Raw genomic sequence first — 144,179 nt, 5'->3', positions numbered from 1 at the left:
TGGCGCCCGAACATCTTCTCTTGGACCTCAGTGTGCAGTATCTTCGAGCAGTTGATGATTGGTACATAAAAAGGTACGACGCGGCAAAGTGGATGTCTGCCGTGTTTCGCGGGAACGGACCAGGCTGGCCTGGACGCGGACGTCGGGAGGATCCAAGGGTCGCGGCAGTGCATTTCCGTGGCAACGACTGGAGCCGCTCCAGCGCTGTTTGTGGACTGTGGTGCCGTTCTCTGTTTGGCCTCTTCGTCGTGGCTCCATTGGATGTGCGTCGACCTGCGTTTCCTGGGCGTGGGTTCGATGTAGCTTTGCCATAGTTCCTGAATTTGTATTTTTTCTTATGTATTTCGTATTGGTTACTGTTGTGACATGACTGCTGTTTAAGTTTTCTACAGTACTTTCTGGTACTGTTTTCACATATTATGCTTACTGTTGCTGTTTTTGAGGAATAAGAAGGAACACAATGAAAGAAAAAGGGAATTTCATTCTGCAATTGTCCTGGCTATCCTGAGTTTATTTTCTTTCTTTAACATTTATTCAACTGGACATTCACCATGTGGGACACTGTCATGTATGCCAGTTTGTCAATATTGCACTGTACATTTCCCTGTTTTGGTTTTAACTTCTTATCCTGCTGACCATGTATGGAGGCTGGTTAAGTCTGGACTGTACCACTGCTGTACAGGTGTGTAACAATTCCTCCACGACCTGCATACTACCTAAAGTAGCTATGTGTAGTGAAAGGGGGTAGCGGGAGGAGGGTCACCTGGGTCCGGCTGAGGACAGCCTTTGTTTAACCCGGGGGGAATATGTAACAGTCACAATGGTGTGGTGTCCCTTTAAGACACCCAAGTCGAGGGTTGATGGGGTCATCAGTTTGTGCCACTGGTCTTTCTCTCTCTCTGTGATTGTGTGGACATGTGCTTGCACGCTAGTACATGAGGAGGGACGGATTTTATGTTTTACCTCTCCAGACACCTTTGTTTGCAACGTTATGGGTTGTACGAACACTGTGCGCTATGTTTGTTAAGCTGCAGCCGTTCAACCGGGCTTATATGGTTGATGAAGAGAAGGTATATTAAAGAACACACTGTGGAATTCCCAACGCCAGCGTGAGTGTGTATTCTTTTGGCTACCCTGCTAAGTGTTTTGCCGCCTCCTCTCAACCACTAAACGCAACCCGGCGTTACAACCTGCAGCGGAGTTTAGGTCCAGACACGACTAGTGACGTCAGACTGAACAACCGGATGGCGGAGGAGCGCGGCTTAAAAACTTTTAAATATTACTTTTTCTGGGTCACAAAATAAACTTTTAAGATATTTTGATGCGAGAATGTAGCTGTGTAAAGTTCAACTATCTGCTCGATTTAGCAAGACATCACATATTTGCAAAAATGCTCAGATGTTTTCGGAGAAGTCTATTTTTTAATTCTTTTTTGCAGCTTTTGAACACCTGTGGCATCTATTAATGTCAAATCTAGCCTTTCTTTGCAACATAAGCAAACTGCTTTTATATTTAACCGACTTCTCTGTTTAATTACATTTTAAATACTAATAATAACAATAGTACTTGTTTTGTTAAAAAATGTGTTTAAAAACAAGTTTTGTTGTGAAAGCTATAATCCAGATTAGTGGCCTGTTAAATGGTTAAAGTCTAGGTTGGCTTTATAATTGATAATAAAGTAATATAGCTTGTCCTTCTAAAGAATGGCATCATAAGAAACATTATGTTACATATAAGCCCTGCCATATGTTAGATCTGGTCATTTTGCTTATTAGAAACTTTATATATTGGAAGTTAACTTTTAAATGATAAATGGCCTGTATTTGTATAGTGCTTTACAAGTATGTAATGATTATGTAATGATTATATTTAAATTAGGTGGTCTTTTTTTAAGCACATATCTCTTTAGGCCTAAACTGACAGTGCCAATACCACACATTCAGACACAGTAGTAGATGGTGTTTTTAATGTGTTAGTCTAATTTGGTTGTATTTGACCTTCTGTGTTGTAAGTTATAATGATTGCACAGCCATTAAGGATCAAATCAGCTTCTAAAAAAATTCTGTTTGTTCTTCCTCTGCTTGCTTCTTACTGTCTTTGAGGCTCAGGACCAGCACTCCTGCTGTTGGACAGAAAAACATCAACTCAGTGGTAAGTATTTTGGTTTCGAAACATATTAGCAACTGTCAGTAACATTTATATTAATCAGGCTGAACTTTAATCATACTTTAGATCAGCCTGTTTTACTTATTGTTTATTTGTGCTTTGGTTTGGGGAAGTTGTTTCTTTACTGATCTTTTCCTGTCTTCTGTTATTAGACTTGAGATATGACTGCACTATGCTGTTGCTGTTGACTCCAGTTAATTCTACAAGACATGCTGTGTAAGTAAACAAACAACAACAGTTTGGTCAGCATTTCTTGAAAGATCACATCCCCCAAACTTAGTTTTGAGGGGCTACACTGTATATAGTGAAGTCTGCAAGTTTTCTAACAGCAACATGTGTTTTGTGGAGTCTGTTCTATACCAAATGCAGAAAAAAATGTTTTAAGAAAGCAATTAAGTTTGTTTTCCAAAAAATATGATTGTTTGCTTGCAGGACACCAGGAGAGATGAGTCCTCCGTCACTGATGGTATGGTCAGTGAAGATGGTTGCCTGCAGGTTCAAGTTCATTGTATCTCCAACCCACATCCACTGCCACTGTACTTAAGGGAAGTTAAAGACTTTCTTCTGCACTTACATTTGGATCATCTAAGTCCATGGTAGTCATTCAGGCAGTAATGCCTGGACTGAAAAGAAGCCATCCTTAAAATATTACAACATTCAAGCTCCTGTGTTGGAATGAAAAACAAATGTGTTGTTTAAATTAGAGACTGCACTTGTGACAGAACAATAAATATTTTATTTTGATTATATAAGTAATGTAAGTACAAAACAAAGTTGTGGTAGGTCTAAACTTAGTTTCACAATAATGAAATCTGTGACTTTGTTTCATTGTAAGATTATAACAGTGATATAATTGTTTGTCGTTAAAGAGGACAGTGTCAAGCATGTTGGCTGTTATACTTTTTTGCATTTGAAAATAAAAGTTGGGCTGATTTTAACATCATTACAAAAGGTATTGTTAATTATTTTAAATCATATTCAGGTTACCACAAATTGTTTTTTTCATTTAGTTGAACTTGAAATGTTTGTCAATAGGTAAACAATTAGTATTGTACAGTCAGAAATACCAAGTTATTCTTAATACTGCAGACTTGCAACGAATAAGTTGTCCTAACAGTCATCTTAAGTAAGCTTTACTTAGTTTTTTTTGAGGCAACGAGTTTGCATTTTTTTTTTTTTTTTTTTTGAGTTTTGGAAACTAAATAGGTTTTTACTCTGTACTCAACGTGAATAAGTTGCCTTAACTTAGTCATCTCAAGTAAACTTTACTCAATTTTTTTGAGGCAACGAGTTTGCATAGTTTTTTTGAGTTCTGTGAACTAATTAGATTTTACAGTGATACTGGCTTCCCTTCATTCTCTCCCTGTTATATCCAGATTTTAAAATCCTGCTCCTCACATGCAAGCCCATACGGTAAAAAAATATATTTTGAAATATATTTTGAAATATACAAAAATGGCCAAAAAATATATGCGCTAAAATACATACATACATATATTTCAAAATATATTATAGCACATATATTTTTTGGCCATTTTTTGTATATTTTGAAATATATTTCAAAATATATTTCAAAATACAATTGAAAATTAATTAAAAATCTTTCAAAAATATATTTTACCCTTCATATATTTCAGTCGAAGAAAACACATTCACATGTAACAACTGAAAATCTTTATTTGATATCTAAAACAAACATAGCATATAAATAAAGCTAGGAACATACATTATACAACTTTATTCTCATAACATTCTTAAAAATTGTAAAATAAAAAAAATAAATAAAAATAAATAATATAATCTATCTATCTATCTATCTATCTATCTATCTATCTATCTATCTATCTATCTATCTATCTATCTATCTATCTCAAGGTTCAAGGTTCAAGGTTCTTTATTTGTCACATGCATAGTTATACAAGTATAACACACAGTGAAATGTAGCCTGACACGCTCCTCGACATGAGCAAAAATTGGGGGGTGGTGTAGAGGAAGAACATTATATATATATATATATATATATATATATATATATATATTAGGGGTGCAACGATACACAAAATTCACGGTTCGGTTCGGTTCGATACTTTGGTGTCACGGTTCGATATTTTTTCGATACAAAAAAATGTTCATGCATTTTTAATTTGTCATTTATTAAAATTATAAATATATATTTTAACTCAAAAGTACAGTTTTTAAATTTAACCCTAACCCTTGTGCGTGTTTTTTATTTTGACAGCGAATGCGCACCTGCGGACCTCTTATGTGCAGCCCTGGTTATTTAGCTCATCATATTGCAGCCACAGAAATAATTTTGTCCATGAAACCATAAAGCTGCACTTTCTTTTTGCCTTATAGTCTGATTTGTCATAACTTCTCCGTTTTGTGGTAACCTTTTCTTTGGCTGTCACTTCTTCACCCTGACCTGTCTTGTTTGGCTCAGCAGAACTGAAATGCTTTTACACACTCACTCACATAAGCTCAGCGATTCTCTGCGCGATCAACCTCTCACATGTTTAAGCTTGCTGCGGGAGATTTCACTTGTCATGTTTGCATAGTAAGGTAACGATTAATAAGACGATGTCAGAGGAATTGGTGCGCAAATTATCATCACTCACAGATCAGTGCTGTCGCTCTCTATACACAGTTCGCACGATTGCAAAGTGAAAGCAAAAAATCAAACGCGATTTCAATATGTCACATATTGACAGTGGCTCACCGATGCCAATGACATAATTACCCAGCTACATTTCTGAAAGAATGCAAAAGCATTGACATATATTTTTCCTTCCTACAATAGCCCGACGGGCAGGGAAGAGATAGATTTTGGTAGCCCGACTGAAAAAATCGCTAGCCCCAGGACGTCAGGCTAGCGATATTGCAAGCCCTGTATCTGATTGAGGAATCACTCATCTTTGGAAAAGAGAGTTTATTACAGAGAAATGTCTCTTTCCAAAATAAAAGCTATACTATCCGCTTCTTCTGGGCTATATTCTCAGCAGCATAAGGAGAATCATGTGCTAACAGCTGTCTAAATGACTCGGCTAAAGTTAGTAGCATGCTTGTTGTTTTTGTCTTTGCACTAGGATGATGTCGGCGTAAATGTGCAGTCATATTCGTTGTGTTCCCACTAGTGCTTTCAGGTTAATCTCGTTGAAATGACCTTAACACCACAACACGGCAAATCTCCGTTAACGAGCTACCGCCGATCGCCCCGTGCATGGGGCTAGACGGCTAACACGTTAACGAGCTAACTGCGCTAACACACTAGTTCCCACCCATGTAATTGAGCATTGCATGGCACATCCAACATACTGTTTTACTTTAGTCCATGACTCGCTTACCTTCAGGGTCATACGTCACATGAAAACCAAAATAATTCCAAACGCCAGATCTGAATGAGGGTGGGGGAGGTGCCCTGCGCTCTTCCTTCTGACTATGCTGTCTGTGTGGAGCACTCAGTGGATCTGCGCTCGACAGTGCAGCCTAGGCGGAGTAGTCGAACGCAGATTCACTGAGCGCTCCACACAGACAGCATCGTCAGAAGGAAAGTTGATAAAATAAATTACAAATGTTGTATTGTTCGATACATATGCGTACCGAACCGAAAGCACTGTATCGAACGGTTCAATATCGATACGAATATCGTTGCACCCCTAATATATATATATATATGTGTATATATATATATATATATATATATATATATATATACGCATATGTATCGAACAATACAACATTTTTAATTATTTTATCAACTTTCCTTCTGACGATGCTGTCTGTGTTGAGCGCTCAGTGAATCTGCGTTCGACTACTCCGCCTAGGGTCGACAGTGCAGCCTAGGCGGAGTAGTCGAGCGCAGATTCACTGAGCGCTCAACACAGACAGCATCGTCAGAAGGAAGAGCGCAGGGCAAGCTAGCGAGACAGAAGTTAAGCTCTCCTTACAACATGGACCTCCCCCACTCTCATTCAGATCTGGCGTTTGGAATTATTTTGGTTTTCATGTGACGTATGACCCTGAAGGTAAGCGAGTCATGGACTAAAGTAAAACAGTATGTTGGATGTGCCATGCAATGCTCAATTACATGGGTGGGAACTAGTGTGTTAGCGCAGTTAGCTCGTTAACGTGTTGGCCGTCTAGCCCCATGCACGGGGCGATCGGCGGTAGCTCGTTAACGGAGATTTGCCGTGTTGTGGCGTTAAGGTCATTTCAACGAGATTAACCTGAAAGCACTAGTGGGAACACAACGAATATGACTGCACATTTACGCCGGCATCATCCTAGTGCAAAGACAAGTGGAAGCAGAAAAAAAACAAGCAAGCATGCTACTAACTTTAGCCGAGTCATTTAGACAGCTGCTTAATATGCTGCTGAGAATATAGCCCAGAAGAAGCGGATAGTATAGCTTTTATTTTGAAAAGAGACATTTCTCTGTAATAAACTCTCTTTTCCAAAGATGAGTGATTCCTCAATCAGATACAGGGCTCGCAATATCGCTACCCCGACGTCCCGGGGCTAGCGATTTTTCCAGTCGGGGTACCAAAATCTATCTCTGCCCTGCCCATCGGGCTATTGTAGGAAGGAAAAATATATGTCAATGCTTTTGCATTCTTTCGGAAATGTAGCTGGGTAATTATGTCATTGGCATCGGTGAGCCACTGTCAATATGTGACATATTGAAATCGCGTTTGAATTTGCGCTTGTTTTTTTGCTTTCACTTTGCAATCGCGCGAACTGTGTATAGAGAGCGACAGCACTGATCTGTGAGTGATGATAATTTGCGCACCAATTCCTCTGACATCGTCTTATTAATCGTTACCTTACTATGCAAACATGACAAGTGAAATCTCCCGCAGCAAGCTTAAACATGTGAGAGGTTGATCGCGCAGAGAATCGCTGAGCTTATGTGAGTGCGTGGGTAAAAGCAGCAGGATTTATATTTGACTACGATGACCTGGATGACTGAGAACCTTCACAGACAGATATATATTTTAGTTCTGCTGAGCCAAATAAGACAGGTCAGGGTGAAGAAGTGACAGCCAAAGAAAAGCTTACCACAAAACGGAAAAGTTATGACAAATCAGACTATAAGGCAAAAAGAAAGTGCAGCTTTATGGTTTCATGGACAAAATTATTTCTGTGGCTGCAATATGATGAGCTAAATAACCAGGGCTGCACATAAGAGGTCCGCAGGTGCGCATTCGCTGTCAAAATAAAAAACACGCACAAGGGTTAGGGTTAAATTTAAAAACTGTACTTTTGAGTTAAAATATATATTTATAATTTTAATAAATGACAAATTAAAAAGGCATGAACATTTTTTTTGTATCGAAAAAATATCGAACCGTGACACCAAAGTATCGAACCGAACCGAACCGTGAATTTTGTGTATCGTTGCACCCCTAATATATATATATATATATATATATATATATAGTATATACACTGGGTGAATGTGCAGTAGTAGCAGCAAGCAGGTGAATTCTGTACATTAATATGAATAGACATCTGACTATTTTACAGGATAGACAATATAAACATATTTAAAATTAAAGGAATTTGAAATGTACATTGTGCCTTGGTTTAGAGTGTCTGGAAGAGAGTCCTGACTCAGTCAATTATAGATGATGTGAGAGGGCGGGTGTGTGTGTTTAGGGCACGGATGGCTTGGGGATAGAAGCTCCTCTTGAGTCTCTCTGTCCTTGCCCGGAAGATGCGGAACCTTCTACCAGATTGCAGAAGTTGGAACAGTTTGTTGCCAGGATGGGACGGGTCCTTCAGTATCTGCGCTGCTCTAGTCCGGCATCTCCTGGTGTAGGTGTCCTGAAGAGGGGGGAGAGCAATCCTGCAGCAGCGTTCTGCTGTACGGATCACTCTCTGGAGAGCTTTTTGGTCCTTCACACAGCTGTTCCCAAACCACGATGTCATGTTCTGTGTGAGGATGCTCTCCACAGCGCCTGTATAGAAAATCCTGAGGATCTTTGGAGAGACCCTGAACTTCCTCAGTTGTCATAGGTGATACAGGCGCTGCCTAGCCTTTTTGGTCTGGACCTGAATGTGGGCAGCCCATGTCAGGTCTGAGGAGATGTGGACACCAAGATACTTGAAGGACTGCACCCTCTCCACTGGAGCTCCATTGATGATAATGGGCTTGTAGTCTCTGTGCTGACCCCTTCTGAAGTCCACCATCTATATATATATATATATATATATATATATATATATATATTATATATATAAAAAACACCCAGCACGCCCCTGCGGGCGGTTTATCCTTCAAGCTCGGGTCCTCTACCAGAGGCCTGGGAGCTTGAGGGTCCTGCGCAGTATCTTAGCTGTTCCCAGGACTGCGCTCTTCTGGACAGAGATCTCCGATGTTATTCCCGGGATCTGCTGGAGCCACTCGCCTAGCTTGGGAGTCACCGCACCTAGTGCTCCGATTACCACGGGGACCACCGTTACCTTCACCCTCCACATCCTCTCGAGCTCTTCTCTGAGCCCTTGGTATTTCTCCAGCTTCTCGTGTTCCTTCTTCCTGATATTGCTGTCATTCGGAACCGCTACATCGATCACTACGGGCGTCTTCTTCTGTTTGTCTACCACCACTATGTCCAGTTGGTTAGCCACCACCATTTTGTCCGTCTGTATCTGGAAGTCCCACAGGATCTTAGCTCGGTCATTCTCCACCACCCTTGGGGGCATCTCCCATTTTGACCTCGGGACTTCCAGGTTATACTCGGCACAGATGTTCCTGTACACTATGCCGGCCACTTGGTTATGGCGTTCCATGTATGCCTTGCTTGCTAGCATCTTGCACCCTGCTGTTCTGTGCTGGATTGTCTCTGGGGCATCTTTACACAGCCTGCACCTGGGGTCTTGCCTGGTGTGATAGACCCCAGCCTCTATGGATCTTGTACTCAGAGCTTGTTCTTTTGCTGCCATGATTAGTGCCTCTGTGCTGTCTTTCAGTCCAGCTTTGTCCAGCCACTGGTAGGATTTCTGGATATCAGCCACCTCCTCTATCTGCCGGTGGTACATACCGTGCAGGGGCCTGTCCTTCCATGATGGCTCCTCGCCTGTCTCCCTCCTCTTTCTTGGGTTTCTGCTGCCTGAGGTATTCACTGAGCACTCGGTCAGTTGGGGCCATCTTCCCAATGTATTCTTGGATGTTCGTTGTCTCATCCTGGACTGTGGTGCTAACACTCAGTCCCCGGCCCCCTTCCTTCCGCTTAGCGTACAGCCTCAGGGTGCTGGACTTGGGGTGAAACCCTCCATGCATGGTAAGGAGCTTTCTTGTCTTTATGTCAGTGGCTTCTATCTCCTCCTTTGGCCAGCCTATTACCCCAGCAGGGTACCTGATCACGGGCAGGGCGTACGTGTTGATAGCCCGGATCTTGTTCTTACCATTCAGCTGACTCCTCAGGACTTGCCTGACCCTCTGCAGGTACTTGGTGGTTGCAGCTTTTCTAGCGGCCTCTTCATGGTTCCCATTCGCCTGCGGGATCCCCAGGTACTTGTAACTGTCCTCTATGTCTGCAATGTTGCCTTCTGGTAGTTCAATCCCCTCAGTTCTGACTACCTTCCCTCTCTTTGTTACCATCCGACTACACTTCTCCAGTCCGAACAACATTCCAATGTCATTGCTGTATAGCCTGGTAGTGTGGATCAGTGAATCGATGTCTCGTTCACTCTTGGCATACAGCTTGATGTCATCCATGTACAGGAGGTGGCTGACAACTGCTCCATTCCGTAGCCGGTATCCGTAGCCAGTCTTGTTAATGATCTCACTGAGGGGGTTCAGGCCTATGCAGAACAGCAGTGGGGACAGAGCATCTCCTTGGTAGATCCCGCACTTGATGGTGACTTGTGCTATGGGCTTGGAGTTGGCCTCTAGTGTTGTACACCACATCCCCATTGAGTTCCTGATGAAGGCTCTTAGGGTCCCATTGATCTTGTACAATTCTAGGCATTCCAGTATCCAGCTGTGGGGCATTGAGTCATAGGCCTTCTTGTAATCAATCCAGGCTGTTCACAGGTTGGTCAGTCTGGTCTTGCAGTCTCGGCTGACTGTTCTGTCTACCAGTAGCTGGTGTTTTGCGCCCCTGGTATTCTTGCCAATTCCTTTCTGTGTCCCGCTCATGTATTGACCCATGGAAGCTCCTGTCAGGCATCATGTCGGCTAAGATGAACAGTCATCTTAGCCGACATGATGCCTGACAGGAGCTTCCATGTAGTACTGAGGCAGGTTATTGGTCGGTAGTTGGAGGGGACCGGTCCCTTCTTGGGGTCCTTGGGGATCAGGACCATCCGACCTTCGGTTAGCCATTCCGGGTGTCTCTCGTTAGCTAGCAGCTGGTTCATTTGTGCTGCCAGACGCTCGTGGAGTGCAGTCAGCTTCTTTAGCCAGTAGGCGTGAACCATGTCGGGCCCTGGTGCTGTCCAACTCTTCATACTGGGGACCCTTTCTTGGATATCTGCCACTGTGATGGTTACTGGACTCTGTTCAGGGAGGTCGCTGTGGTCTGCCCTCAAGGCTGTGAGTCTTTGCTTGGCAGTTTCCAAGGCCTCAGGTATGGACAGCTTGCTGTATTTCTTACGCACCTTCTTTGTCGCACCTTTCTGCAACTCCGTTAGTTGGCTAACCTCCCTCCGTGCTACTTTGATCTTGCCCTCTAGCCTACTTCTCCACGGAGGGTACTGCCCCTTGTGGCTGTTCAACTTGTAGCCAAGCATCTCACTGATCACTGCTGCCGTATTGTAGATCAGCTTGTTAGTGTCGGTAATCGTGGTTGTAGGTATTGTCCGTAGTGCTGCATTAACATCATCTAGCAGACGTTCTGAGGGTACTTCACGTAATCTTGGTAACCGGCTATGGGGGATCCAGGTTTCAAGCTTGGCCATGATCCTATTTTTCAGGTCAGTTCCTCTCGCACTCAATGATCCTTCTCCTATCGCACTTGGGGCTATGTACCCAATCTCGGGTGGGGGTGATGATATCTCCCCCCTGACCTGGCGTCCTGACTCCTCCTTGCCGTAGCATTTGTGTTGTACCTCGTCAATCTCTAGCTGTGAGAGCAGTTCCTTCTTTTGAATGTTGGAACACTGAGCTACTAGTTGTTTCACCGTCATTGTGGATGTTGGGTATCGAAGAATCCATAGGTCCCTCATCCTATTCATGTAGCCCCTTCTGCCGGGGTTACTTGTGTAGTAGCATTCCAACAACGCCCTGTTTTCGTCTCTTGCCCACCGATGCCTTCTTGTTCCAGTAGCCCACTTTTCGTCAGGGTGCCCTGGTTCCTCAACACCTGACGCGGACCTTGTTGATCTGGGCGACGTCCGAGCCGGCATATATATATGGTAAATGGTAAATGGCCTGTATTTATATAGCGCTTTACTAGTCCCTAAGGACCCCAAAGCGCTTTACACATCCAGTCATCCACCCATTCACACACTGGTGATGGCAAGCTACATTGTAGCCACAGCCACCCTGGGGCGCACTGACAGAGGCGAGGCTGCCGGACACTGGCGCCACCGGGCCCTCTGACCACCACCACCAGTATATATACATATATATATATACACACACACACACACACACACACACACACACACACACACACACACACATATATATACATTTTGCTATACATAATGCAACTGCAACAAACACTTATAAGTAACGATACTGTGAATTTGTGAATTTGATGTGGACTGCTACTAACACAATAAAGATGTGATCACTCAAAGATGTTTACTGATCAATAACAAGCAGAGGAATACACACACACTTATACATAGATATAGATATATATATGTGGGTGTGTATGAACATAAAACATAATTAAAATGTAACTTTTTTTTTCTTCTCCAACAGTCTGAGTTCCCCCAGCTTTGAATTGACTGCAATCCCCAAAGCCCCTCTGGATACATTGGGGAACCTCTTCCTTACCGCCACTGTAACAAACAAAAGTCACAGTTCTAGTACTTTTATCAGAGTTAAAATAAAAACATGATTTAAATTAGCTAGCTTCATTTAGCAAATAGATATTTCCGTTTATAGAGATACAGATATATTTTACACATAATTTTACCTTTTTTTTTCCCCTCGATGGAAAGTCTATCCAGTTCACATTACAGTAATACTAACACCCCTTTTGGTCATCTATCCTTACTCTCCAGCATTCAATCTGTTGACCTTCTTTGTCTGAGTCCAACCACTTCAATGCATCATCACCTATCTGTGCAATTTTTATTGTTGCAAAGTGAGTTACTTGTGCAGTATACAATTTTAGATACACAGTCTTCACTTACTATATATGGCTGTCATGGTTTCTTTATCAAGGGCAGTTCTTCGCTCTGCGCCTATGTCTGTTTTGCTGTGTCCTCCTATAAAAAGCATTAACATTTGAGTGTCTGTGTTAGATTTGTATTGTTGATTGTCATTTATGCTTAGAAATATTTAACCATATATGCTTAGAAGTGTATAATCATTTGTAGATTGAAAGAATGTCTCATCCTAGGAGGTCTGTAACAGCTCTGTGTAGCATGAAGGGGGAGGGCGTTCACTCCCTCTACAGAGTGTTCTGGCATAGATCACACACCTCCTAGGAGAGGTCGTATCTTCTCTTGCTGATATATGGTATAGCAAACACACGTATATCTGTTTAAGTATAAGAGCCCTTTGTTCAGATAGATCTGCTAGACGCCTGGCACCAGCTAGCACCAGAGTCTTCACAGGGTCACACCTTGAACTCACACACACACACACACACACACACACACACACACACACACACACACACACACACACAGTATTCTTTGTTCACATGTATACCTATGTAAGATGTTATATGTTAATGACCCTATGCATATTCATGTAACCACAATAAAAGGAGTGCTATGGGGAGCCTGGCTGAGAGTCTGACGGAGGCTAGGTGGTGGGACGACACTTGGCCCCAGCCAGATTTCCCTCATGCATGAGTAAACCAGCCTGCTTGTGTCTTGCTTTGCAGTGTTATTATATTGTCTTCAACGTTCCAGCGGATAGGTACAAGCTACAAACCTATCATTAATTGGTCCTTCGAGAGCCGGATCCCTGGAATCGCATTCACCGAGGGGAGGAGGGACACGCTGAAAGACTGACGTCAGCCAGGAAGTTCCTGTGGATTCGCTGTCTGTCCTTTCTCCTCGATGAATGGCGATCGGCGGGATTCGAGGGTGATATTACACGCTAAGCAACGCCAAGTAAGTTTAAAGAGGCCGACTCTATAACCGTGTGGTTGTGCAGTCTCCGCCACTTTGGGGGGCGTTGAGAGGTTCCTCGCTACTTTGTGCAGCGAGAGGGGAGTTCTCCGCCACTTTGGGGGGCGTTGAGAGGTTCCTCGCTACTTTGTGCAGCGAGAGGTGAGTTCTCCGCCACTTTGGGGGGCGTTGACAGGTTCCTCGCTACTTTGTGCAGCGAGAGGTGAGTTCTCCGCCACTTTGGGGGGCGTTGAGAGGTTCCTTGCTACTTTGTACAGCGAGAGGTGAGTTCTCCGCCACTTTGGGGGGCGTTGAGAGGTTCCTTGCTACTTTGTGCAGCGAGAGGTGAGTTCTCCGCCACTTTGTGAGGCGTTGAGAAGTTCCGCGGGGTCCAGACTGTGCTGGACAATAGGCCTATTTTGTGTTGTTGTCGTTGTTGTTGTCGTTGTTGTTGTTATTGTTGTGTGAGTGTGTGCGGAGCAGAACACGTGGTCTGTGACACCGACTGTTGTTGTTATCATGGGTTTCTAAGCAACCAAGAGTGAGTCGGAGGGAGACAGACGTTTGTGCTGGACTTTGCTCCTGGCAGCACAAAGTATTTAAATAAAGATGAGAGGGAAGTTTTCAGAAAACACACCAGCCTTGAAGAGCACACCTGTGAAAACAACTAATATGCTGAACCCTGTATGAAACATCTAAAAGTACATGATGGAGAAGCTGTATTGAATATGAAAGTGTAAGACTTTGCCGCTGTGGGCAGAGCATGCAACTACTGTGTGATGTTGCGTTGCGGTTTTTTTTTCTGAGCTGATGAGCAAGCTACACATTATCAGCTGTCTGAGGACTGCTCAAAGAGAGGGAAACAGGGCGTTTCCGGGAGCAGTTTTCCTGCATCTTGACTTGTGTGTAGAGTGTTCATAACATCAGCATTATGTTTTTGTTTATTTGTTTTGTTGGGTTGAAAAATAGTTAAATAAACTGGTGATCATGCCTATGGATCACCATGGCACATATCTCCAGCCATATGATTTATTTATGCAGCTGACAAAGTGAGTGTGAATGTGTCTGACATCCCAGTTTTTTGTGCGCTGTGTAAAAGTAATTGCCTCTGATTGTGGAGAGCAGGTGATTCTGCAGGTCGCCGGCTATTTTACAAAAAAAAATAAAAAATACAAACAAAAGAGAGTGAAAAAGAGAAAGAATTTATATTGTAGATGAAAAATAATAATAGGAAAAAGGTTTTGTGTTGATCAACCAAGAACAACTACAATCTTATTTTCTGCTTTTAAGAAAAGACTGTTTACAAAAACACACAGAGAGAGAGATGTGTGTTGATTAAGCAGCGATGATAATAATGAAAATGTCTTAGTTAGTCACTTTCAGGTGAAAAGCAGACCTGAATCAATTTTCCACATGTAGCAGTCGGAAGAAAGTTATAGTTTAACATCATTGGAAACATGCAGGCCAAGTTTCTGGCTGACTTATTTACAGCGCAATGTGTATGTGTCTCTCAACCTCACAAGCAAGTGCTCACTCCTCCCTGAAGAATGCAGCTCCAAAGAGCAATAAAATGGCAGATAAAGAGACAGCAGCAAGTCCTGAGCAAAGAGTCCCAGCAAAGCAGCAGCAATGTGGACAAACAGCATCAGAGAAGAGCAAACCCATCATCCTGACTGATCGGATGAATGGCACTGTGTCTACAACAAGCTGAAACTTCACTGTGCATGTGAAGAAAACGTTTGAGGAGAACTGAACAGTTGGAGTTTGACATTTGCCACCTGTGGAGTAAAATGGCAAGAAGAGACAGTGGGACACAGGACAAAGCTGAAGGAGAACTGCCGGCTGTTGGACTGTTGAAGTGGGAGAGGACAACAGAGTGAGAGGACAACAGAGTGAGAAGACTAGGTGAGAACACATAGGAATTATTTAATGTGGGAAATCAAAATTTGGGTTAGCAAACCTGGGGAAAAGAAAACTGACTGCTTAAGTTGGAAAATTGTGAAGGGGTCTGAAACACTGCAAAAATAGAAACATATACAAAATCACACACACAAGCACAACATGCATTAACCCTACTAACAATTCCAAACACAAGAGAGCTTATGAAGATTAGACAACATCTTAAGCGTGTGAGTCTGTTTATCATCTTGTCCAAGTCACCTCGTGTGATGCAAAAACCAGTGGACTCATAGCACAGTAGTTAAGAAATGATCAAATAGCAGAGAAATGTGTAGGAAAGGCAGAGAACATGCTCTGCTGGAGATGCAGCTCCACAGACATGCATTAAACCTGCCTAATAACACAAACACACATGCAATGAAAATTAGCTTGTTATCTTTCATCAGTGTTAAAATAGTGTCAATTTAGCAGACACTTGTTATCAAATACTGAATTTATCCAATGCAAAAAATTGACTCTCTAGGTTGCAGGACAACAATTTAAACCTTTGTGGGAAAAAAGATTCTGGTTTGACCAACCAGTGATCAGATAATAAATTTAGTTGTTAATATAGTAAATTGGGAGAAGCTTCCTGCTTGATTGATGCAGCACAAGTTTACTACTAAATTTACTGTATGAGGGAAATTCTCTTTTAGTGATAACATTTTGAACATGCATTTCTGTTGTCCTGTCATCCTAGTGGGTTAATAGCTGATTCAAATTAGTTGATCGTTCTTAGATTAATGAAAGGTGACTGAATTCTAGCACGAGTGAATGAGATGTGTTGGAGTTTGTTGTGTGTTGAGTAGAGGCTCTAAAACACTGAGTTTCCTGCTTTGATGTGCGAGTGAATCCTGTATTTAGATACACAACTCTGAATACGTCAGAACAAACTTCTTTTGTGAAGTGCATGACAGCATGTCACATGTTTTATGATGAAGGGAAAAGGAAAACTGAAAAAAATGGGTGTGTGGCCTAAATGAGTGAAGAGCACAGACCTGGTGATTAAACTCATAGCTAATAAGACATATTAGGCTTATGTTGTGTGTTGTGCAGCTGATGGTTGGTTTGGAGTGAATCTAGCTGATGATTCTTCTCCTGTTGTGAAGTTGATGAGGAGTTTGTGTCATGACTTAACAAGGCCTTCTTATTTTGATACTTTCACAGTGCACTGAGAGTTTGGTTTGATAATCTTTGTTATTTTTTTGTTTTTATCTTTTGAACAGACACTGATTTTGTTTGTCTATTTCTTTTCTTTAAGCGGATCTGCACGTCAGAAATTAAAAGTGCTATACGACCTGTCGAGAAAGCCGTTACAAGTGAATTTTCTCCACATTAAAATGGGCTCTGGAGAAAGCCACTTATTTGGGACAATATTAAATGAGTGTCCCAGCCTAAAAAAAAAAAGGATTCAGCAGCGATGTAATCCAAACTAAAGTTCTTCTTTTTCTTTTTGAGATGACGTCATTTTGCTGAGAGTGGAAACTAAATGCGACGATAGGTTCCACTATCAGCAAAGAAAGAATGAATGAATGCATGAATGAATGGAAATAAAAACAAACTGACTGACTGGTAAAAGCTGACAAGACTTGACCACGACTCAAAGTTAATCTCCACCTAGACAGGACAAAAGGGTGGATGAATTTATGTGTTTCCTTTTACAGGAGCAGAAAGATGACAGCAACATCTGAGGTTGCATGACGATAATCTGTTAAGTGCCACTTTCTGTGTCTGTGCATTTACCAAGGGTGCTATTCCCTACCTTGTGTTGCTTACAGAGGTAACGGTGATACAGTGTATACACCTGCGCAGCGCTAACATTTACATTTCTTTTTACGGCAGATGATTAATCATGTGATTGATCATGTGATTTATAAGAGGATTAGTTAATGTTTTTTTTTTTTTTTATGGCACCTCTGGAACCTGTCGACCTGCATTTGACCACAGTCAATATGTATTGCTAATGTTTGTTTTTCTATGACTAGATGTAGAGGATTTGGCAGAAGCGGACAAGTGACATGAGACAAACAAATAAGAGATGCAGTGTTTATGGTATAGTTGAAGATGGGCTATTGAGCTCATAGTGATTGATGAGTTGAGTGACTTTGCTTAAGAGAAGTCACTGATTACATTAATGTTAACTGAGTACATGGGATGATCCATGTTTGAGGCAAATTATGGTAATAATTGTAGTTTACTGATTTGAGAAAACCTGCACATGACACTTCTCTTGCTGATGCTGAATGTTTGTTACTCTTATGATATACTTGTTTACAGGTATGAAGTTTGATTTCACTTCCAGATTTTGCTTTCCAGGCCATGATGGTGTGTATGCAGGCTCCTGGGAGAGCCAGGTGTTAAGCAAACTTAATATGCAAAACACGCTAACATTTTTATTGCAGGATTATAGGTCCAGGGTGGTGCTGCTCCAGGGGAGGCGATGCCCTGATGTTGCCTGAGATAGGATCTAGCTAATCTTTTTCTTTAAGACAGGGATCCAGGTTTGATGAGTTGACTCATGGGAGCGTCCATGAGTCAAGAGGAGGGGTCCAGGAATTAACATAAAACAATGTTTTCTATTATTGTTGCAGTGATTTGTGTGATTAACCATTTATTTACAAGTATTAAACCTATGCAAGTGGTGCACCCATGTTCAGATGAGGCTTGAGGGCCTATAAGTGAAGTTCACTGAACTAAAGAATGTGGTTTGATGATTGTCGACATGCTCTCCAAATAGTTTGTCTTCCTAGCAAGGAAATACAGGTGCAGCAGTAATCTGCTGAGAAATCTTCAGAGGCCCAGTGAGAAGCGCATAGCTGACAGGACCAGGCAGTGGTTGAGGTCAAAGGTCGAGCTGGTTGGGGCCCATCATGAGATCAGACTTTGGAGCCACAGCAAGGACCATGAAACTGCGTTGGAATGAGAGCTGTGCCAAGGGGGTTTCCAGAGGCCAACAGAGGAGATTGTGGACAACAGACGGGCACCTGAAGGATGAGGGGAGCGTGCCAAGCTCCATCGACAGCGCAGAGGGAGTCTAAGGATGACATCATGATTCTGTGAAAAGCACAGGAACCAGCAGCTATGGAGGTGATGACAGTAGTTTCCTATGAACATCACCTAATGCTGTGCCACTATACTGTGCATACGATGGCACATTGAAGACTGCTGGGATCATAACAGCAGTAAGATGACGGAACCCAGCACCCTTTCCACAGAGAGGTTTTTCTGCAGAGCGTGGACAATTAAGGAGTCATAAATATCCCCCTCACAAGACGAAGGTCTGAAGTCAGGTGATGGGGCCTGGTAAGAGGCCATAAAACTGGAGTGCTGAGAGGTCTGCAACATTGGAAATAGCTGAGACCCATGTTGACAAACAACAAAACAAACTGGTATGTTTGAATGTCTATCCCACATACATTTGGACTCTGGTCCTATGGACAATGATGGAAACAACTGGAAGAGACATTCATGACGCCCTGCAGAGCTTAAACCATTCTGCAGAGAGACATATGATTTGCACGCCCGGAGGAAGCATCACCAAGCTGAGATGTTTTTGAAAACGTTACTTTTTTTATTCTTACTATTAAATTAACAATTTCTTTGTTTGCTTGTAGGGTGCAGTTTGCCATGAGATGAGATCAATGAATGGGATAACTGCTGATGCATTTGTTAAACTGTGTATTTTTTCAGTAATTTGGGGTGATTTGACATATGCTGAGTATAAAAATGTTTGCATTGAAACTGTCAGACATGAGGTATTCTATGACTGGGAACTTTTCAAGCATAAAGGTCAAAAAAGGGGGAAATGTTAGATTTGTATTGTTGATTGTCATTTATGCTTAGAAATATTTAACCATATATGCTTAGAAGTGTATAATCATTTGTAGATTGAAAGAATGTCTCATCCTAGGAGGTCTGTAACAGCTCTGTGTAGCATGAAGGGGGAGGGCGTTCACTCCCTCTACAGAGTGTTCTGGCATAGATCACACACCTCCTAGGAGAGGTCGTATCTTCTCTTGCTGATATATGGTATAGCAAACACACGTATATCTGTTTAAGTATAAGAGCCCTTTGTTCAGATAGATCTGCTAGACGCCTGGCACCAGCTAGCACCAGAGTCTTCACAGGGTCACACCTTGAACTCACACACACACACACACACACACACACACACACACACACACACACACACACACACACACACACACACACACACACACACACAGTATTCTTTGTTCACATGTATACCTATGTAAGATGTTATATGTTAATGACCCTATGCATATTCATGTAACCACAATAAAAGGAGTGCTATGGGGAGCCTGGCTGAGAGTCTGACGGAGGCTAGGTGGTGGGACGACACTTGGCCCCAGCCAGATTTCCCTCATGCATGAGTAAACCAGCCTGCTTGTGTCTTGCTTTGCAGTGTTATTATATTGTCTTCAACGTTCCAGCGGATAGGTACAAGCTACAAACCTATCAGTCTGACTAGTTAAATTTCCAAAAATCTGATCTTTGTTCATCTAAACATTTGAACTACAATATTATGCTTTTTGGTAAAGAAACTGGTGACAGAGAAGTAGGCTTTTTAAAATACTATTAGCTAACCATTGGAACTAAGTTTCAAAGCTGTTTACCTTTTAAATTGCTTTGGATCAAAACCTCCAGTGGGAAGATGGCCATCAGAAGAACACGCACCATTGAAGTGGGTGTTTGGGCCTGAAGAGCAGTAGCCCACTGATGTTTCAGAATTTTTACCCTGTAGCATGTGCTATCTCCACCTGTGGTTGCAATCACATAAAAAGAGTGTTTCAATATAAATTGTTTTTAAAAAACACATTTGAGTATGCACCTACCTAAATTCTCAGCAAAATTACTTACATATTCGGCATCACTGGAACCCTTTAAATAAATAAACACATACATACGAAGTCAACAATGTTGTTACAGACAGAGTATTACTGGTAAACTAAATGAAAGAAGGAAGAACTCAGAATAACTTAGATGATTGAGTCTTTACTCTTTAAAAAGAAAGATTGACATTTCTCGGTGGCACAAAGCAGTAGCAAAATTACTTACTTTAGCATCACCAGACGTAGAAGCTTTGCATGAAGAGTTGGGCACCTATAAAGGAGAATATTTAAAGATAAAAAAAATACACATAGCATTGACTGCCATAAAACCACTGAATAAATATCAGAATGTGACAATGTTGCACAACAATCTAAACCTTGTAAGTCATGTGACATATTTTGATGACGTAAATATATCTATACAATTCAAGTAAATAGGTACAGCATATATGTTCTGGAGAAAAAAACAACAAACAAGCAAGCAAAAAACACAACAATATATAAGAATCCAGTGGGGTAAAAAAATCTCTTCTGAAGCAATATAGTTCATTTTGGGTGAAAAACAAAACATTCCTCTAAATATATATATACTGACATCAGCAATCAACATCATGATTGTAATTATTTCCCTCCTAGTCCATCTACTGCTCTGTGCATGTGTCAAGCACTACGACTGTATCTATGCATATAAATTCACCATATATATCCTGCAAAAATATCTTGTTATGGTCAAAAAAAGGCAAACAAACAAAGGCATTAAATCAGAGATGAGAAATTAATTGTGAATATCAATTATATGGTAAATGGCCTGTATTTGTACAGCGCTTTACTAGTCCCTAAGGACCCCAAAGCGCTTTACACATTCAGTCATCAACCCATTCACACACTGGTGATGGCAGCTACATTGTAGCCACAGCTGCCCTGGGGCGCACTGACAGAGGCGAGGCTGCCGGATACTGGCACCACCGGCCCCTCTGACCATCACCAGTAGGCAACGGGTGAAGTGTCTTGCACAAGGACACAACAACCGAGACTGTCAGGGCCGGGGCTCAAACCGGCAACCTTACGATTACAAGACAAACTGCCAACTCTTGAGTCACGATCGCCCCACAACTAGGTGAACTACAGGTGACCTATTCTTTATCTACTAGCAATCAAGCTTATTTAACTAAGAAGTTTGAGATATTTGAATGTAAAATAAAATAAATAACAATAAAAATAACATGATATAACAACTTACATTAGGGACATCTGCATTTAAATCCACAGGCTAAAAGTAATATAGTAAATGTGTTAGTAATAGTACAGGTATTTGTGCAAAATAATTTACAGTATAGTACTTTGCATGTGCAGGTAGCTGTGGTGTGAATTGTAACTGAATATCAGATGAATGTCAGAGAAATGAAATGTATTTATTTTTTGTATTTATCAATCATAAAGTCATGTTTTTTAGGCCTGTTACGATAACAACTTTTTGTTGGTCGGTATATTGCCCCATAAACAATTGCGTCAAGTAATGTCATTGTCATTTTAAGACCATTTAATACCTTTAAGTGTATAATCATAAAATAACACCAAAATAATGCAAGATCTACACACTTTCAATTGACAAACAAACGACTATTTCTTAAAATATTTAGATCATGGATATTAGGAATGAAAATATTAGATACCTTAGAAAACTTGAATAAAAAGTAAATATTCTAACAAATAGAAAACAAAATGCACAAAGAACATTTGGAGATTTTTCCATCTACAAATTTTTCCCCTTTTTCCTGTGAAAAATAAGATATCGTGCTGAAAAACACAATCCTTATTAAGCAATGTCTAACCAGTAGTACTGGTCTGAATGACAACAAACATAGCTAGTGTTTGGGAAAATCTGTTATAAAACAGTTTTTATTTCAATAGTTATGCTTAGCATGTGACATAATATCACGTGACACAGACACTGCGTAAAAAACCACAACAACTAATACTTACTTTAGGAGGATGAGGGAGGGCAGCATCAGGTTGAGACTTTGACATCTGTAAGAGAAAAATTGATGTATTAGAAACAAGTCATTTAAAAATACATTAATGTGGCAGACTGTTCCCTGTTCCGATGCAGTGTACAAGTACAATCAGGGCTGTCACAACAATGGGGCGGTGCCAAGTGGCCGCAACCCTAGGTACAATGTACAAGTACATATAACTACATATTATGTGAATAAAGCAAGAATCTGGTTAGGTTAGGCACACTGCTGACTGATGCTTGTTAGGTTTATATGATTGCAAACTGCACAAAAACAACAAAGCAACAAAATTAATGATAATGACAAAAAAATTTATTTGATTTTACTTACATCAGGAAGATCTGCATTCATTTTCATGGGCTGAAATAAATAGGCACAAACATTACTGCTAAACAACCCAAAAAAACTCCAAAAGGCCTTAAAATGATTAAAAAGGCAAGGAAATGTAGAACATTGTAATTAGTGATTATTAATGAAGGATAACTGTGCTTTGTTTCTAACCTTGGTAAGTAAATGCTCTGTAGCCTGAAGGAGAGGTGGGATTTCTGTGAAAGTGAAATTAAATGTGAATAGGTTTTGATAGTTATTGTATATGACAGGTGTAAACACACACATAAAACATGCAATAGTACAGTACTTTCAAGTATTTCATTTTTCAGCCTATCGTTCTCTCTTTTTAGATTCGAGTTCTCTTCTCTCAACTGATTAATGACACGCTGTAGAGGTTCAAGTTTCTTTTCCACTCCACCAAATAAACTTCCTTTTCCTCCAAACTGTCTAAGTATTCCTCCTCATCAAAATCCCGAATGTGTTCAGTTGGCAGAATTGAGAACTTTCCATCTTCCGACCACTTAATTAACGCGAACATTATCCGCTTGTGTCTTCCCGTCTGTATATCGGCCATTCGGAAATTGCGCCTCAGACGTCGGTTATATTTCAAAAAAAGGGGGGGGGAAAAAGAAACAACAACTAATAAACATATTTTTTGCGCGTTCATTGCACATGTTTGGGAATATTTCAATATTTACTTTTTACGTATTACTTTTTATTTTATCTTTATTTATAAAAAGCACAATGGCAACGCGCACGCGCATTTTTTGAATAATCTCTGGTGAGCATAGATTTCATAGAAAAAACATATTGTTTTAAGTACCTTTTTTTTATTAATTCTGTGACGTACAAAGACGGACGTTTTTGGGACTTTGTTAAGGTGTGCTCACGGAAGAAGACGCTGCAATTTTGCAAACTCCCTGGAAAACTGCTCAGTAAGCATATATTTCACAGTAACATGCTACATTTATTTTATATGTTGCAGTTTCTGTTTTACAATCCTCGATGTTTTCTTCAATGTAATTTTAATTTCATCAACAGGTCACATGTGAGTCAAAATGAGCGAGCCTCCTGAAAGGATTTTGTATAAATGTTATCTAACTGATCCTGAAGAGGAAATTCCTTCAAGAACCAAACGGAGATGGGCACAAAAAGAAAGGTGTGTTGGTAATGTAATATCCCTCACTCTTTAACATTAACGAATGCCATAGGGCCGCACAATCAATTAATCTAGTGGCAATCACTAACGATGCCACAATTATGTAATCGTTCAAAGTGGTAAATAATCGTCCACTGCATGCTTAAGATGTTTGTTTTTTATCAAGAATAAACAAAGCCAATGTGTAATAGACATTTGGGGCTTAATACTCCAGAATAGCATTGAAGGATTTTCAATTAGTGTTTTCAGCTTATGTTCTTTTAAAAATAGGACATGCAGTTGCTTAAAACAATGGTATAAACATCATTCTAAGTGAATTTTATAAAATGTAATTAATAACCACAATGAAAATTGTAAGGAAAAAATGATCTTTATAAATTACCATACCATAAGGTACGATAAATGTACTCTGGCTCCCAAATGAATGATCTGCAGTTGGCTCTTTTAAACAGGGAATGTAGCGAGGCTATGTCTAATCTGCTTATTACTGATCAATAAACTTTATAAGTGATCACATCTTTATCGTGTTAATAGCAGTTCACTTAGAGTTCAAATATAGCAATAAGCAATTTCTATTTTCTTTATTGTATATTTTCTTTTTCAGAATTAAGGTTGCAGAAGAAGAACTTCAGAATGTTATCAAGGAATGTCAAAAGGTATGCCTTATGATATAATTGGTGGTTCAATTTGCATTTTTGTAAATTCATAAATGAACAGTTCAACCAAAAATGTAAATTCTCTAATCAATTGCTCACTCTTAAGTTTTTATAAACCTGTATGAATTTCTTTTGAACAAAATAATGTTGATAACCAAACAGTTGCTGGTCCCCATTGACATAGTATGGACATAGTATGAAATAACAACACTATGGAAGTCAGTAGGGACAAGAAACTGGTTATCAACATTCTTGAAAATATCTTCTTTTGTGTTCAACAGAACAAAGAAATAGGTTTAGAACAACTTGAGGGTGATGATTACCAAAATAACGTTTTATTCCTTTTATCTTATCATCCATTTTATCTTATCCCTTAGCATTTAATTACCTCAGTTATACCAAATAATAAATGCTTGATTCATATTAATATTAATAAATGATCTTATTGGTCTCTTTTTAAGGTTGGTGTTGGAATACAAACATTTTGTGTTAACTGTAATGAAAACAATTTTAATGCATAAATCTAAATTGAATTTATTCTGAATATTGGACTATAGATTTGTCGAAATAAGTACACAATAGTTAGTTGAATTTTCAAGTCAAGAAATGAAATCAAAAAGATCATTACATTTCTAGACATTATTTTTTTAAGAATATTCATGAATTAGTGCATTGAACAAGAAAAAATAAAACAAGTAATCATTGTTCTAATTATGATTTTTACGGTAATTTCTACTTTCTACTGCAATCATATATTCTTACAGAATTTATCATGAAAGAAAGCACTAAGCATTCATTTTGACAGCCAAAGCAAACTTAAATTTTGGCAAGACTGAATGGACATGTCAAATAGTGCACAATTAGTGAATGAGACCAATTTCAAATGTCTGCTGTAATGTTAAAAAAAGAGACGCATAAATACAGTAGAGAGAAGACGGTTACAGGGCAGATCTCACCGATATAGACATAAATGCGTCTATGAGTCCACTAGGTTAATGCTCTTACACTGAAGATTTGTTTACAGGACCCATAATTCTCTCTCTCGCTTCTCTTTTCAAGGAAATCCCAGACACCCTTCCAGAAGACAGAACTCTGCTGATGACTAATGATGAAGAGTGCACTGCAGGTCCTGTTCAGATAGAGGTCCCAGTGGATTCAGATCAAACTAAAGAGCAAAATCAACTACTACTTCTGGCACTTAAGCTCAAACACAGTTTGACCAATGACTGTCTTGAAGATATCATGAAAATCCTTAATGTTGTTGGTGGCAGTGATTCAGCATGCAGGACAAAATATTCATTTTACAAAGCTTTTGATGATACAAAAGACATCATGAAAATCTGTTATGTGTGTGAACAGTGCAGTAATATAATGTCAGCTGAACTGGACCAAGTTCATTGTGTTCAATGCAACAGCACCTATGACAAAGCAAGTAGGTTTACCAATAACTTTTTCATATACCTCTCCTTGGAAGATCAACTCAAAAATCTCTTGAGAATGCCAGGAATTACAAATGAATTAATAGGGAGGCAAACAGAAACATCTACTTCTCTCAGTGACATTTGTGATGGTTTTTTGTATCAGAAAGCTTTAAGTGGTTCAGAAACGGCCCTTCAAACCCTCAGCTTAACATTTAGCTGTGATGGTGTGCCAGTTTTTAAAAAGTCCCCTTGTAGTATTTGGCCCTTTTTTTTTGCACCATTAATGAATTGCCATTGAAAACAAGACAGGATAATGTACTCCTTTGTGGACTATGGTTCGGGGATGAGAAGCCTCACATGAGAAGTTTCTTAAAACCTTTCATTGATGAGTGTGTGGACCTACAGGACAGTGGTTTCACATGGGAAGATGACAAAGGCGTTTCTGTCAATACAAAAGTAATCCCTTTAATTCTAATGAGTGACTCAGTTGCCAGACCTCTGATCCAAAATTTTAAACAGTTTAATGGTGAATATGAATGCTCCTACTGCCTTCATGAAGGAAAGGTAGTTGAAAAAGGCAGAGGATTCACTCGTGTATATCCTTTTCAGAAGGACGTTCAGCTCCGCAATCAGGAACAAACTAATGAATTTGTAGAAGCTGCGCTACAGTCTGGTAAAGCTGCTTTGGGTGTTAAAGGGCCAAGTATGTTGTGTAGACTTCCCAGTTTTGATATTATCGAAGGGTCTGTCCCAGACTATATGCATTTAGTACTTCTGGGTGTTGAAAGAACTGTAACAGGGCTGTGGTTAAACAGTGAAAACCATGAAAAGCACTGGTATATAGGTAGGTCTATAAAACTGTTAGATGAAATGCTTTTAAAGATTAAACCGCCATGTTATGTACCTCGTGTGCCAAGGTCTGTCACATATATGTGGAATATGTGGCTCTTTTATAATAGCTTACCTGTACTAAAAGGTGTATTGCCAGAACCACTACTGAATCACTGGTCTAAACTAGTCAAGGGAGTATCCCTTCTGTTGGGCGAAAATATAACTAGAGAGCAGATTACTGAGTCTGAGGCACTTCTAACAGATTTTGTGAAAGACATGGAGGTATTCTATGGGGAAGCTAATCTGTCTTATAATGTCCATCTTTGCCTCCATTTACCAAGAAGTGTAGTTAACTGGGGGCCTTTGTGGGCTCATTCCGCCTTTATGTTTGAGTCTTACAATGCTAAACTACTAGACATGATCAAAAGCACTCAAGGGGTTGCGCTACAGATTGTAAAAATGTTCTGGCTACAGAAGGCCTTACCATTTTATGGCCAGACTTTACTGAAAGATGCCTCAAATGAATGCAAGGAGATATTTGAATCTCTAACAAGACCTAAACAGTTAAAAGATGTAACTCGCACACATGGTATCACTGCACTTAATCATCCTAAAGTGCGATTAATTAGGAGGGATGACTATATGGCACTGAGTCGTTATGGGGTACAAAGGAGCAGAGTAAAGTACTTTCAACGAATCATTACAAATGGCGAGGTGTTTCACTCAGAAGATTACAGTTGTGTACTCAAACGTAATTCATTCGCTGTTATGTTGAATGATGATGATCAAAATTTCTTTAACATTAAACGATTTGTAATATGTCAAAATGAAAGTGGAGAGACGTGTTATGCCATTGGAAGATTCTATGAACGAGCAAAGCATAGTCTCTGTGCCTCAAATCCAAGTTATTGTGAACCAGTATCAAAACGTCTTGGGCATCTGACAGGTATTCTTGCTGCAAAGATCAAATGCAAATGTCTGATCATTCACACTGAAAAACTAAAAGTCAATTACATTTTAGAAGCATTAATCAGTGTGAATTCCTTAAATAAGGTTAAACACGAGAAAACATGATTTTCTTCAGTGCCATGTGGTATTTTTCTGAAGTGATTTTAAACCAGTTCATAAAAAAACCCATACATAATTAAACATTAAATGGCAAAACGTCAGATATATATTACATTAAGTCATTAAGTGCTATATTATATTGCATCATTACAGGAACACTCCCTCAGAGTTAATACGTTGAGTCTGACCATTTTGGAATCCATACAGTTGATTTGTATGGTGATAACACTTTTAACATAGCTTAGCATACATCATTGAATCCAAGGGGACCGTGAGCATCGCGTTGAAAAATGACCAAAGACTTAATGGTCAAACTCAACTTTTTAACTCTGAGGGAGATGGAGAATGAGCCTATTTCCAAAAAAAGTGGACTGTTTCTTTAAGTACTATATTGTATATATTTTCAAAAACTAAAGTGTACATAGCAGTTGTTGTATTTTGTGTACTGTATCAATGACAAATAATTTCAAAGTCAAGTGAATGCTAATATTGTGTAATGTGAAATACTGAATAAATAACCTAATTCTTGCTAGACCTTTGACTCTGTTTTGTTTGAATCCAACTGTTTTTGCAGATGTGATTAGATGCAGATGTTGTTACTTTTATTATTATTATTGCACTAAATACATTTTAACCTCCTAAGACCCGAACTCTTCCACGACATGCATTTTTAATTTCTCTTTGATATTTAGGCATATTGGGACCCGATGAATGTAAAAACAAAGAATTACCAGATTTATTTTTTTTACCTTATTTTTGTTTTTAAGAAAAATAAGAGCCACATATGAGGATATTTGTTTAAAATTTTGATAGAACAATAGCAGTATAATGTCTTCGTAAGTGGATATTAGGCCCTTGTAGAGCAAAATTTAGTATTTTGGTCTAAATAACCCAAAATGTGATGTCCACATATGTGGACGCCAGGTCCTAGGAGGTTAAATAAGGGATACTTTGAAATATATTCTACTGAAAGGTTGGAAATCTATTTTCTTGAACGCAAATATCTTTTGAAATGTATTTTGGTTTGAAAGAAATATATTTTCAATTTCAAAAATATATTTTTTGGAGCATCACAAATACAAAATATATTTACCATATATTTGAAATATATTTTGGTCAGGAAAAAAGTATTTTTTTTACCGTATGGGAGGTCTTGAATAATCAGGCCCCATCTTATCTTAATGACCTTATAGTACCATATCACCCCATTAGAGCACTTCGCTCTCACACTGTAGTTTTACTTTTTGTTACTAGTATTAGTAACAAAAAGAATTTAAAAGTAGAATGTGAGGCAGAGCCTTCAGTTTTCAGGCCCCTCTTCTGTGGAAGCAGCTTCCTGTTTGGATTCAGGAGACAGACACTATCTCTACTTTCAAGATTAGGCTTCAAACTTTCCTTTTTTCTAAAGCATATAGTTAGGGGTGGATTAGGTGACCTGAATCCTTCCTTAGTTATGCTGCAGTAGGTGTAGGCTGCTGGGGGATTCCAATGATGCACTGGGTGTTACTTCTTCACTCACTATGTGTCAACAGAACTCTCTGCACTGAATCATATTTGTTATTAATCTCAGGTTCGCTTCCATAGCATGTCTTGCTCCTGTCTTCCTCCCCCTGGCCCTCCCCTGAGACTGGCTCTGCTGTAGGCTTCTTCCTGTTAAAAAGGAGTTTTCCTTCTCGCTGTTGCCAAAGTGCTTCCTCATAGTGGGTCATATGATTGTTGGGTTATCTCTGTATGTATTATTGTACGGTCTACCTCACCACCTTGAGGCGACTGTTGTGATTTGGTGCTGTATGAACAAAATTAAACTGAATAATAATTTTCTAATTTTTGGGAAACAAACCAAAACAGTTGGAGAGTGTCTGACCTCACTGAATGTAAGCTGATCTGGGATCTGTGCACTGGAGCAATAGCTGTGAGTGAACCTGGACCAGCACACTCAGAATCAGGCTGGAAGAGAAGAGACCTCTAAAGACCTGCTGAGGACAGACCAGGGTGAGAGGAACCTGCATCCCAGTGCTTTAACCTGTGACCATAGCTAAGGGGAACATACACAGTCTTCATGGTTCTGACATGCTATCATGTGATCATACATGTGACCCCAGGTTTAAATGCTGCACAGAAACACATGTGATGATGGTGACAGTCGTCATACCATCAGTTGTGAGGACAGCTGATGACGTGACAGTTTATCAGACTTTGCTCGCTATGTGCTCAGAGGTTTTCTGCTGCAGCTCACTTCCTATTCTCTGCTTGCACACAGGAAGCTAAAGTCGCCTTAAAAAGCTGTTGTTGTTGTTGTGAGCTGATGATCGTCAGGCAGCTGATGATGACAAGCATGAGACTGTGAAGTTGGGCTGGGATCAGATTATCAGTTCTTCGGTTTGGACTGAGGAGCTGTCACATTCTTACCTGTGCAGGTGATCGGTGTGTCAGCGCATTCGGGTGATACTAAACATTATTAAAACAGGAGCGCTGTGTGTGCATGTGTCCCTGTGAGTGTGTGTGTGTTTCTTTTGAACTTTATCTGATAGAAACAAGCTCAGATCTGAAGACGCGCGCTTCGTGAGTGCGGAAGTGAGCGCAGTCAGTACCAGCTGTGCGTCGCGCTGTGTGCGGCGGTTCTGGTGTACTGTCGGTGATTTTCTAGATGGGTTGCTCCCTCTCAGCGGAGGCTCCGGACCGGCGGCCGGAGCAGGAGGAGGAAGAGGATGCGTTGCCGGTGAGTCTGAGCGCGGAGAGCCGGGAGGCGATCAGGAGCAGTTGGAGGGAGATCCAGGAGGACATCAGCAGGGTGGGCGTCATCATGTTCGTCAGGTGAGTTCACGCGCGCTCCGCCGTCCTCTGTACCGTCACGCAGGTAGACGTTATGAAGAAGTGTTACGTCAGAGCAGGTATCCTTAACTACCGGTCATAAAGCCGTGTTGAGTTTGTTTAAGGGCGAGGGTCTCTCAGCTCGCAGATCTGATGTCCCACCAGCCCACAGGCACGGCTGTGACGTCAATTCTGCGTAAATCGACGTTCAGTCAGAAAACAGTGGCGATTATCGTTTAGATGATCAGATTATTGTAAAAACTGCGGGCAAGGTTTGATTGACAGCTCATCACCAAACAGCGGGCATGCGCAGGTCTGAAAGACTTTCTGGTTCTGATGCAGGTGAGTGCCTCAGAGTCAGAGGTCATGTGTCAAAAGTCACGGGAGATCATGTTCTGCTTTCTGGAGTCTGAGAAAACTGTGCAGACGAACCCTGACAGGAAGTGGGCTGGAGCTGGTTTGGTTGCTGTGCCTGAGTTCGCAGAGGGTGGAGGTCCTCCTCTCCTCTGCAAGATGGAGCAGGGCCAGGCAGAGCCACAGTGTTTGGGCTCAGGAGTGCTGTTTAACTGCAGACTGATGTTACTGATGTTCATGCAAAGCAGGTGCAGCGAGCCGCTCTGCAGTCTCAGCCGCTCTCTGTGGTTTGTGCACAGCTGTCTGTTTTCGCCTTGTGTTTGTGTGTGCAAGTTCACCCCAGCCCTCAGCACAGCACAGAGGACCGTGGGTAATGAGGACGTGACCTTTCTGCAGCTGCAGGTTCACTGACTGCCCTTTGTTAGCTTATCAGACATCAGAGCAGCGCTCACACCAACCGTTTAACTCCACCCCCACCCTCTTCCAGGCTGTTTGAGACTCACCCGGAGTGCAAAGACGCCTTCTTCACCTTCAGAGACCTGAATGATGTGAACACCCTGAGGGCGAGCAAAGAGCTGAAAGCCCACGGCCTCAGGTTACACACACATACACACACACACGCACACACTTTAAGTGAGAGCTGAGCAGTGTAACTGTGAGTGGGGGGACCAAGCAGAAACAGGGACAAATGTGCTAACAGCTGATCAGCTGATTTCACAAATGACATAAAACATTAGTCAAATGAGGCGTTAAACATAAATACCACCTCTGTTGGACTTATAAATAAAGTTCTTTTGAAGCCAGGAAGGATGTGAGGGTGGTGCTAATCTAATGTCATACACAATAACAAGAAGCAGATGTTGTTATCAGTCATAATGACTTGCGTCCATTTTTATCTCTGAAACTGAAACACTTTGTTAAACTGTGTGGGAGAGGAAATATAAAACTGTACTCTCACCCCTTGCTGTAACATTTTGTATGAGGGCTGCAATGAGGGCTCAAGATATATTTATTATTGCCTCTGATCAGAATTATTGCAATCATACAGAAGCATGAAATTAACCTTTCATTTCATTAAAACACAGCCCAGAGGGCCGGTTAGCTGACAGCTAGCAGCAAAAGCTGCCTGTGACTCCTGCAGGGTCTCTGGTTTTAGCAGAGCCTCCTGCTGACTGGTTTTCTCCTCTGCTCTCTCTGCAGGATCATGTACATCATCGAGAAGATGGTCGCCAGGATCGACCAGGACGACCGTCTGGACCAGCTGATCCTGGATCTGGGCAGGAAGCATTACCAGTACAAAGCCCTGCCAAAATACTATGATGTCAGTGTGAAGCTGAACACAGTGGTGGGGATTTGTTTCCACTCAGCTGTGACATTAGTTCAGTCCACACTGGTCATCCTCAGCCGAGCCTGCTCACACACGTCTGGCAATTCTTCTCAATTTTCTGAGCTTTAGGCAGATTGAAAGCTATAGGAGGGTTGTAGAAGAGCTGGAGGAGGATTGTAGGAGGGTTGTAGAAGAGCTGGAGGAGGATTGTAGGAGGGTTTTAGAAGAGCTGGAGGAGGGTTGTAGGACAGCTGTAGGTGGACTGTAGGACGGCTGTACTAGGATTAGGGATGGGTATCGTTTAGGTTTTATCCGATACCGGTGCCAAACCGGTACTTTTGAAATGGTACCGGTGCTTAAACGGTGCTTGAACCGGTGCTTAAAGAATGGAGAACACAAACTTTGTCCAAAAACCTCTTATGTTTTTATTTTTAGCAGTCTCTTTTTTTCTGCAAAATGATAACCAAGTTAGCCTTTTCTGTTGATACAACATACCTCCTTTGGTTGGAACCGGTGCTTAAACAATGGAAAACACAAACTTTGTCCTAAAACCTCTCAAGTTTAGCTGTTCTTTTTTGTAAAAAGATAACAATGTTAGCCTTTTCTGCAGCTATAGGGCATACAGTGGCTTGCAAAAGTATTCGGCCCCTTTGAACCTTTCCACATTTTGTCACATTACAGCCACAAACATGAATAAATTTTATTGGAATTCCACGTGAAAGACCGATACAAAGTGGTGTACACGTGAGAAGTGGAATGAAAAATCATACATGATTCCAAACATTTTTTACAAATAAATAACTGAAAAGTGGGGTGTGCGTAATTATTCAGCCCCCTGAATCAATACTTTGTAGAACCACCTTTTGCTGCAATTACAGCTGCCAGTCTTTTAGGGTATGTCTCTACCAGCTTTGCACATCTAGAGACTGAAATCCTTGCCCATTCTTCTTTGCAAAACAGCTCCAGCTCAGTCAGATTAGATGGACAGTGTTTGTGAACGGCAGTTTTCAGATCTTGCCACAGATTCTCAATTGGATTTAGATCTGGACTTTGACTGGGCCATTCTAACACATGGATATGTTTTGTTTTAAACCATTCCATTGTTGCCCTGGCTTTATGTTTAGGGTTGTTGTCCTGCTGGAAGGTGAACCTCCGCCCCAGTCTCAAGTCTTTTGCAGACTCCTAGGTTTTCTTCCAAAATTGCCCTGTATTTCGCTCCATCCATCTTCCCATCAACTCTGACCAGCTTCCCTGTCCCTGCTGAAGAGAAGCACCCCCAGAGCATGATGCTGCCACCACCATATTTGACAGTGTGGATGGTGTGTTCAGAGTGATGTGCAGTGTTAGTTTTCTTCCACACATAGCGTTTTGCATTTTGGCCAAAAAGTTCCATTTTGGTCTCATCTGACCAGAGCACCTTCTTCCACATGTTTGCTGTGTCCCCCACATGGCTTGTGGCAAACTGCAAACGGGACTTCTTATGGTTTTTTGTTAACAATGGCTTTCTTCTTGCCACTCTTCCATAAAGGCCAACTTTGTGCAGTGCAATAATAGTTTTCCTATGGACAGATTCCCCCACCTGAGCTGTAGATCTCTGCAGCTCGTCCAGAGTCACCATGGGCCTTGGCTTCTCAATAACTTTATCCTTGACCTGTCTGGTGTGTTCTTTGGACTTCATGGTGTTGTTGCTCCCTCTTAGACAACCTCTGAGGCCGTCACAGAGCAGCTGTATTTGTACTGACATTAGATTACACACAGGTGCACTCTATTTAGTCATTAGCACTCATCAGGCAATGTCTATGGGCAACTGACTGCACTCAGACCAAAGGGGGCTGAATAATTACGCACACCCCACTTTTCAGTTATTTATTTGTAAAAAATGTTTGGAATCATGTATGATTTTCGTTCCACTTCTCACGTGTACACCACTTTGTATCGGTCTTTCACATGGAATTCCAATAAAATTGATTTATGTTTGTGGCTGTAATGTGACAAAATGTGGAAAAGTTCAAGGTTGCCGAATACTTTTGCAAGCCATATGGTATCACTCTATCAAACAAGAAGACAGCCGCATGCAACTACGACGGTGTTTGCTAGTTCACATTACATGCATTAATTTAATAACGTGGTTAGTCTACTCAACGTAAATTACACGCAAACAACATTAAGCCACTCACCCAGAGAAGAACGGCTGCTGTGCCATCATCATCTGTCATCATTTCTGCTACACTGGCAGGGCTAGGGGCCAGGATTCTCCTCTTCGGGTTCTTGGGGGATGTTGCTAACTCCGGGTCCGATAACAGGCACCAAACCCGCAGTAGATGTGCTCGGTGTGAGGTCTTGCAGCAAGCTATCAAATACGGTGCATTTCTCGGCTTTTAAAAAAATGCTATGCGTTGCCAGGTGTTTCATCAGATTCGAGGCATTACATCCTTTGCACAGTATCACCTTAAAGCACTTGTTGCAGGCTGCTGAGTTTGCATCTTTTGCTGTGAAGTACAGCAAGACTTTTGACTGCTTCGCCTTGGACATTATTAATCTGTAGCTCTGCTCTAAAAGAACGTACGTACCTGGGCCCGCCTACTATCCTTGGAAAGCTAAAATGATTGGCTAGAATCCAAAGTGTATGACATCTCAAGAAAAAAAAAAAGCACTGAAATGCGCTGCTTTTCAGTCTGGTTACTACTGTTTATGTCAGAACCGGTGCCATAATGGCACCAGATACCGGTAGCCATCCCTAACTAGGACTGTAGGAGGGTTGTAGAAGAGCTGTAGTAGGGTTGTAGGACTGTTGTATTGGAGATTATGTATCGGAATTTAAGGAGCAGGACCACGCCTCCAAACACGCTCCTTCCGTATAGGTTTCCCCAGTTCTGCAAGCTGATCATTCTCGTTTACGTGCAAACAGGGTCCATTCTTGGCGGTTTCCTTTAAACACAGCTTTCTCACAGGAGTAACATAATTTTACTCACCCTTCCATTCGCTACAATTGTCCTCTTGTCTGTCAGCGCATTAGATGAACAACTACTCAAGCTCTTCGTCCATCGCTTTTCCTCCGGCAATCCAAGAAACACACCGAACGCCACGGCTCAAGACCGAATGCTGATGATCCTCTAGCAGTTTTCTCGCCACCCGACATATGGACTGCCACGTCGATCCATCCAGTCTTCATATCTCGGCTAAATTCAGTTATGAGGTAACGCCAGTTCTATATTCCTCCGTAGCAAATTCAGTACAGAGTTGCCAGGTTCCCAGCCTCTTCCCTCCTTCACAAAATTCTGCACGTAACCTCAGCACCGAGTTGCCAGGTTCCTTTATCCTCATTCGCAAAAGCAGCAGCAAGCAGCAGAGTTGCCAGTACTCCACCCCTCCGTAGTGAATGCAGCATGCTTTGGCACCGAGTTGCCAGGTTCCCAGCCCCTCATCCCTGCTTCGCAAAATTCTGCAGCAAACCTTGGCACCGGGTTGCTAGGCTCTTAGTCACTCATCCCTCCTTCGCAAATTCTGCTGTTAACCTCAGCACCGAGTTGCCAGGTTTCCAGCCTCTCATCCCTCCTTGGCTAAACTCTGCAGCATACGTTCACTCATCCTTCCTCTGCTAAACTCTGCAGCAAGCGTCGGCACCGAGTTGTCAGGTTTCCAGCCACTCATCTCTCCTTCGCAAAATTCTGTAGCAAACCTTGGCACTGGGTTGCCAGGCTCCTTTATCCCTCATTCGCAAAAGAAACAGCAAGCTTTTCTGCCATCGGGTTGCCAGTTCTCAGTGTAGACAAAATTAATTAATTAATGAATTTAATTAAACGGCCCCGGGTTGCCAGGTTTTCCTTCATCACCATTAGCAATGCAGCATCTAGCTTTCCAACTAATGAACTGCCAGTTTCTCTGCATCCATCATGGCAAAAAGCAGCATTAATCCTAGCCCCGATACCAAGTTCTCAATTCTCATTTGCAAAATAGCCAGTTTCTTTGCATGGGGAAAAAAAAGGCACTGAGTTGCCAGGTTTGTCCTTTAACCCTTATTTACAAAAGCAGCCGCAAGCCTTCTACCAACGCCTTGCTGGTTTCCTTTGCCGGTCCTTCCCTCATATCCAATCGCACCAGCAAACTTTTCTATGAATGAGTCACCAGTTTCCCTTTCCCGTATCCCATATTGGCAAAATGCAGCAGCATGCTTTTGGCACCGGGATGCCAGGTTCTCTTCCTCTATCACTCCTATGCAAATACAGTAGCAAGCTTTGGCACCGAGATGCCAGCCTCTCTCCCTCTCTCCCTCCTATCCTAATACAGTAGCAAGCTTTGGCACCGGGATGTCAGCTTCTCTTCCTCTATCCCTCCTATGCAAACACATTAGCAAGCTTTGGCACCGGGATGCCAGCTTCTTATCCTCTATCCCTCCTATGAAAATACAGTAGCAAGATAAAGAAGAACCAGGCGCCGAGTTGCCTGGTTCTTCTTTATCCCTCACTCGCATACTCAGGAGCAAACTTTCTAATACAGAGTTGCCAGTTTCACTGCATTAATCCTTCTACCACTGGGACGCCAGCTTCTCCACATCTAGCCCTTATATGCTAAGCAGCAGATGTTCCTTTCAGCACCAAAACGCCAGGTTCGCTGTCTCTATTCCTCATTTGCAAATGCAGAAAACGTTCTTTGCACCGAGATGCCAGGTTCTGTTCCCTAAGTAGCTTACCTTTCCGTTACTGGATTGGCAGCTTCCGCCATCAATCACTCGCAAAAAACCCAAAACATTCCTTTCACCAGGATGCCAGTTTCTCTCTTTACATCCAGTCTTCCACAAGATGTAGCAGCAAACTGTTCCGGCACAGAGAACCATCTGTCATCTTTCCTGCCTTTGCAAAGCACTGATGAACCTTCGTGGCACTGGGATGCCAGATTCTTTCCTCTATCGCCCCTTTTAAGACATCCAAACTGTGCCATGCGCATAATTCTTCATGACATCCCTTTACTTCTCACGTGCTTTCGCAAGCATTATCTAGCATCCACCCTCGACACAATCATTCAAGACTATGTCTAAACAGCTCATCATCTCCCACGAAGTTCAGTGGACTCGCCCTCTGCTCTCTGACAATTTTGGGAGTTATTATTATAGAAGATGACTTTCCTCTAATCAGTCATTCAATTCATCAACCCTTCCCAAGCTGCCGCTTTCACTTCTGTTCATTTCAGAAATAAGCACAGTAGTTATCACTACCTTATCTGACGTAATTAACCAGCTAAGCACCCCCTCTCCATCTTCTGCTTGTCCGAGCTGATCCACTCCACTCCATGGAATCTTTGACTACCTTATCGAGAGCTGTTCAGCTTTGCTAGCCTGCTACCAGTTATTTTCCTCTTCTTTGGGTGGTGAGGCCACTCGGCGTTCGCTCTCCCTACACTTGCCTCTGTCCTGTTCTCCTTCTCTCACCCAAACCGGTCACGGCAGTTGGCTGCCCCTCCCTGAGCCTAGATCTGCCAGAGGTTTCTTCCTGTTAAAAGGAAGTTTTTCCTTCCCACCATCGCCAAAGCGCTTGCTCAGAGGGGGTCATACAATTGTTGGGTTTTTCCTCCAGACATCATTGTAGGGTCTCGAGGCATCTGTCACCATGGTTCGGTGGCATATAAATAAGTTGAATTGAAAATCTAATTATTCTCGCTGAGGTCGTCGACCCTCGTAATGCACAGTTGTTACCATTTTCAGGGGATGCCTTCTTTGGGGATCTGCCAGGCCCAGGAGCCATCGCCAGTCCCCTTTGAGACCTTCCACAAACTGCAGCTCAATTCATGTCAAAGCATTCACTTTTACCTACTAAAACGCTGTCAAACCTAAAATGAGGACGTAGGCCCAGCTAGTGAATTGGAGATTATGTATCGGAATTTCCGGAGTAGGACCACGCCTCCAAACATGCTCCTTCCAGCTGTCATCTATATAGGTTCCCCCAGTTCTGCAAGCTGATCATTCTCGTTTACGTGCCCCACCCTCCCTCCCTCCTTGTTCTCCATTCTTTAACTTCTTCACTTCTATTTAGTACATGGGGATCTGCCAGGCCCGGGAACCATCGCCCGTCCCCTTTGAGGCCTTCCCCAACTGCAGCTCAATTCATGTCAAAGCATGACATGAATTGAGCTAGTGAATGATGGTAGTAGAATAGCTGTATAATAGCTCATCACTCATCCAACTGACTTCTTCAGTCTCAGCTGACTCCAGGTTTCCCCAATCTTATAAACAGTACATTGCATGATGACTGAAACCAGCCCACTGAAGGAACAATGGGCCTGGAGGTCAGTTCCTTAATCTTAATTATGCAAATTCTCATGAGAATTGATCAACAACCACTGACCAAAACCCACTGATCAAAGCCCACTGATCAATGGCCATGAGTACCATTCACAGAGAGTTGGGGAATGGCTGCAATCACTGCATTGTAAGATGGCGAAAGATGTACCCTTAGGCACCCTCCTCGATTCAGAGATGGTTTTTCCCTTTTCACGTAAATGGCCTCCTTGACACCGCACTCAACCAGCGTTCCTCCTTGTCCAAGATGTGTACCTCCTCATCATTGAAAAAGTGTCCACTGGCCTGTAGGTGTAAATAGACTGCAGAGTCCTGGCCTGACGAGGTAGCTCTTCTGTGTTGTGCCATCCGCTTCACCAGAGGTTGTTTGGTTTTCCCGATGTATAAATCCTGGCAATCCTCCTGGCACTTAATAGTGTACACCATGTTACTCTGTCTGTGTTGGGGGACCCAATCCTTGGGGTGGACCAATTTATGGCACAGCGTGTTTTGGGTTTTAAAAGCCACAGAGATCCGGTGTTTAGAAAAAATGCATCTCAACTGCTCCGATACTCCTGACACATACGGGATTACTGCGGGTTTTCGCTTAGGCAGCAGTTGTCCTTCTCTCCTGGATCGGCTGGAGCTTTCTTTTGGCGCCTTCCCAGCTTTGACAAAAGTCCAGCTGGGATAACCACATTTACTCAGGACCTTCTTGATGTGCTTTTCTTCAGCTTCCCTGGCTGCTGTGTCTGTGGTGATGGTGTTCGCTCTGTGTTGTTCGCTCAGTGTTGTAAAGATTAAGGAACTGACCTCCCAGGCCATTGTTCCTTCAGTGGGCTGGTTTCATTTATTATGCAATGTACTGTTTATAAGATTGGGGAAACCTGCAATCAGCGGAGACACTTGGATGAGTGACGAAATGTTTCTTCCACAAAATGCTACATCCAGATGAATAGAATCAACTTTTGGAGGGTTGTAGGACAGTTGTAGGAGGACTGTAGGACTTCTCTAAGATGGCTCTAGGAGAGTTGTAAGAAGGTTGTAGGAGGGCTCGGGTGGAGAAAGGCCTTTTTTTTCTGGTTTATTTTGTCACGCTCTGTGGAAGCACCAAACTGCTCTACTCTTAACTCCACCCACCCAGAGCTGCATGTGTGTGCTCATCAAAAAAAAAACTTTCTCTGTCTGTCCAGCTCATGGGGGAAGAGTTCATCCACGCAATCCATCCGGTCCTGCAGGAGCGCTGGACTTCAGACCTGGAGGAGGCCTGGAAGGTAAACAGAGGTGACTTTTACAGATTCTTCAGAGCAAGCAGAGAAAAGTTAACCTCATCATACAGATGATGATTAAACATGCAATTTATTGCTTCAAGAACCTGAACATATAAACAACCAGAGGAGAAACAGATGTGATCTCTGCTGAAGCCTGAAGCTGACGGTGGCCTAAAAAAAACTGCAAATCAGAATGAAGAGCCTGTTTTCTTTTCATTGGCCAACTTCTGAAAGCCTGTAGAGGGGCTGTCTGTATCTGTCATGAAAGAAGAGAAAGACATTTTAAATAGGGCAGGCTTTACATTCAGTCCACAGTGTTCTCAGTCAGGCTCTGGACTTGTTCTGTCCAGTTCCTTTTCAGTCGATTCACTTGGTACAACACATAATTATGGGATATCATGCCCTCGCGTGTCCTGGCTGAAGAAACCTTTATTCACGCCTTTAAGGCAGATGAAGTGTGATGACACGCGCATGGCCCCCGCCTGCACATGTAGCCGCTGTCATCACAGTCATCCCTCAGTTCTTACGCTCTTCACCTCGCTGAGAACACCTCTGCTGAGTTGGGCTAGCTAGCTGCTGCTAGTTAGCTCCGTTGTCTGCCGACTTGAACTTAGCTTAACTGCCCCTGTTGATGTTAGCCTCCACCGCGCAGTTGGTGTGTAGGCTGCCCGCAGAGTGCTAATTTCAAGTTTTTCCTGTGCAGCGTTTCGCTTTGCGTTTTGGAATGGACTCCAAACCGAAGTGAGCAAAGCAGAAATCTTCTGTCCGCCCCTGTCCTCAGGGATGCGCTTTCTCTTTGCACGACAGCGACCAGCACGATGCCTGCCGTGTCTGCCTGGGGATTGTCCATGCTAGGAGAGCGTTGACGGAGCCCGAAGCCTGTGCGTTTTGCCGCCAGCTCCAGCGCTCGACCCAGGAAAGACGGGTGACGTTTGTGGAAAAAGTGCTGGGACGCTCGGCTGTCGCACGGCATGACCATCTCCTTTCCGAGTCTGGAGCCCCGGCTTCGTCCGAGTCCGAAGACGAGGATTTTCCGGTCGACGTCCCCGCAATTAGCTGGGCTGACCACATGGAATATGTTGACGGGTTAGCCGATGACGAGCCGGAACCATGCAGGAGCGCTGACGGGCTTCAGCCTGGGTTGAAGCCCACCAGTGCTCCCCAGGAAGACGATGACGTGCTGGACATCGGCCTGGACATCCATGGATTGTCGGAGGATGAGCAGGAGAGCTTATTGTCGGCCCAATGTGCCGCCACTGCTGCGCCGGTGGGCCACGATGACACCTCTCTTTTCTCCCTGTTTCGCCGTGCTGCTGAGAAGCTGCAGCTGGACTGGCCCTCTCCTCCGCCAGCTCAGAAGCCGTTGCGGTTCGCGGGGTTTTTCCTCCCAACGGAGCCCGCAACGGCCAAAAACTGCCTTCCCATGTTCCCAGACTTTCTCTGCGAGCTAACAGCATCATGGGACAAACCTCTGTCTACCCACGTCACTGTGCCCGGCTATGGACAGTACATGGAATTGGACGGCGCCGAGGGGGCTGGCTTAGCTAACCCACCCCCTATGGAGCCGTCTCTGGCTGCTTATCTGGCCCCATCCCATAACGATGGTTTCGGCGGCCCTGCAACTCTGCCGTACAAGCACTGCAGATTCTCTGCTTCGCAGCTGGAGAAGATTTATCGGGCTCAGGCTGGCACTGCTCGCGCCATGAGCTCCGTCACCATGCTCCAGACAATGTGCCTGGCAGAGCTCGGATCGCTGGTTCCTGATGACAGCCCGCTGGCACCTCTTCTTAACGAGGTCAGAGTCACAACAGATTACATCCTCCGTGCGTCTCGCTGTGCAGCGCTCTCCCTGAGCAGAGGGATGGCTTCGGCAGTAGTGTCACAGAGGCACCTGTGGCTGACCCTCTCTGACGTCCCGGATAGGGACAGAGCTGTATATCCGGACGCACCACAGTGTCTGCGGCTGGGTTATTTGGACATTCACTTGAAGCCATTCAGGCTAGATTCAATCTGAGGAAGAAGCAGACGGAAGCTCTGCGCAACATCATCCCCAGACGTCAGCCCAAGCCCGCAGCTAGCTCTCACAGGCCCGCCGCTCCTCTGCTGACTGGCAAGAGTCACTGCTGAAGTGGGTGTGCTGCCAGCGAGAGCACATCCTCCAGCCCGAGCTCCACGCCAGTCGGCCTGGAGCAAAGGCCCACCCTCGGGCCCCCAATGGGACCCGACGCCCAGGAGGAAGAAGCCTCAGCCCTCCTAGCTGTGGTTTCGAGTGGAGAAGGGGTCCAGCAGCAGGGAGACGCTGCTTTTACCCCTCTGTTGCCGCCCAAGAGGTGCCGCTTAAGTTTTGTTCAGGTTGTCAGCCCCAGAAGGCGCTGCACTTTCCTAACACTGTCTCCCAAGCACAAAACCCCTGCACACAAAATGCCTCAGGTAACTCCCTGTTCAGGTGTGTTAAATGTTCAGGTGACCACATCGAGTGTTCCCGCTGTTTTTCATTGTTGTGCCCCAGAAAAGGTGCCTCCAACAAAATGTATGAATGTACATGTTTCCATGTTACAATCAATAAAGAGTGTTGTTTATTCTCAAACAATCACAAATGCTCAGCCTGCAGGCAGAATGAGCCAGGTCATGCAGGTGATGCAGTCCCCTGCAGACACACTGGGGGGCGACAACGCCCCGCCGACGGTGCTGCAGGTCAGCCGGCTGGCTGCTCACTTCCGTCAGTGGCGCGCTTGCGCCCCCTCTCTACAACCGTGGGTTCTGCGAACCGTTGCCATGGGTTACCGTTGCAGTTCCGGGTCAAGCCACCTCGTTTCCAAAGAGTCGTAAACACGACTGTCAACACCGAGGCGGCCATGATACTCAGAGAGGAAATAAAGGCGCTATTGCAGAAAAGAGCGATACGAGTGGTCCCCGCTTCGGAGACAGACAAAGGTTGGTACAGCCGTTATTTTGTTGTTCCGAAAAAAAGGGGGAGGGCTTCATCTGTGCCCACAGCTGTTAGGAGGGAATGTCTGCTTCTTACCCTCCGAACCCGTACATGGCAGTAGCAGTGGACTTTCACAGGGCTGCGCATTTATCTGGTTATTAGAATTGTCGGTCACTTTTCTAATACAAAAACTGTAGCTTCTCCCACTGAAGGACTTCAAATCGGCTCCAGCTCTTCTCTCAGCCCGCGGTACTTCTCTCTGTTTGACATCACCGTTAGGTGGAATTGCCACACTCATCACAGTGGTGATGAGTGTGGCAATTCCAGGAAACAGTTGCACTCTTATGTGTCTCTCTGCAACGTCCTCCCCCCACTCCTCCCCCTGTCTGCTCTCAGACCACCGAAAAACAAAGAAACAGCAAGAAATGAATTAAGCAGAAAAAATTAACAAAGCAAAGTTTAATCTTTAATCTGTTGTTACCTGTTGTCCACCTGGCCCTTAATTACTAGCATTTAAACGTTATGAAAAAGGGAAATACATTTCATCATTTACTCTGGAGAAATAGTTTACTGCTTTATAAGAAAGCTCTCCGTGAAGCTAGAACATCTTGCTATTCATCACTGATTGAAGAAAATAAGAACAACCCTAGATTTTTCTTAGGCACTGTAGCCAGGCTGACAAACAGTCAGAGCACTGTTGAGCCAACCATTCCTTCTCACAAGCCAACCAGTCGCTGCAGATGGTCGCCCCTCCCCGAACCTGGTTCTGCTGTTGGTTTGTTCCTGTTAAAAGGAAGTTTTTCCTTTTCACTGTCACCAAAATGCTTGCTCATAGGGGGTCATATGACTGTAAGGTCTAACTTAAAATATAAAGCACCTTGAGGTGACTGCTGTTGTGATTTGGCGCTGTATAATTAAAATTAAATTAGTCTTTTCTTTGCCACAGGACCTTAGCCCTGATGTTCTATGTTTTAGCTCTACTTTTTGGCTTGTTGTGCTGAACTGTCTCCGGGTCACCTTTGTGCTGCCTGCAAAGATGGATAGAGCAGTGATAACATCACCATGCTGGCAACAAAGACAGCCTGGCTGTGACGAGCTTCCTCTGATCTGACCTCTGCTTTCTGAGAAAATGAAAGAAACTCGTGGAAATAAAGAAACAGAAAATTAACTGTTAATATTCCAGAGAGTTTTGCATAAATGAAGATGTCAGTTTGTTGGAATGACTTCAGCTGATGATTGGACTGTAAATATCAGCAGCAGGTTTAACGCTGTCCTCTCAAACCTGCTGTAAAAGGACCTGGGGTCCGTTCTTCGTACCTCGCTAAGTAAGTTAGCTGGATTTGATTGTTGGCGATTTCGCGTGATCTTGGATCGTTCTGTTCTCCGAAGCTCATCCGGGACTTACTTTATGTATACAAGATTAGATCGCGGCCACTCAGGTATGTCCGCTTCATTTATACGAAAGCAACAGCGATATTTTACCACTGTTTGTCCATAAATAAATATTATCAATGTAACTAAAGATAATGCAGTACTTGATCCTTTTATTGATTTCATACAGATACATACAGGTCATTTCCTAAAAAAAGGGAAATGTACTATTATTCATTCCATTCCATGTATTTGATTATTTCAGATGCAATTCATATTTTAGAGTAGTAATGGTAAATTACGTCGTGTAATCAAGATGAGAGACCACGGCTATAAAAGCGAAGGTGGATTTGGGAAGTCTGTCGCAGCCATGTCCTGTCCGTATACGCGAGCCACCCATTGCGGAAGGTGCAAGATTGATAAGGAGAGTTTTCAGAACTCAGCGTATATTGCGGGATAGACAGGATCCTTTAGCTCAGCGCCACAGTGTGCTCATAGAGAGATATCGATTTTCCCGTGAGGGTATTATTTACTTAACCAACTTGTTGACGAGGGGGTGCAGGACCACCACCTGTCTTTTTTTGCTCTGCCCTTTTCTTGGTTGCTGTTATAAACAAACGAACAGATTATGTCAGGGTCTCTTTTCAAGAGACTAAAAGCAATATAAGTGATAAATATTACCATTCTGTAGAATATTCTTATATTTCACTTTTACTTGTTCACATGTTCTAGTGGGTCCTGTTGTGGCTCTAATGTGATAGAGGATATAATGTAATATAATATAATATAATATGATATAATGTGATATAATATGATAAATTTACCCTACTGCCTACTGGTGTTGGCCAGAGGGGCCGATGGCGCGATATGGCAGCCTGGCTTCTGTCAGTCTGCCGCAGGGCAGCTGTGGCTACAACCGTAGCTTGCCTCCACCAGTGTGTGTGAATGTGAGAGTGAATGAATAGTGGCATTGTAAAGCGCTTTGGGTGCCTTGAAAAGCGCTATATGAATCCAATCCATTATTATTATTATTATTATTATTAAATTACTTACGAGTTTAATTTGTCAGCAACTTTCTGCCAGCCCTCTCTCCTTGCTTTTGCAGCCTTTGCAGTGTTCCCTTGCATTTTAATTAAACTCTGAAACTCCTGAAATCCCTCAATCAAGAGTTCTTGCTCTGCTGCCGAAAAATACTGAGCGCGCTCCTTCGACATTTTCGCCGACCAATCAAAGGGTTGCCGATCAATGTTTCTACTATCGATGCGTAGCCCCTGTTAAGCCACCCAATGATCTCACATTACTTCATCCAGCTATACTAATCGTCAACAACAGGTGTGTTCGGAGAACCGGAATAGCGAGGTCAAAGTTGGCGCGATGATTTGATCTTGGATGTGTCATTTGATCTTGGATGTAGTAAGCGAGGTACGAAGAACGGACCCCAGGCTCATGTTTGAATGTTTATCTGCAGTCCTGTTTACCTCATTTACCTGCACAGTTCAGCTTGCTTGGGCCTGCAGACTCATGCTGCCCCCTGCTGGTCATCGACCAAACCCTGCCGTCTGTGTTGACCCTTTTTTACGACTCTTCTCTTTCCTGCAGACTCTGTTCCTGTACATCACTCGCACCATGAAGAAAGGCTACCAGCAGGCCCAGAGGAGCCACAGCAGCAGCTGAGAGCAGCTCGTCCCATCACGTGGCTTCAGCAGCTCAGGACGGAGTCTTTAAATGACAAGATGTGTAGTGAAAATGTTGTTTTCAGCTCTCATGTGTAACTGTATGAATGTTTAACAGCGCTGAGCTGTGGGCTTTTATTTTGAAAGTGAATAAACATCATGTGACGAGGAGATCTTTTATGCCCCTGTTTGTACACGATCTGAGTATGAGCGGAGTCACATGTTGGGATGAAGCTCCTCCTGCGATGTCACGTCCTCTGGGCATGATCACCTTTGACCTCAGCCACACATCGAGCACAGGCCGTCTAAGGTTCTGGTTTTTATTTTCATTTAAATTTTCACAGCATCGAAAAACCACAGAGAAACATCTGCATGAGATCAGTTTATTACAAATGACATGATGATAAAAGAAATCCCGTCATGATGACGCGTGACGCTTCGGATATGTGGACATAAAGGCCGTGGGCGGCCGCAGGACCGTCAGACATGTGAAACGGTCGATGAGACGTGAGCACACGTTTCTACAGCCTGGCTGCTTCTCAGCCGCATGCACTGTAACAAAAGTAAAACACAAAGGCAGGTAGCCCAAATGACCTGTAGCAGCAGCAGTTACATCATCACAGCAATGGCCAATCAGGTGTCTGCTGTGGGCGGCGATGAATCGGTACATTCTGGAAGGCTGCGCCAAAACACCACGAGCAAACAAAGCTCAGCTCCAGCTGCCCTCACAGGCGTTCGGCAATGAAAAAGTGCACATTTGGTGACTCAGCCTCAAACTCTCACCTGCCGCAAGCTACAGGAAACATGCACCTTACAAAATAAAAGTCCAGCTTCTTCAGACACGCACATTCCAGCAGATTCAGTGAAGTCCTCTTTTTCTCAGCTCTCTCAGTTCACAAGCTGATGTGAGCCTAGCTTAAACTGGTCACCCTCTCTACAGACCACACCCACTAACGGTGTGTTGAGGCAAATTCCTCCTGAAGAGGTGCAGGACAGCTCTGCGGCTGGATAAATCCTGGACTCACACAGACCCGTCTAATACATCACCTGCCTGCCACTCGCCTGCACTGGTCCTGAGAGTCGCAGCTGGGTCTGCTGTCCTCTCAACGCAAATGAGCTCCTGGCATGCCGTGTGTGCCCCGCCCACTGATGATGTCTTCACACATCAAACTTCCTCCTGTGGAGCTATGCTAACACTTTCCCTCTGCTTCCAGGGTTTGTGCTAAGCTAGGCTAATCGCTCAAGAGGGTTTCACTGAGCGCGCTCAACAACCGGCTTCTACCCACACAGATGCTTAAACAAAAAAAAACACACACACACACACACACACACACACACACACACACACACGCGCGCGCGCCATCCTCCGCCTCTCTGAGAGCAGGCAGTGCTCTCACAGGTAAAACTCTAAATACTTTCTTCATATAAACTTTTCTAACGCAGCCGAACAAGAAATTTACAAGAAATTCAAAGATCAGAAACACTCCAGATGAATGGAGTTACACAGTCAAGTCCACAACACACAGATGTATCACAGGTGAGCCTGATCCAGCAGCTCATGCTGCTCACAGATGAGCAGAACTCAGCAAGCAGAGTCAGCTGAAACGAGGATATAAAGGACACGAGCTGTTCATCAATTGGAGAGTGTCAGTCCTGAACTCTGGAACCAAGTCTGCAGCTTCTCTGACAGAGCAGCTTCGAAAAGAAAAAAATTCATTGTCGAGTTTTTTCTCAGCTGATGAGTCCACACTTCATCATCAGGAATACAGCCTGTGCTCATGACATAACGCTGTCAAACTGGACTCTCTGAGCCCTCACAGATCAGGACGGGGCAAATGGACAGTGGCTTGTTCTGATCAGAGCTGCAGCTTTGCTTCCACAGACATCTGCAGTCTGCGATTAGAGCTTGGCGTGTCAGCCTTACAGCTCATTTCATTACCAGAAACACATGAGGTGTCATAATTAAGTGAGGCAGAACTTGTGGAGAACACCTCAGCGTTCCTTTGTTTCACATGACCCTGAACTATGTTAAGGGGCGAGCCTTTCTATCAGAAACCAATGTGCCAAACAGAGCTGAGTCTGGTCTCGCATTTCTTTCAATTTAGGTAGAAAGGCGATGCGTTCAGGGACCAGCACAAGTCTGTTCATTCAGCATAACCTGACACAGCTTCAAAGCTAATGCACAATTACGGCAAGATGGCAAAAGAAAATGAGGCTGAGCGTCATTGCAGCGGAGCACCCAAACATTCAGGAAACACAACATTACATAGTTTTCTCTTCTACAGCTGAGCTCAGGGTTCCGTTTCCTGTCTGCACAGCCCACAGGAAGCTACGGCTTTCTCTTCATAAATACAGACATAAAAACAGCAACACAATCTATCTGTTCAAATGCAACGCAACAACAGATTATCAAAGCACAAAGTTTATCGGTATATGTTTGTACATCATCCACGTACTACGGTGGCGCGAGCGGCTGCTTCATTATGGAGCTTTGACTACGTTTGCTGAGCTTGTGCAAAGTGGAAGCAGTTCTACAGATATACTCTGACCACGAATGAGAGTTAGTTCTGGACAGTTTCAGTGCATCCACACGCCGCAGCTCTTCCACCCTAACAAACACACACCGGAGACAGGTCGTCACGGTAACAGCCGGAAGGAGCATGACTGAGCTGCTCCCTGTAGACAGGGAAGGGGCGTGTTTGAGGTCTGTTCACAGCTGCAGTATTTACAGGCAAGGATTCATGTGAGAGGAGTCTGCTAGAAACGATGCATGTGGTTCTGGTCCACAGCAGCATTTCACTTAAAATTTGCATCCTTGAAAGTTCACAACTATGACCTGTGGGACACCGAGATCATCACCTCATCACATCGCTCTGACGTTGGAAACCAACGTCAACCAAACTCTGGGTTGGAAACCAATAAATTCAGACCAAAAATTCCACTGATGCACGGCATTTGTCAGAAGCTTTGTAAATATCCATTCTTGCTGCGAATGGATGATAAGTTAGAGGCAGACCTCAAACAGGCCCGCCACAAACCCACACCAGCCTCCAACCACACATTTACAGCTGAAGTCAGCACTGAGTTGTGGATCTGGGTGTTACAGTCAGAGGCAGGGACTGGTGGATGCACAGTTACTTTCCAGAGGTGCTACAGTGGCCTGCTCAGGCCATGTTGTGGGCCCCATCGGGTCCACGAGGCGGTCGTTTGGTGCTTTCGTTGGTGTTGGGGGCTCCGCGAGGTTTGGTGCTGGGTTTCTTCTCCCTTGTGGATGGTCGAGTCTGACTGAGGGATGCTGCGCCGGCTGCTGCCTGAAGACCGCCATCAGGCTCCACAATCGTGTTTATAACTATAACAAGAACATTACAAGAATATTAAATAACACACCAGGGCCAATGAGTCTACTTCAGATAGAGTCTGAGATGATTTATAAGATGTACAGTGCTCAGCATAAATGAGTACACCCCCTTTAAAAAGTACAAATTTAATCAGTAGCTCAATGAACCTAAGAACAATTTCCCAAATTTTCACAAGGCTGAGTTTTATTGAACACTTGTTTAACTCCATAACATGGAAAGAAGGTTAATAATATAACTTTGATCACAAAATCTTCAGTTTTACTCAAATTGGTTAAAGCAAAAATGAATAGACCCCACAACAAAAACTACTACATCTAGTATTTTGTATGACCGCCGTGATTTTCAAGGACAGCACCAAGTCTTCTAGACATGGTATGAACAAGATGGCGACATATTGCAACATCTATCTTTTTCCAGTTTTCAAGAATAACCTCTTTTAGAGCCTGAATGCTGGACGGAGAGTGATGCTCAACTTGCCGCTTCAGAATACCCCACAAGTGTTTGACTGGGTTCAGATCAGGAGACATACTTGGCCATTCTATCACCTTCACCCTGTTCTTCTTCAGAAATGCAACAGTAGCTTTAGATGTGTGTTTTGGATTATTGTTGTGTTGGAAAAGTGCACGACGACCAAGTGCATGCAGTGATGGCAGCATCTTCACCTTCAGTATAGAGCAGTACATTGTTGAGTTCATGATACCATCAATGACATGCAGCTCCCCAACACCAGCAGCACTCATGCAGCCCCACATAAGGACACTGCCACCACCATGTTTCACTGTAGGCACCATGCATTTCTCTTTGAAACCTCACTTTTACAACGCCTTGTCTCATCACTCCAGATTATAGAGTCCCCGTAGTCTTCATCTTTTTCAGCATGGGCCCTAGAAAATTCTAGGTGTGCTTTTTTGTGCATGGGCTTTAGGAGAGGCTTCCTTTGTGGACGATACCCACGCATGCCATTCCTCTGCAGCGTGCGCTGTATGGTGTCACGTGAAACGGTCACTCCAGTTTGGCTTTCTACTGCTTTAGCTAACTGAAGTGAACTTGCATGGCGATATTCTTCAACCCTTCTCATCAGAAGACGCTCCTGTCGAGATGTTAACTTCCGTGGATGGCCTGGACGTCTCTGTACAATGGTTGCACTTCAATCTTTCTTAAATTTTTGAATCACTTTTGCTACAGTATTTTGGCTGAAATGTAAAGCTTTTCTGATCTTCTTGTAGCCCTCACCTTTTTTTTTTGTAAAGAAATGATTTCCTTTCTCAGATTTTGTGACATTTCTCTTCCATGTGGAGCCATTGCTGACATCATGAAATGGAAAGGGATTTTCTTTGATAAAGAATCCCTTTCATAGTCACCTGTCTGCTGGACACCTCTTAAATGAATCATTAGACTCACCTGTGCTTGAATGCCTGTTAATTCAAATTTTGTAGTCTTTAGTGTGGCTTTTCTCCTAAAACACGGTGCAGTTCTGACAAACGATTTAATGATGTGTTATGGCAAGCCAGTGTTGCCAAAATCGCTCCACAAGATGGCGGCATTAGTGACTCATGGCTGTACGCATTTGTCATCGGGGGGAATGACCTGTATTGTCAACTCTCATTTCTACACTGTAAATTTTGAAACTTCAGCAAAACAATTTGTCAGAACGTGCATGACGTGTCAAAAATATAATGCTCAGGGTAACCTGCGACCAAGAAGAGGCCGTTTTCCAACTCCGCCTCATCCTTTTCACACAATTCATATGGATTTTATTGAGCTAAATGAATGCCAAGGGTAAAAATACACCCTAGTGGTTATAGATGTATTCTCAAAGTGGCCAGAAATCTACCCAGTGAAAAAGGCAGATACAATTTCAGTAGCAAAATGTATGTCTAAGTTGTAGGAAAATAAAGAGATGATTGTAAATGACGAAGAATGTAATGATGTCTATCAAGTGTCTTGCAGATCACAGCCCGGTGACTGGGTTCTGATCAAAGTGCTCCAAAGGAAAAACTGGAGCTTGCAAAATTGCGGAACGACCATCCTGGATCCATCAGAGTCACTGCAGGCGAGTCAGTGAAGCCATCTAAACACAGCTGACGGCAGGCTTGCCCACTTGTTGTGATCTCGCCCGGTGGAGGGGTCAGCTTTCCTGGCCGGGGGGTCTACTCGCGACAGGAGGGTGTGTCCCGTCGTCATGAGGTGGTGGCTCTTAATAACTGCAGTGGCCCTGACCATGGCCGGGCTCCTCATCTTTGCTTCCGTGAGGGACAATAAGTCACGCTACATGGAGAAAAGGCAGACACTGTATGACAAAGGAAAGTACACCAAGTTTCCCCATGGCTATGCCACTAATTTCTGGTGGCAGTTTATGAACACTACAGCTTACTTGAATAATAAAACTGACTGCTATGCAAATACATATACACTTTCTGCCCACCAAGGAACGAGAGGAAGTGTATGACCTGTTCAATCAACGCCACCTGTGCCAGTAACACGACGCTGATGGGCCTAAACTGTCGCTCCGACTACAGCTACCGAATGCCACTACAAACAAAGACTCAGTACCAGACAGGATGTGCACGGACGGCACCCAGCAGCAGAGGAACCAGAGTTTTGGCTGACTGGTACTTCCTATGTGGCAACAAGGCTTATCTGTCACTCCCTGAAGGTTGGGGAGGTCTGTGCGCCCTGGTGGAATTATCAGATCACGTTTTCTTCATGCAAAGTGTTGCACATCACCCAAGCAGCCGGCAGAGACGTGAAGTGGACATCGCCTCCCCCAATTCTTTCGGCATTACCGTGGACACTGGAGTGCCGGGAGAGTTTCGCATCTGGGGAGGAGGAGTGAAATTCTTACAGAGCTTGATCCCCGGCATTGGAGTTGCCGAGGTGCGGGATCATGTGGAAATCAACCGATATGCTCTGCTACGACACATCAACTTGACTAAGACCCTGGGAACCGCCTTAGCAGGAGAACAGCAGGCCATCAGAACGATGGTGCTGCAGAACAGACTGACACTAGACCTGCTAACAGCATCACAAGGAGGAGTTTGCAAGCTGATCGGGGAAACATGTTGCACTTTTATCCCTGATGGATACGAAACTGGAGGAGACATTTATGAAGCTTTGCAGAATTTGACCGCTCTGCAAAAATATGTCACTGAACACACACCTGGAGCAGCTACAGCACAAAGCTGGCTGGACTGGCTGTTCAGCGGTTCATGGCTGGCTGCTGTAGCAAAGCCATTTTTCCTTCTAGGTCTCATCATGATAGCACTGCTCATATTAGTGTTGTGTGTGTTGCCATGCCTAAGAGTAATGATTTCACAGATGATAACAACTACAATGACTGCTTATGTTGCCGTGCCTGAAGAAGAACAACATCCCGTTGCAATTCTGTTAGAGGAGAACTTGTACTAGCTGCTAATAAATGACGTGGTGATTAAAAATGACTTGTCAAGTGATCATGCACTGATTAAAACATTAGTAGGTTATGCAAGTTTTCATGCTTTTATTTTTTTTTGAAGTCTTCAGTTTTAAACATAAAGTTTCCATTTTAAATATGAAGTTTTCATTATTTTACATATAAAGTTTTCAATTTAAGGTTTGCATCGTTTTAAGTATAAGGTTTCATGCTTGTTTTTTTTGAAGTTTTCATTTTATAATATAAGGTTTCCATCCTTGTATTTTTTGAAGTTTTCATTTTACATATTAGGTTTTCATCATTTTTAAATATAAAGTTTTCATTTTACTTTTCACCCTTTTATTTTTTGTAAGTTTTCGTTTTAAAATATATCCTTTATTTTTTGTAGTTTTAGTTTTATTATTTTTTCTTGTTTATTCCACTTGTTATTTCATTTACTATGTTTTTCTTTGTATTATTTTCTTTTGTTTTATTCTTTAGACCAAATGACTGCCATTTCTGCTATGCTGACATTTTGAAAAATTAAAAAATTGTTTAAGATACTTAATAAATAACCTTCACAGACAATTGTTGTATACATTTAAAATAAGTTAAAACAGGAGGGAATGTTACAGGAAAAATGTTTCTATGTTTCTTTACCTTCTTTTAAATGTGCAAGCATGCCCTTTTGTCTATGGTTAGATTAGTTTAGAATTATCTTTTTAGACTTTCTCAGCAAAGACATACTGTTTTGGGACATATTGTTTTAGATTGTTTTATCTCTCACAGCCTTCTCCCAGCTCTCTGCTGACGAGACTAGCGCCACATATGGAGTTGTTTATTTTATTTGTTTTGTATTTTCTTATCCTGTTCTCACTGTCTTTCCTATAAAAATTACCAAGCCACTGTGCATGGGGTGAGTTGTTCTTAGCAGCTCACCCGTGTACACGTTTGATAAAGAAAGTAACTTTGTCTCATTGTGTCTTTATTTCTCCTGGGTTTTTTACAGAGTTTTCCCCCAACAACTATAATTGGGGTGTCTTCATTTTTGCGACATGGGCTTGAATTAACTTTTTAGGAAAATAACTTTTTTGTGTGTGTAAATAAACAAAACTGGTTTGCAATCAATGGTCCACATTTGTGGGAGTATTTTGTATCTCATAGAAAATGTTGAAAGGAAACTAAAGGTTTTCTGACAAATGTAGTGGGGTGTACTCATTTATGCTGAGCACTGTACTCTCTGGAAAGTGCTGGACACAAAGAGAACATTAAAAAGAACCACAGTTAAAAGTTCAATTCAACTGAAAACCACAATGACAAGAGCCGTTTAATAGTTATGAGGTAGATAAACTCAATTCACACACACAGGAATGGTTCGAGCACAACATTCAACAACTAAAACTGATTTTCTGTAAATAAATTCTACAATTTGGTATCCTAATTTAAAAAAGAAAAAACAATAATTTTGCTTTACTATATGTTCTGCTGAGTCAGGCACAGTAATGATATTTTAGCACTGAAATCACTTGAGTTAAATGAGCATAGTGGTGGATTAACCATTAGAAAAACATAAAACATGATAAATAATACTGTTAATTAGGGCAGCTGTGCCATAAATCTTACACTGTGTGGTGTAATAAATTTGTTGAGCACTGTTCATCAGCTCAATTATTAGGCAGTTCTGGAACTTCTTTGTCTTTTTCTTGTGATTTCACTAGAAGTTTAAAAAAAAAAAAAACCTGTCCCTGAATTTTTTTTGGATTTGACAGACTCAAACTGGACAAAACACACAAATCCAAACCTGAACGTACCTTCAAGCTGCCTCTGAACTCTCCTCAGCTCTTTCAAAATGGAGGTAATTTCCTGCAACAGGAAACAGAAAACTGAGGTTTCCAGATGTTCTATGAAGTTGCTTTTGTGCTGTTTAAATCAGCCAATAAATATGGAGATGAACCTTGTTGGAGGTCTTCAGGATGGGGACTTCATTTTCAGTATTGATCTTTGCCTCAATCTCCTCCCAGACCTCAGCCTTGTTCTGGAACAAAACTCTGAGAGGAAGACACTGTCGAGTCAGCGCCAGCATTCAGAAACCACAGCGTACAGCTCCCAAAAGTGCCCCTTACTATACCGAACCGGACCTGACACCTGAACACCTAATAAGCCTGATAGCAAGTGAAGGGAACAAAAGAAATCATCCTCGTTTTACATCTGTGGTCTGAAGTTTAAATCTTTGTCTCACTGTGAGGGGAAACTAGCTGTTCCCCCAGAGAGAGGCTGCACTTGGACTGAATGGTTTGGGTAAACGTGTTGAATGGGAGGAGGTGGTCATTTCTGTACAAACTAAAAAGATATTGATGAAAAGGGATCCTTTTAAGCATCCCCAACATTTCTCAGGTTTGAGCTGCTACAGCCTCGGGGTGTCAGTGCTTCCTTACTTCATTTTCTCGGCCAGCTGCTCTGTGTTCTCCCGGATGGCCTGAGACAGCTGAGACACTGGATTCAGCATCAGGTTGTCCAGAATCACCTGAAAGAGTTCAGAGGGACATGCAGAGGGCAGGAGATGAAGCCAGCGTTGTACCGTCACGTGGCTCCAGCAGGTTACATCCTGATTTCCCAGCACACCAAAACTAACTGCAGCAGTTGTAGTCATGGTAACGATCACACTGGCTATGTTCACACGGCAGCTATGTAGGGTTTCATTACTTTTGCATGATGTTCTAGTCTTGAAACAATGGATAACAGTGCCTTTGTCTAGAGCCCCGCTTCAGTCTGACCCTTGCATGGTGCGAGCTGTAATGATCCCTGCAGCCTCTAGGTGATACTGTCTGAGCATATAGCACAGCTAGTCCTCAGCCTGACGCACCTGCCAGGGCTGAGAAATGAAGCTGGAGTTCCTCTGATGTCCAGCACAGGCAGCACTGAGTCAGTCTTTATGGACTCTGTGTTAAAACAAACACATTAATGCTGATAATTTCTCCTAAATAACACCTGATAGCAGATCACTTGGAGCACCTCCGTCCCATCCAAATATGGTCACTAAAGCAAGTGTCACAGCACGCACATCCATGTTTCAGGCTGCGGTGTACCGCAGTCCCAATTCCTCCGGAAGTAAGCAGACAACAATATTAAAACTAGTGCTCTCAGCCTTAATCTTGTTAAAATGAAGTTAAGGCCATAACCACATTAACGCAGCAAATCTCCGTTAGCGAGTTAACGCAGATAGACCTGTGTATGGGTCTGGACGGCGCTAACGCATTAACGAGCTAACCGCGCTAACATGCTAGCTCGTCATTTTAACAAGATTAACACTGACAGCACTAATCAAAACCTAAATATTACAGTCATTTTAGTGGTTATTAGTCCCAGCTAAAACAAAGCTAAATCTTGGTGTGACGATGGTCAGTGCGATGGGTTACACACAAACACACACACACACACACACACACGCACGCACACACACCTTGGCGTTAACTGCTCTGTTAATTACACATGAACATGACCGTGGCGCTACAAGCTGCAGTGTGAACGTAGCCTCAGAGGGATTAGACAGTGACCTCTTCGCGGTTCCACGGACGCCGTTGCTTAGAACTGGTCTCTGGCTCATTCATATTTGCGTCCAGGTCCGAGACAGCAGCAGAACCTGGAGGAACCTTCTGGTAGTTTAAACTGGCCTCAGGGATACGCTGGACCAGCTGGAAAGAGAATAAAAGGAGTCTGACTCCGGTGATGAAACCAGCTAGACGGTGATGGCGGTGCTCTGTGAACGCATGCACCAAGTCAACATGCAGCTGCAATCGTGGAGGCAACAGCGTGCGCAGTGAATTTCAGTGCTGCTGGGAGACAGAGCGTAACGACCACGGGGAGGCGAAGGAGGGCGGGAGAACCCTGCTGGGCACCAGCCACGGCTTCACGAACTGTTCCAAAACCAGTAACACCAGTTCATTCACGGTGGAGGCCGATGGACCCGATTATCATCAAAACCACTGAGTGAGCACCAAACAACACCGAGCAGGAACCAACACCATTGGGGCAGGTTCAGGTTCTTACATCTGATTCAGTCACCTGAGAGAGGGGACGGACTCTGTTTGAGACAGTTACGAACTTCAGAGCGTAGGGGTTTTATTCATCTGTTTATGAGGGCGCGTCAGACAGAGCACCCAATGATACGCTGTGGAAATTTGTTCTCTGATTCACACTCTGTGGTTTGTCATTAGCTCCTTTCCGCAGAGGACCACAGCTGGAGTATCTGGCAAATCTGTGAAACAGCCGATAGAAAACACAATAAAGCCTTAAATGTGGTGGCTGGCTGTGAAAAGTGAGAGAACAGGCTTCCACTACAGGGGTCGTGACTTCTGATCTTGTTTTTATTGGCACCTGGAGGGTGTAATGTGTTACAACTGCCAAAAGGTGGCAGTTAGGGCCCTACAGGCTGTTTGGTTGCCACTGTTAAACCATAGAATCCAAAGAAGCGTGCCGAGCTGTGAAACGTTTTTATTCTCATGTAGGGAGTGTGAAGTAGCACAAGTGAAGCCACCTGTCACCTGGCCTCAGGTCATATTCTTTATAGAGCTCTTTGCTCTCAGCAGACCCTTGGAGGGGCGGGGCTTCGAGTCCTTGCTCTGACACACCTCCTCACTTGTTCCAGCTCGGGTTTGTTCAGCACCGCCTCAGCAGTTTATTATCAATAATCTTTCAAAACATAAATAAAACAACACCAATGAGAAGGGAGTGTTAGGATTAGTGATGGCAGGGGAACCAATCACAGGGCACGAGGAGAGATGAGTCAGACACCTGAGATGGTCGGACCCCCCATAAGTATGGACAGGATGGCGTCTGCGAGCAGAACAGGGAAATGAACAATGAGTCGAAGCATGACGAAGGCTTTTCCTCCCAGTCAGACCAGCATCTGAAGTGGGAACACTGGAGTTTGCACTGACCTCTGCTGAGCTAATAAACAAAACCTGAAGACACTGCAACACAACACCTGCTGCTAACCCTGCCTGCTAGTCATTCTATGGCCTGTGTGTAGTGAGAGTGTTATGAGGGATTTTTGTGGCCCACCTCCTCCCTGGCGGAGATGGTGGAGGCTGGCGTGTTGGGCAGCGAGCTGGGAGACGTGGTGGTGCCCATGCTGGAGCTCGGCGAGTCCCCATCCCCAGCGACATCGTGGATTTCCTTCGCCAGAATGGCCAAGTCTTTAGCCAGGTCCTGACTGAGCCTGCAGGGGAAACGCAAACACATGATCACCATAGAGACGTGAGTGACATCACCTTACCGTGGCACACGTGTCAACATGTGACAGTGCTTTTACTTTGCAATCTCAGCGCTGTGCGTGGACCAGTTCTGGTACGGGTCAACGTCGTTCTGATCCTCATCCTCCTCCATTTCCAGGGAGACAGACTTGGTCCTGGTGGCGGGCGTCCGGTGGCTGTGTGGCGTCTGGTCAGAGGTGGAAGGATGGGAGGAGCGTTTGGCTCTGGAGATACTGCCACTCGTCTCGTATTCTTCATCAGAGGAAGAAGAGAAGTCCGAGCCCTTCTGTCTGCGACGGGAACCTGAGAACAGCCGGTCGTGAGAAACCGCAAACCTCAACTACGAGATTCTGTTTAACACGAGGTTCAGATAAGAGCCAACCATGACTTCCAGAGAGCACCGCTATGCCATCATTCAGTCAGAAACCTCAGACTCTCAGGTGAAGTTTGACATCTCAGGTGAAGTTTGACATCTGATCCTTGTGAGCCTTCATCAGTGATCACCCTGACCCTCGCATCTCAGCTCTTTGTGATCAAGGGCCAAAAAATGAAATTATTCAATTCACTTCAATACTATTTTATATTGTGCCAAATCACTACAGCAGCTGCACAAAGGCGCTGTTCATCATCCATCCAGAGCTTCTGTCTAACTCTACACAGCGTTAGGTTTTGCCTCAGAGCGTTAGTAAGCATGTTTGGATGGCTGTGGCTGTGACAGGACATCAGATTAAAGTGTCTGCAGGGCGAAGCTCTGGGCTGCAGCTGGTATCTGGGTTTGTGTCCTAATTCCTGTTCATAACAAGGGAGCTGATGCTGTTTCCACGGTAATACAAACAGACTCAGCAGCATCAGAAATCTGACGACATTTCAAATGACAGCAAAGGTCAGCAGATCCCACCAGAGAGTCTGTCCTCATGGAGGGTTTTGAGTTTAAGTGCTTTTTACCATGATTCAATTGAATTCAATTTTATTTCCATGACCTCGAAGCACTTTATGTTGTAAAGGTAAAGATGCGACAATGATACGACTCAAACAATTCAGCTCATTGTGAAGCTCAAAAAGTGAGACCGTGATGAGGAGGTTTCCCCGATTTCCTCACAATTGTCCTGATTCCTCTGAATCGTCTGTTTGCTGTTTCACACCAGTCAGCTGAGGCTGCTCGCACTAACTTTTGACAAACTCAGGTTTGCACAGACTTTTTCTTTTTTATCTAACACTTACACCTGGGACACATTGGACTTGCGGTTAGTACCTTGATAAGCTGGCATGAGCAATTGCTTCTCGGAGCTCTGAGACTTACACACACAGGTTGTTGAATTTATACATGAGGAATTTAATTGCACCAGTGAAATGAAATTATTTTCTCAGAATAATTTTTTGGCTCATGCATTTATCATGACATGATTATCATTCCATAATAAAAGGCCAAAAAATTCAAACTGACCAGTCCTCACCTGTTGGAGACGACGGAGCAACTGAAACACCTATGATTAATGCGATTAGACTGAGTGACGGCAGACTCGACCTCTGTCTCTCATCCTAGAACAACTCAGGAGGAACAACTGACTGAAACATCAGGAACCCCTCACATTCAGGGTCATTAAGGAATAACTCACCGCTGCCGGCGTACTTGGCTCCGCTCGAACGGGTACGTGTCAGAGGTTGCTTCGCTGGAGCTCCGCCTCCTCTGCTAGCTGCCTGCCGGTTGTCACCCGCCGATGTTTTCCTGGTGCTGACAACAGCCTCTGTGTTCCGGTTGGAGAAAGTGGGCCGTCCTGTGGAGGATGCCTCGGTATCGCTGGGGTTGGTGAAGGAGCCGGTCCTCTTCCTGGGCATCGCTAAGATGTCCAGCCTGGACAGCTTCTTCCCCTCAGTGGACACTTTGGGCGCTGCAGCAATATGGTCAGAATTCTGAGAGCCTCGGTCAGTCTCAGCACCTTCGTTATCTGAAGCTTCACCCAGACGTGCCCGCCGCAGCATTGAGGCTCGGGTCGGCCGTGGCGCTGACAGGCTGTTGGAGCGTGTCAGAACCTGCTGGGTCGCCGTCCTGGGCATCTTCCCATTGTCTTCTTTCTGAAGAGGGGCAATGAGTTTTTTGCTGCGGCTGGATGGACGGGACGTTTCGTGATCAGATGATGGGGTTTCGGTCCACTGCGGACCAGACCCCTGCTGGCCTTCAGACAGATCCAGAGAGCCACGATTCCCGGCACTGCGGCGCATCTGGAAGCGCTTCGCTGCCTCTGCCTTATTTGCTGCACTGGCAGTGATCTGGTTTCGGCGTTTCTCAGAAAGTCGCTCACGGGCACTGAGCTGCTGTCCCTTCTCTTGGATGGATGGACTAGAAGAGGACCTCTCCTTTTGAAGGCTGCTGATGGGAGGGTGCTTTTTAGAAGTTGAGCTGACTGGAGTGTTTTTGCTACTCACTTGACTCACCGTGCTAGCCGTGTCAACATCTGACTCACCAGACAGGGAGTCGTCCATGTGGCTGGACGAACCCTCCTTCTTTGAGCTGCGACCTGAACCAGAGGAGGGGAACTTGGCATCCAGAGAGGATAGAGTTCCTTCCTGAAGGAAGGACTGTGTGTCCTGGATGTTCTCCTGCCTCTGCTCCATGTCTCTGATGGATGGGTGGCTGGAGATGTGGGGAAGCTTCTTCATCTGGACAGTGTCACTGGGCTGGTCTTTGGTGAAACTCTCCTGACGGATGAAGGATGATGTGCAACTGTCTTTGGTTGGAACTGAATCTTTGTCCTGTGTTTGGAGGTTTGGAGCAGAGCTGTTGGGTTTGACTCCCGTCCTCTTGGGTTCGTATCCACTCAGATGTCGGATCAGGACAGTGGTAGGGGGAGTTTTTGCTGGGGGGTCTCTTGTCTTCTCAGACTGTACTGGGCTCTGGGCTTGCTCAGGTTTGCTGGGATGGTCTTCTGAACCAATGTAGAAGCAGGTGGATTTGGAGGATGGAGACACTTTCTCCTGACCTCTAAGCTGAGGACCAGTGATCACTGGAGATACAAATGCAGTCTTGACCTGATTTGTCCTCATCTTCTCTTGAACAGGTCCATCATCTGAGCGACTGGCATCACTCAGGCTGTCTGGGTCCACATCATCCTGAACGGACAGGCGCTGGGTGGAGTCAACTGAGTGGGAGGGACCAAAGGCTCTGTCCAGAGGTTCTTGGCTTTGGTAAGATTCATGGCGAATCATGATGCTTGGGGTGACACCGTCTAGCTTTTCTGGAGGCACTTGGGGCAGCAGCCTTCTTGTCCTGGAGCTGTGGCTGGACTCTGACTCAGAGTTGTCGTAGCTGTAGTTTCCCATCGAAGGGCTCATGAGACGTGAATCTGCAACACAAGTTTAGTCACGTCAGCATTTTATATGAGTTGCTTTAATGTTGCGTAACTACTTTAGTTTTAAAACAATAAGCGGAGTAAAAATAAGACCATGGGTCCATTGCTCTGAACTGTGTATAGATACATTTATTGTTCACTTACAAAACTGCAAATTACTGATAAATTCAAGACTCCAAGTAGACAAACGGAATCACATTTGGAGGTCCATAAACATAAAGCTGAGATAACAGCGGCTCTGTGCTCTTTAAACATGTTTAAGGTATTTTTAACAAACCTCACCTTCCAGACATTCTACTTGAGGTGGAGTGGAACCAGGTTCGGCGTAGCTGTCTGCTAGACTGGCCCAACGTGAAACCCACTTAGGGCCTTCCAGACATGCAGCATGAGCAGCTGGAACCTGCAGAACAAAATATGATGACCAACACCATTTTCAGGAAGATCAGTGGAAACAAACGTCAACATTTACATTCATATCACAAGAAGAAATAGGGAATAACAACATGGTTGTGCAGGCACTGGGATAACAGTGTGCTACAAAGGTGTTTCTCCAGGTTGTACTTCAAAATTTTCACTTTTTTTTTTTTACCTGTATGGGGCCTGTTGAAGGGCCGCTGATAGAAGATGGGATAAAGCCATGCAGTGAGTCCACAGTGCTACCATCAGTAGGCAGGTTAGCATGCTCATCCTTTCCATCATTTATCACAGGTCTATACACACCAGTGTTCACACCACTGTACTCTGGAGAATCGAGGACACCAAACACCTGTCAGAGCACAGGACATGCATGAGGACGGGCAGAAAAAACAAACAGGAAGAAATAGGAAGGATACGAGGGTCAGTGCATCACTAAGAGATACTGTTTAGATAGGCAACATCAGAATACTTCAAGATACCCTAGGATCATTTCTAATTTCATAAACATTTTTCTATCTGGAAGATTCGGTGAAGACGAGACAACAAAACTGAGATAATCAGCAATGACACAAGGGTTTGAATACAACATTACATAAGATGTGTTATTTTATCAAAGTCCACATCCCTGCTGAAGAATCATACGGCACAGCACGTGTGCTGTGCTGCAGTTTTCCTGCACTCACCACCACTTAAAGACACCCTTTCACGAGCAGCAGGAACAATGAATGCTGCCTCACCCCACCACTATCACAAAGATCTTATTCTTACTGTGTTTTCACTGGGACTTCACCTGATCGATCATGTTACGAGCCTCTTCCACCTCTTTGTCCTGCGACTCCGTCTCAATGGTGTAGGTCCCAGCATCGCTCAAGCTGTCGTCTTCCTCGTTCCGGGCCATCCTCTGGGTACCTTTGACATCTCCTCCACTGACGGCCATGGGCGGCATGGTGGAGAAGGGAGGTCCAGACGGATGTACCGGAGCGGCAGCTGGGCCTGGAATGTTGACTGGGACTGGGGTCTTTGAGATTGCTGGAGGCTGTAATGGGGAGGCAGGGTAGGAGACAGAAGATGGAGCTGGAGGTTCTTGTGTGGAGAGGATCCTTGTATGATGAGGCGATATCATCACAGGAGGTGCAGACATTGGTGGAGGAGTTGTCTTATCCCTGGTTGGGGAGGAGTCATTACGACCCGAATCCTTCAGGAATTCAGCAGCAAACTCCTGGGCAAGCTTTGACTTCTTCCCAACGCTGCCGAAAGGTCGGATGATGATGCCCGATGAGGAGCGAGACGAGGAAGCCGACGAAGCCGCCTCCCCCTCAGTCTTTTCTCTCTTCAGAGAGCTTGACCTCTGAGGGCCACCATGGCTCTGACTCTTCAGAGGAACTGTCACCTGCTGTGTGGGAGGGATGTGGCCGTGCACAGATGCTGGCCTCTCGCCGCCTTTCCGCCGCTCCAACTTGGCTCTGAGTGTGGAGTACGAGTCAGCATGGGCGGGGTTGTGGGTGAAGGACTGAGAGCGCTTCTTGCGTGGGTTGTCATCAAAGAACTCAATGATGAAAGCTTGCTGAGTGAGGTGCTCGGGGGGCGCCTGTTTGGGAAATTCGGTGGGTGACAGAGCTTTAGGAGGACTCTGGGACAGGGGTCTCTCAGGGGCCACGGGTGAGGCAGAGGCCGGTCTGGGTGGAGCATGCTGCAGTGGTTGGTGTAGCTGACTATGGATGGACTGGCCTGATTGGATGGACTGGCCTGATTGGATGACCTGCTGCGACGCCTGGGACAGCTCTGATTGCATAGAGTGCTCAGTGCGGACCGAGTGGTGGGATTTACTCCTTCCTTTGAGAACTGGGTCCTCTGAGTCACTCTGGGTCCCATCCTCATGATGGTGACCTAAAGACAGGAATAAAGATGTCAGTGAGTACTAGCTTTTGAACTTTGAAGCTCAATGGTCACAAGTGTATGACTGAAGCTTTGATAGCCTCAAACAAAGACACAAGTTTAGTGGGGTCAGTAAAATCAGAGAAATATCAGAAGATTCAGGGACCGTGTGTCAATAAATTGTTAACAATGAAGTGCTGGACAGGTTTTATCACCAGCAGAAAGCATAATCCCCGATTACCTGTGAATGACAAACACAGGTATGGTCCGGAACACAGGTGCAACTCTGACCTTTCAGGGTCTTGATATTCATGGCGAGGTCACTCTTGGTGCTGTAAACGTCTTCAGACGGTGGGCGTCTCTTCATCATGCTTACATCACTGTGGACCAGCCAGTCAGCCACCTTGCTCTCTGCTGACATCACCTCTGCAGGTGTGGCCATGATGGCTGTCTTGGTGGGTGTAGCCTGCAGCTTCCTCTGGCGAGTGGAGAACTTGGTGATGTGGTCTTTAATCTTGATCTTCCCAGGCATGCAATCATCAAACTCAATGGTAAAGGAGGCATGGCTCTGAACGACAGGCGGAGTCGGAGTGGGAGGCGAGAGTGGGGCCGGGGGCGTGTCAGTGTCCTTGGTGGGGATCTCATGGAGCTCCGCGCCTGAGGACTTAGGGTGCTGGAAGTCCTTGGTGGGGATCTCAAAGTAGCTCGGCTCACGGTGGTACGAAGGGAAGGCGGACTTTGGCTGACAGTCTGACAGCGATGCAGAAAATTCTGGATCTGCAGAGGGAGCGTCTTTCTGAACATCTGACAGAGGCAAAGAGACGACATCTCACCAACATCATCAATAATGCACCATCAGCTCAATTTAGCTTTATTTATACAGCACCAGTTTACTGCACTCCTCCACTTTATTAAGGTGTGCGTACCTGAATGTGGCTCATCGCTGGTTTGGACTTTACTCCCATAATCCTCCTCTCCCCACCAGGAAGGCTGGCCATACAAAGGAGTGGGCCGACACACCGGCGCCTCTGTCACAGAAACGTGTGATAGGTGAAACTGACGACCAATCAAAGTGTCCCGAGGAGCGTGAACAAACGACTTTCTGGTTTGTTACTAAAACATTTTCCTGAACGAGCAGATTTATAGTAAAAAATACATCAGAACAAACAGCGACACATCATCTGCGTACAGGAACACACAGCGGACAGACTCCTGATCCAGTACTTTTTAACCCTGCACCAGGCTTTCTGGTGCAGGGTTTTGTATTACATTATGTTTTGTACAGTGCAGTATATTTTTGACCCTGTGTGATGTCAAAATTTTGTGTTATTGCTTGTATTACGCCCAGTATAGGGCTTTGGACCGTGATGTCACGGGGGGTGGGCGTGGAAAGGATTTTGGCCCGATCCGCCATTTTGGGGGTCTAGCGCAAGTGAAAAGGGAGCGAAGTCTCACACAACAGCCATGGTTCGTATTTGCTGTGTGGTCGGCTGCAATGTTCGATCACACGACCGGCAAGAGAATAAGGTTGAAAATGGTTTATCTTTTCATTCTTTCCCAACCTGGAAGCAACATGAGCAGCTCGTGTATTGATGTTACCAAACGAAGGCGTCTAGCCTGGATAGCAGCTGTGAGACGAGCTGACGTGCAGCTCTCTTCCATCTCCAAATATCTGTTGGTGCTCCAGACATTTTCATTCCGGTAAGTTCTAAATATGTTCATATCACTCTTTATAGCCTATTAGTATTATTTTCTATGCGCTCTGAGCTCATAGCAAATTAGAACAAACATCCTACTGAGTGATTTTGCAGAACTACCTTCTGTTTATAGAGATGCTAATTATTTGGCATTATTGCAGCAAACCAGCCTATGAAATGGATGAAACATCGTGACTGGGTTCCAGCGCTACACAAGGGACCTGCTGCAAACATACCACCATGCCAATCAGATTACTTCTTCCATGTGAGGGTGAAGAGTTGACCCTTCTGGATAAGATGGTGAAGGTTTGCTGCGTTTTGGTGAATAGTGTGATAATAAAACCAGGGAAGAATGAAACCTGCTCCTGTTAAATATTCTTAAGTCTTGTGCTGTTAAAATTGCTGTATTTTTTCAAAAGATACAGTAAATAAAGTAATGTTAGTAGTGGGTGATGTCATGTAAACACTCATGATTTTGTGTAAACATTTTGTCATTTGTAAACTATAAATGACATGGATTCTACATTGTAACTGATGTGATGTTCTATAAGGTGGTTTCAATAAAAAAAAAAAAAAAAAAAGAGGCAAAAATTAGTTTGTTTCTTTATTCAACTTTTGAACAGTGGTACTCAGTCAGTATATATTCAGTAAATGCAAATTATTTACACGGCAGTGCACTACAGGCATAAATGTAGACCCCTAGATAAAACATTATGGGTCATTCCCACAACCCACAGCTTTACTGTGTTCCAGCAAAGTATCCAATAGCAGTGACAACTCCTCCAAAGTAGCAGCTGGAATTTTTCTGTTTTGAGGACGGCTCCTTTTACCTGTCACTACAGATGGTCTGTTTAGGTTTTGATCAAGAGCCTTTTTTTGGGCAGCTGAAGAGGAGAAGTCTATCTTATGGCCAACCTCTGGCTGTATCTTGGTCATATTACCCAGCAAAACCCAGTATGCAGGTTCATCTGTAACAGTCCTTGTGCCACGGATCAACACTGTTGCTTCTACATTAAACAGAAGAGCAGCGACATGGCTGCAGGTCTCTGCGACTCCGGCCTTACAGCTGCAGTGGGCGGCTTCAACCTTCCCTGTGATGCTCACGGTGACCCATGGCTGCAATGCTGGTTCATTCAGTCTTTGAGAGTGCAGGACCTGAAACACACACAGACAAAGTTCATTTAAAGAGAAGAACTATGAGCCAAGGCCGACGTAAATGTGTTTTATCTACTTTATCATAAATGTAACAAAGTGTTTAGAAAGTTAGCACATAGATGTAATTTTTCATTTCTTTATGTGTCCATCTATAGAACGCTGCATGTTATAGTGTAAATCTGCCTGCAGAAAATGAACCTAAAGTATGTACCGGTAATGCAAGGATGTCATCACTTTAGAGATGGAAAAAGCATAAAGTGACAATTATGAATCCCTTAATATGATAAGGAGATTCTGCAGGTCATTGATCAATATATAAAATTAAAATAAATTGTATTTTTAGTGACACAAGATACAAACATGGAAGCAAGATGTTTAATTAGGATTATTTATAATAAATATGAATAAATTAGTGCAATTTCTTTAACCATAAAGAATAACAATCCTTCAGGAGAATGTCTCATCAATGCACTGAACTCGCTATGTTATCCACCTAACAGCCTCCACATGTTCTCACTGTAATTTCCCCTCATGAATGAATTTATGCTGCACTAATCTGAATCTTTGCAAGGAAATCAAACGCATTTCACTCGCAGTACTCGAGCTGACTTACCTTTGCTTGAATGACGACTTGTACGCGCTGATTCCACAGATAAGGTACGAAAATATGTCAGGCTACGTCAGTAGCGGTTGGTCTTCAGGGTTTCTACTCCACGGCCCTATTTCATACTGGTCCACATTTCCAATGCACGCTATTTTCTGCAAGTACCGCTGCTTCGCCTCTGAATGAAATCGGTCTCTATACAGTTCATTCTCTTTTGAGCTGCTTTTAAGCATCTTTCTTGTAGTCGTCGTTCCAACACAGTGTGTTTGGTTTGATTCGTAGACCCCGAAAATGGCGCTGCGCTCCCATAATGCATTGCGGCGTGACGTCAACTCCAAAGCCCTATTGTTAGGAGTACATTTGATACACAGTATATTCACTGCCAGTACTGTTGCTGTATTATTGTTACCCTGTGTGAGGCTCTTGGTACTCTGCGCTTTCTCGCCTCTCGCCCGCTCGTCCACGTCGCTCTTCTTCCCCTCTGAAGGCTTTAGGCTCATCTGCAGCTGACTGCTGTACTTCTCATGCTGAAACAGAAGAACGAGGCAAACGTACTCAAGGTACTGCAAATTGCATGTACTCACGGTACTGCATTTACTCACAGTACTGTACATGCTGTGTGTAGTCATGAGAAATTCATGACGCTCTGAGTAGTTTTGGAAATGCAAACTAAATGCAGTTAAACAAGGAAATTAAATAACACCCTCTATGCAGTAATTTGTACAATAGAAAACACACACCCACAAACACCAACCTTTAGGGCCTCCTCTGGGACTTTGTGTTGACTTTTCTCCAGAACGTAGACGTGAGAATGTGAACAACAGCTCAGAAAAATATTAAAATTATCACACACACACACACACACACACACACACACACACACACACACACACACACACACACACACACACACACACACACACACACACACGCACAGAAACACACACACGCACACAGACACGCACACAAACAGTGCGTGTGTGCGTCTGAAGGATATCGTATCCGAAGCGGATGATGTCGGACAGTTTGAGGGTGATGTAGGTCTGATCAGGAATCCGAAGGTCGTTTACAAATGTCTGCAGGAAACAAACAAACAAACAAACAAACAAACAAACAAACAAACGTCCAGGTGAAACTTTCTGATTATGATGTTGAAGTCCACTCTGAAGGTTTTCACTCTTTTGTGATTTTACAGTTCTTGCCTGTTTAAATGAAAGTGGAATTAATTTTTTTTAAGTTAATAAAAAAAAAAATCTTTGTACTGTAACCTGTGACTTTAGGCATCACCACCCCCCACCTGTGTTTGCTGCTGATTGGTGGATACCTATGATAATGTACTGATATGTTGTGTATGGCTCACCCCATTGAGGCTGCCCAGGTCCTTCACCAGGTGTTCATCAGTGGTCGGGTTGTAGTTGATGACAGCGTGTTGTTTGTCCACACTGCGAGACTGAGACACACACACATACAACTCTTTTTGCTTACTTTCACTGCGACTCAAACAAGACACCATTACAACTTCCTTTTTCAGACCAACCTAGAGGGAGGCAATTTCTACTAACCCGAACACCTGCACAGGTCAGCCTCACCTGAAGCATCAGCTCGCAGTCCTCTCGGCCCACAAAAATCATCTCTCGGGGGAGGCGGTGTCGAGTCCCCGAACTGCTTACCAGGAACCATGATGTCACACTCATCTTCACAGGCCTGCTGAGAAACCCCAGAGCATCCTGGGAAATGAAGACAGAGGCAGGTGGGTGATTAGGGATGGTATCGTTTAGGTTTTATCCGATACCGGTGCCAAACTGGTACTTTTGAAATGGTGCCGGTGCTTACACTGTGCTCGAACCGGTGCTTAAAGAATGGAGAACACAAAATTGGTCCAAAAACCTCTCATGTTCAGCTGTTTTTTTGTAAAAAGATAACAATGTTAGCCTTTTTTATGGCATCACTCTTGGCTGGAAGCAGTGCTTAATCAATGGAAAAAACACAAACTTTGTCCAAAGACCTCTCATGTTTAACGGTTTTCCACTTTTTCTTTGGTCATTTTAGCCTTTTTGGCCAGGGTGAAGGGAGTATCTGCCATCAAACAAGAAGACAGCCGCATGTAGCTATGATGATGTTTGCCAGTTCACCTTACATGCATTAATTTGATAACGCTGTTAGCCTACTCAGCGTAAATTACACACGAACAACATTAAGCTACTCACGCAGGGAAGAACGGCTGCTGCTGCCATCATCATCCGTCATCATTTCTGCTACACTGGCAGGGCTAGGGGCCAGGACTCTCCTCTTCGTGTTTTTGGGGGATGTTGCTAACTCCGGGTCTGATAACAGGCAACCCACCCGCAGTAGATGTGCTCGGTGTGAGGTCTCACAGCAAGCTATCAAATACGGCGCATTTCTCGGCTTTTTAAAAAAACGCTATGCGTCGCCAGGTGTTTCATCAGATTTGAGGTGTTACCTCTGACAGTATCAGCTTAAAGCACTTGTTGCAGGCTGCTGAGTTTGCATATTTTGCTGTGAAGTACAGCCAGACTTTTGACCGCTTTGCCTTGGTCATTTTTAATCTGTAGCTCTGCTCTAAAAGAACGTACGTACCTGGCCCCGCCTACTGTCCTCGGAAACGTAAAATGATTGGCTAGAATCTAAAGTGTATCACAGCTCAGGAAAAAAAAGCACCGAAATGTGCGCTGCTTTTCGGTCTGGTTACTACCGTTTATGTCAGAACCGATACCGGTCCCATCCCTACAGGTGATACAGGTGGGTTTGTGCAGGCCTGTTGTGCCATCGTGACAGATTTTAAATATTTAATCAGACAAAATGAGTAATTTCAGACGATCCTGCTCTTACTGATTTGTGTGTGTTTGAATCCTGACAGCTGAGGCACCTGCAGGTGTGTAGTCAGGTCCAAAAGGACCTGCAGGTTGTCCACACCAGCCTGAGTCTGAGGTTCAAACACCTTCAACTTTCAATTAAGCACTGAATGAACTCCTACAGACATTTTTATTCACAGTGCTCTGATTACAGAGGTTCGGCACAGAAATGGGGTCATGCAGGCAAATATGCGATATTTATTAAAAACACAGAATGAGCAAATCAACTGTTCATTTCATCTTTAGAGTTAAAAGTTGAACTAAATCACTGACCAGCAGAAAATAAAACACGAGCGCTTTATAAAACTTCTAATTTGAAATAACGGCTCAGAGATGATTCTGTTTCCTGGGAACGGATTAAAGATATTTCCGATTTCTAACACGAAATACCCAACTGTCAAATGACCACATGATCTCACACACACACTCGCACAGGTGAGAGTCACTGACATTAAAACTTCACTGCTTTAGTGTTTTTCTGCACATATACTGCAGTATCATCAGTACTGTCAATACTTTTGTGTGAACCACACGAACAGATGAAGTGAGAGTTTGGAGTTTGAGCACTGGGTTTTGTATGCAGGAGCTCTTGCAGACACAGCTGAAGGATAGATGAAGCTCCTCTGCAGCACAGACAGCAGTGCCACAGACGCTCTGTCCAATCAGAGGCTGACACACGGGCACACATGGAGTAGATCAGCTCCTCCATCAGTCACTGAGACTTCACATCCACTCTGGAGCTCACTCTGTGAAGCTCTGCCCTTCTCAGGAGGTCAGAGGTGATTGGACAGCTCACTCCATAGGTAAAAAGTCTGGAGAAGGGAGGGGGGATCTTCCTGTTTTTCATCACGGCATAGAACCAGTGAAGAAAACTGCTCATGATGTGGACAAGTGTGCACAACACACACTCAGATGCACATACACACAGACAACCACAGACACTGAGCTGATGCTGGAGGAGAGGAGCGGCTCTTCAGCAGCAGCTCTCCAAGCCTCAGCGCCTCTCGGCGGCTGCTGCCCGGAGCTGCTCCTCCTGTCCGGTTCCGACAGACCGACGGATGTGTGTGTGTGAAGGGTGGGGGAGTTACAGACAGATGACAGACAGGCTCTCCTCCTCCACGCCCTGCCCTCCCCCTCTCTTACCTCCGGGCTCTTCCCCGCTGCTCTTCGCTTCTTGGATCTGGGGCTGGCGTGCTGCGGGGCGGGAAGAGCATGAGCGGGTCCCGTTATCCGGACTCACACGGACTGGGGCGGCTCGGCTCCGATGATGCTCTACAACATCTCCTCCTGACGCACCCGCTGCGTCAACACGCACCGCGACAGCGACCACCGCACCGGAAGAGCTGCCGAGACCTTCACAATAAAAGCCCGCACCTGATAACATGCCCAGTGAGGTTCGAACAGGTTTTATTAGAAAAAATAGAATATTACAGTCCACTGCAGCACCGACCGAGTCTGAGGCAGGCACACCGGGGCTGGCTGTCAAATTACCTGGTACTGCCACAGCAGAGGGCGCTGTGGAGCTCTGTTATCATACATTTGGCTTGGCAGTGGTCAGTAGTTAGACTCAGAGGCACTATGTTGTAATTTCGGTGAGTCAGACTGAATTTTCATGTTGTTTTTGTTCACACAAAACTAGCCATTGATTAAAATGAAACAGTGGTTCACCTGCTGGCTAAAGTCACGTGGTAGGCAGGATTCTGCAGATTGTACCGATAGGGATGGTGTGTGCTGAGCCAATCCAGCGGTGCACACCTCACACGACTGAGTCGAATGGCTGTGTAAGTGGCCTGCATGATCCAGCAAGACTTAAACCGGAGAGCAGCTCAGAGTCCGTTTTACATACTGTAAGACTTGAGCGCGGAAAAGCACGGCCCCCTCAGCGTTGGTCTGCTGAGGAGCGATGATGGAGGATAACTCATGTACGAGTAAAAAGTGTGACCACGCGAGTAACTTCGTCACAGCACACCTGACTGCAGGTGTGACCGTGACGGAACGGCTGCCCTCGGCTTACTCTTATTGTGAGGGCGGGTCGGTTTCCGGTTGCGAGCTCGGCAGTATGAGGGTTTTCGGAAGACCCGCTCATCGGTAATCAGCACAGATTCTTCTGATCGATCAGCTCAGCGTGCGCCGGGCAGAGGTCACATGATTTGGAGCGCCGTCACTTCAGTACGGGAAGCGCCGATTTTGCGTGACGTCACCGCAACGCTGACACGGGGATGAGGATGATGACGACATCTATTGTATTAAAAAAAAGTAAACGTGTGAATAAGCACGTGCACGTCTCCGGTTCATGGCTCTGCGTGTGACCGTCTGTGAGCTGCAGATGAAGAGTCTACCTCACGTGTGACTCAGCTGCTTACCTGCGCTGTGTATGTTGGGGGGGGGGGGGGGGGGGGGGGTGTACACTGATTCAGTTTTATTTATACAAGCTCAAGGCGCTTTATACTGGAAGGTAGACCTTACAATAACCCAGCAGTCATATGACCCCCTATGAGCAAGCACTTTAGCGACAGTGGGAGGGAAAAACTCCCTTTTAACAGGAAGAAACCTCCAGCAGAACCAGGCTCAGTGAGAGGGCGGCCATCTGCCGCGACTGGTTAGGGTGAGAGAAGGAAGACAGTATAAAAGACATGCTGTGAAAGAGAGACAGAGATTGATAACAAGTATGATTCAGTGCAGGGAGGTCTTTTAGCACATAGTGATTGAAAAAGAAACATCCATCATGGGTGGATGCATCTGGGAGTTATTTTTTCTAAACAGGCTCAGATTTGACCAATCAGATTACTGCATATGGCAATGAGTACTTTGTGGCTCAAAACCTGGAACTGAAAGTCCAACAACATGTGTTGGTTCTCGTAGAGCTGCTGCTCCGTCAATCACAGCAGCTCCTTGGTGCAGGTGACCGTCAGGTGAGCACAGGAGCTGCTCGCTTAGAGCACGCAGCAACACGAGATATGAGCAAGCGGAGTGAGGTATGGGGTCTTCACAACCCCTGTTCTCTGTACACCATCAGGACACTTGGCTGCAGGCTGCTTGCGTCAACCCCAGGGAAAAGGGTAACATCTCCTGGGTCTGGGGGTTGTACACATGGGTGCTCACAGACACAAACTCTATCTTCCTTGGCTGCTACCTTAACCCTTTAAGACCTACCATAGAACCAAGTCCGCCAGAGCTTATATTATATTTTTACATGCTGTGGAGCCATTTTTGGGAGCATTTCAAGTTGCTATACATCAATACAACCATTATAGCCCAGATTTTAATAATATGTATTCATTAAGTGCATAGTAATTACATAAATTGCAAAAAAGTGCAATAAACTACAAAAAAATTGAAAATCGTTTTTGATTTTTTAACATATATTTGTAGTTAGAGAAATTTAAGAGGCTTATCCCTCAAAACTGTAAATACAAAAAAGTTGCACAAAATAGTTTCCCACCACAGGAAATTTATTTTGAGTGTCTTCATAGTTTTATTTTTGAAATACACCAATTTTTATACACTGCAGGAAAAACGAAAATAAATATTATACTGCAAATTTGCAAAAAAGCAGCATATGCATCAAAATAAACTATTTCCAGCAGTGCAATATGAGTCCTAAGCATCCCAGAAACGACACAGAAAGTCATAAAGTCAAAGATAACTTTTAAAAAGAGCAGTATAGGCCCTGAGGCCCTGATCGCAAAAAAGACTACATTTCCGCGAAAATGACGTCACTTCCGGTTTCGGCCAGGTAATGGCGGAAATGCAAAAGTTCGCGCTGACGTCTATTCCAACGTAGGAAGTGTTTTGAACAGCTGATCGGACCGGCAAAGCGTGTTTCTGGAATATTATGTTTTTGTTCCTGCAAGCGCTTTTTATGCAGTTTTTGCAAAGCTTTATGTGGAAGGAAACCGTGACCTAGGACAAGCTGATGGCACAATATGTAAGTACAACTCCTCCGGTTTCATATGCAAAAAAATTTTTTGCGCTAGCTTACGTGGTTGCAGTGCTACCGGGATTTAAAAATAGTTACGCATAACAGAGCGTTCCCGCTCCGATCGGCTCTAAAGGGTTAAAGCATATCATGCGCTGTTGATCTTGCGTGCTGCTCAACATTCAATATTTAGTATTTACTGTTACTTACACGTAGATAGGTTGTTGCTTTGACCTCTGTTTTGTGTTGTTCTCTTGTTGTTTGTTTTCTTTTTTCTTCTGTTAACAGGTGACCCAATGGATTTTCTCAGTGTCTTCTCTTACTGTCCCCCGATTCCCTCTGTTTTTCTTTCCCCCTTTTCTGTCTAATTGTCTGTCCAATTTTTAATAACTTAAAATAAATAAATAAATAATAATAATAATAATGATAAAGATCAATCAAGTGGACCAATATCACATTGACACATTTTCCCCACTTGAAGAAATAAACCCATTGGGCATCTTTCCTGGCCCTCAGACAATTCTGATTGCTAAAGTACCGAACGGGACAGAAAAACAAACAAACAAACAAAAAACAGGACTCATCAAAGAGCTAGAACAACATTTATTCTAACAGTAAAAGTCTCAGCGAACTTTAATCAACAATAAGAACAGAAAAGTCTCCTCTGCTTCACCGAGACATGGCTGAACCCAGCGGTGCCGGACCACGCCATCCAGCCGGCCGAGTTCTTCTCGGTTCACCGCATGGACAGGACACGGGACTCGGGGGAGTCAAGGGGAGGCGGCGTGTGTTTAATGGTGAACAACAACTGGTGCAACAGTGCGAACGTTGTTCCTCTCACACGCTCCTGCACACCAAATCTGGAACTACTGTCCATCATGTGTCGTCCTTTTTATCTACCTTGGGAATTTACATCGGTCATTATAAGTGCCGTTTATATTCCACCACAAGCGGACACGGTCACCGCCTTATGCGAGCTGCATGAGGCACTCACACAGCACCAGACACAACACCGGGACGCTGCGCTTATTGTGACGGGGGACTTTAATAGCGCCAACCTCAAACGCGCAGCGCCGAACTTTTATCAACACATCACCTGCCCCACCAGAGGTGAAAGGACACTGGACCACTGCTACACTACGGTCAAGGACGGCTACAAGGCACAATCCCGCCCTCCGTTTGGCAAATCTGATCACGCCGCCATCTTCCTCATGCCAAAATACAAACAAAGGCTGAAACAGGAAGTTCCAGTTCAGAGGAAGGTCGCGCGCTGGACGGATCAATTGGTGGCCGCGTTACAGGACGCACTCGATGACGCAGACTGGGGCATGTTCAGAAACAGCTCCGATGATGATGTCAACGTGTTTACGGAAGCGGTTGTGGGATTCATCAGGAAACTAGCGGATGATACCGTGGAGACAAAGACTATCACAACGTTTCCCAACCAGAAGCCGTGGGTGGATAAAACCATCCGCGACGCTCTGAGATCCCGCACCGCTGCCTACAACACGGGACTCACGACGGGGGACATGGACCCGTACAAAGCCCCGTCATATAACGTGCGGAGGGCGGTGAAAGAGGCGAAGTAGCGCTACGGGAGGAAACTAGAGTCACAACTCCAACAGAGTGACTCTAGGAGCCTGTGGCGGGGACTAAGGACAATAACGGACTATAAAGCACCAACAACCGGTATGACGAACGCGGCCGTGACTTTGGCAGACGAGCTGAACACTTTCTATGCTCGCTTCGAGGCTGCAGCTAAGGACTCCAACAATGCTAGTGTTAGCGGCGCTAACGGCTGCAGACAGGAAGATACTGCCAGCACCGGAAACGTGCTCGTCATCTCCGAGCATGAAGTAAGGAGAGCCTTCAAAAGAGTGAACACCAGGAAAGCAGCAGGACCAGACGGCATCCCAGGTCGTATCCTAAGAGACTGCGCATACCAGCTAGCTCAGGGGTGCCCAATCCCGGTCCTCGAGAGCTACCGTCCTGCAGCTTTTAGATGCATCCTTGTTCCCACACACCTGAATCAAATGAATGGCTTGTTATCAGGCCTTTGCCAAACAGGATGGCATGCTGAAGAGGTAATCAAACCATTTGATTCAGCTGTGTTGGAGTAGGGATGCATCTAAAAGCTGCAGGATAGTAGCTCTCGAGGACTGGGATTGGGCAGCCCTGAGCTAGCTCCTGTGTTCACTGAGATATTCAACATCTCTTTATCTCAGTCAGTGATCCCCACATGCTTCAAAGAGTCCATCATTGTTCCTGTCCCGAAGAAACCCCACCCTGCTTCTCTCAATGACTATCGCCCTGTAGCCCTCACCTCAGTAGTGATGAAGTGCTTTGAACGCCTGGTCAGAGATTCATCATTTCTTCACTACCAGACACACTGGACCCACTACAGTTCGCTTACCGTCCAAATCGTTCCACAGACGATGCCATCTCTCATCTCCTCCACACATCACTCACTCACTTGGACACTAGAAGGGGGAATTATGTTAAAATGCTCTTCATAGACTACAGCTCTGCATTTAACACCATAATTCCCTCCACACTCACCACCAAGCTGGAGCATCTGGGACTCAGCTCATCTATGTGTCAGTGGATCTCCAACTTCCTAACTGGCAGACCACAGGCAGTAAGGATGGGCGGACATGTCTCAGCCTCCACCACTCTCAGCACTGGAGCCCCCCAGGGGTGTGTTCTGAGCCCCCTGCTGTACTCTTTGTACACATATGACTGTGTGGCCACTACCAGCTCCACCACCATCATCAAGTTTGCTGACGACACCGTCGTGGTGGGCCTGATCTCTGATAACAACGAGACGGCCTACCTGAAGGAGATTAGGAATCTGGAGAACTGGTGCCAGAGGAACAACCTCCTTCTAAACGTCAGTAAGACAAAGGAGCTTATAGTGGACTTCAGCACTAAGCAGGGGAGGAACTACCAGACCCCCGTCATCAACGAGTGCCCAGTGGAGAGAGTGGACAGCTTCAAATACCTCGGAGTTCACATCACGCAGGACCTGTCATGGTCCTGTCACATCAACACCGTGGTGAAAAAGGCCCGTCAGCGTCTCTACCACCTCAGACGCTTGAGAGACTTCCAACTGCCCTCCAAGGTGCTCAGGAACTTTTACTCGTGCACCATAGAGAGCATCCTGGCGGGAAACATCTTAACCTGGTTCGGGAACAGCACCATGCAGGACAGACGAGCTCTACAGAGGGTTGTGCGGTCAGCTGAGCGCACCATCCGCTCCGAGCTCCCTGACCTGCACTCAATCTACAGCAGGCGGTGCTGGACCAAGGCCAGGAAGATCGTGAAGGACCTCAGCCATCCCAACAACAGACTGTTCTCTCTGTTGAGGTCAGGAAACGATTCCGCTCCCTGAAGACCAACACAGAGAGACTGAGGAGGAGCTTCTTCCCGCAGGCGATACGGTCTCTCAATCACACCACCACACAGTACTGACCCACACATATAGTTCTTACACACACACTGGACATTCTGGACATTGTTTTCACTTCATCACTTAAATCACTTTAAGCATATTTGCACTGCACAAGACATAATGTGGATTGCACAACACTGGACATTATATTCTTCATTTCCGGTTAATACTTGTACAGCTGCTGTTATTGTATATATATTTATTTATATTTCTTCATACATTCTTATATAGTTCTATATTGTGTATTTTGTTGTACAGTTATTTTATTTTCAACTTTAATTTATATATTTTATCTTATTCTTTCCCAGTTAAATTTACCCTTCATTCTAATTTGTGTTGTACAGTTATTTCATTTTTAACCTTAATTTATATTTTATTCCTTCCTAGTTAAATTTACCCTTTTTAATTTTTCATATTTATTTCCTATCTTATTCATAGCCTTTTCCTTTTTTGTTTTCTTTAGGTCACGGGCAGTTGTCCAAGCATTTCACTACATATCGTACTGTGTATGACTGTGTACGTGACAAATAAAATTTGAATTTGAATTTGAAAGTCTAAAACCTGAACACCTGCACGGGAACAATGCGAGGCTTTTAATCTAAAAGGTCTTTTGCAAGAAACCAGGTGAGCAGGCAGGTGGCATTAACCTGGAAAGAGTTTATATGCTGTGCTTTCTGAGCTCAGAGACCAGCAGCGCCTCGACCTGACAGGAAGTGCACACAGAAACCTTGCTGACATCACAAACTGATGCAGTCACTTCGGCGCCACTGAGAGGTGAGCGAGGGTTAGATCAGTCAGTCACAGGAAGCTCCGCCCAGAATCCTTGCTCTTTATGATTGTGTTTCCCTTTTAAACACTTTGTTCTCCTGCAGGTCCAGTCCTGTCGCCACAGAAACAAGTCCTGACCCATGTACCTGGAACCATAGAAGAAGAATAAAATAATAAATGATATTTAAAAAAGACCTTAAATCCCACAACATAAAAACATTTCGACCAATGAAATGCTTTAGAGTGAAGGACAGCAGTGAATCGCCGCTGACGTGGATTTATGCACAGCTGCAGGTGAGCTCACCTCACTGAAGGATGCATTTTTTCTTTTTCTTCAAACGCTTTCTTCCTGTGTGACCACTGCCTTCTGGAGATCAAAGAGAGGATAAAATTGGTCGGTTTCTAGATATAAAGCTTATTTCATCATAAACACTAAAGGATGTTCTATCATCGTCTTGATGCGACCTTACAGCCTGAGCCTCAGCTCACCATGTCACAGGAAACACTAATGTTCAGGAACAGGAAGTGACCTCATAGACTCAGAGCTACATCACAACAGCCACACTGACCCGGCTACATCACCATGGTATGGCAATCTCGACTCCACTCAACTGCAATCTGCGGCCGAGTCTCCGTCACTCTGCTGCAAACACTGAACACAACTTGGGCTACGTCCACACGCACACAGGTATTTTTGAAAACGCAGATTTTTCTATGCGTTTGCACCTTTCGTCCACACGTAAACGGCGTTTTTGGTCACTGAAAACAAAGATTTTTAAAAACTCCGGCCAGGGTGGATATTTTTGAAAACTCCGTTTTTGCATTTACGTGTGGACAAGAAAAACAGAGAAAACGCAGCGTCAAAGGTGTGCGCATTTTTTGACGTCACACTGTGCGCCACGTTATTGTTTCGGTGACATGAATTTCTACAATACTGTTACTGTTAATTGTAGTCTCTGCAGTGTTTACATGCTTACATATACACACACAGTTACTGTCACTCCACACATACGACTCAGTTCTGCTTCTATGCCCCAGCTTTGTTTACTTTTTCCCACCGAGGCTTCTAGACTTCTGATTGGCCAACATTTCTGCACGGTTAGGAATATATCGCTACCTGTTGCTTTGGCATGTTCCTAGCAGCGTTTTCCTTCATTTCTGCCTTTACGTGTGGACGGGATTATTTTTTTAAAACGAAAACGGAAAATCTCCGTTTTCAAAAATACCCGTGTACGTGTGGACGTAGCCTTGATCTGTGTGGGTGGGCTGTGGGACAGGAAGCATTAAAATTTCCATGTTTCAGAAACAAACAGCAGCACTGAGCGTGCTCAAAGCCTGAAGCAGAGAGCACAGCGCCTCACTCTACCTGCCGGGCTGGTGTCTAAGGTGTTCGATGCGTTCTGGGGAGCAGAATCTTCCGGGTTAGGATCTTTACTCCTGTTGACCTGGGTCACATCCTGCTGACTAGCTGCGTGCTGGACTTCCTGCTGCGCCGGTCCGGTGTCCACTTCAGACTCCGGACCCTGGACCTCAGCTGCAGGGGGTTCACCGAGGGCCTGGAGCTCTGAGGCAGCTCTGTCTGGCTCTGGTTCTGGTCTGGTTCCAGCAGGTGGATGTGTGGGAGTCCGGACCTCCTCCCGAGGCTTCTCGGGCAAATCTGGCTTGTCTTGGGCCGCTGACATCTGCGTGACCCCGGGGTGACCTGAAAAGGAGAACTTGGGTCAAACGAGCAGTGGTGACAAGAAAGTCTGCAGAAGTCCTGCCGGGCTCTCACCTTCGACCCCACCGTCCGGCTCTGCCCGTGGCCTTGTCTTCCTCAGCCTGCAGCCCTTCCTGATCTCGGCCAGCAGGTTGTCGACGATGCATCCTTCGTCCCAATTGGCCATGTCCGTCCTAACTGCAGCACAGAAACACGTTCCCCTGTGAGCTTAGCGCACATGTCACAAACAACAGGTGAAAGCTGTCACTGCGTCACCTGACAGCCTCATAGGTACAGCAGCATTTAATCTTTACAAACTTCCTTCTCGTCCTGATGCTGTCACATCATTTCCTTTAAATATTCAGCTGCTGATAAACTGTTGCAGAGAAATGTTGCTGATGTCAGCTATTGATTCTCGACCTGTCAGTCACCGGCCCTTCACATGTCTCACCTGTTCTCCACTTGCCCTCCACTTGTACTTGACCTGTCCTTCACCTGCCACACCTGGAGAGACAGGTGAGGGACACCTTAAGGAGGGAGGATTTAAGGTGAAATGATGGTGTCTGACTTACTGATCTTTCTGGTGGGGGCTTCTTCTCTCAGTTTCCTCCCTTCGTCCAACCTCTTCTCCTGCTCCCTGTGACCTTCGTTCTCCTGATGGAAGAATAAAAGGAACACACAGTTCAAACTTCAACAGGCTAACCGGCCCCCCAGAGAGGGCGGAGCTTAACATTTACAGGGAAACAGGACTAATGTGTGGCAGCTACCACACTTTGTCACGGTTGAAGTCAGAGCCGATTGGCTGGCTGAGACACAGTTTAAATGACACATGCAAACGTGCGGCAGGGTATGAGTCCTGCAGACTGAGCCGCACTGCGATTGGCCGCTGACCTTGAGGGTTCGAAGGAAGAGGTCTCTGAATGTCTTGATGGTGCTGAAGAGCTCTTCGAGAGAGAAGCTGCTGCTGTCCTCACAGAGGTAGGCGGACAGGTGCTTCCTCTGCTCCTCCACAGATGACAGCAGGAGTTGCAGCTGCTCAACAGCCTGCAGGCTCTCCTGGTAACACCACATAAGAACAACAGGTAAGTTCACCTGGAAGAGCAGGTCTGTCCCACTAAAACGGTGTCAGTTAGTGCACAGACTGGATTTATCTGCCCGTAAAGGTGACAGCCTCATCCCGAGTGACTCACCTGTACGGTGGACAGGTACTGCTCCTTCATGTCAGATGAGGAGGAAACGCTCCTCTCTGAGTTTTTCAGCCGTTTGTTTAGAGTGTTTGTTTCAGACTGAATAGAGTCCAAGCTGAGCCTGCAGGTGGAGTCAGAGGGCAACATTTAACACCGCTGCAGGCGAAACACCTGAGCTACCACGTCACAGACTCCGCCCAGCAGTCTGTACGTGACTGAACTCTTATATGTGTTTACCCAGCAGCCTTTGCACAGATCTCCAGTTCATCGGGCAGGTTGAGCAGGTCGGGGTGATTCTCTTCAGCCTCCTAAGGGTCACAAACAGCAGCAACTGAAATATTATGAGAATACTGCAGTATTCCCCAGTATTCGTAGTATTCCCAGCATTACCTGCAGGATGTGGTGCAGCAGCGTGACTCTCGACTTGTTGGCTTTGGTTTCGGTCAGTTTGAGCAGAGTGCTGATCTTAAAGCCTTCAGCATTCCCTGTGCGAGTTCCCTGATGGACCATACATCACATGACAAAATCAGACTACCAGCCTTTAGATTTTATTTCAGCTAAATAACAGACTGATTTATGATTTGGCAACTAAATGAACTGTCTTGGTAGACAGTCTCTGTTGGTAGATTTGTGCTGAGCTAATAGTTGGTGCTGAGTCACACCTGCCTGAATGTGCAAACAAACAAAAACAAAAAAAACAAACAAAACACTCCTCGGATGAACTGTTAGTGCAATCAACCTCACAGCTGTGATATTACTGCTTAGATAACTTCATAAAAACTTCATCAGAGGCTCAAGTTAGCTGATGTGAAGTCCAGCAGTTGCTAGCAGCCCACTCCACAGCAGAGACACGGACATGACTTATTTTTCTTGCACGAAAGGACAAGCATCATGGTGCAGTGGAACCAGCATCCAGGACATAAACAGCTGCATTATACTGCTAACATCTGCACAGACAGCATGTTAATGCTAAGCTAGCCAAGAACTTAAGGCCCTTTCACATAGGATGCGGCACACTGACCGCTAGCTTGTTCTCCACCTGTCTCGCTTAGCGTAAAGGACCCAAACTCTGTGTTGTGCTGGCCGATGCGCTCTGCTTGGAAGTCTTTTTTTTGTTACCACTCTACGAGTCTGTATTAAACCTATATCTCTCTGACTTTGTGTCCTTCACAAGAGTTTGTGTTGAATTGTGTTCAAATTTTTAATAAAAAAAAAAAAAAAAAAAAAAATCGCTCATTCATATAGATGAAAGCTTTCAACTATCCAGACTAGTGAAGAGTGTGTCGTCCCCAGAGCTGTTAAGAGGCTCTGGAGGTCCCCATACATGCACATAAACCTGTGTGAAAAAGTTCACAGAACTCTGATACGCACTGATACGAATGTTTTCCTTCATCGTGTGATGGAATTTAGTGCAGTGGTAGTCTTCGATTCTATTGGTCGTGTGACACAGCGCACATGCCGAGTACTCCTCACTGACGTGCTGCACTGTACTTGGCGCAGCGGGAAACTATTACTGTGCGGTGCAGCAGTGGAAACAAATGTGCTTCACAGCGCTGCACGTGTAAATGTAGTCTCAGGTCTACACTGGTCACTGATGATCATGTAACGCTGCTTCAGGTTGGACGGGCATATGGCAGACTGCAAAGCAACAAGTGATGTGTAATAGATTACTTTTTCTGAGTAACGACCCCAGCACTGGTCAGAGTTTGTGTTTGAGTTTGTTTGTGTGGTTTGAGTCTTCGGGAAGAGAACTGCTTTAGGACCGTCACTGAGCATGCCACACAAAGTAATCAGATTACAAGGAGTAAAAGAAAAAAGATTCTCACATAGTTGAGAAAGTTTCCGACACTCAGGATTAGTTTACAGAAGACTGGCAGCCGAGCGCTCTCCTTCACACCTGCACACAAAACAACACACACAAACAGAAACAAGAACACCACCACAGCAGCCAAACGTGCGTGTGCAGCCAGTGTGTTTGTTGTGTAGCTGCTGTGTGTTTGTCATGTGTATACACACTCTCATAGTCTCCAACACACAGCTGCTCTCCTCACACAGCAACATACACTCAATCCTCAGAGAGTAACTGCAACACACACACACACACACACACAACATACACTCAATCCTCAGAGAGTAACTGCAACACACACACACACACACACACACTGCGAGTGAGTGGACTTGTGGTGAGCTGTGCTTATTTATCTGTGCTTGATGTGTGCTGCAGCTGGCGCTGTCCTCACACCTGGGCAGATCAATGAGCTGCAGGTAAAACTGATCTGCTGATGCCAACTTGTCCCGCTCTGCCAGATGAGACTTCAGGTTCCCTACCTGAGGAGGGAAAGATGAGATACAGGTCAAGTACAGGTGAAGGACAACTGAAGCACAGGTGAGGGGCAGGTGAGAGACAGGTGGAGAACAGGTGAAGCGCAGGTGACCTCTGCTCTGACCTCATGTTTCTCTGGGAGGAGTTTAATGAACTGTTTCAGGGCCTCGACATCAAACTTTGATCGGTCTCCTCTTCGGATGAGATCCACAAAGTCCTCGTGGGAACTGCAGGTGAGACAGGTCAGGTGATACAGGGGTGGTGATGTCACAGCACAGATGTTTTTAATTGGCTGCAAGACTCAGAAAAAGAACAGTCACCATTTGAAGTGCTTGAGGAAGATGTGGAGGTTAAGGCTCTTCTTGGCGTCGATGAAGGACACCTGTGGACAGAATTGAACATGTGGATGTGAAAAAGGTAAAACCTGTAACGCCACACCTGTAAGGTGAAGACAGAGAAAGCTACGGCACCTCTTTGGGCTCCGTCTTTGACTTGGTTCTGGTCTTGGTCTCAGTCGGAGGGAGACTGAAGAGCTGCTCAATGCTGCAGTAATCTGGCTCCATGGAGTCCAAAGATGTCGACGTCCACAGAGACTCGTGGCCTGTGGTCAGAGTGACGTCAGCTTGGATGAATCCTGCACCTGACCTGGGCCAACACCAGGCCTCACCTGACACCAGTCTGGATGGAAGTTTCTGCCAGTTCAGCTTCTTCATCCGCAGTGTTGGGCAGGGGGTGTGGCTTGAATTAGGAGCAGAGCTGCTATATAACCTGCCCAGACTTTGAACTGTCTCAGCTCTGATGTCACCTGGAGGAGAGGGGGGGAGTGGAGGTCCAGCACCAGGTAAGGGTGGGGGTGGAGGGGGAGGAGCCATAGCACCAGGTAAGGGTGGGGGTGGAGGGGGTGGAGGGAGAGGAGCCATAGCACCAGGCAAGGGTGTGGGCGGCAGTGGAGGGGGTGGAAGGGGAAGAGTCATAGCACCGGGTAAGGGAGGAGGTAGAGGGGGGGCATAGGAAGTGGGAAGAGCCGGAGGCAGTGCTGCTGCAGTGGGGGCTGTTGGAGCATCTTTGGTGAGTGCCTCTGATTGGCTGGGAGGACTGTCTGGTAGTCTAGTCTGGACCGCCCTGTCGATGGCAAGATTGGGTGAGTAAGTCTTTCGGGGGAGGAGCTTCTCCAGCAGGTGATCTGCAGAGTCTACCTCAGCTGCGATCAAGAAAAACAGAGCCGGTGAATTCACCTTCGCCTGATCCTGTGAAATGCCCTCAGCTTTGATCATACTCTGCCTGCTGTCATTTATACAAACTGACATAAAACAGGGCCTGCATCTGAACCTTAAGGGACTCTTTACAGGGGTCATCGTTTATATAGAGAGGACACTTCTACAAAGAGGCGGAATCAGAGCTGGACCCAGTGATCTGTTGTTGGATGCGCCCCCATACTTACCATCCTGAGCCAGCAGGGTGGCTCGATCCACCAGCAGCTCCAGAGCACACCAGACCTCAGCTCTGTCTGGACCCACCAGCAACAAGGCCTGAAGGATGGACAGCAGCTGCACGGAGGATGGATGGCTGGACACCTGAACGCAGAGAGGGTCAGGACAGGTTATTTTGGCTACGTTCACATTGCAGGTGTTAATGCTCAATTCCAAATTTTTGACCAAATCCGATTTTTTTTGTCTGCTTGTTCACACTACAAATAAAATGCGACAGCAAACACGCTCTAGTGTGAACCCTCGAAGCGGCCCGCATGCGCAAAAGAAGACGTCACACACAACGCGCTCTGTTTAGACCCAGAGCAAATAATATTGTTTGACTGATGGCCCTTAATATAAAGACTTCGGACTTTACGTTTCCCAATTTTTGCTTTAAGTTATTTTGTTATTTACATAATAATGTAGATAACCTAATAATTATCCTTATTGCTGTTTTAGAGAGGAGCAGTGCTTCAAAGAATAGTTGCAGATTTCTGTCAAAATCTGCAGATTATACAGTACAAATAAAATGTTCACGTTGTCTTTCCAACAGTTTCATTAACATCTACACTGGATGGCCAGGAAGCGTTCGCGATGTCATCTCCGGCGCTAATAATTGGCGTCTGTCTTGTGTCAGTGACGTACAAGACGGATTTAATGCGACGTGACCATTCAAACAGCAGTCGCTTTCTAAAACATCGGATATGTATTGGATTCAGTACCACATACGAAAGTGACCCAGATCGGATTTGAAAATATCGGATTTATTCCGTTCACACTGTCATACCATGGTCGGGTATGGGTCGCATAGGGTCAAAAAAAAAAAAAAAAAAAAAAAAAAAAAATCGGATTTGATGTGCTTTCGACTGCAGTTTGAACGTAGCGTCTGTCTCCTTACATTTCTATCATTGAAAAGAGAACTACCAGCAGTGTCACTTTCACAGATGCTGCACCAATCGCTCTGAAGGTGACAGTGTTGGCTTCTGTAGTTTAAACCAGTGTTTCCCAATCTTTTGGAGCCACGGTACATATTTCACGTTAGAAAAATAACACAACCTACCACCAAACAAAAATGTCACAAAAAGAATATTGATAATTTTTCCCCGCGCACCAGGTATAGCAGAATTGGTTCAGTTTGTTTAGATGTATCTGTCCCACTGCGCAAGTGTCCAGTGAAGGGGGGCATGGCTACGCACAGGCGGGAAGGGGAAGTAGGAGTTTTTTGGAGTGTCCGTTTTTTCTTGTGTGGAGGAACGAAAGAAGGCAACCATTCAAGTTGGAGTTAACATACCAGTTGTGTGATTATTGGACTAACAAGTTTGTCCCCAATCTACCCTTTTTTTGCTTTCTTCTGACCACTACTAATGCTAGGGCCTTCGTCTGGGTCGGAATTTTCTCAAAGACCCAGGTCAGACTCGCTATTTTTCTTTTCAAATATTTATTTATTGCTATTACGTGCTGCGTCGTTTCACTCACAGCATGACTATTATATAAGTAAGTAAGTAAGTAAAATGTATTTATATAGTACATTTCACAGATAAAAATCACAAAGTGCTTTACAATAAGATCAGACATACAAGTTAAAATTAATTAAAAGCCCGTTTGTATAAAAATGTCTTCAGCTGCTTTTTAAAGGAGTCAGTAGAGCCTAGACAGCGTAAAGACAACGGCAGAGAGTTCAACAGCCTATGTGCCAGTGCCTGAAAAGCCCGATCCCCACGTGTTTTAAACCTAGTACGTGGGACCACCAGTAGCCTCTGACTTGAAGACCTAAGTGCTCGGGATGAAGCACGAGGTTTCAGCAGGTCAGAGATATACTGGGGAGCTTCACCGTGCAGAGCTCTAAAAGTTACAACTAAAATTTTAAAATGAACCCTAAAATTTACAGGCAACCAATGAAGAGAAGCCAAAACTGGAGTAATGTGTGACCTCTTGTTTGCACCAGTTAAAAGTCTTGCCGCTGCATTCTGTACAGACTGAAGGCGATCCAGAGCTGATTTGCTGAGACACGTAAAAAGACCGTTACAATAATCCAAACGAGAAGAGATAAAAGCATGAAGAATCATCTCAAGTTCTGCCTTTGACACCAGTAGCCTGAGTTTAGAAATGTTTCTTAGATGATAAAAACAGTTCCGGGCAAGTTGTTTAGAGTGTTTCTCAAGAGACATTGAACTGTCAAATATAACACCTAAGTTTCTGAGACTCGACTGAAATGAAGGGTCTAAAAAACTGATATGCTGCCTAATTTCTGAGAGCATGTGATCAGGTGCAATAATCAAAGTTTCTGGTTTATCTGCATTTAACTGAAGGAAATTGTCATTTAACCATTGTTTGATTTCTGACAGACAATTATTTAAACAAGACAATTTATACAACTCAGAAGCTTTGAAAGAACAGTACAACTGAATGTCATCAGCATAGAGATGATAAGAAATATTATTGTAACGTCTGATAATGTGGCCTAGAGGGAGTATATACAGCAAAAAGAGAATAGGACCTAAAACAGATCCTTGAGGTACCCCAGAAGACAGAACTGATGTTTCTGACAGCACATGATTTACACGGACAGTAAAGGATCTCTCAGATAGATACGACATAAACCATTTTAAAACAACACCAGTAATCCCAAACAAGTCCTTCAGCCTATTTATCATGATGCTGTGATCAACAGTATCAAAAGCAGAGCTGAGATCCAACATAACCAGAACAGTGTACTCTCCAGAGTCTGCTGCCATCAGAATGTCACTAGACACTTTAAGCAAAGCGGTTTCAGTGGAATGCAATTTGCAGAAACCAGACTGGAAAATGTCCAGAACATTGTTCTTTTCCAAAAAGTTGTTAAGTTGTTCTGCAACTGTTTTTTCCAAGATCTTTGACACCAATGGTAATTTTAATATTGGCCTGTAACTGCTTGGAAGAGATGGATCTAAATTTGGTTTCTTTAATATTGGTTCAACAATAGCTTGTTTAAAATAGCTGGGAACTGAGCCAGTATAAAGAGAAGTATTAATTATTTCCAGAATACAGAGGCCAATAGAAATCAAACACACTAATGAAAAATGATGGAGGAAGTACATCAAGGTGGCTTGAAGTCAGTTTCATTCGACCAAGCAGAGCACTGATGTCCTGTAAGGTAACAGGAGTAAAAGAGGACCAGGTATCAGAGGTAAGCAACGTGTCAGTGTGATACTGAGAGGATGATGGAGAAATATTAGACCTGACAGCAGCGACCTATAATTTCTTCTTCATGTTCTTCTGTTTTACTGGCAGTCGGCAACCAATTTAATTAGAGCAGGTAGTTGTACTCCCCTCTAGTGGAAGATAATGTAATTGTTCTTCCCATTACTCAAGCCAATCGCTTAGAGCAGCGGTCCCCAACCTTTTTTGCGCCACGGACTGGTTTATGCCCGACAATATTTTCACGGACCGGCCTTTAAGGTGTCGCGGATAAATACAACAAAATAAAACTAGTACCGGTACCGAAAAAAAAAGAGGATTTATTCATAACACATGTGAAAAGACCCAGGAAAACCGAGTTAACGATAACAAAATAACGCTGAAAACCGATAAAAACCCTGAAAACCATACATTTCACACCTGAGCCTCTACTCTCGCGGCCCAGTACCAAACGACTCACGGACCGGTACAAGGCCCGGGGGTTGGGGACCGCTGGCTTAGAGTACCAATTGGGTGGAATAAGGTAATCTTCCACGGCACACCTTTGTGCCGCGGCACAGTGGTTGGGAAACATTGGTTTAAACGTTCCAGCTTGAGTCGCATCACTCTTTAAACTGTGGTTACCATGGTGTAGAGCATTGTGAAGACCTGCTGGTGGCTGCTCATATCAATCCCTCCGTACAGCCTCTCCATCTCCTCCATGTCCTCCGACAGAGAGTCTTCAAACACGTCACACTGGATGTTCAGGTCCTTGTCCTGCGTCTCCCTGCACACACAGACAGGAAACTGATTGGAAACACGATTGATTATTGATTAATAACTGATGTAAGCAAAGTGAGAATGAAGCCAGTACCTGAGCCTGGGGAGCAGGTCCAGCAGCTGCAGACCTAAAAATCACAGACACATATATCACTTCTTATTTTGGTCAAGCAGCAGGACACACTCACACCATGACGACCTCTGAGGGTCTGACACTCGAGCCCTCAGCGAGACCTGACTCCAGGAAAGCCTCCGTACAGGGATGTGATGTCACACTGTGACAGATATCAAGCTCCTCCTACACATAACTCTGATAACAGTTTAATTCAACTTTATTTATACATCGCCAAATCACAACAACAGTCACATCAAGGTCTTTCTGTTGTGAGGTAAAGACCCTACAACATGATGAAAACAGTGATGTCAGCAATGACATCATGATGATGATGTCAGGGGTGATGTCAGAGTGGTGATAAACAGTTCGTTTTACCGATGAACTCCTGCCGCACCCGGTGCCTCCTCCTCAGCTCCTCCTCCTGCAGCACGAGGACGTTGACCACACTTAGCAGCGTCACCATGTAGGGGATGTTGTTGGTGGCGTGAAGCTCATTCATGATCACGCTGAAGCGATACTGCTGCTTCTTCAGGCTCTGAATACAGACACAGGAAGTGACAGGTCAGAGGACGGACACAGTTCGTTTACACCTTCATTAAACACAACTTCCTGCTTCAGTCTGACTGAAGTGTGATGATTAAACACTCCTAATAGCGGTGTGTGTGCGTGTGTGTACATGTTATGTTTAGACAACTTTGTGAGGACAGAAAATTGGCATGCCACTATACTTGTGGGGACCAACAGCCCTTATGGGGACAAAGTGCCCATCCTCACAAGTTTGAAGACGTGTCTGAGGCTTAAAATGTGGTTTTAGTGTCAGGGTTACAGTTAGGTTATGGTTAGGCATTCATTTTTGATGGTTAGGGTAAGCAGCTAGGGAAAGGGTTATGTCAATGAGATGTCCTCACTAAGATAATAAAACGAGTGTGTGTGTGCAGACGTGTGGTATCCCATGATTCCATGCTGTAAGTTCAGAGCCTGTGAGAACAGGCTGGGCGGGGACGATAAGATCTGCAGCGTCTGAGGCTCAGCTGTTTGTTGTGGTGTATCTGCAGTCACGCCCTGATGGTACACAGACCACGTCGTCGTTGCTCTCACCTGGCAGCGAGGAGCTGTGGTGGAGCTTTGTGAGCTATCTGCTGACTTAGGTAATCAGCCAGTGGCTTTCAGTTTGAGCTGTTCTGCTTGTTGTGTTAGCCTTGAAACTAAGTGAAACTGACTCGCACTTCCTTTTGCTAACGTCATGCCGATAAAGCTTTTCAAACCGACCCAAATGGCCTGCTCATGTCTCCCCATCCAGCTCATGCGACATCTGTTGGTTTGTCCATCAAGCAGGTAAACATGCCCCTCTAAACAAATGAAATCAGCCAAGAGAGCCTCTGAAAGTGACCTGGACCTACAGCAACATTTAACTGTTAATATGACTGAGCGCCAACTGTCCTGACTGCCATCGTGAGGCAGAGTTCAGATTACTTAAACTGATCTCATGAAATCACAAATCACCTCAGAGGAGACAGAGAAGGAAGGGAAAAAAGGAAAAAGGAAGGACAGGAAGGAAATAAAGAGAGAGGAGGAAGTGGACGAGGACATGAGCATACCTTGTAGTTGTCGAGTGCATCGAAGGCGAGGTGGTGTCCCCGAGGGTCGAAGACTGCAAGAGCAGCCACCAGCTGGAACAGCTGCATCTTCACCATGACATTGGACGTGTCGAGAGCTGAGGGCATATAGGAGGAGGTGGAGTTACCGATTTCATAAGTAATGACTCGGAGTCGTCATCTTCACCTCACAGGTACACCGGCTACCTGCTTAGCTTAGGCTGGAACAGCCACCTGAGTCTACCTGTTGCTCAGGGTAGCGTGTAAATATGATTTTAAGGTGGTTTTAAGGCAGATCTGCTTCATTCTAACTTTCTGGTCCTCCACCCACCTTGAGCCAGCATCCTGACGTAGCCCTCATTGTCCAGGATGAAATGCAGCCCTGCGGACGAGTTCATGATGGCCCGGACACAGCTGACGCAGGTGAGCTGCAGCAGAGCATTGGCGATGCGGGCGCAGCCGCGGCCCGACAGACGCTCCAGCGCCTCCAGCAGGAGGTCCAAACCCTGTAGTTCAAGAAACTGCACCATCCATGACCGATTACTCACCTCCAGCCGCCGCTGCAGACCCGAGTAGTTCACCACTGTGGGAACCTGGAGGGGCAGAGTGACCATCGGTCAGAGCTGTGAGACGCCTTCTCCTTCCCCTGGCAGGACTCCTGAGGTTCTGCTTCTTTCCTACCTGCAGCAGTCGGATGCAGAGCTCGGGGTCAGCGTTCTCCAGATTGGCCTCCACCTTGCTGTCAGTGACTGTGGCGAGGCCTCTGGTCAACTGGTCCTTTACCGCCCCCCATTTGGTACTGGTTGCCATGATGACAGGCCAAAGGTTTTACCGATGTTTGAGCTGATGAGGGTTAAAACAGATACAGGTAATCAATCACAAACAATCAATGACATCATCATCTTAACGTCCATGACAAGCAGACCTGACACAAGCGATGACATCACGCCCGTGTCAGCCTGCCTTGGGCTCACAGTTTCACATTCATTAACATGTCTCTGAGTCACAAACTGAGCTCCTCCAGTGGACGCCTTTATCTGCTCAGGAGATCAGGGTCCTATACTGTGATTGGACTCCATTTGGCTTTAGTTGTGTCATAAATTATTATTTGAATTATATTCTTGACCGAAAACTCGAGTCCACTTCTGATGTGGACCAGTTTTAACTTGGTTTTATTCAGCTCCAAATCAAAGCTCCAAATCACAACAACAGTCACCTTGAGATGCTGTACTGTCTTTGTACTCTCAACAACCATATGAGTAAGAAGTTTTATGACAGTGGCAAGGAAAACCTCAATTTTAACAGGAAGAAACCTCCAGCAGAGCCAGGCTCAGACCGGTTTGGGGTGAGGGAAGGAAGACAGGACAAAGGCACTCTGTGAATGAATAACATGTGTGCATGAATAACAAGAAACAGAGAAAAAGAAGAAGAATGCAGTGAATCAGGCTGAAGGATCAGCTGATTAACAGACTGATAATAAAGCACATGATTGGCTCCAGTAACAGAAAAATAAACACGAAGCGCTCACAGCTATCGTGGCTGTGATTTGGAAAGTGAATGAATCAGACTGAAGGCTACGTGAATCCTGCACTCAGTGTGTTGCAGAGTCTTCATCAGTGAAGAAGAGTGACTGCACGTCACAGCGTGGTGGGTGAAATATGTCAGCTATGTGGTATTTCTGGTATTCAGTGCGTTTGCATGTCCTGACAGCTGAGCACACTCGCCACATTAACGCGCCGCTGTGAGAAAACCTGAACTTTAAACTTGAAAGGTGGAGTAGGTCAGTCACATGGTCAAAGGGTGTTTCCAGAGGCCTGGATTCAAATCTCCCCCGGGGCATTAGAGTTGTTCCAGTATCGGGAAAAACTGAGGGATGATCCTTTAAACCTGAAGCTCAGGTGTTTGTCATCATTTAACAACTTAAACAGACCTTTCACTGTACACATGCGCATATCTGTCAGTGGTACACCCTCACAGAAGAACAAATGCATTGATCTCAGTGCTGATGGATCAATACAGTGATTGGATAGGAGCAGACCCGCATGCTCCGATTCAAAGGTTCAAAAGTTTAAACATAGTTGTGGCTAAAAACCGCTGACAGGTCGAGCTGTGCCTGCCAAACCGGACGCCCTTCAAAATTAATCGAATTTAGTGTCTGAGCTTCAGTTCACTCGGTGCTGTGGTGGGTTCGGCTCGGCAACACCGGCCGGAGGACGGAGCAGCTTCAGCCGCTCCGCTGCTCCCACAGGTACAGGTGTATTTCACCGGGAACAGAAGAAGCTCATCACACAAACTTACCTGGAATCTGTCAGCAGGTCACTGAAAAGTTTTGGCTCACGAGCTGCTTCGTGTTTCCGTTAAAGAGACAGAGAGGCGGTAAGCTCGTGTCCTTATTGCAAACCCCGAGGGGGCAGCAGGCTCCCGCGGTCCCCGCTGAAGCTTCCAGAAACTCGGACAAAGTCTGAAGGACGGCTCGGTGTCTGCGAGAGTCTCCGCGCGAGCCTGTGGGCGGGGTCAGAGGGTCACAGTGCCAGCCGCCGATAGCGGGCGCATGCGCATAACTTCATTTCTGTTGCAGACAGTGGCGGTCCTAGCCTGTTTGGCACCCTGGGCGAACACCCCCCCCCCCCCCCACACACACACACACACACACACACACACACAAAACATATTAAGGATTGTACATTAACACAAAACTCTTGTCGGAACCGTACTGAATTTCACCTGAGAAACACACACACACACACGAAGAGAGAGAGAGTATGCATACAGGGAGTGCAGAATTATTAGGCAAGTTGTATTTTTGAGGAATAATTTTATTATTGAACAACAACCATGTTCTCAATGAACCCAAAAAACTCATTAATATCAAAGCTGAATGTTTTTGGAAGTAGTTTTTAGTTTTAGCTATTTTAGGGGGATATCTGTGTGTGCAGGTGACTATTACTGTGCATAATTATTAGGCAACTTAACAAAAAACAAATATATACCCATTTCAATTATTTATTTTTACCAGTGACACCAATATAACATCTCCACATTCACAAATATACATTTCTGACATTCAAAAACAAAACAAAAACAAATCAGCGACCAATATAGCCACCTTTCTTTGCAAGGACACTCAAAAGCCTGCCATCCATGGATTCTGTCAGTGTTTTGATCTGTTCACCATCAACATTGCATGCAGCAGCAACCACAGCCTCCCAGACACTGTTCAGAGAGGTGTACTGTTTTCCCTCCTTGTAAATCTCACATTTGATGATGGACCACAGGTTCTCAATGGGGTTCAGATCAGGTGAACAAGGTGGCCATGTCATTAGTTTTTCTTCTTTTATACCCTTTCTTGCCAGCCACGCTGTGGAGTACTTGGACGCGTATGATGGAGCATTGTCCTGCATGAAAATCATGTTTTTCTTGAAGGATGCAGACTTCTTCCTGTACCACTGCTTGAAGAAGGTGTCTTCCAGAAACTGGTAGTAGGACTGGGAGTTGAGCTTGACTCCATCCTCAACCCGAAAAGGCCCCACAAGCTCATCTTTGATGATACCAGCCCAAACCATTCCCATTGATTTTAGGGTTCGTTTTAAGGTCCTTTTATTGGTTTTTAAATCTTTAAATGGTCTGGCCCCTGTGTACTTATCTGACTTGCTGAAGCCACATGTTCCTCCTCGCTCGCTCCGTTCAGCTGAGCAGCTGCTGCTGTCGGTCCCTAAGTCGCGGCTGAAATGCAGAGGAGACCGTGCCTTTTCAATTGCGGCTCCGATGCTCTGGAATAACCTTCCCCTCCAAATTAGACAAGCGTCATCAGTGCAGGTCTTTAAGTCCAGATTGAAAACCTATTTTTATCCCCTGGCTTTTAACTCATGTTAAGGTTCAAAATTGAGGAGGGAGAGTACAAACCACTCTTGGTCCAGAAGCTCTTTGGTCAAACAATGATTTTAATGAACACACGTGTGGGAAGACACTCTGTACGCAGACAGCCAGTAGTCCTCGACTTAATCAAAGCATGAACAGATATTTTATAGCATCAGGGTTTGTTTACTGACGCCCCTTCATGCGTCACCGGTACATTTTATACATAGATCAGATCAACATCATCATGACTTTTCACCCAGAAAATCATCTTCTATTTTCATGGCTTGGTACTTTCCGTTCTTATCTTAAAATGAATTGTTCCTCTTTCTTGCCGAGACAACAAGGACGGTTCCTCTAAATAAATTTAACTAATGTGTGTGTATGTGTTGACCTCACATGCTCTTTGTGTCACCTCTTCACCTACTGTCTGTGTCTCGTCCTCAAATGCTCCTCAAAATAACCTGCACTTAGACTCTGCTTTCGGTTTCAGTTCTGCAAAAGGCACACTCTGCAAACCTGCAACTTCCTGTCAGCCTGCAACTTAGTCTCTCTGAAAGACACACACTGTTTCAACATCTGAATGCAATATAAACTCCAGATTATATTATTAATGCAATGGTACTGATGACAATTATTCAACAATAGCAGTAAAATAATTTCCCTGCTCCACACTCCCTCTCTCGACCTCTGGAACACCAGAGGTCGCAATACATTGTGTCCTCGCTCAGACCCTCTCTGGTGGTCTCGGACCTCGAGATCTCCAGGATCCTCGTCCCTCCTGTGGTCGCCGAGATCTTCTGTAAAGGAAACAAAACACCTTTTCCTGCACCTCCCTAACCTATCCTATCTGGGACTCTTTAATCAAAAGCCTGATCCTAATTATCTTCTTAACTTATTGACTTGTATTTATATATATTCTTCAACGTTACTCATCCCTTTAAAACTCTTTAAGCCCTGCTTTCACGTCCGGTTGCTCCCTCTATTTTTCCCTTATCTGATCATCAACATCCTGTGCACAAATTGTCGCTGCTGCAAGTTCCTCTACTCCAAAAGAAAACAACCACTTTAATCAATTAAGTTTAAGCATATAAGCAATTACTCCTGTATACATTTCATCATAGCTAAATGCTGCCTTGAAACAACTCCTATGTGTTAACTTCATTTTAACCTCACATTTCCTATGTTATAACCCATTTTGGTATAGCCTTTTTATTTCATTTGCTCCCTTTAATGTAACAATACCTTCTAATTCTAATTTATCAGACTTAACCAAAATATATGCTTTCCTTCCTCTTTGGTCCTTCTTTTAAGTTCAGTTAAAAGCTAAATGAATTTAAGGCCTTTTGCCTGGAATCAATACTGTCATGTGTGTTTCTTAACTCTGTGTCTGTAAGCGTGTGCAATCCTTCATGAACTCATATTATCCTCACAGTAGATTGGCTAATCATAGCGCTAGCCAAAGGCTCGTGACCCTCCAGAGACAAATTTGAGCCACAACTCCTTTAAAAGCACAAAATGCAATATGTATAAAAATCATTTCTATTTATAAGCTCCCCCTTTATCCTAAAAATACCTCCTATGTAATATCTGTATGTGTAAGCCTACATTATAACCACTACTTCTAGAAATCAAAAAGAAATCAAAGCTGTTCTACCCCTTCAACCCTCACTAATTTTCCCTCTAAGAATTATTCACAGCTTTGAAAAACCGGCATTGTATCTTCTAAACAGGATTCAGTTCTGTCATGGTCCTGGGCCATGTTGGCCCAGTATTCTTGGTTCCTTGTATTTTCGCTCCTTATTTAGGCCAGGTTTTCTGAGGTGTCCTGTTGTGGTGTTCCCTAAGTGTTTTTTCCCTTTGTGACTCTTACCCCCTTGTGCCCCTCTGTCTATTTATGAGCTCTCGTCTCTCTTTGTGTTTATTCCATGTTTCCCCCAGCCTGTTATGTCTGTGTTCTCCCTGTGCTTTCTCTCCTCCTGTCTGAACCTCTGTGTACTTCCTGTTTTACTTTGACAGTCTCTCGTCAGTATGCGTAATGTTGTGTTCACTCCTGCCCTGTCTCGTTATGTTTATCAGTGTCACCTGTGTTCCCCACCTGTGTGTAATCTCCCTGTGTTCTCTGGGTGTATTTAAGTTGTGTCTTCTGTTATTCTAGTTGCTGGTTCGTCTGTCTTGTTTCCCCTCGGTCTCCCTGCGTCTCTTGTGTATTTCCCCGGACCTCCCTGCATCCTCGTTTCTGGTTTGTGTTATTAGCTTACCCAGTTTAGGTTTCCGGTTTCTTGTTTTTCCACCAGTGCTGTTTTGTGCCCACCGTTGTAAATAAATATTCACCTGCACCAGGGGCCCGTTCTTCGTACCTCGCTAAGTAGGTTAGCCGGATTAGATTGTTGACGATTTCGCGTGATCCTGGATCAGTCGGTTCCCCGAAGCTCATCCGGGACTTGCTGTCATAGCAACAGAGCCGTAAGCGTAAACCTGCTCGGGAGCAGGTTTACTTTATGTAAACAGGATTAGATCGCGGCCACGCAGGTATGTCCGCTTCATTTATACGAAAGCAACAGCGATATTCCACCACTGTTTCACCATAAATAAATAACATCAATGTAACTAAAGACAATGCAGCACCTGATCCATTTATTGATTTCACACAGGTCATTTCCTAAAAAAGGGAAATGTACTATTAACATTCTATTACATGTATGTGATTATTACAGATTTAATTCATATTTCAGAGTAGCAATTGTAAATTACTTCGTGTAATCAAGATGAGAGACCACGGCTATAAAAGCGAAGGTGGATTTGGGAAGCCTGTCGCAGCCATGTCCTGTCCGTATACGCGAGCCACCCATTGCGGAAGGTGCAAGATTGATAAGGAGAGTTTTCAGAATTCAGCGTATATTGCGGGACAGACAGGATCCTTTAGCTCAGCGCGACAGTGTGCTCATAGAGAGATATCGATTTTCCCGTGAGGGTATTATTCACTTAACCAACTTGTTGACGAGGGGGTGCAGGACCACCACCTGTCTTTTTTTCCTCTGCCCTTTTCTTGGTTGCTGTTATAAACAAACAGATTATTCCAGGGTCTCTTTCCAAGAGACTAAAAGCAATATAAGTGATAAATATTACCATTCTGTAGGATATTCTTATATTTCACTTTTACCTGTTCCCATGTTCTAGTGGGTCCTGTCGTGGCTCTAATGTGAAAGAGGATAAAATATAACATATTATAATATAATGTAATGTAATATAATATTGGATAATATAGTGTAATATAATAAATCTACCCTACCGCCTACTGGTGTTGGCCAGAGGGGCCGATGGCGCGATATGGCAGCCTCGCTTCTGTCAGTCTGCCCCAGGGCAGCTGTGGCTACAACCGTAGCTGCCTCCACCAGTGTGTGAATGTGAGAGTGAATGAATAGTGGCATTGTAAAGCGCTTTGGGTGCCTTGAAAAGCGCTATATAAATCCAATATATTATTATTATTATTATTATTATTATTATTAAATTACTTACGAGTTTGATTTGTCAGCAACTTTCTGCCAGCCCTCGCTCCTTGCTTTTGCAGCCTTTGCAGTGTTCCCTTGCGTTCTGATTAAACTCTGAAACTCCTGAAATCCCTCACTCAGGAGTTCTTGCTCTGCTGCCGAAAAATACCGAGCCGAGCGCACTCCTTCGACATTTTCGCCGACCAATCAGAGGGTTGCCGATCAATGTTTCTACTATCGATGCGTAGCCCCTTTTACTACACCCAGTGATGTCACATTACTGCGTCCAGCTGTAGTAATCGTCAACAGCAGGTGTGTTCGGGGAACCGGATTAGCGAGCTCACGGTTAGCGCGATGATTTGATCTTGGATGTGTCATTTGATCTTGGATGTAGTAAGCGACGTACGAAGAACGGGCCCCAGAGCTGCCGCCTTTTGGGTCCTTTTCTACAACTCCACACGGCTTGGCCCGCAAACCGTGACAAGTTCACTTTAATCCTTTAACCTTAACTTAACTCTTTTGTTTGTTTGCTTTTGGACTATGCCTGGGCCTTGTTGCTGTTGTTTTGGACTTTGTTCCTGTGTTTTCTTCTGTTGCTTTCCAGGCTCCGTTGTTTGTTCTTTCTTTTTTTGTTTTGGCTCCTTGTTTTGTTTCGAGCCCTCCATCCTGTTTCCCCCGCCGCCCACCCTGGTTGGGTTGTTTTTGTTTTTTTGATTTTGATGTTTTGGTTTGGGCTGTCTGGAAGCCAGCCCTTAAGGGGGGGGGGGGGGGGGTACTGTTAGGATGCCTGGGTCATCGACCCAGGGTTTTTGAGTTTATGATATTATTTATACTGTCTAGTTTTTGGTTTCTTTGAGTTCTGTCTTATGGCTTAGGTCTCTGTCTTCTTTAGTTGCTCTGTCTCCCCTATCACCTGCATCCCCTTGTCTAGTTCGCGTCTGTGTATCCTATATCCCCGTGTTCAGTCAGTGTTTGTGTCTGCCCTGTTCCCACGTCTCTGTTCCCTTTGTAGTGCCTGCATGTGAGTCTGTGTCTTTGTTCAGTCTGTGTTATGTGTTTCCTGTTTTACTTTGAAGGTCTCCGTCTTTTCTCAGTGTGTTCAGTTTACGCTTCTTTGGTCTCGTCAGTTCTGATTTGCCCCAGCTGTGTTTCCCTCCTGTTACTCATTCCCTGATTGCTCCCTCTGTGTATTTAAGCCCAGTGTTTCTCTGTGTCGCGATCTACCGTTTTCCTAGCTGTGTGTTCTGTCATTCCTCCTGGTGTAAGTTTATTTTGATTTTTCCAGTTATGTTATATTTGAGTTTAACATTAAAGTTGTTTTGAGTTCACATCTGTCTCTGGAGTCTGCACCTTGGGTCCTATTCCTGCCTGCACACAGCCACACCTAACAGAGTCTTCAACCTGGATTTAAATAAACTGAGTGTTTCAGCTGATCTGAGGCTTTCTGGGAGTTTGTTCCAGATATAAGGAGCATAAAAGCTGAATGCAGCTTCTCCGTGTCTGGTTCTGACTCTGGGAACTGATAAAAGACCGGATCCAGATGACCTGAGGGATCTGGAAGGTTCATACTGGGTCAGGAGGTCACTGATGTATTTTGGTCCTAAACCATTCAGAGCTTTATAGGCCAGCATCAGAACTTTAAAGTCTATCCTCTGACGGACAGGTAGCCAGTGTAAAGACCTCAGAGCTGGACTGATGTGGTCCACTTTTTTGGTCTTAGTGAGGACTCGAGCAGCAGAGTTCTGAATGAGCTGTAGTTGTCTGACTGATTTTTTTTAGGTAGACCTGTAAAGATGCTGTTACAGTAATCAAGCCTACTAAAAATGAATGCATGGACTAGTTTTTCCAGGTCCTGTTGAGACATCAGATCTTTTATCCTTGAAATATTCTTGAGGTGATAGTAAGCTGACTTTGTTATTGTCTTAATGTGTTTTTCTAAGTTTAGGTCTGCATCCATCACTACACCCAAATTTCTCGCCTGGTTTGTGGTTTTTAGATGTATAGATTGAAGTTCTCTGGTGACCTGTAATCGTTTTTCTTTGGCGCCAAAGACTATTACTTCAGTTTTGTTTTTGTTTAGTTGGAGAAAATTGTGGCACAACCAGTCATTAATTTCCTCAATGCATTTACCAAGAGCCTGTACAGGGCCTCGGTCTCCTGGTGACATTGTGATATATATTTGTGTGTCATCTGCATAGCTGTGGTAGTTTATTTTGTTGTTCTTTATAATCTGTGCCAGTGGGAGCATGTAAATATTAAACAGAGGGGGTCCCAAGATGGAACCTTGGGGAACTCCACATGTGATACTTGTCTGCTCGGATGTGAAGTTACCTATTGATACAAAGTATTTCCTGTTTTCTAAGTATGTTTTGAACCAGTTTAGTACAGTTCCTGAAAGACCTGCCCAGTTCTCCAGTCGTTTGAGTAATATGTTGAGGTCAACTGTATCAAATGCTGCACTGAGATCCAGTAAAACTAGGACTGACATTTTTCCACTCTCTGTGTTCAGACATATGTCATTAAACACTTTTGTCAGAGCGGTTTCAGTGCTGTGGTTCTGTCTAAAGCCTGACTGGAAGGCATCGTAGCAGTTATTCTGTTTTAAGAAGTAATTGAGCTGTTGAGAAACTGCTTTTTCAATGATCTTACTTAAAAATGGGAGATTTGAGATCGGCCTGTAGTTTTTCATTTGTGTCTTGTCAAGATTGTCCTTTTTCAGTATAGGTTTAATTACAGCAGTTTTTAGTGGTTCCGGAAACACACCTGATATTAAAGAAAAGTTGACGATCTGTAACAGGTCTGACTCTAAAGTCTTTGAGACCTTTTTGAAAAAACTTGTTGGCAGGACATCTAAACAGCAAGAGGAGGAGTTCAGTTGACCTAAGATGTCCTCCAGGTCTTTGCTGTTAATAGGGTGAAACTTTTTCGTGGTGTTTAAACAGTTTTTCGGTGGACACAGTACATATCCTGGATCTGCTGTTGATGTACCAATTGCTTGTCTAATCTTTTGGATTTTGTCTGTGAAGAATTTGGCAAAGTCATTGCAGGCCATGGTTGAATGAAGTTCAGCTGCCACTGGCACAGGAGGGTTTGTTAGCCTGTCAATTGTAGAAAATAAGACCCGAGCATTATGGCTGTTTTTAGTGATGATGTCAGAGAAGTAGGACCTTCTTGCACTCCTCAGTTGTAAATTATAATTGTGAAGTTTCTCTTTATAGATGTCATAGTGAACCTGGAGGTTTGTTTTTCTCCATCTGTGCTCAGCTTTCCTACACTCTCTTTTTTCATTTTTCACTAGTGTGGAGTTTCTCCATGGAGACTTTTTCCTTCCAGAGATAACCTTCACCTTAATGGGGGCAATAGTATCCATTACATTTAACATTTTTGCATTAAAGCTATTGACGAGCTCATTGACTGAACCTTTGGACAGGTCAGGTGTTAATGGGAAGACCTGGTTAAAGATCTCACTACTGTCTTCAGTTATACACAGTTTTGTGATCACTGCTGTTGATATATTTGTGTGGGCTGAGATTTTACTTTCAAAGAAAACACAGTAATGATCAGATAAGCCCACATCAGACACAGTAATGTTTGAAATGCTCAGGCTCTTGGAGATCAGTAGGTCGAGAGTGTGTCCTCTATTATGTGTGGCCTCTGTTACATGCTGAGTCAGCCCAAAGTTGCCCAGAGTGTTACTCAGGTCTTTAGTCCCTTTGTCCTGAGGGTTGTCCACATGGATGTTAAAATCCCCAACAATAATTACACAGTCGAAATCAACACAGATCACAGACAGCAGTTCACTGAGGTCATTAAAAAAGTCTGTGCAGTATTTGGGAGGCCTGTAAACATTAAGAAACACAACTTTGGATGGGGCCTTCAGCTGTAAAGCCACATATTCAAAAGACTGAAAACTTCCAGGAGATAGCTGCTTACATTGAAATGATTCATTAAATAAGACAGCAACCCCTCCTCCTCTCCTGCTCACCCTGGCCTCACTGATAAAACTGTAGTTAGGAGGGGTCGTCTCGATGAGAACAGCTCCACTGTTATTTTGGTCCAACCAAGTTTCAGTTAAAAACATAAAATCAAGGCTGTGCTCAGTGATTAAATCATTAATTAAAAATGTTTTCCCAGCTAAAGATCTAACGTTTAATAAAGCCAACTTAAGTGTTTTAGAGGCATTACTTGTCCCCTCGTGTTTGGGAGCAGTCTGTGGCACACAAGGTATGTTTACTATATTTAAAGATCTTTTAGAGTGCAGCTCTCTGTGTTTTGACCAGGCCACATGTCTCCTTCTGTCACCTAAAAGTACAGAAATTTTAAAACCTTCTAGTAAACAGGGTCCCAGCTTCTCCTGGGAAAAGTCACCACTGCCATAATCCTCGCAGCCCGGACCCTCCACACATCACACATCAGACTGCGGAGACAAAGCATGAAGGTGGTAAGGAGGAACTAAGGGGGGCGAGGCTGGGCAATGTGACTTCGATTGCTCTGTTGAGGGTGGGGCTCGGTGGCGAACCTTTGGCTGCTTTGGTGGGGGGTTTATGGGGGACAAAGAGGGATTGGGCCGGGGGGTAGATCTGAGCCCAGCATTGACCCGCTCCATCATCTCTTCAGTGAATTTCAGGTGTGGGGAGGAGGGAGAAAGGGAGGGGGAGGAGGGTGATGGGGGTGATGGCCTGTCAGGGGTTTGGGGGACTGGGGAAGATCCTGGTCCTGGTCGTTGGTGTTGTTGAGAGAGTTGGAGGCAAATAGGGACCCCTCTTCTTGCCTCTTCTTGCCTCAGATGTCTCTCCTTTCTGAGGCTCTTCCCGGGTGGGGGCAGATGGAGCTCCTCCTCAAGGTTTCTGCTGGGCTTTGTCTGTTCTTGGAGTACTGTTTGTTCCTCTTTATGAGATAACTCCTCGTTTATCTCAGCCTTGGCTCCAAGCACAGATGGATGACATATGGAATAAAACAAGTTGGAGGTGAACAGTTTGACTTGTTAAAATTAAATCCATTTGCTTTAAACAGATGCCTGCGTTCCCAAAAAATATTAAAGTTGTTGATAAAATGCACTGAGTGGTCAGCACATGCTGATGAATACAGCTGCATTCAGAGAGTTTACAGTGTTTAATAATCCAATAAAGTCCCGTTTCAGAACCTCCGATTGTTGTTTGGACACATCGTTTGACCCTGTATGCAGGACAATGTTTGTCACAGTTGGATATTCATCTGCAATTTGAAGAATTCTCTCCTTCAGGATGTTGACCATATCGTTAGGAAAGCAGAGGACTTTAGTGTTCTTACCGCACATGCTTTGTACATCCTTTACAGCAGAGTCACCCACAATCAGCGTTTCAGGCCTAGCCTTTAGCTTTCCCCGTGGATTTTCAGGCCTTACTTCGCTACTTTTAGATGGATGGTTGTCCGATATAGATCCAGGGTCCTTTGATAGTGGAGCAAATCTGTTCTGCAATTTCACATTCAGTTGTTTTGAAGGTTTGTGGTTGTCCAGTCCTGTTTCCTCTCGTATACAGGGGTAGAAGAGCTTCTCTGTCTCGTAGGAAGTGAAGGCCAGTCGGTTTCAGAGATTTCAGCTCGCTGTGCCCTGCCTGTGGTACATCCTCCCCCTTCCAGGAGACATGATTTATGTCTTGGTTTTCCACCAAGACAGTCCAAGGGGGGGATTATCGCTTGAGGATTTATAGTAGTGCACAAAGTCTACTTTCTTGGTCATGTTATCTGTGCTCCTTAGCTGTGTGCTAGCTTGCTCATCGCCATTGTTTTGAGTCAAAGGCAAGGTTGTTTTATTTCCACACAGTCCATTTACCTCCACGTTTACTTCTAAGCGATGAATTTTTGTCTCCAGTGCTGCAATCTTCTGCAGGAGGCTGTGGTAGTCATCTGTGGAGAGGGAAGGCATCTTGTTGCTAGTTAGCCTAGCGGTTAGCACCTTTCTAGGCTATCGAGGCTGCTCGGTGCCCAGACGCTGTAATCAGGCTTCAGCTGTGTCTAGGCCACAGACACACGGAGCGCTGAGGATAAGGTAACTATAAAAATGTTGCTGTTTCTGTTAAGAACACTTTAGTCCTAATGATCTATAAGTGTCCAGAAGCTATCGCAGGTAAGCTCATATGGAAAAAAAGGGAAAAAATCAGCATAAAAATCGGTAAAAATCAATAAAAGAAGCAAAGCATTTAGAGAGCAAAGAGATAAAGCGTCCACACTCACAAAGGGGGAGGAGTAATATACAAAAGGGCGGGATATACCCAAACAGCCCTTTCCTCCACCAGGGAACACCTAGGAGTCGGGGGAACCGGCGTCTATGCTTGTGTTGTCATTCACTTTTTTGCAGTGGCTTTGGTGGATCCAAGATGGTCTTTCTGCTATTTTGCAGGCAGTCGGTGTGCTGAGTAAGACCTGATATGGGCCTTCCCACCTTGGTGAATTCCAATTCTTTCTCTGGAGTACTTTGATCAGGATCCAATCACCTGGTTGCAACCTGCAAGAAACTGGAGAGGTATCATCCGGCAGTTTATTGTTTAGCACAATTTCTTTATTCTCAAATAGTTTAGTCATCCACTCTGCTAGGGTGGTTTCTCTTATAGACTTATTAATAGGCTCACTAGTGAGAGGAAGCGGAAATTGCCTCCCGTGAACAATTTCAAAGGGTGTGAGCTTTTGCGAACCCTGGGTTAATCGCATCCACATCTTTACCAGGCCCAAACAATCAGGCCATTGTCTTCCTGTTTCTTCCATACATTTTCTCAATCTCTGCTTTATTGTGCCATTAGTTCTTTCCACTAATCCTGCGCTTTGCGGATGATAAGCGCAGTGATGTTTGATGCTGAAACCCAGAGCTTCAGAGACTTTACCAATTACATCATTAACAAAATGCGTTCCATTGTCTGATCTTATCAGAGAAGGAATGCCATATGTAGGAATGAAATGGTTGCATAAACATTTTGCTACTGAGATTGCATCTGCCCTCTTTACTGGATATATTTCTGGCCATTTTCAGAACACATCCACAATTACTAGAGCGTATTTTGATGCTTGACATTCGTTCAGTTCTATAAAATCCATGTGGATTGTGTGAAATGGGTGCGGTGGTGTTGGGAAAAAGCCTCTTTTAGGCTTTTAGGTTTCCCTGCGCATTATGTTTCTGGCAAATCATGCATGTTCTGATAAACTCTTGTGCTGAAGCTTCAAAATTTTGAGTAAAGAAGTTTTTAGAGAGTATCTCAGACATATCTCCCCTTGACAAATGCGTTAAGCCATGAGTCACTAAGGCCGCTGTCTTGTGCAGGGATTTTGGTAATATTAGCTTGCCATTGCAGGTCATTAAGTCATTCTGTAGCTTCGCTCCACATTTCAGCCACTTCCTTTGCTCCGCGATGGGTGCGGCTCTCTGCTCATCTCTAAGTACATCAAGTGGTATTAGATGTGAGGTCTCAGACATCAAAGTCTGTACAGGTTGTTGTGCTGCCTTTTTTGCTGCTTGGTCTGCAAAGTTATTACCTTTGGTAATTTCTGAGTTATCTTTCTGGTGTGCTGCACACTTGCACAGAGCTAGTTGTCTGGGCAACGTTATAACATCTAACAGCTCTTCCAATAGATGTCCATGTTGGACTGGATTGCCATTAGATGTCACCATGCCTCTATTTCGCCATATCTTCGCGAAATGATGTACTGCCGCAAAGGCATACTGGCTGTCAGTGTGAATATTTATATCTTGACCTGTGCACAGTTGACATGCACGAATGACGGCAATGAGCTCAGCACTCTGTGCTGAAAAAGAGGAAGCTAAAGGTTTCGCTTCTAAAACGGCGTCTGCTGTGGTTACTGCATAGCCGACGCAGATGCGACCCAAACTATTTCTGGACGCGGACCCATCCACAAAAATATCTGCAAAAGTAGACTGGGGTGTACTGAAAATGTCTGGTCGAGGTTTCGTCTCCTCATCTAGCTTCTGTAAACAGCTGTGTTCTGCACCATCTGCATCCGTAGGAAGGAGAGTGCTTGGATTTAACTGACCACACCTTTCAACTGTAATGTTTGACTGTGAAAGTAAAATGCCTACATATGAGAGCTGTCTGGCATGAGTCAAAAAAGACAAATTTGCTTGCAGCAAAATGGAAGTTACAGCGTGCGGAACTTTAACAATCAGTGTGTGTCCTAAAACAATGTCAGCCGATTTTTTAACTGCCTCTGCTGCAGCGGCACAGGATTGCACACAACTTGGCAAACCTGACGCGACTGAGTCTAATTTGCAGGAATAGAATGCGAGTGGGCGTTGTTTGTCCCCGAAAGCTTGCGTCAAGACTGCCTTCATGTAACCGGAACCTCCATCAACATACAAACAAAAGGATTTGTCATAGTCAGGCAAAGCTAAAACTGTACTTGTTTGCAGGGCAAGTTTTAAGTCAATAAATGCTTTATCTGCCTCTGGTGTCCACTCTATTTCATCTTTCAGAGCTAAGCGTTTGCCATAGATCAAGTTTTGCAAAGGTTGGGCCAGCAGTGCATATTCAGGTATCCAACATCTGCAAAAGTTGCAGAGACCTAAATAACTCATCATTTGTTGTTTGGTGACAGGCTTAGCAGCGTTCTGTATAGCTACTTTTCTGCTGTCTAACAGCTGTCTGCCTTGCCCTGTCAGTCTGTGGCCAAGGTATGTCACTTCCTGGCTCCACAACTGCAATTTATGCTGTGAGACTCTGTGGCCTTGCTCTGCTAGATGTTGCAAAACTGTCAGTGTGTTTGCTTTGCAATCCGTTTGTGTGTAGCCTGTGATCAAAATATCATCAACGTATAGCAGGAATTTACCTGGGGCAGGAAGCGTGCAAAATGACATGGATTTTCTCAGAGCTTCTGCATAAAGAGTGGGGCTATTCTGGAATCCCTGAGGCAACCTTGTATAGGTATACTTCTGGTTTTCAAAAGTGAATCAAAATAGCTTTTGTGAGTCAGGGTGTAGTGGCACGGAAAAGAAAGCATTGGATAGGTCTATTACAGAAAACCACTGTTTCTTTGGTGTTACTTGATTTAAAATTGTGTGTGGATTTGCCACCACAGGTGGAATTTGTTCTGTTATGTCATTTATTGCTCTAAGGTCATGTACTAGCCGATATTTCCCCGTGTTTGCTTTTTTTTTTTTTTTTTTTACTGGGAAAATCGGAGTATTACATGTTGCTTCAGGCCTATTGTTAAAATACTGCACGCTTTTTCTTCTCTATAGATGCAACATTACATTTTCACTTAAGGCATGTTTAAATAATTTCTTGTTTCTCAAAGAATTCACACATTTCACTCATCTTACATATTTCAACTTTGAAGTTAAAGTTTTCTTATTTCATCTCTCTCTCTCTCTCTCTCTCTCTCTCTCTCTCTCTCTCTCTCTCTATATATATATATATATATATATATATATATATATATATATATATATATATATATATATATATATATATTTAAACTTTGAATTGCTCACAGTTTACAGCTCTAAAACTGGGCATTTGTAAATCATATGCCTAATCACTATGTGTCACTGTGATCCACAAGTATTGCCACAAATTTGTTTCCAAACCAACAAAATAAAATAATCAAATAAAACAAAAAAAACCAAAACATACATGAGTCAGGACACAAAAAGAAAAACGCTGCTACTGAAACAGAGCAGAAGTGTGAGGGAAAACTGAGCTCACATTCTATCACTCATACAAATAGCAAGCTGTTCTTCATTGCGCATGTTTGTGTTCTTAGCCCGGTTTAATCAGTCTCTATGCATTAATCTCCACGAGCTTGTCCTTGTAAGGTTAATGCATTTTCTGCTTGTCCAGGTCTGTTTTGCTCCTGAAGAAACACAACTAAGACATTTTCATTATTATCCTGAGTACTTAAACTACCCGTTTCCCTCTCTCTGGTCAGAAATACCAACTTATGTTATGTGTATAAGTGTAAGCAGGTCTTCATTACTTTTCCTATGCATGTTAATGTTCAGTGAGTGTAAGCTGCTTTCTTCATTGCCTCTGCATGTTATAATCAGGTGTAATTCATGCATCTTTTCACTGATTTCTTAATTCAAAACCATCTCACTTCTGATTCTTTCCAAAAATAATTTCACGTGTAACAATTTGTGTATGTGTGTTTTCTATTCATTGATAGACTGCTCCCTGTGCTGTCCTCTATGCAGCTTCTGTTCTAAAAACAAACAAATAAAAATGTTTAACTCGCTCATTAGCTTAGTAGTGTCCACATATTTAATTCGGCTTCTCAATCTTGTAGCTTTAGCTGTCATCTACAGGGTTTGGCTTATTAGTTGTCATTATAAATGTGCTCTACATCTCAGTAATATTTATCTAGGATAAATGACAGGTTGTCAAGCAGGTTAAGTAGTGCCTCTACGCACTTAATTAGTTTGGATATTTTCTTTATTTTCTTCATCTCATGAGCAAACCTTAAGCTTGATGCAGACTACTTCATAACAATTGTCCATCTCACATCATACTGACTAGGATACTTCTTGTCATTAATATTATATTTTTATTAATATTATCATCTTCTTCTTTCTATATAATGACAACAGTATATTACAACATTTTATCAGTGTAAATCACTATACTACTACTGAGCCAATTTAATAGTTTAGGATCATCTTACTCAGCAAACAGATAATTTAGAATTCATCCAATCCGTACAAATTTGCTTTTTCTCCGCCTACTTTTTAGACTGGTCTTCTGTTTGCCTCTCTCAGATCCAACCTTCAGTCACATTCATTCTCTCTGTTGCATGTTGAACCAAGTAATTTATTATTATTTTTATTTTTATATTTTATTTTGTATCCATCAAGGGCTCTGGGTGGGCTGCAGTCCCACCCGTCATCCAGGCTGGAGACATTTACCTTTACACACACTTTCCTTGGCTGAACAATGAGACAGCCTTAATCTAACTTATGCATCTCTCTTTTTTATAGAAAAGGTTTTCATGTGAATGATTTCCTTTTATTTATTTTATACAATCTGGGCATGGTGTCATGCCAGCTATATTTCATTATTTAGTTCTGTTTGTAAGGTTCCTCTTAAAATAGTTACTGCAGAGGGACTGCACTTCCCCTCTCACACAGGACAATTTAGTTTCTATGGAGTTCTCCACCTATCTGCACTTATCTGGCCGGCGCCGGGATATTTTCTGTCTAACCACTGTTCATCTGCCGTGAGTTTAGTTTTGTTATTACCCATTTGGTTTTATGTTGTAGAAGATTTGTTTACAAGGTATTTTAGTGAGTTAAATATACAGACAGACCCGTGAAGCTGTCACTGGCAGGAAGAACGAGATAAGTTATCAACAACAGGCTTCTACTTTCAAGCTATTCTTGAAAGCGGTTGTCGATTTTACGTGATGACGCACAACTTTTTCCTCATTCAGCCAGTACGTGAGCTATCAACGGTAAACAATTCAGTGGAGTAGTTCAGCCACCTTAATGTGCTGTTAAATCAACTTACTCCACCAACAAAACAGGAAAAACAGTGTATGCGCGCAAAATTTATGCTGGACAGTCTGAATCTCCCTTTAGTATCTACCACTAGCCGTCTCTCAGGCCTAGTGCTAACCGTTACACGGCTTCTAGCCCTATTTCAGGTGAGCGGGTAACTTGTCGGGCTTCCAGCCACTATTTCAGGCGAGCGGACAACTTGTCGGGCTTCCAGCCACTATTTCAGGCGAGCGGACAACTTGTCGGGCTTCCAGCCACTATTTCAGGCGAGCGGACAACTAATTCTATCAGGCTACCAACCTCTTACAGGTGAGCGGATAGTCAGTCTTTCTATAGACTTATGTTAGCAAATAGGCCACTTCCTATTTAATATACTTAGAGCAGACAGACTGTACCAGCCGATTGTTTTACGCAAGGTGTGTCAAATGTGGAATAATCACCTGGCTTCGCTGTTGCCGGTCTGTCGGGCGTCTCTTTTCAAGCCCCAGCGCCGTGGGCCTGTAAGACGTCGGCCAGGACCCGAATTTTAGCGTCCCTGGACTTTCAACCCTTCCTGGAGGGCGCTCTGCAGAGACTTCGACGCAGGCTTGTCACGGCGTCGGGACTTGAGAAAGGATACCACTGTGAAATGGAGCATAATATTATCATTAATACCAGTCCATTAACGGCTTCGAAGGACCAATTAAATGTCAGAGATTTACAGTTAACAAACAGTCAGGTGAATAAACAACACTGAGACACTTAAGATTGACAACGTGCGGCACGGGTGAAAAGCTCAGAGCAAATCACACCGAACTGCAGTATTCGTTTATTTTTATAGGTTACATCGTCAATATGCAAATATAATCACATTTCCTGTCACGCAGGTCCTGATGTCTGTCTGCATGCAAGCTGTGCGTGTGTGTGTGTGTGTGTGTCACAGAGTATGTGTGTTGCAGGTCAATTTCTAAGAATAATATAATGCAAGTCAACTTCTGCGGATATGTATTTCTGTGCTGGTCTCTTGTCAGTGTCACAGGGTCAGCTTCCTGTCAAAACAGAAAACTGTCTGGTGAAATATGTATAACATAACTTTTGAAGCATAAGCAAATAAAACAATAAAAACTCCCTAACAGGATCATTGTCATGTTGGAAGACCCAGCCTCGTTTCATCTTCAAAGTTCTCACTGATGGAAGGAGGTTTTGGCTCACAATCTCACGATACATGGCCCCATTCATTCTGTCCTTAACACGGATCAGTCGTCCTGTCCCCTTGGCAGAAAAACAGCCCCATAGCATGATGTTTCCACCCCCATGCTTCACAGTAGGTATGGTGTTCTTGGGATGCAACTCAGTATTCTTCTTCCTCCAAACACGACGAGTTGAGTTTATACCAAAAAGCTCTACTTTGGTTTCATCTGACCACATGACATTCTCCCAATCCTCTGCTGTATCATCCATGTGCTCTCTGGCAAACTTCAGACGGGCCTGGACATGCACTGGCTTCAGCAGCGGAACACGTCTGGCACTGCGGGATTTGATTCCCTGCCGTTGTAGTGTGTTACTGATGGTGACCTTTGTTACTTTGGTCCCAGCTCTCTGCAGGTCATTCACCAGGTCCCCCCGTGTGGTTCTGGGATCTTTGCTCACCGTTCTCATGATCATTTTGACCCCACGGGATGAGATCTTGCGTGGAGCCCCAGATCGAGGGAGATTATCAGTGGTCTTGTATGTCTTCCATTTTCTGATGATTGCTCCCACAGTTGATTTTTTTCACACCAAGCTGCTTGGCTATTATAGATTCACTCTTCCCAGTCTGGTGCAGGTCTACAATACTTTTCCTGGTGTCCTTCGAAAGCTCTTTGGTCTTGGCCATGGCGGAGTTTGGAGTCTGACTGTTTGAGGCTGTGGACAGGTGTCTTTTATACAGATGATGAGTTCAAACAGGTGCCATTCATACAGGTAACGAGTGGGGGACAGAAAAGCTTCTTACAGAAGACGTTACAGGTCTGTGAGAGCCAGAGATTTTCCTTGTTTGAGGTGACCAAATACTTATTTTCCAACCTAATTTACGAATAAATTCTTTACAAATCCTACCATGTGAATTCATGGATTTTTTTTCACATTCTGTCTCTCACAGTTGAAGTCTACCTCTGGTGCAAATTACTGACCTCTGTCATCATTTTAAGTGGGGGAACTTGCACAATCGGTGGCTGACTAAATACTTTTTTGCCCCACTGTACGTGTCCCACCAAGATCAGGAAACATTGAACAAAATACACAAAACAAAATTAGAATTAAATGAGATAATTGATAAAAAAACAAAATTCTTAGTACAAAGACTACGCCTACAAAATTATGAACATGGTAATAAATCCGGTTAATTTCTAGCAATTCCAGCTAAAAATAAATAAAGAAAAAACAACTATATGTGCTGTTCAAGATTCATCTGGGAACACAATATATGATCCGATACAAATAAACAACATTTTCAGGGATTTCTATAAAACGTTGTATTCACCACAAATAAACCCATCTAAAAAAAGAAATTGATCAGTTTTTGGACAACATAACTCTTCCAAAATTATTGGACACTCAAGCAATGGCACTGGATTCACCACTGACACCAGGTGAACTCCAGGAAGCCCTGATAAGTATGCCCAATAATAAGGCTCCAGGTCCAGACGGCTTTCCTGCAGAATTCTACAAAGAATTCTGGTCGATTCTAGCACCAGTTTTCTACAGAACGTTGTTGGAAATTAAAGAAAAGGGCAGACTTCCATCAAATATGAATTCTGCAAACATTAATCTCCTGCTAAAACCAGGCAAAGACCCTGTATATCCCTCAAGCTATCGTCCAATATCCCTTATAAACGTAGACCTTAAAATAATCTGCAAAGCTCTCTCAAAGAGACTGGAGAAAATAACACCCCTCTTAATTCATCCTGACCAAACTGGTTTCATAAAAGGTAGGCACTCATCAACAAATACACGTAGATTACTTAATTTGATAGACTACTCATACAGTAAAAACCTAGAAACTACAATATTCTCTTTAGACGCAGAAAAAGCATTTGACAGAGTTAACTGGAAATTTCTATTTGCAACTTTACACAAATTTGGTTTTGGATCCTCTTTCATAAACTGGTTAAAAATATTATATAATTCCCCAACAGCTTGTGTTAGAACAAATGACCAGACATCCTCCAGCTTCTGTCTCTTGAGGGGCACCAGGCAGGGATGCCCACTCTCCCCTTCACTGTTTGCAATTTTTATTGAACCACTAGCAGCAGCAATTAGACAGAATTCAGTAATTAAGGGCATAAAATGCAAGAACGTGGAACATAAAATTAGCCTTTATGCGGATGATGTGTTACTCTTTCTCCAAAATTCACAAACCAATATATCAGATTTCTCAATTAACTGGTCAAAATCTACAGTTCTACCGATTAATTGCTCCCTCCATAATTCCTCTTCTACACCACTGCAATCGGGAAATCTAAAATATTTAGGTATTAATGTTTCTCCCAAGCTTGCAGATCTAACTAAATTAAACCATATCCCACTTTTAAAGAAGGTAGAAGATGATCTGGCTAGATGGAAATGTCTACCCATATCACTCATGGGAAGGGTTGCCGCTATAAAAATGATGGTCTTACCAAAAATAAATTATTTATTCTCAATGATCCCAACTAAACCGCCACAAGATTGGTTCAGATCTCTAGATTCATGTATGTCCAAATTCCTTTGGAAAAATAAACCCCCACATATAAGCTTAAAAACACTACAAAAGACCAAGGATAAAGGAGGACTAGAACTGCCTAACTTTCAGCACTACTTCTTAGCCAACAGGCTTCAGTTTATCTCAGGATGGCTAAAACATACCCTCTTAGATGAACCTTGGCTAGATGTAGAACAAGCACTTTGCAATAATCTAGAGATCTCAGACCTACCATTTATCAGCTCAAACATCCAACGACATGAATGCTTTAAAAGCATCAACATCAGCTCTTCTCTGACAGCATGGTGGGAGTTTCTAAAATTGACGGCGTCTTCATTAATCCCATGCAAACGTACACCTATCTGGAACAACCCTGACATATTACAAAACAATAATATGATAAACTTTTCAGATTGGAGTGATAAAGGAAGCAAATATGTAGAACATATACTAGAAGGAACAGAATTTATTTCATTTGACGGACTAGTTACACAATATGGGATCAACAAGAAAAGATTTTTAGAATATCAACAAATTAAATCCATAGTAAAAAAGAAATTTAAACCGGGCCAAGTTGAACTACAAACACCACCAAGTGTGGTTCAATTTCTTACTCTTAAAACCCCCAAATTACTATCCAAAATATACAGAATGCTTTCTAAAACAGATGAATCAATATCACTTCCTATTGCAAAATGGGAAGCGGATTTATCAGTTAACTTAGACCTAAACTTCTGGTCTCAGATTTGCTTAAAAACCTTTCATCTAATTAGAAATCCCAGTCTTCAATTAATTCAATACAAAATATTACATAGAGTGCACTATACAGGTCATCGGATGTTCAAGATGGGCTTTACGTCTACCAACAACTGCTCACACTGCCAAACCAATTCACCGGACAATTATATCCACGCTCTTTGGTTCTGTCCACCAGTTCAGAAGTTTTGGCGCGAGATATGTGAAGACTTATCGAAGTGTCTGCAATGTAACATTCCAACTTCCCCCTTAGTGTGTTTGCTTAGATAATGTCACTTCAGAAAAGAATATCGCCCATATGGTTTTCACTGCCCTATGCATAGCCAAGAAAACAGTCCTCATGAACTGGAAAAATAAAAACAATCTTAATTCTAACCAATATAGAAATTATCTATTAGATTACATTAGTCTTGATACAGCCTCTGCCACCACATCAGATCAATTGCTCTGGGCTCCTTTGATCAGCTCCATCACCTAGTGGGGGTGGGGGGTCATAGTTTGGTCCCGCCTTCACTGTTGTGATTGGTGTGGGGGTAGGGACAGGCTTAGGGCGTCGGGGGGTTCCCCGGAGGCATCTTCCTTGGGGGGCTCAACCCGGGGTAGCGGTCATGTCCGGTTAGGGGCTCTGTTGGCTCTCAGGTGACTGTTTCGTCGCGGCTGCGTGCAGCGGGGCTAGGGGAGGGTCTGTGCTGACGGACGTGGGTTACTGACCTGGTAGCCTGGCTGCCCCTGGGTGGGTCCGGGATGGGCGTGAGGTTCTGGGGGTGCTCCGTCTCTGGGCTGGGGCCCGGGCCGGGCCTCGGGGGCTTGGGTCCTGGTTGGTGTGTTGCCGGGGTTGTGGGCGGGTGGGTGCATGGGGGCCCAGCCCTGGAGCAGGGTGCCGCCAGTGCATCGAGCCACCTGGGGGGCTCTTCAACTGGTGGGGAAGATTGTCACATCTTGCAGGAGCTTTCCTCTCCTCAGGGGCTCTCTCTGCAGGAGGGGGAGATACAGGAGAGGTGGAGGAAGATCTCAGCCTGGGTGTTTATTGTCTTATGTAGTCTGGAAGAAGAGTGGATGGTGGGGTGGGTGCAGTTTTCTCTGTGGTGGGGTTGGGTGGACTGTCCCGGGCTCTGTGGGGCCGGGAGGCGCTGCTGCGCTGGGCCCCGGTCTGGATGGGCCTGGGCCCCCTTTCCCTGGCGGGTCGCGGAGTATGGGGGTGCCTACTGGGGTCAGCGGGGGAGCTGGCCCCAGGGAGGGGTCACTTGCCCCTCCCTTCCTTCCCTCCCCATCTCCAGCTGCCTCCCTCTTCCCGCTCCACCACAACCACCCACACATGCAGGACCTTGGAGTAGGGGTATGTCACCAGGGTGCAGAGGAGGCCACCCCCCGTCCCCCCCCCCCCCGTCCCCTTCTGGCTGCCTCTGCCTCAATTTTATCCCACAACTTAGACATTCACATTACTCACACTCTCATTACACATACATATAGGATCTTGGGGGTGGGCACGATACACGGAATCCAAAGTACCATCAGGGTGTACACCCCACCCCTGGCGTCGTTGCCCACCTCTCAATGTTAAATACACGTAGACATTGAGGGCTAGCAGGAGGGACCATGCGCTTACCTGCTGTTCTCTGGCAGGTAGCTCCATGCCCTCCTGGGTTTTAAATGCACCTTAGAACACACATGCATCAACACTACAATGAGCGGGTGGAGGGAGGTTTGGAGTCTTCTCTCACCCCCATTCTCTGTGACCTGCTGGAGCGGGGGGGGGCTAGGAGGAGGAGTTGGCCGTCCGACTGCGGTCTGGAGTGTGGGGCCTCCCTACTGCTGCGGAGTCGGGGCGGTCTGCCTCCCCCCACCGCAGGGAAAAGGGTAACACCACCTGGGTCTGGGTGCAGTTCCCCCCTCCAGGGGCAAGGGTACCTAGACCCGGTTTGTAGAGTACGCTTGGGGAGTGTGATCGTGTGTACAGCGTCTCTTTATGTCTGTCTCCACGTTGGTTGAGTGTGGAGTAAGTGCATATGAGAGCATGAGGGTGGGAATGGATGTTTGTATATGTGTGTGCCTGTATTTCTGTGTCTATATGTCAGGTTGGGTATCAGGCGCCACCTCTCTGGGGACATCTTAAGCCCTCCAAGGTTTGGAGGCCTATCTCCCCCTACCACCACTTCCCCTGCCAGTGGCAGGGGAAGTGGTGGTAGGGCCACTTCGGAGGTGGGGTGCCCCCGGCCTCTCGGCCTGGGGCTCGGTCACTCAGGCACGGCTGGCTGCCGGCGGAGCTCACGGGCGCGTCACTGCAACTCCCCCTGGCTTCTGCTCCGCGGCTGCTGAGTGAGCCCTCATCTGGGACTCTCCTCAGCTCTTTCTGGGACAGTGGCGCGGCTGCCCCTCTGTTGGTCTTCCTTGGTCTCTTGTGTTCTGGGGACCTCTGGATGTCTGGAGTTTTGATCTCCTCCATACCTGCTTCATGCCCTGGAGGACGGGGCTGTGCCCCCCCCCACACCCTCTAGCAGATCATTACATGAAGGAACCTTTAAAAAAAAAAAAACAAGCGCGTCCATGCTCACAGGTGTACACACGGGTGATCACACCCACAAACTACACCCTTTTTGGCTCCTACCTCAAAGCACACTGTGTTCTGTTGATCTAATGTTCTGCACAATAATGTTTAACATTTAGTATTTACAGTTATATTCCCATATATCATTGTGATGTTGTTTATTATGTTGCTCTCGTTTTTTTTTCTCGTCAATTTGGTAAAGTAAATCCGTTGGGCATCTTTCTTCGCCTTTAGACAATAATTCTGATGGCAAAAGGACCAAACGGGACAGGCAAAAAAAAAAAAAAAAAAAAAAAAGATGAGTGGCTGACTGAATGGGTGAAAGTACTGGAGCCTAAACTCATGACAAAGTTAATGGCTAAACAGCGGACTGACAGCACACACTCACTACAGATAAATGGAAGCCACCTTAGTTGGGATTGTGTATTTGAACTGGGAGGGGTACGAAAAAAGATGAGTGGCTGACTGAATGGGTGAATGTTTAATATTTAGTATTTACTGTCATATTCCCATATATCATTGTGATGTTGTTTATTCTATTACTCTTGTTCTCTTCTGCTTGTTTTCTTTTTTCTTTCTCAGCAGGTGACCCAGGTGATTGATATATGCATTTTTCTTTTTCTTTCTTCTTTTTTTTCTGCTCATTTTGTTGGTTTTTGTCTTTTGCCCTTCTCCCCGTCCCTCTTCTCAGCTGTTTCTCTTTCCCTCTTTCTTTCTCCCTTTCTTTCCCCCAGTCAAGTCTGTCCCGTATTCAGTAAGTGAAAATAAAATGAACATTAAAAGGTGAATCAAATGGACCATTATGGCAAGGCTGGGATGGTCAATTTGGTAAAGTAAATCCGTTGGGCATCTTTCTTTGCCTTTAGACAACAATTCTGATGGCAAAAGAGCCAAACGGGTCAGGCACAAAAAAAACAAAAAAACTTCAGTTTTATTTAGCTGAACTGAGTTAACTTAGAGTTGAGTTTTTTATTGGTTTCTTTGTAAATATTGTTTGGGTCACAAAATGGTGAATAAATCACTTGCTACACTGGAAAAAAAAATAAATTAAAAAAATAAAAATAAAACCTTATTTGTAATATTATAATCAGCAAAACCAGCGTTTTTATTACAGGCATGTATCATTATTTGCAAATCATAATTATAAAACTCAAAAACACACTAAACAGGAAGCAAAAATCCTCTGTGCGCTTCACAGCAGCCACCTCATTTGCATGTTCACACACAGTCTAAAAATAGCTCGCAGCGCTGCAGTGCGCTGTGGTCACACACAGGGTCAGACAAAGCTCAGACAAAACTCTATTATTTTATATTACAAAGACGTCTTATATTTACAATCACTGACAGGCCTGACAGATTCAGCACCTAACAAATTTCGACAAATTTAAAATAACGGGTCTCACCGAAGAAAGTCTCACTTTTTTGTAATCAATCAAACAGTATCTGTTACTTCTGGAACAGTTTCTGACCTAATTTCTAAACTCCCTACCTCAATTTAACTTTGTCCAAAAAAGCACATAACACCGTTTCAAACGGTGAGGAGACTCTAACTCCTAGCTTATTTCAGGATGCCCTGTACCCCACAGATAAGCCAAACTGAACTATCCCTGTTCGCCGACAGGTCAAAGCCGCGCGTCCACGGCCAGGAGGGGGCGTAACCCCCGGGCTATGCGCTTCTTAGCAACTTCTGGTGCCGTCCTATAATAATTTTCACCTAACCTATTTTGACAAATTTATCATAACGGATCCAACCAAAGAAAGATAACTTTTTTGTAATCAATTAACCAGTATCTGTTACTTCTGGAACAGCCTCTGGCCTAATTTCTAAAATATACGTAGCCAATTCCCTACCAAACTACTTGCCTAGCTCAATTCCTTGGGACTCTAACCCAGCATTTCTTTCATACTTTTTCAACTTCATTAAATACTCTTAACCGACTTTAACTGCATAACACACACACGGGGCTCCTCATCAAAATCAAAACAGACCCTCTGCCAGTAATTTCAGTGAGTAGACTTTAATTTAGTCATATCCAATTTGGCACACTTTGGAAATAATTCAACAGGTAGTGCCTTACCTTTAGATAAGCCGGCTTATGCCCACTCACGTCAGACCACTGGCTTGTGCCTGTCCGTTCGACAACCTCGGACCGTCCAAACCTTTAAATTCCACCCCAATACCACAGGACGAGCCCCCAAGCTGTTAAGGTTCAAAATATTGGGGATGGAGACAAGAGAAAAACCACAATAACAACACTGGTCCGGCCGGGTTAAGTCAAACGATGATTTTAATGAACACACGCGTGGGAGATGGACACCGTATGCAGACAGCCTCAGATCTCAAAATGGTGGAGCATTGCTCAAGCCCTTATAGCCTCTGGTTCTCCCACCTTATCATAAAAGCCTAAACATTCACATGCTTTTCTCTCACACGGCGCCTAAGCTATGACCTTGGCTCCCCGTTTATCTGCTCCTGCTGAGTTGGGGCAGAAAACTCCAGTATATTCTGTTCTCTTCTAATCAGACAAATAAGGCGATGACTTTCTGCAAACAGTATTTCTTATAACATCATAAAACAATATCATTCATCCACAATAAATCAGCAGTCTAATGTAATGCAAATCAGTTTAACAAATGCAATAGTTATCAGCTTCTTCTAATTCAGGAGAATAATGCAAACTAAAACTACATAATAATTCACAATCTTTAGTTAGGGGTATAACATGGCATAAAATAATATTATAATCTAACAGTTCTCAACCCACTCAATAAAACAGACAGGATGATGGTAACAGTATTACCTACTTAAAATTGTGTTTGATCCTAATGAGCTAATCCTAATGAATTTCATTACTTCATTGCGTGTGTGTGTGTGTGTGTGTGTGTGTGTGTGTGTGTGTGTGTGTGTGTTAGTAAGGTTAATACATCTTCAATTTCTGTGTGTCCTTTTATGTACCTCCCCCCTTTTTCTGAAACAAAACCCCAAATTTTGTTTCAGAACCATCTAAATGAAAAACTCTGTCATAGTCAGGCACAGCTAAACCCCAAACACTTGCAGGTTACCATAGGCAACCACACTGAGTATTGTTAACCCCTTCTACAAATGCCCTCTTTTAATGTGTTACACTTTATTTATAATTTTTATGTTATCTCTGGTGCATATTATGTGCATGTGTGGTGTCACCTTTCCATTGTTCTAACAGTACTCTCGCATACCTCAGTGCTTGTCTTCCTCCCCCTTTTGTGGTGGTCTGGACACTGTGTCAATCCTCCACTTCCAGGCAGTCGTTTGTCTCCCTGGATTCCTTAACCCAAATTTGATTCCCCACACTAAAACAGCAGCCTCAGCCCTCTTCTGCTCCTTTCCCTCCCACTTGTCAGTCCAATGGCAGTCAGTTTTCTTCAGCTTTGTCCCATGTCTCTCTTTGTCCCACTGTCTCTTTCATTGCCATCTTGCTCCAAACATGGCAAATGTCAAACTCAGACAGTCTTCTCAAAAGTCCTTCACACACAGCGAGGTTGCAGCTTGCTGGAAACGCATCTCCATCCATCCAATCTAGATGGTGGTTCTTCTCTCTCTGATGCCGTTTGCCCACAGCGCTGCTGGACCTCTCTGCTCAGAACTCTGGTATTGTCTCTTGGACTCCTGTCCACTGTTGATGTTCATGCTCGTGCTTCTGAAACTGCACTCGGTGTCTTCAGGGAGAGATTAGCTTCCTTGGAGCTTGCTTGTTCAGGATGAGGACGGGGAGCTGCAAAACAGTTCAGCCAAAAATTCTGGCTGGGTGTTTCTATTTTGTTTCTAAAAATCTTAACCTATAATTTCCTTCCAACTGCTGCCCATGGAGAATTGATCCAGGTCCGTTCCCCACCTGTAAACGACAGACTGAGAGACTTTCATTAGTCACTGTGACTCCAGATTTTTTCATCACTCCTAAAGCAACACATCTCTACTTATTTTGTTTTGAACTCTACTGACTTTAAACCCCAAAGGTGAAATTTTATTTGTTTTTTAACCACGAACACAAAAACCTTCTTAATGTTGTTGTTAATTATTTTCATCCACCACACTCCAAATCATGTTTTCTTTTTGTGTCCAGCAGGGGAAGAAGGTGACCTCTACTATCACTGCTTCCCCAGTCGGAGACAATTTCTCACTCACACTTCCACACTTTTATTTTCTTTGCTTTCATCACTCTCTTTCTCTCTTTTTGTTTTCCTTTTTTTTTTTCTTTACACGCATGCATTAACCTGTTAGTTCACTCTTCCAACCTCATTTTCCTTTCACCCCAACAGCTCTCATGCAGTCAGCAATCAAATCCTCCATTCATCCTTGAGTACTTGATCACCGCTAAATGTCACCGTTAAGTTTATTTATTTATCATTACCTGAACACTAAACCACTGTTTTAGTTTTATTTATTTATTTTCAGTTCACTATCACCTCTTTGATCACTAGGATTTCTAACCATTATTATTTCACAGAAAATCAACTGACCTACTTCTCCTTCCTCTCTGTCATGCAGGAACTCACACACACTCACAGCCCCCACCTTTTCTTTCTCTCACCAACACAGAGCGCGTGCCGGCCGGTCTCATGCACTTCGCAACTTCTCAAACTGCGCCACAGACTCAATACTGCAGTTTCTCTACTTTTTAAAAATATAAAACCAAACACAACCCCCAATTGACTTCACTGTTTACAACAACTCGTGACACGGCCTTCTGCCGCGATTTCTACACACCACAAACACACTTTTTATTCAATCCTCACACACTCAGCTTCTGTATTAAGTCATTTTCACAGCACATGCAGTTATAATCAATGTAAGCAATTTACACAGGCGATTCACACTTTATTTATATACTCAGGCCTGTATCACATGACAAAAGACACCAGATGCCAAGACAAGTTATTCAACGGTTCCTTATCACCTCAACAGAACCTCTGTACTGGTACTCCTAAGTTTTTGACTAATTTAAAAGCATCTAAACCCAGGCCGCGCCTTGCTGGTCAATACACCCGCTTCGGGAACGCCGTCGCCGAGAGATTTCTAGGCCCTACTTAATTTATAACCGCTTCCCGCAGCTGCCAGGGAGCTCCACGTCCGGCGCTAGTATCAAACCCACGCCTTTCGCTTTACTTAAAACCAGTGTTGGGTAAGTTACTTTAAAATAGTAACTTAGTTACATTACTAGTTACTTCTCTCAAAAGTAACTCAGTTACTTCAAGTTACTCGTTACTTTCAAAGTAACTAGTTACTAGGGAAAGTAACTTTGGTTTTACTCAGAATTCTCTTGTTAATGTGTTTCTTCCATAACTTTGCCAGTCTTCTAGCTTGCTTACTTGCCACAAGTGCACTGTGCCACCTACCAATAGAAAGGAAAAGATAATGTGCATATTTCCACGAGAGAAATCCCACGTCTGGACCGTCATTGACTGCTGCCATGATTCTAGCTTACGTCACAGAGTCATGTGCGCCTTTTACATCCAAAACAAAAACTGCAGTCGTGGTGCTTTCGATTGTACTCAGAACTCAGAAATTCTGCCTTCTGAATAGGAAGATGTAGGCAACACCAGACTGCAGATGAGCTGCATACAGGTCTGGACTGGGACAGAAAATTGGCCCGGGCGTTTTGACTGACCGGCCCGCCATTATAGGAAAAATCTTAAAGCCTTTGAATGAAAACAAACGCTGTTGTGACAGTGATGTACACTGTTTTGATGGTATATATGCATCAATCTATCAATCGTTTGTTGTAAGATTCAGATAATTATTTTTTAAAAGCTAGACATTTTAAATGAGAATAAGAAAGGAAAGTATTTCCTTGTGCCCACCTCTCCCTGTTAATGCCCTACATGCCTCCCTGGCAACACTTTGCTAGATCCGCACCTGCACAGTTACCAGCTGTCAGCTACCTAAAAAAGGTTCCTGGTGTTATTTGTCTCTCAGAAACAGTTCATAACTTCCCTTCAACTCATTCATGTCACCTAAAAGGTAAACCTGTTTCTCCATCACCTGTTCAGCTCTGATGATCCAGTAAAGACATCTCCTGGTTTCATCTTCATGTTTCCCTCTCACCACATAACCAAACCGATATCATGACCAGCAGCTTTTTTGCAGCTGTGGCTCCAGCAAACATCAGCTGATACTAGAAATTAATATTAAATAAATTCTAACAACAGCTGATGAAGCTTAAACGTGCTGCTGTTGTCTAGCGCGACATCCGCTGGTTTCCTCTTTCGGCGCAAAGTGGGCGATAAACAAACAAGAGAGCCGATCAGCTGATCATTGATCAGTTTTCATGATTGAAGTAGAAACGGGAGAGGGAGGGGGGGAGAATGAGAGAAGAAGAGGCAGCTGTGCAGCATAAAGACACAGAATAACTCCAGTTTTGTGCCTTTTTCATTGTAGCTGAATTACGGGACAAACTGTTCCTTTTCACCTCATAAAGAAACGTGTAATATTTTCTCTGAATACCAGGTGGGACGGTTGGCAACTCTAATAAGTTATGAACAAAATAAAGTTCAACATCATTAACTTCATAGCACCCACCCAGCTGTATAGAAACTCCGTCATGCTAGCTAGCACGCAGTATGGAAAAAGTCAGAATAACGAAAATAAACTCCACCTAAACTTGGTTTATATCTGACCCAGAGAGACTGCAGGTCATAACTTCTTACCTGAAGTTCAGTTCACACTTGGGCCGGCGGCCGCCTCGGGTCTCTTTTCCTTCTGCGTCCCCTTTCCTTCATCCACCTGCTGGCCTCCACCACTTGCTAATGTTACTGAATCTGTGGAAGCTCCGCGATAGCCACCACACGAAGTAACGAGTAACGACCCTATCTAAATCCCAGTAACGAGTAACGCGTTCCTGATTTTGGCATAATAACTAGTTACCGTGCTCGTTACCACAATAATAACGTAGTTACTGTAACGCGTTACTTAATAACGCGTTAGTCCCAACACTGCTTAAAACTCAGAAGCCAGCCACGTTGAATGGTCACGGTCGGGTCTCACCCTCCACCCAAACAATGCAGTATAAAAAGGCAATCACTCGTAGATTGCCTAGCCTGTTAACGGGAGTTCGAATCCCCGTGGAAGGCCACTCCGGGCTAACCTGGTCGCCGCCAGAGATAACCGCGCGTCCACGGTTACCGGTCGGTGCCACCCGCTGAACAAAACTGCATTCATCGGAGCCGCGCTCCGGTCCTAAATCAATTTGTTTACATGTTTTAAAAGCATCACCGTGGGCTCTCAGCCCTCCAGTTATTACTTGATGCCCGAACCGCGTTCTGCTGGTCAATCTGACCAAATACCCTAAACTAAAACTTGCCTGACTGGCATCACAGTCAACAAATATAACACATCAATTTAAACACATAACATCTTAACATAAACACACAACCTATTAACTTAAAATTCACCCCAGAATTAACAGCAATAAATTTTATCAGTCAAATATTCCCCAAACTTTTATCACTAATTACCCCAAAGTGACCACGGACACAGATCAGAAGCTCTACTGAGTGAACATTTAATTAACTTAATTTCCAATTCAGCACCTTTGGACATTAATCAACAGGCGGTGCTTACCTCCTATTTCGGGCCCATCACTCAGTCGACCTCCTGGCTGTCCGTCTGTTTGACACCACTACACCTCAGCCAAACCCCATTAGTCCCTCCTCAAACTGGTTTCGGCACCAGAACTGTCGCGGTCAGATTTTGAGGAAGAGACGTACGACTGAAAGTCCATAGTGGGTCAACACAAATTATTTTATTAAAACACATATATGTGGTGAAGATAGGCTCTGCAAAACATCAAGCTCCATCTTCCCCTTACAATAGGTGGGTGTAATATTTATACTTATGATGACCAGTACCTCACGTCACTAAAACAGAACAGTTCCTCTTTCAGTTCCTCCAGATGCATCCTGTTATTCTACTTGTCCAGACTTAAACAACCCTTGCAATCAGTTTACCCAGACAGGCTATGTGTCTGTGTCTTAATCTAAGTGCACGACCCCCCCCCACATCATCTGTGACCAGGCAAACTCCAGTGCAGCCTGTTGAATGCACACAGGCAACATGTAGTGAATTATACTGTAAACATGTAGGCAACCTTTCAATAGCTGAACTTTGCTCCATTGATTGGCCAGACATCGCGCTGCCCGTAGCTTCAAACCATTAATTAACTTAACCGAGCTTCAACCCTTTAATTATGCAATATGTGTATAACATGATTACAGTTGTACCTGCAATGAAAGATTATGTGCTTATGCTAACACCTGAAATACAGACTTTAATATAACCTCACCAGTTTCAATAAATGTGTCAATGAAATGATAACAATGATGAATCATAAATGATGAAACAATAATAATAAGGATTATGAATAGTGACAGTAAAATAATATTTCATCTCGACAAACCCTATATTCCGTACCACTACGAATAACCCCTTGAAACAGAGGTGAGGTTCTGAGAGTCACAGAAAGAGGCTCTATTGCTAAAGTGAAAAGTAAAGGTGAGAGTGGGCAACCTTGACGATAGAGTAAAATACTCAGAATTCACATTATTAGTACAAACAGATGCCAGTGGCGTAGTATATAAAAGATGAATCCAAGATATAAAACTGTCACCAAAACCAAATTTCCTCAAGACTGCAAAAAGATACTCCCATTCCACTCGATCGAATGCTTTTTCAGCATCCAGTGAGATCACCACCTCAGAGACAGTGCTATGATTTTTGGAGTATATTTGTCACGGGGTGCCGAGGCAGGCCGTGTGGATTAATAACGGACCCAAGATGCAGACTGCTTAAGTGGAGGGTGAGCTTTATTAACAACAGGTGAAGTACAACAAAAAAGGGTGGCGAGAAACAGAATGGTAAAAACTCTAAACTGGGAAAACTAAAACTAAACACAAAGCCAGAACACGAACGAGGGTACCTTGCAGGGAGAATGACCAGGAAGCCGGAGGAATAAACACAGAATAACGCAGACAAACCAGCAACTAACAGAGGCAGACACGAGGTTAAAATACACAGAAGGATAACGAGGGGATGAGACACAAAAGGAGGGCACAGCTGGGAGTAATCCGACCTGACGAGACAGGGGAAAAGTAAACCTAACACACTGAGAACAGACACGGACCTTCAAAGTAAAACAGGAAACACATACACGTAATGACATAACACACCAACTTAAGACAGACTGGGGGACACAGAACATAGGAACATGAACCATGAAACAGAAGAGTACAAACACCCAAGGTAACCAAAACCATAGAATAATAATAAACTAAACATAAACACGTCTGAGAGAGAGAGCCGCATTTCAGTGACTCCTCAAAAACCGACAGCAGCAAAGGGGCCAGTTTTAAGTGGAATTTTTTATAAAATTCGGCAGGGAACCCGTCGGGACCAGGGGACTTTCCAGACTGTAAGGATGTGATTGATGATATAACCTCATCCAAAGTGAGCGATGCATCAATTTCTGCTGCTGTTGAGGTTGTAATTGTAGGGGTATCCAATTTGTTAAGAAACTGGTTCATATCTATAGAATTAGAGGGGAACTCTGATGTATACAGAGAACTATAAAATGACTTAAAAATTGAGTTGATTTCCGTTGGATCAGAAGTCAAAGTTCCCGATTCATTTCTAATTTGCAAAATTTGGCGAGATGCCGATTGGTGACGTAGCTGGTGGGCTAGCAGACGAGAGGCTTTATCACCATGTTCATAATAGTTGCCACGGGACCGTAATAACAATTGCTCTGCATCATGGGTCGACAGGAGACTGAACTCCGATTGCAGGTTAAGACGCTGCTTATATATTTCAGGTGAGGGAGTTTGAGCGTGTTGCCGGTCTAGAGCTTGAATTTTGGCAGAAAGTTCATTTTGCTTAGCTTTCTTTGATTTAGATAGGTGAGATAAATAGGAAATTATTTGGCCCCTGAGGTATGCTTTAAGAGTTTCCCATAGTAGAGAATTTGAGATGTCCTCAGACTCATTCGTAGTTAAGAAGTTATCAATTGCAGATGAGATATAGTCACAGAAAGCTGAATCAGACAAAAGAAGAGAGTTCAACCTCCATGGATGCTGAGGTCTATAGCCAGGAGACAAAGCCATATCCAGGACTAATGGAGCATGATCAGATATAACAATCGGGAGATACTCAGAGTTGCAAACTTTAGAAGCCATGGAGCCATTTATAAAAAATAATCGATCCGAGAATATGTGTGATGAACATTTGAAAAAAAGGAATATTCTCTGGCTTGCGGATTAAAAAACCTCCAATGATTAATGTATCCATTTTGGGTCATAAAGTGTGAGAAAGCCCTGGACATAGCAGATGATGCTTTAGAGCCAGTGGCAGATTTGTCTAAAGCTGGGTCAATAACGCAGTTTAAATCACCTCCGAATATCAGGAGGTGTGTATTTAAGTCAGGAATCATCCTCAAAAGATTATTAGCAAACAGAGCGTTGTCAAAGTTTGGGGCATAGACGTTCACTAAAACAACTGGGTTATTCATAAGGGTCCCTACAACAATTAGATGGTCAGAGGGCCCGGTGGCGCCTGTGTCCGGCAGCCTCGCCTCTGTCAGTGCGCCCCAGGGCAGCTGTGGCTACAACGTAGCTTGCCATCGCCAGTGTGTGAATGTGTGTGTGAATGGGTGAATGACTGAATGTAGTGTAAAGCACTTTGGGGTCCTATGGACTAGAAAAGCGCTATACAAATGCAGGCCATTTACCATTTACCATTTAGATATCGCCCATTCTTGTCAGCAATCAATTTAGTGAGAGAAAAATGTATTTTATTCTTAATTAAAATTGCCACTCCTCTGGCTCAAATATCAAAGTTTGAGTGAAACATATCACCTATCCATGGAGGTTTAAGTCTTTTATGATCTATGACTCGCAAATGAGTCTCCTGAAGAAAAGGTACATCTGCACTGAGATGTTTTAAGTGGCTGAGAACCCGAGATCTCTTTACCGGACCATTCAAGCCTTTCACATTCCAAGACAAGAATCTAATAGTACTATTGTTAGTGCTATAACTAGCCATATATATGTTTTACTGAAATCTGGTGACAATGACAAGATGACCGTACACGGGAGGGGACAAGAGGAAACAAAACAAAAAAACCAAAAAAACAACCCTCCCCCCCCCAAAAAAAAAACAAAAAACCAACAAACAAAAAAAACCCAAACCCACATACAACCACAGCAAACAAACACAGGAACAATAACTCGGGTCCATAGTTCCCCCCACCCCACCCCACCCCACCCACTAGGTCCCATTTCTGAACTAAGGTGACCGCAGTATATTCCCAGCAACTTCAACCTCCTAGCCCAAACTCCTGCTACATAGAAACTCCATATAACCTTAACTTTGAAGTACTAAGTGTATATCCCGGTATAAGTCAAACCTTCTAGGGATCAGTGAACATTAATTCAAAATATTACAAAAGAAACATAAGAACCAAGTGTTAAAACGGTGACAACTAGTATACCATGAAGTAACAGAAACATGTAGTGCTTGCCTGCCTTCTCTGTAATCGTCCGATTGCCTGTAAGTCAACAAGGATTCAAGTCACTTTACTCGCAGCTGTCAGTCACTGTGGCCTTTGAGCCTTAGCCTCGTTCCTCAAGCCCTGCACGAACTTATCGGCTTCTGAAGCAGACGTAAACCACCTTTTCTCCCCTGCGGGCAGAACGATGCGCAGTTTAGCCGGGAAAAGGAGCGCAGGTTTAAATCCCCGCTTATAAAGTTCAGACATTGCGTCTTTATACTCAGCTCGGTTCTTCACCACCTCCGGGCTGTAATCTTCATATAGCCGGATCCTATGGCCATTGTAGCTGAGCTCGCCTTTCTTACGAGCTTCACGGATTACAAGGTCTTTTATTTGGTACCGGTGAAATCGCAGAATAACCGTGGTTTCGTCGACTTCGGAACTGGACTCCGGTGCGCCCTGTCCAGCTCGGGCAGTGGGGGAAGTACCTGCACTCCGAAAACATCGACGAGGAGCTGAGAACAGAAAGCTGTCGGGCGTGGGCCTTCAATGTCCTCAGGTAGTCCTACAAGTCGTATATTTTGCCTCCTGCTGCGATCTTCCAAGTCTGCCACCTTGGATTTTAGCCAGTCGTTGTCTTTGTGAAGCATAGAGCATTCGGACTCTAGTTGGTCCAGATGTTGGTCAAATTCAGTGTATGTCGATTCCAAAGAATCAATGCGTTGACCGTGGTCCTGCACTGCAGACTGCACAGTGTCTAACTTAGAGGACAAGTCCTGAAAGGATGACTTGAAGTCCGCTAGCAATGCAGCTCTATGCTCCTTGAGCATTAAGCTAATCTCGGCTGCAGTTACAGGCGCCGCAAGTGTCGAGGTTTCTCGGTCTCGGTCTTGTTTGCCCTTTGACTTAGACATTCTTCAAATCTTCGGTAGTCGACAAAGGCAAAAGACATCCAAAACTGGGAATAAAAATCTCAAAGAAGTAGGTTCGTTAGGTAAATGCTGAGCCGTGTAGCGGAGCGGACCTAAAACACGTCTACCCAGTAAACGCCATTACCGGAAGCCCCATGTACCCATGTAGACTGGTTGGGCAAACTTTCACACATCCTCAAATATCCTCAAGAGGGTAAAGAGCTAGTCCAGTGTTCCACAACCATGATGAAAACAGCATTGTTCCTCCTGTATTCGAGGTTCAACTAACACACTCTCCTGTGCAGCATAGACATTCCAGGGAGGCTGAGGAGTGTGATCCCCCTGTAGTTTGAGTACACCGTCTGGTCCCCCTTCTTAAAGATGGGATCCACTATCCAAGCCTGCCATTCCAGACGTACCACCCCAGATCTTCATGCAGCACTTTAGAAGAGTACCAACCAGGACAGTCCCCGAACATCCAGAGCCTTCAGGAACTCAGGGTGAACCTCATTCACCCCAGGGGCTCTGCTACTAAGGAGTGGTTTTACTTCCTCAGTGACCTCACTTCCAGTGATGGATGAGTCGTCAACTTTGACAAAGTCCAACCCCTCTCCAGGAAACTGGTTCTGAATCCTAAACAGTACGTTGAGGTGAGGCTGACTATATCTAGATGTTACTTATCAACCTCCTTATGCACCAGCTCAGGGTCCTTCCCCACCAGCGAGGTGACATTTCATGTCCTAGTCTCCAGCCTTGGTAGCTGGGTATCAGTCCGCCAGGGTCTCCACCCTTGGTTGCTGCCCAGCAGACACTACATTGGACCCCTTCCTGCGGGTGTAGGACCTACAGAAGGGTGGGCCCATGCCCCTTCTTTGGGCACCCTCCCTGCCCAGGACTGGCTCCTGGACGAGGCAAACAAATGCCTGCAAACTTCAATGAACTGAAGCAACACTGTTAAAAACAGTGAGCCAAAATTCCTCCACAATGATATGAAAGATTTAAAGAATGACGATAGTCATATAGAAATTGATTAATCCCTATCCTCTCTGTTCAATTAATTAATAGCATTTTGCTAGGCATACAAAATCTGCTGTATCATTCATTTTATTAAATATTCAGTTAGAGCTGACATGTTTCTTTACACTGCCACTGACATCCTTCTTGGTCAAGTCTGTTTTTTGTATGACAGTTATCTCAAAAGGTTGACTCTGTTCATCTGAACAGAACATCTCAGTGGGAGCAACATTTTGTCACTCACCCAAGTGACTTCTTGGATGAAATGTTTGTCCCACTGAAAACGTTACGTCCAGATGAACAGAATCAACTTTTTGAGATTTCCTTACCTGGATAATTGAGCATGCATCAATATATGTAACAGTTTGTGTTGTGGTTTTTTTTTTTTGTATTGTTTGAGCCAGTGTGCCAATTGAAGGACCCTTTGGCTTCATATGTCCCAAAATGATGATTGATTGATTTATTTGTTTTATTGTTTCATGATCTAAAACACCATTACTGTGAAAACCAATTTTTATTTTTAGAAATATATAACATTTAGACCAATAATAATATGTGAAACAGTACTTTGTGAATTTAAACACTGACATTTTAAAAATGTTCATTATCTAAAATCTTTTTCTCCATACATATTAATTACTTACATCAGGAACACTGAGCACAAAAAAACAAGGTAATAAACACCAGACAAGAAAAACCCTGGGAGAGGAAATTAACATTTGTTATTGTATTGTTTCCCTAAAGAGTTGTCTTATGGTTCTTGAGAGTTGCCTGGATGTGCATGTGTGAGCGTGATGGGGAGAGAAAACATTATAAGAGAAACATTAATATGAAATTAATATTAAATTTAGACTTATTTTTGTACAGCGTTATTAAAATATCCCCCTTTCATACATTTTTAATCACAGTGAAAGGAGAAAACCATCAATATTTGTTACGAGATTGCATGAGTTACACAAAACCTCTGGGATAAACAGGTCTATACAGCTTTAAAAAAATCTCTCAAATTTCAATATCAGAATAAAACAACATAAAAATCATACATAAAATAGTATTATAAAGTAGTAGTATTCCACCAGTGACTGATGACTAATAATGATGTCAGGAATGTCACACTCAGAAATGCAAATTTGTAAACTGCATCAGCACATAAATATTTCCTGTCATGGTTCGGCTGTGTGGCAGGCGGGAGGAGGACCCAATCGCAAGATTCACAAACACGGGGATGAACTCAAAAGCAGCTTTATTGGTGACAGGCAGAACATAGGAAATACAGAACTCAACTAAACTGGGAATCAATAAACTAACAGTCGTAGGGAGACACAGGGACTCCACACAGCAATGAGGGAGAACGCGACACAGAACTGAGGGAGACGCAGACATAAATACACAGAGGGTTAACGAGGAAAGTGGGAACACACGGGGAACACAGGTGACACTGATAATAATCACGGGACATGGCAGGAGTGAACACAACGCTGACGGTAGAGGTGAAACAGGAAGTACAGAGGTTCAGACAGGAGGAGAGAGAGCACGAGTAGAACACAGACATAACGGACTGGGGAAACATGGAACAACCACAAAGGGAGACGAGGGCTCATAAATACACAGAGGGCACATAGGGGGGAGAGAGAGAGCACGGGGAGAACTTAGACATAACGGGCAGGGGAAACATGGAATAAAACATAAGGAGAGACGAGGGCTCACAGATACACAGAGGGGCACACAGGGGGTAAAAGCCACGAAGGGAAAACACTTAGGGAACAACACAACAGGGCAACTCAGGAAACATGGCCTAAATAGGGAACAAAATACAAACATACAAGAAAACTAAGAACACTGGGCCAACATGGCCCAGGACCATGACAGTACCCCCCCGACAAGGGCTGGCTCCCGACAGCCAAAACCCGAGAACCAGGACAAACAGAAAACAACCCACCCAGGGCGGGAGGCGGGGGACCAGGACGGAGGGACCAGAACAGGAAACAAAAACGAACAACAGAAAACACAGGAGCACAAGACCATAGTTCAAATAAAGTTCAGGGGGCCGACCCAGAGCCCATCGGCACAAAAGTTCACGGGTCACACGGTCGGGGGGCCGACCAGGCGGGTGGCACAGGTGACAGAGCTGGTCCGGAGGCCGACCGCGCGGAAGGCAGCGGCGGCGGCGAAGGAGACAACGGAGCAGTTCAGGGGGCCGACCGCGCGGAAGGCAGCGGCGGCGGCGAAGGAGACGGAGCAGTTCAGGGGGCCGGCCGCGCGGAAGGCGGCGGCGGCTCTCCAGTGTCAGGCGTGCTGGCCGAGGCCCGGTGGGCACAGGACCAGTCGAGGCGGGAGACTCTGAGGCTGGGCCAGGCGAGGACGAAGACTCTGAGGCTGGGCCAGGCGAGGACGAAGACTCGGATGCTGGGCCAGGCGAGGACGAAGACTCGGATGCTGCTGAGGCTGAGGCTGGGCCAGACGAGGACGAAGACTCGGATGCTGCTGAGGCTGAGGCTGGACCAGGCGGAGCTGCAGAGGCTGATGGAGGCTGAACGGGCCCCTCGGACCCTCCAGCGGAGACAGGAGGCTGAACGGGCCCCTCGGACCCTCCAGCGGAGACAGGAGGCTGAACGGGCCCCTCGGACCCTCCAGCGGAGACGAGGAGGTGCTGGCCGGGCTGAGCAGAGCCGCCAGCGGAGACGAGGAGGTGCTGGCCGGGCTGAGCAGAGCCGCCAACGGAGACGAGGTGCGGGAGAGGTTCTCTTGAACCCCCAGCGGAGACGAGGAGCGGCTGGAGGGGTCCTCCTGAACCCCCAGCAGAAACAGATGCAGAGCCAGCTGGTGCAGAGACTTCTGGCTGAGGGGACGCTAACTGTGGCTGCACAGGGCGCGCAGTCGGCTTAGAAGGCAACGGCTGGGGCTGTGCAGGGCTAACAGTCTGTCCAAGCTTTGTCAGCACGACGCTGTCCTCAACTGGCTGAGTGAGCTCACAAGAGCTTCCAGCAGAGGATGGCGGTGACTGGACGAGTTGCTGAACTACCGACTGATCAGGAAACAAAGTTACTAACTAAGCTAAGAACTGAACAAGCAACGGAGGAAACTGAGGTGACAACGGAGCGGATGACTGAGCTAACTGAACTAGAGACTGCGCTGGTGACCAAACGGGGAACTGGGCTGATAACTGAGCTAATGACTGTGCTGAGGACAGGAGTGCAAGTTGTAGTTGTGGTTGTAGTGATGGTGGAAAAGCAGGTAGTTGAACTGGTGACTGACTCTTGGCTGCTCTCCTCCGAGGGACAGGAACGGGTGCTGGGCCTGGCCGAACACCAGTCATCCCCACCCGAGAAACAGATACGGGTGCAGGGACGAGCTGGGCTCTGGCTGCCTTTACCCTGGGGGCCGGTGTAGGTGCAGGAGCTAGCTGGACCTCTGTCGCTCCCACCCGAGGAACTGAGACGGGTGCAGGAGTCGGCAGGGTCACGGCTGACCTCACCCGGGGAACCGGAACAGGAGCAGGCAAAGGCTGGGTGTCCATCAACCCCACCCGAGGAGCAGGTACGGGTGCTGGGACGAACGGAGCCCCTGCCAGGCTGGGGACAGAAGCAGGGACCAGCTGGACCTCAGCCACCCTCTCCCGAGGAACTGATACGGGATTAAGGGAAAGCCGGGCCCGTGCTGCCCTGGTTACAGGAACTGGAGGCGGAGAGCGAAGCACAGGAATAGTAACAGTCACTAGGTGAACCAAATTAGTGGAGCCAAACACAGTTTCAGTAAACAGAGGCTTATGATGGACTGGTTCTAGCAACTCTGCTGTACTCAAGTTGTCCATGTCATGATTAGCAGTCTTGGAAAGAGTGTGTTTAGGTGCAGCCACAGGTACAGGAGAACTCACACAAGCAGCGTCTGGGCCACCTGAATGTGAGACACTACACACAGTCGTACAGGATGTAGCCCGAGACGAAGTGCACATAGAGTCCATGAAACCTGGCCGAAAAGCACGGCGCATAGAGTTAAACTGACATGACCGGGGAACAGAAAAGTTAACCTGTGCAAACAGCTCTGCAGTGCTCAAACCTAAATCTCCTGCCAGTCTATGTATAGCGAAATAAGCCTTGCGGCTCTTAACCTTAGCAGGCATTGAATACACAGTTTCAAGGAGTCCACGAGGAAAAACAGAAACAGTCTCTTGCTTAGCAGGCACGAGAGAAGGTGAGGTTACACAGGTAGCATCCGAGTTAGCACTTTCAAGTTGTGGCACAAGAAAAACCACAGCCTGAGAAACCGAAGGAGCAACACTGGGAGTCACAGATACAAGAGCTGGTGATACTGATGGTGTGTGGCTGAGCTCAGACAGGGAAACCTCAGAATCCAAAGGCTGAGCAAAACAGTTCTGCGGGGCTACAATGCTGGTAGCAGTATGTAGGGGAGTCTGGTGTGAAATAACAGTCTTAGGTTCAGCTAACTCAACAGGGGAAGCATTCATACCGGCTGAAACAAAGGAAATACTGCGAGCATTACAAGAATCTGATGGCTCAGAAACACAAAGATCACTGGTGAGAGCTACGGCTGAATAATCTGACACTGAGGTGCCTCGCTGTACAGCGTCTCTGGAGTCCAAACAAAAAGCGGCGGAATTATCCGAGACAGGTAACACAACGGCGGGGAAAACGGAGCCACTCACAGTAGTGCATAGGTTATTGAGTCCGGGATCCGAAGGCTCGGGCTGAGAGTGTGACACACGGTCGCTCTCTCCCAGGGGTGAAAACTGCTCCGCTGCTCGGGAACGGCGACGGCGGGGACACCGTTTTCTCCGGGAAGGGGGAGGAGATGAGCCGGGCCGCGAATCCGTCAGCAGGCCGGGCTGAACATCCTCCGGCTCTTCGTACAGGAACGACTGCTCCGGGAGGACGCCTACAGTGGAGACGAGGAAGTCCTGGATGTGGGGGCGGAGCGCGCCGAATAGCCACGGGAGTCCGGACACCATCCGCTGTAGACGGACGGCTACGGTCTCCCGGTACTCACCCTCGGGCAGCGCCACCCACTCCTGACAGTGATACTCCACTGTGTAAATTAGATCCTCACGGAGCTCAGCGGAGGGGTTGTGAGCTGCTGGGTCCATGTCGTGGTCGCGTTCTTCTGTCATGGTTCGGCTGTGTGGCAGGCGGGAGGAGGACCCAATCGCAAGATTCACAAACACGGGGATGAACTCAAAAGCAGCTTTATTGGTGACAGGCAGAACATAGGAAATACAGAACTCAACTAAACTGGGAATCAATAAACTAACAGTCGTAGGGAGACACAGGGACTCCACACAGCAATGAGGGAGAACGCGACACAGAACTGAGGGAGACGCAGACATAAATACACAGAGGGTTAACGAGGGAAGTGGGAACACACGGGGAACACAGGTGACACTGATAATAATCACGGGACATGGCAGGAGTGAACACAACGCTGACGGTAGAGGTGAAACAGGAAGTACAGAGGTTCAGACAGGAGGAGAGAGAGCACGAGTAGAACACAGACATAACGGACTGGGGAAACATGGAACAACCACAAAGGGAGACGAGGGCTCATAAATACACAGAGGGCACATAGGGGGGAGAGAGAGAGCACGGGGAGAACTTAGACATAACGGGCAGGGGAAACATGGAATAAAACATAAGGAGAGACGAGGGCTCACAGATACACAGAGGGGCACACAGGGGGTAAAAGCCACGAAGGGAAAACACTTAGGGAACAACACAACAGGGCAACTCAGGAAACATGGCCTAAATAGGGAACAAAATACAAACATACAAGAAAACTAAGAACACTGGGCCAACATGGCCCAGGACCATGACATTTCCCTTTTAAAGGAAATTCAAAAAGTTGTTTCTTTTTGTAGCACACAGATAAACTGCTACTACAACACAGTGAGCAGAAGCAAAGTCTTCTCACAGCCCCGTTCTCTGCGACCTGCTGGAGCGGGGGGCTAGGAGGAGCAGTTGGCCGTCCGATTGGGGTCTGGAGTGTGGGGTCTGGAGTGTGGAGGAGGAGGAGTCAGGGCGGTCTGCTTCTCCCCACCGCTAGGAAAAGGGTAACACCACCTGGGTCTGGGTGCATTTTCCCCCTCCAGGGGCAAGGGTACCTAGACCCGGTTCGTAGAGTACGCTTGGGGAGTGTGATTGTGTGTACAGTGTCTCTCTATGTCTGTCTCCACGTTGGTTGAGTGTTGAGTAATTGCATATGAGAGCATGAGGGTGGGAATGGATGTTTGTATCTGTGTGTGCCTGTATGTCTGTGTCTATATGTCAGGTTGGGTATCAGACGCCACCTCTCTGGGGACATCCCAGGCCCTCCAAGGTATGGAGGCCTATCTCCCCCCACCACTTCTCCTGCAAGTGGCAGACACTCTCAGACATCGGTGCGTTGGTGGTTCTTTGTGTCCGGGGATGGGCGTCCAGGTACACACCGGCTCACTCCTTGGTGGCTGCTTATCGGGGCCTGGAGCCTGGGGCTCGCTCAGGCCACTTCGGAGATGGGGTGCCCTCTGCCTCTCGGCCTGTGGATCGGTCACTCTGGCACAGCTGGCTGCCTGCGGAGCGCACGGGCACGTCACTGCAACCCCCCCGGCTTCAGCTTCGCGGCTGCTGAGTGACCCCTCATCTGGGTCTCTCCTCAGCTCTTTCTGGGATAGTGGCACGGCTGCCCCTCTGTTGGTCTTCCTTGGTCTCTTGTGTTCTGGGGGCCTCTGGATGTCTGGAGTTTTGATCTCCTCCATACCTGCTTCATGCCCTGGTGGACGGGGCTGTGGCTCCCCACACCCTGTAGCAGATCATTACATGAAGGAACCTTTTAAAAACAAGGTCAAGGTCAAGGTCAAGGTTCTTTATTTGTCACATGCATAGTTATACAAGTATAACACACAGTGAAATGTAGCCTGACACGCTCCTCGACATGTGCAAAAAAATTGGGGGGGGGGGGGGTGTAGAGGAAGAACATTATATATATATATATATATATATATATATATATATATATATATATATATATATATATATGTATATATATATATATATGTAGTATATACATTGGGTGAATGTGCAGTAGTGGCAGCAAGCAGGTGAATTCTGTACATTAATATGAATAGACATCTGACTATTTTACAGGATAGACAATATAAACATATTTAAAATTAAAGGAATTGAAATGTACATTGTGCCTTGGTTTAGTGTCTAGAAGAGTCCTGACTCAGTCAATTATAGATGATGTGAGAGGGCGGGTGTGTGTGTTTAGGTGTGTGTTTAGGGCACGGATGGCTTGGGGATAGAAGCTCCTCTTGAGTCTCTCTGTCCTTGCCCGGAAGATGCGGAACCTTCTACCAGATTGCAGAAGTTGGAACAGTTTGTTGCCAGGATGGGACGGGTCCTTCAGTATCTGCGCTGCTCTAGTCCGGCATCTCCTGGTGTAGGTGTCCTGAAGCGGGGGGAGAGCAATCCTGCAGCAGCGTTCTGCTGTACGGATCACTCTCTGGAGAGCTTTTTGGTCCTTCACACAGCTGTTCCCAAACCACGATGTCATGTTCTGTGTGAGGATGCTCTCCACAGCGCCTGTATAGAAAATCCTGAGGATCTTTGGAGAGATCCTGAACTTCCTCAGTTGTCGTAGGTGATACAGGCGCTGCCTAGCCTTTTTGGTCTGGACCTGAATGTGGGCAGCCCATGTCAGGTCTGAGGAGATGTGGACACCAAGATACTTGAAGGACTGCACCCTCTCCACTGGAGCTCCATTGATGATAATGGGCTTGTAGTCTCTGTGCTGACCCCTTCTGAAGTCCACCACCAGCTCCTTGGTCTTGCTGACTTTCAGCTGGAGGTGGTTGTCCTGGCACCACGATGCCAGATTCTTCACTTCATCCATGTAGGCCGTCTCATCGTTGTTGGAGATGGCACCCAACACCACTGTGTCGTCAGCAAACTTCACAATGGTGTTGGAGCCATGGGTGGCCACACAGTCGGAAGTGTAGAGGGAGTAGAGCAGTGGCGAGAGGACACATCCCTGAGGTGCTCCTGTGTTGATGGTGATGCTGTTGGAGAAGCACCTGCCCACCCTCACCACCTGAGATCTGCCAGTGAGGAAGTCCAACACCCATGCACACAGACGGCTGTTAAGTCCCAGATCCCTCAGCTCTGTGAACAGTCTGCAGGGCACTATTGTGTTAAACGCTGAACTGTAATCAACAAACAGCATTCGCACATAGTTACCCTGTTTCTTGTCCACATGGCTGAGAGTGGTGTGTAGGACGTGGGCGATGGCATCCTCTGTGGATCTGTTGGATCTGTAGGCGAACTGCAGCAGATCTGTGGTGTCTGGGATGGAGGAGGAGATGATGTTCTTCAGCAGCCTCTCAAACACCTTCATTACTACCGAGGTCAGTGCAACTGGCCGGTAATCGTTCAGGGATGAGGGTTTGCTGTTCTTGGGCACAGGGATGATGGTGGATCTTTTGAAGCATGTGGGGACCACAGACTTCGCCGGGGACTCGTTGAAGATGTAAGTGAACACACCTGCTAGCTGGTCAGCACAGCAGCGCAGCAGACGGCCGGTGATGCCGTCTGGCCCCGCCGCTTTCCTTGTGTTCACTCTCCTCAGTGCCGCTTGGACGTCATGCTCCGCGATGCTGGTCACCGGTCTCTCGCTGATGACGTCACTGTCCTCGGTAGTCAGGCGGTAGATAGCATTAGCCGCCTGGCTAACCTCGAAACGGGCGTAGAACTGATTCAGCTCGTTGGTGAATGCAGAGTCAGCGTTGATCAGCGCAGTGTCCCTGGCTTTGTAGTCCGTAATGGTGTGTAGTCCGTGCCACATACTCCGTGTGTCGCCCTGGTGGAAGTGGGACTCCACACGTTCCCGGTACCGGCGTTTTGCATCTCTCACCACGCGCCGCACGCCGTATGAGGCCGCTTTGTAGGCGCTCATATCGCCAGTGGCGAGACCCGCGTTGTAGGAGGCGGTCCTGGCGTTAACTGCAGTGCGGATCGATCTGTCCATCCACGGTTTCTGGTTTGGGAATGTGGTGACTCTCGCAGTGGGGATAATCTCCTCCGCTAGCATATTGACGAAGCATACTGCCACTTCCGTAAATTCGTTGATGTCGACTGCGCATGCTCTGAACATGTCCCAGTCGACGTCGTTGAGTGCGTCCTGTAGCGTAGCTTCTGATTGGGCAGTCCACCGTTTTACCTCCCTCGTGGTTACTTCTTCCCTCCGTATGCTTTGTTTATACTGGGGGATGAGGAAGATGGCGTTGTGGTCAGACTTCCCAAAAGCCGGGTGTGAGACAGCTTTGTAGCCCTGCTTGTATGGCGTGTAGCAGTGATCCAAAATTCGATCCCTCTCTCGTTGGACACGAGACATGCTGGTAAAAGTTTGGCATGACTTGTCTGAGGTTCGCTTTGTTAAAGTCTCCTGCTACAATTTGCATTAAGGAAATTAGAAATACTGGACTTTCTGATCATTCCCCGGTTATCTTTGATGTTGACCTGGGCAACACTGGACAATACTTAGAGGCTCCTCTTTACCCTACGCGTACTATTAATGCTGATACTGTGGTCAACTTTTCTACGTCTTTTGTGAACTCCCCATGTATTATGCTGGATTGTTTTACTCCACACACGCTTGAGAATTTTACTAATACTCTTTTAACTACCTGTTCCTCGATTCTTAGCACTGTTGCACCTATCAAAATGAAACGCCCCAGAACTTACTCACAATGTTGGTTAAATGATTCTGTTCGTGCTTTACGACGTATATGTCGGCGGGATGAGAGGAAGTGGAGGAATGATAGACTCCAGTCATCATATGACATTTTACGTATTAGCCGCTCGAAGTTCCAAACTGCTGCCAGAATGGCTAAAGCAGCTTTTCTCTCTAAAATTATTACCACTAATGGTGATAACCCTCGAATTCTATTTAAAATTTTTAACTCTGTGGTGAACCCCTGCCCCTCTATGCCACTGCCGTGCTCCCTGGGTCTTTGTGAAAAATTTTCAAACTATTTTTTAGATAAAGTTTTATCTCTTAAATCTACTCTTCCTTTGGTGACTGATAGTATGTCTATTCCTGATTGTTCTGCTACTCTTTATCAATTTGAACCCGTTTCACTCTCTACTCTGAAGCGTCTAATTGATAAACTGAACAATACTAATTCTGTACATGATGTTCTTCCATCCCGTATAGTCAAGGATTGTTTTAATGCAATTGGACCTTGTTTATTGTCCATATTGAACTTTTCCTTGCTTTCTGGCTATGTACCTTCAGCTCTCAAACATGCTATAATTCAACCTGTTCTAAAAAAAAGGAACCTTGATCATAGTGATTTTGCCAACTATAGGCCGATTTCTAAGCTTCCCTTCCTGGCTAAAATTCTTGAGAAGGTGGTTCTGCTTCAACTGCAGACCTTCCTGGATGAGAATAATATAAATGATAAATTTCAATCGGCCTTCAAACAACATCACAGCACTGAATCAGCGCTGCTTCGTGTTTTCAATGATCTTTTACTAATGGCTGACAATGGACGCCCCTCTGTCCTAGTGCTATTGGAAATTTCATCGGCATTTGACATGGTTGACCATAACATCCTATTGGCGAGACTAGAGCACACTGTAGGCATTAAGGGCGCTGCCTTGGATTGGTTTAAATCTTACCTCTCCAATCGGCTCTCTTCGGTACATTTGGCCACATCCTCTTCTTCGGCTGTACCTGTTTGCTGTGGTGTCCCCCAGGGATCTGTGTTAGGCCCTACCCTTTTCTCATTGTACATGCTTCCCTTAAGTGCTATCTTTGAGAAATACCACATTGCTTTTCACTATTATGCGGATGATATCCAGATCTATTTTGAGTTAAACGATGATCTCGCTCTGTCTTTGAATAGCTTTCGAGAATGCATGTGTGAGGTCAAGAAATGGCTTTTGGCAAATACTCTTATCCTTAATGATAAGAAAACTGAAATTATGATTTTTGGTAGTAATGCCCTTCGTGCCAAACTTCGGGATGCCTTTGGTTTTCTCACTAGTTCTTTCTCTGACACTGTTAGGAATCTGGGTGTCTTATTTGACAGCTCATTTAAACTTGATAAACAAGTGTCTGCTGTTGTCAGATACAGTTTTTACCAGCTTTGCCTTATTTCTAAGGCCAGGCACTATATCCCGTATAAAGACCTAGAAAAGCTCATCCACGCCTTTGTAACATCAAGGCTTGATTACTGCAATTCACTTTATTGTGGTCTCCACTCTTCCCTTTTACATAGATTACAGACAGTTCAGAATGCTGCAGCACGCATTCTAACTAAAACCAAGAAGTTTGCCCACATTACTCCTGTCCTTGCTGATCTGCACTGGTTGCCTGTCAAATATCGTATTCAATTTAAAATTTTGTTGTTTACTTTTAAAATTACCAATAACACTGCACCAAGCTATCTTAAGGAACTTTTAAGCCCATATGCTCCTGCTAGGGCTTTAAGGTCATCCTCACAGTTACTGTTGGTTCAGCCCAGATCTCGACTGAAATCTAGAGGTGATCGATCGTTTGCTCTAGTTGCACCGGAGCTGTGGAACAATCTCCCGATTGGCATCCGGGCATCTGATTCTATTCATTCTTTTAAATCACGGCTAAAAACATATCTTTTTAAACTTGCCTTTTCTACCAGTTAAATGCTGGCTTGCTTGCAGTGACCTATTGACCTATTGTATTGTATTGTATTGTATTAAATTCTCTGCTATCTTTCCATTATTTGGTGTCTTTTATCATGGTGGTACAGTCTTACCTTGCTATAACCTATGTGCTGCAGTTTACTCTTATTGGTGGCTTTTATCTGTGAACATAATCCGTTACTTTTATGTATTTGATGTTAATGTGTGAACTGTTTTATTTTTTATTGTTTTATGTAAAGCACTTTGGTATGCCCAAGGCTTTTAAATGTGCTCTATAAATAAAGATTGTTGTTGTTGTACAATGAGGGCTGCGCCCGGGTCCTTGTTTTGAAGCGAGCTCAGCACATCATGTAATTCGGACAAAGCCATACCTGTGTCCACTTGGGGTGGGATGTAGGCCGCCGTGGCGATGACCGAGGTGAACTCACGGGGCAGATAGAAAGGGCGGCACTTAATGCTCAGAAACTCCAGATGTGGCGAGCAGCCGCTGGAGAGAGTAGAAATGCTCCTGGCATCACACCACTTTCTGTTTACCATGAAACACACTCCCCCACCTTTGGTTTTGTTTGACTCTGCCGTTCTGTCCGCGCGGAGCACAAAGAATGAATCCGACGGAGTTACAGCCTGGTCCGGCACGGTGGGGGTCAGCCATGTCTCCGTGAAGCACAGAATGTTGCAGTCCCTCATGTCACGTTGGAAGGTGACCCTTGCTCTTAGGTCGTCGAGCTTGTTCTCCATGGATTGTACATTGGCCAGTAGGATACTGGGCAGTGGTGCGCAATGCGCCTGCTGTCTCAGTCTGTTCCTAATACCAGCGCGTTTCCCCCGGCACTTCTTTGTTCTGCGCCTCGGATGAGCGGCCCGTCCTTTGTTGTTCTCCGCACCGCGTAGAATCTCTGGCGGCCAGGAAGGGTCGGGTTTAAAAGTGTCCAAGATTAGATGTACAACCTTGGCACCGATGTTTATAAGTGATCCGCTGTCGTAAACTATAAGACTAGAGGATTTTGGGATGAAAACCAGAGCAAAAAATAGGTAAAAAACAAGAAAAGTAGATAGTCGGAGCGGAGTGGTCAGGAAGGCGTCTGGACGTGGCCGCGCCATCTTGGTGTGTTTTTCGGGTCCATGCTAACAGGTGTACACACGGGTGCTCACACACACAAACTACACCCTTTTTGGCTCCTACCTCAAAGCACACTGTGCGCTGTCGATATTATGGGCTGCACAATAATGTTTAACATTTAGTATTTACAGTTATATTCCCATATATCATTGTGATGTTGTTTATTATGTTGCTCTCGTTTTCTTTTCTCGTCAATTTGGTAAAGTAAATCCGTTGGGCATCTTTCTTCGCCTTTAGACAATAATTCTGATGGCAAAAGGACCAAACGGGACAGGCAAAAAAAAAAAAGAAATAAAAAAAGAAAAAAAAAAAAGAAGATGAGTGGCTGACTGAATGGGTGAAAGTACTGGAGCCTAAACTCATGACAAAGTTAATGGCTAAACAGCGGACTGACAGCACACACTCACTACAGATAAATGGAAGCCACCTTAGTTGGGATTGTGTATTTGAACTGGGAGGGGTACGAAAACAGAAATCGGTTGAATGCAGTCTGCTATGTACTGACATCTTGTTTTGAGATTTTGCACACTGTTACTTTAATCTTGATTAATATTCACAATAAAAATATTAATCAAACATTTTGAAGTCTGTATGTGTTTCATAGTGTCTAACTGTTCTGGTACATTTAAATCTAACAATTACTACATGATGGAAACACGTCATGTTATCTCTTTTGATAAAATTTGTGTATGTATACACAGGTCATGCTGATATTGAACAAAAAACACAAAGATCAGATGTTAATCAGATTTATTTGCTCTCTTTCCTTCTTAAACATGTTTTTAATGTTAGTTATGATTCAGAATTGATGACTGAAGACTCCACGTGCCGCCATGACCACCCCGTTTCCCTGAATGTAAAAAGCTTTGCAATTTAACATCACAAAGGTGTTTAGATGCCACACACTGCAGATCAGTCCAATCTGATGAAATCCCTTGGAGGAGTTCGTCAAAGTACAGTGCCTGAAAAGAGGGGAAAATGTCGCCAAAATTACACATTAATTTTAAAATGGCTGACTTCCTGTTGGATTTGGCATATTGCTCCAAGAGACTTTTTTGTACATCTTAATATCTTCCATAAGTTTACCAGGTTTCAGACTCATAGATAAAACACAGAGCAGGGGCTGATGTTTTGAAATTTTGTAGGGGGCGCTGTGGAGCCAATCAAAAAAAAATGATCACATAACAACAAAGCCTACATCGCATTGGAGCTGTGGGCCAAATTTCAAGACTCTTTAAACTTTCCAAGCCCCTCAAAAGCCACTTCATCTTTCATGGTGAACCGCGTTGCCACCAGGGTGCGCCGTTCAGTTTAAACTCATAATTTTCGCACTGAAGCATCAGGAGGGACTGATGGTGATATTCACCGCTTTTGAGGTGGCCATGATGAACCTGTGAAAATCAGTACAACAAAGTGAAAGACATGACATTTCCTGTTGCCACTAGGTGGCGTTCTGCGTATTCCTGACAATGGGCACATCAATCTGTTCAGGGCGGGCCTGACATCACGCCTGTAAAGTCTGGTACTGATCAGACTTGATTTCATTGAGTTATACTAATTTCTTTCTTCTGTCACGGCTGCCGAGGCGAGCCGTGTGGAGTTAGAAGGAGGACCCAAGATGCAGGCAGTGGATAAGATGCCGGTGAGTTTATTTATACAGGAGTGAGAAGGCAAACAGGCAAGAGGGAAGACAAAACTAAAGACCTGAACTGGGAAAGCTAAATGACAAACCTGAGATGATACAAAAAGGGATGAGAGGCAGAGAGACGAGCAGGACACCGAGTAACACAGACTGACACGGAGGAACACAGACGAACCGGCAACAGGCAGGAAAATACACACAGGGCTTAAATACACACACCAGTAATCAGGGGATGAGAGACAAGAGGGCAACACAGCTGGGAGGAATCTGGGCTGACGGGACAGGGGAAACGTAAACTGATCACACTCACATACGACACGGACCTTCACAATAAAACAGGAAACTCAGACACATG

The 144,179-nt window shown here is 44.5% G+C and overlaps 4 protein-coding genes across 5 annotated transcripts; 2 read left to right on the top strand and 2 right to left on the bottom strand.

Moving 5' to 3' along the window:
• Nucleotides 1-30,328: 30,328 nt before the first annotated feature.
• LOC146617700 (neuroglobin-like) lies at nt 30,329-45,787 on the top strand. 2 transcript variants are annotated; one of them, XM_085372858.1, is made up of 5 exons: nt 30,329-30,495; nt 31,334-31,441; nt 32,047-32,167; nt 39,638-39,728; nt 45,615-45,787. In XM_085372858.1, exons 1-5 carry the CDS (start codon nt 30,329-30,331, stop codon nt 45,785-45,787), a joined length of 660 nt encoding a protein of 219 aa, XP_085228984.1. The 2 variants fall into 2 exon arrangements, with proteins under 2 accessions (XP_085228984.1, XP_085228985.1); XM_085372859.1 differs by having other exon boundaries at nt 39,638-39,718; nt 45,615-45,716.
• Nucleotides 45,788-48,852: 3,065 nt separating this feature from the next.
• cep170bb (centrosomal protein 170Bb) lies at nt 48,853-68,479 on the bottom strand. Its single transcript, XM_085373391.1, has 19 exons — nt 68,375-68,479; nt 68,146-68,235; nt 67,783-67,861; nt 67,540-67,598; nt 67,195-67,312; nt 64,256-64,357; nt 63,621-64,133; nt 62,245-63,341; nt 61,627-61,803; nt 61,320-61,437; nt 59,307-61,031; nt 57,750-57,993; nt 57,500-57,656; nt 57,230-57,271; nt 55,993-56,130; nt 54,874-54,962; nt 54,393-54,486; nt 54,250-54,301; nt 48,853-49,037 (listed from the first exon to the last, which is right to left on the bottom strand). Exons 1-19 carry the CDS (start codon nt 68,477-68,479, stop codon nt 48,853-48,855), a joined length of 5,184 nt encoding a protein of 1,727 aa, XP_085229517.1.
• On the top strand, nt 51,476-52,499 carry LOC146617699 (syncytin-A-like). The gene has a single exon (XM_085372995.1). The coding sequence runs from the start codon at nt 51,493-51,495 to the stop codon at nt 52,453-52,455; it is 963 nt and encodes a 320-aa protein (XP_085229121.1). The 5' UTR covers nt 51,476-51,492; the 3' UTR covers nt 52,456-52,499.
• Nucleotides 68,480-77,660: 9,181 nt separating the features above from the next.
• On the bottom strand, nt 77,661-92,485 carry LOC146617697 (inverted formin-2-like). The gene is made up of 26 exons (XM_085373392.1): nt 92,422-92,485; nt 90,805-90,966; nt 90,455-90,716; nt 90,127-90,242; nt 88,904-89,063; nt 88,508-88,541; nt 88,279-88,420; nt 84,450-84,582; nt 83,676-84,209; nt 83,479-83,609; nt 83,329-83,390; nt 83,133-83,235; nt 82,928-83,013; nt 82,676-82,765; nt 82,509-82,590; nt 81,073-81,180; nt 80,920-80,990; nt 80,686-80,803; nt 80,387-80,551; nt 80,068-80,149; nt 79,571-79,693; nt 79,163-79,498; nt 79,044-79,062; nt 78,412-78,458; nt 78,101-78,160; nt 77,661-77,942 (listed from the first exon to the last, which is right to left on the bottom strand). Exons 2-25 carry the CDS (start codon nt 90,931-90,933, stop codon nt 78,102-78,104), a joined length of 3,192 nt encoding a protein of 1,063 aa, XP_085229518.1. The 5' UTR covers nt 90,934-90,966; nt 92,422-92,485; the 3' UTR covers nt 77,661-77,942; nt 78,101.
• Nucleotides 92,486-144,179: the final 51,694 nt, after the last annotated feature.

This window comes from Diplotaxodon limnothrissa, linkage group LG15, assembly GCF_057381915.1.
Source record: "Diplotaxodon limnothrissa isolate DT_005_m linkage group LG15, D_limnothrissa_male_GT1.1, whole genome shotgun sequence".
In the NCBI taxonomy this organism is placed as follows: domain Eukaryota; kingdom Metazoa; phylum Chordata; class Actinopteri; order Cichliformes; family Cichlidae; genus Diplotaxodon; species Diplotaxodon limnothrissa.
This window is presented reverse-complemented; position numbering and strand designations above follow the sequence as displayed.

Coding starts and splice junctions, on each gene's coding strand:
- LOC146617699 (XM_085372995.1), top strand. CDS start 51,493: ATGACCTGTTCAATCAACGCCACCTGTGCCAGTAACACGACGCTGATG.
- LOC146617700 (XM_085372858.1), top strand. CDS start 30,329: ATGGGTTGCTCCCTCTCAGCGGAGGCTCCGGACCGGCGGCCGGAGCAG. Junction 30,496..31,333: donor GGCGTCATCATGTTCGTCAG/GTGAGTTCACGC, acceptor ACCCTCTTCCAG/GCTGTTTGAGACTCACCCGG. Junction 32,168..39,637: donor CCCTGCCAAAATACTATGAT/GTCAGTGTGAAG, acceptor CTGTCTGTCCAG/CTCATGGGGGAAGAGTTCAT.
- LOC146617697 (XM_085373392.1), bottom strand. CDS start 90,933: ATGGCAACCAGTACCAAATGGGGGGCGGTAAAGGACCAGTTGACCAGA. Junction 84,210..84,449: donor CACCCTGCTGGCTCAGGATG/GTAAGTATGGGG, acceptor TCTTGATCGCAG/CTGAGGTAGACTCTGCAGAT. Junction 80,552..80,685: donor AGTACCTGTCCACCGTACAG/GTGAGTCACTCG, acceptor TGGTGTTACCAG/GAGAGCCTGCAGGCTGTTGA.
- cep170bb (XM_085373391.1), bottom strand. CDS start 68,479: ATGAGTGTGACATCATGGTTCCTGGTAAGCAGTTCGGGGACTCGACAC. Junction 61,804..62,244: donor CTCGTAACATGATCGATCAG/GTGAAGTCCCAG, acceptor GTGCTCTGACAG/GTGTTTGGTGTCCTCGATTC. Junction 61,438..61,626: donor CTTCAACAGGCCCCATACAG/GTAAAAAAAAAA, acceptor TTTGTTCTGCAG/GTTCCAGCTGCTCATGCTGC.